Source organism: Lacerta agilis, chromosome 6 (assembly GCF_009819535.1).
Source record: "Lacerta agilis isolate rLacAgi1 chromosome 6, rLacAgi1.pri, whole genome shotgun sequence".
NCBI classification, from domain to species: domain Eukaryota; kingdom Metazoa; phylum Chordata; class Lepidosauria; order Squamata; family Lacertidae; genus Lacerta; species Lacerta agilis.
In genome coordinates, this window is record NC_046317.1 from 89,022,477 (window position 1) to 89,166,218 (window position 143,742).

The 143,742-nt window shown below is 46.6% G+C and overlaps 2 protein-coding genes across 4 annotated transcripts; one reads left to right on the forward strand and one right to left on the reverse strand.

The window, feature by feature from the left end:
- The first annotated feature begins 25,406 nt into the window (after positions 1–25,406).
- RGS19 (regulator of G protein signaling 19) lies at positions 25,407–69,806 on the forward strand. Of its 3 annotated transcripts, none has more exons than XM_033153750.1 (6): positions 25,407–25,611; positions 59,142–59,288; positions 60,829–60,968; positions 65,658–65,732; positions 68,158–68,392; positions 69,066–69,806. In XM_033153750.1, exons 2-6 carry the CDS (start codon positions 59,259–59,261, stop codon positions 69,252–69,254), a joined length of 669 nt encoding a protein of 222 aa, XP_033009641.1. In that variant the 5' UTR covers positions 25,407–25,611; positions 59,142–59,258; the 3' UTR covers positions 69,255–69,806. The 3 variants fall into 3 exon arrangements, with proteins under 3 accessions (XP_033009641.1, XP_033009640.1, XP_033009642.1); XM_033153749.1 differs by lacking the exon at positions 25,407–25,611 and adding an exon at positions 44,471–44,595; XM_033153751.1 differs by lacking the exon at positions 25,407–25,611 and adding an exon at positions 49,796–49,882.
- An 8,329-nt stretch (positions 69,807–78,135) lies between these two features.
- On the reverse strand, positions 78,136–98,846 carry TCEA2 (transcription elongation factor A2). Its single transcript, XM_033153752.1, has 10 exons — positions 98,655–98,846; positions 94,956–95,018; positions 93,966–94,071; positions 93,171–93,261; positions 84,951–85,084; positions 84,524–84,580; positions 83,252–83,406; positions 80,327–80,473; positions 79,759–79,830; positions 78,136–78,460 (listed from the first exon to the last, which is right to left on the reverse strand). Exons 1-10 carry the CDS (start codon positions 98,721–98,723, stop codon positions 78,452–78,454), a joined length of 903 nt encoding a protein of 300 aa, XP_033009643.1. The 5' UTR covers positions 98,724–98,846; the 3' UTR covers positions 78,136–78,451.
- Between the last annotated feature and the right edge of the window lie 44,896 nt (positions 98,847–143,742).

Genomic DNA, 143,742 nt, shown 5'->3' on the forward strand with positions numbered 1-143,742 from the left:
CACAGCAGGCCTTACTTCTGAGTAGACATGCCTCTAAGATTGCACCGTTATTGTGAATAGGAAAGCACTGCTAGGAACTGATTTTGTTGTGTGGCTAACCAGACTGGATTTGGTTTTGTTATATTTTGATAACTCCTTTTTTTAACAGAATTGCTGTTTAGTGCCTTGTTGTATAAATAAATAAACAACCGACTATAAAATATGATTTATGTATGATTGCCTCACTGTTGTAAGTGGCTTATTGCATTATCCTAGATATTTCGGGTTGCTTGTTTGTTGTTGTTCATCTCTTGTATTATTATTGTATCGATGTAAATTGTCTTAAGCACTTCATATGCAAAGATGCTCTACAAATAAACTGGAAACTGAGTTCAATTACCTGTGGTATCTCTGACTCTTCTTTGCTGTCCAGGTCCTTCACTTCCTTCCCTCCTTCAACCTCTCTGAGCGGAGTAGAAAGGGACGCACTGCCTTGGTTAGAAGCAGGGTTTCTATGTGTAAAGTTTTTGCACTGATACTTTGCACTGGAGCTCACCTAACCAGCATGGTTAGAGGATTCAACTAAGGCTTGTAAGACCTGGGTTCAAATCCCCACTCAGCCACAATGCTCAGTGGGGTGAACCTTGTGTCATTCAAGGAAAGACTCCTGACTGAAATCCTGGAAAACCCCTGCCAGTCAGTGTAGACGAGGCTTCCTCAACCTCGGCCCTCCAGATGTTTTGAGACTACAATTCCCATCATCCCTGACCACTGGTCCTGGTAGCTAGGGATCATGGGAGTTGTAGGCCAAAAACATCTGGAGGGCCGAGGTTGAGGAAGCCTGGCATGGACAATATTGAGCTAGATAGACCAATGGTCTGACTTTAGTTTCCTATGTTTTCAGCATAAACTGCTTCACAGGGTTGTTGTGGGGATCAAATAGGAAGGGGGGAACCATATATGCCACTTACGTTTCCAGGAGGAAAGCCAGGATATTATTGTTGTTGTTTAGTCGTTTTGTTGTTGTTGTTCAGTCGTTCAGTCGTGTCCGACTCTTCGTGACCCCATGGACCAGAGCACGCCAGGCACGCCTATCCTTCACTGCCTCCCGCAGTTTGGCCAAACTCATGAGTCGTTTAGTCATGTCCAACTCTTCGTGACCCCATGGACCCCCTGGACCCCAGAGCACGCCAGGCACTCCTGTCTTCCACCACCTTCCGCAGTTTGGTCAGACTCATGTTGGTAGCTTTGAGAACACTGTCCAACCACCTCGTCCTCTGTCATCCCCTTCTCCTTGTGCCCTCCATCCTTCCCAACATCAGGGTCTTTTCCAGGGAGTCTTCTCTTCTCATGAGGTGGCCAAAGTATTGGAGCCTCAGCTTCAGGATCTGTCCTTCCAGTGATGGATCACTTCATGGATCACAACAAACAAACAAACAAAAAATCCTTCCAGTAGCACCTTAGAGACCAACTAAGTTTGTTCTTGGTATGAGCTTTTGTGTGCATTCACACTTCACGTATCTGAAGAAGTGTGCATGCACACGAAAGCTCATACCAAGAACATACTTAGTTGGTCTCTAAGGTGCTACTGGAAGGAATTTTTTTATTTTTGTTTTGACTATGGCAGACCAACACAGCTACCTACCTGTTCATGGATCACAGTCCTTCATGGATCGCTGCCTTGAGCTATGAGCTATGCCGTGCAAGGCCACCCAACATGGACAGGTCATAGTGGAGAGTTTTGACTAAATGTGATCCACCTGGAGCAGGAACCGGCAAGCCACTCCAGTATCCCTGCCAAGAAAACTCCATAGACAAAGACAACAGGCATATTATTATTAAAATCACAAAATCACAGAATCATAGAATAGAATCATAGAATCATACAGCTGGAGGTGTTAAAGAAAATTCTGGGTTGAGAGACTACTCAACAGCCCAGCTCGCCAGGTTACAAGTCCCCCGCGGATCCATGCGGTCAGTAAAAGAAGGAAATTTCAACCAAGAATTTGGAGCAAAACAGGGTTCCAACAGCAGTAAGAACCCAGACCATGGGGCGACATTGACTTTTAAAACTTCCCACCATATCCCAGAATACAGTTCGTACAGCATCATTGATACATCATCTTTACATCACTGACATGTCACGAAAGGAGAGGGGTAGTGAAATATATTTGAAGTTAAGTAGAAGAAGAAGAGTTTGGATTTGATATCCCACTTTTCACTACCCGAAGGAGTCTCAAAGCGGCTCACATTCTCCTTTCCCTTCCTCCCCCACAACAAACACTCTGTGAGGTGAGTGGGGTTGAGAGACTTCAGAGAAGTGTGACTAGCCCAAGATCACCCAGCAGCTGCATGTGGAGGAGCGGGGAATCGAACCCGGTTCACCAGATTACGAGTCTACTGCTCTTAACCACTACACCACACTGGCTCTTTATTCAGCTCATGGTAGCAATGAATGAATATTTCCCCAAAACGCCTGCTATATATACTGTTTTTGAAGTATCTGAAGAAGTGTGCATGCACACGAAAGCTCATACCAAGAACAAACTTAGTTGGTCTCTAAGGTGCTACTGGAAGGAATTTTCTATTTTTTGTTTTGTTTTGACTATGGCAGACCAACACGGCTACCTACCTGTGACTGCTATATATACATTATTTACACAATGGGCCCCACGTTATTGGCTAATCCTGGGGTACTCCTGTAGGCCAATCAGGTTGCGGATTCACTTCCTCCAGGAGCCTGATTGGCTGCTCTTGCAGGCCAATCAGGTCACTGGTTCACTTCCACCTGGAGCTGGATTGGGTGGCTCCTGCAGACCAATCAGACTGCTGCATTCTGGATCCTATTGTTCTAGGATTCAGCTCAGTACATAACATGCCTCCCCTCTAAGTTCCAGTCCTGCCCGGGAGGTTGCATTCATAGTCCTCAAGGTGCGCCGGCCGCCAATGTATGCATTGTGGCCTGGGGTGTTCCTTGGTCAGGGGTTCTGGTTTATTCAGATAAAGATCCAGAGAATCTTGTGAAACTCCTTTATTATTGGAGACTATCCCATGTGAGTAGGTGCCCAGCCCCTAGTAAATTGAAAAATAAGCAGGAGAGCCATTTTTGCAGTGAAGGACTATCTTTTGTTGTTCAGTTGTTCAGTCGTGTCCGACTCTTCGTGACCCCATGGACCAGAGCACGCCAGGCACCCCTATCATCCACTGCCTCCCACACAAATAGATAGCACAAAAGGACTATCTAGTGGGATTTTATTTCCTTTCTAAGGCATACATAACAACCCAAGAGGGAAACGGAAATGGCAGCCAAGTAGTATCTCAAAGGTACCTGCTGCAACACTCCGAATGGATCCTTGAATAATTGTTCCCAAAAGAAAAGGTGGCAGCACAGAGAAGGATACTTGAAACTCAAGAGGAGTGGAGATCAGGAAAGTGAAAAGGATAAAGGTCAGAAGGATGTCAGGAGCAGAAAAAAAGGCTCCATGTCTTTTCTTCCTAAGAGCAGCTACATCTCCAAGGTAGTGTCAGAGTTAAGCAGAACTTGTTCGCTCCCCCCCCCCACCCGAAATCAGATTTAAGCAAAACATTACATTTGCAAGTGGTGGTCCTCCAATATAATTGGAAGGATGAAAGCTTCAGGGCGATTGCCGCAGTATACAAGCCACACATGTGATATCAGTTCCTTTAATGCTGTGGTTTTCAATGGGCGTTACAAGAACCCTGAGGTCCCTTTTACCCAGAGTTCCCCAATGAGCCTGTTGTCTTTGTCCATGGAGTTTTCTTGGCAGGGATACTGGAGTGGCTTGCCAGTTCCTGCTCCATGTGGATCACGTTTAGAACCTTTTAATGAGGGTGAAAGAGGAGAGCGCAAAATATGGTCTGAAGCTCAACATAAAAAAAAAAAAATCTAAGATCATGGCCACTGGTCCCATCACCTCCTGGCAAATAGAAGGGGAAGAAATGGAGGCAGTGAGAGATTTTACTTTCTTGGGTTCTATGATCACTGCAGATGGTGACAGCAGTTATGAAATTAAAAGACGCCTGCTTCTTGGGAGAAAAGCAATGACAGCATCTTAAAAAGCAGAGACATCACCTTGCCGACAAAGGTCCGTATAGTTAAAGCTATGGTTTTCCCAGTAGTGATGTATGGAAGTGAGAGCTGGACCAAAAGGAGGCTGATCGACGAAGAATTGATGCTTTTGAATTATGGTGCTGGAGGAGACTCTTGAGAGTCCCATGGACTGCAAGAACGTCAAACCTATTCATTCTGAAGGAAATCAGCCCTGAGTGCTCATTGGAAGGACAGATCCTGAAGCTGAGGCTCCAATACTTTGGCCATGAGAAGAGAAGACTTCCTGGAAAAGACCCTGATGTTGGGAAAGATGGAGGGCACAAGGAGAAGGGGACGACAGAGGACGAGATGGTTGGACAGTGTTCTCGAAGCTACCAACATGAGTCTGACTAAACTGCCGGAGGAGTGCCTGGCGTGCTCTGGTCCATGGGGTCACGAAGAGTCGGACACGACTAAACGACTAAACAACAATAACCCCAACGAGCAGGAACGAGAAGCAAACTTTACCCAAAGACAGCTTTCTCCAACCCCATTCGTTCATTTCATGTAAGGAATATGTGTGCCGCTCCTTGTCCAATAACCACAGGATGACAAACTCTCAATTCGAATCAATTTGAGTTTTTTTATTATTATTATTTTATATTTTTTTAAAAAGTCTTTACGTACAAGCAATAAAAAGGACAGAATGTGGTAAATAAACATGTACGTGCTTAACAGCTGCTAAATATAACCAGAACCATAGTTCCAGTTACAGGTAGGTAGCCGTGTTGGTCTGCCATAGTCAAAACAAAATAAAAAATAAAAAAATCCTTCCAGTAGCACCTTAGAGACCAACTAAGTTTGTTCTTTGCATGAGCTTTCATGTGCATGCACACTAGAAGTTTGCATGCACACGAAAGCTCATACCAAGAACAAACTTAGTTGGTCTCTGTGACGGATTGGCCCTAGGGTGGAGGAGTTATTACCTCCCGGCTCAGAAGGAGTTAATCCACCTTCATCTTGACTGACAGTTCATCCTTTGGGGGCAGGATGGAACAGGAACAGCTGTTTTGACAGTTGAGAAGAGGGAGGGTGTGTGTTGAGACAGGGAAGAAGAAGGGTGTGGGGCCAGGATAGTGGCTGTTTAGGTTAGGATTAGTTTAACATGAAACTATAGATTGAAATATGTTTCTGTATTACTGCAACTAAAATTGTGATTGCATGAATCTTTAAAACAACTATGTTCTCAAGGAAATAAAAGTTCAGTTCTTTTTGGTGCCAAGGAGGAATCGTCATTATTGGTCCAGCAGGGTATCAAATCTCACAGTGGTGTGGACTCAAGAAAGGGCAAAACTTACCTGAGGAAAGGGAAGTGATAGTTTGGGTCCTAGAGTCACACAGAAAAGCGTTAGATGGTGAAAACCTAGAGTGCCATGAAGTTGCCAGAGTGTTGAGGCAAATCGAGACAGTGGGGATCCGAGCTGAGGGAGGCCCTTTACTGTAGGCAAGGGGTTGTTCATTTAAGTAACCCAGAGTAGTGAGGATACCAGGCCACGAAAGCTGGAAAAAGACTCTCATTACTAATAAGTCCTTGAAGTCAGAGGGGTTTGTTTTGAGGCGAACCGAGTGGAGGGGGGTTGGTTTCACCCCTGTACCCTTTTGGACACGATTTTAGTAATTGAGGGGTGGGGTTCGTCGCAATCTCTAAGGTGCTACTGGAAGGAATTTTTTTATTTTTTATTTTGTCAGAACCATAGTTGCAGCTGGAGAGGACAAGGGGTAACTGGCATAAAAAGAGAAAGAAACAGAAGGCATTTGTAAACAGCTTAGTTTTTCTTACATTCGAATGGGGTATACATTTAATTAATTACAAGCTTGGTGGAACTAAAAAGGAAAAGGTTTTTTTTTGGGGGGGGAGAGATCTAAATGATATCAAAGTAGGTGCCAGATTAACTTTAATTATATGAGAATGTTGATGTGGAAGAAGTTTTTTTTAGATTGGCCTAATTGCTGCAATGTCAGGGGATGTTTTGCATTCAGGATTAGTGAATCAACCCTGCACCCTCCCTCCTTTTCCTTTGCCGAAAAGAAAAACCTGCCGCAGGCTTGTGTTAGGAGTCCTGCCAGGGAATTGTATATAACCCGCGCTGAAAAACCTCACCTGCACAGGTCCTGAAAGAGCCATTAAGGCTCATTGGGCAATATATTGGGGCGGCTGAGCAGATAAGGGCAATCTCAGCACCTCCTATAGAGATCTGTAGGACAGAGCAGACTGGATCAATGTATTTATTTGAAGGATTTTTACCCTGCTGCTCAGCCAAAAAGGGCTCCCGACACAGACATAGCACAAAAGGAATGGGGGTGGGGCTGGAGGGGGGGGAAGCAAACTCGTGCATTGGGTCTTATTTATTTATTTGAAAACATTTATAAGACACTGAACACTTAACCCTTACCATAGTGATGCACAAGTTTAACAGAATGCAATAAAGCACATCTTAAAATACCGTCAACAAATAATGCCAGTGAATAGGCTCATCTCTCTGGCAAAACAAGCAGATTATTATTTTTTTAATACATGATGAAAGACCACAGTTGTTGGTTCCTGTCTAGTTTCTATGGGGAGCATATTCCACAGGGCAGGTGTTGCTGTGCTGAAACCAAACAGCTGCAGAATGAGGCTCTGGCACATGTGGCAACAGGTACTGAGCCTCCAGAGGTGACCGCAGTCTACCTCTGATCCTGGGAGTAGCTCTAGCTATCATCCTGTTCGACAGGGTGAACAGTCTCCCTCGGGAGGCTGTGGACTCCTTCGTTGGAGGTTTTTAAGTAGAGGTCGGATGGCCATCTGTCAGAGATTATCTATCTGTGATTCCTGCATTGCAGGGGGTTGGACTAGAGGACCCTTGGGTCTCACTTTCAACTCTACAATTCTATTATTCTCTCTTCTTCTTTGATCACTCATAGCCGAGTAAGATTGTCTTCCATAAACAGGGTTTTAACAATGAGTCCGTAAGTGACTGTGGAGACCAATTCTGGATCCATACGTCCTTCCACGGTGGGGACATTGGTTTCCTGGCAGGAGTTGATCACGGTGCAGATTTGACAAGCGTGCCTTCCTCTTAGCACATTTCTCCCTTGTGTCCTGAGTTCGAGTGTCTTCAAAGCCCATGACACCTTTGGTAAAGGCTGTTCTCCAATTGGAGCGCTCACAGGCAAGTGTTTCCCAATTGTTGGTGTTTATACAGTGGTACCTCTGGTTACGGATTTGTTTTGGGCACCCCAAAAAATCCGTAACTAGAGGCGCCGCTTCTGTGCACGCATGGTGTGACAGAGCGCTTCTGTGCATGTGTGAGTGGTGAAACCCGGAAGTGTTACCGCAGCCGTAACCCAAAGAGTCCATAACCTGGAGGTTACACAACACGAGGTACCACTGTACTACATTCTTTTAAATTTGCCTTTAAACCTCTTTTGTTGACCACCAACATTATGCTTTCCATTTTTAAGTTCAGAATAGAGTAGTTGCTTTGCAAGACGACAATCAGGCATCCGCACAACATGACCAGTCCAACGAAGCTGATGTTGAAGAATCATTGCTTCGACACTGGTGATCTTTGCTGCTTCCAGTACACTGGCATTAGTTCGCCGGTCTTCCGAATGGTGTGTAAAAATTTCCGGAGACACCGTCGATGGAATCTTTTGAGGAGCTGGAGATGGCGTTGATAAGTGGTCCGTGTTTCACAAGCATGCAGTAAGGTTGGTAGTACAATAGCTTTGGAAACAAGCATTTTGGTTTCCCTGCGAATGTCGCCTGTGCGTGAATTTGTGTTATGTGTGTTCTATGATTCTATCGTGCTCTGGTCCATGGGGTCACGAAGAGTCGGACACGATTGAACGCCTGAACAACAACAACATGATTCTATCCCCAGGAAACATGACTAGGGAGCTTTGGGTGTTTATCAGACTGAGGAGATACAGAACCAAGCATGCGGCAAGGTCACAGAGGCAGAGGGGAAAGGTTCGACATATTCGTGTCATCTTTCACACGTCGGTTTTGATCCCAATATTTGGCTGCAGGAGTGAGCGTATGGCTAGCAGGAAACAAACAGTTTTGTGGGAGGGTGAGAGGCCTCTTTCTTGCTTTCAAAAGAGAGAGAGAGAGAGAGAGAGAGAGAGAGAGAGAGAGAGAAAGATAAGGGTCTGTCCACTGATGTGGGCCAAGGAAATCGAGTTCCCGATTGCTGGAGTTGGGTGGCACCTACTGGAAGCACAGAAGAACGCAGCTCAGAAGGAAACACAGAGGAACGGGGAGAAATTAATAAATAATAACAATACGGTAAGGGCGCATTCCCTTGCTTTAACTGCTGTGCTGCTTTACGGGGGTTATTTTATTGTGTATGGGTGCTTATGTTTTAATGTTAAGATGGTTTTGATTTCAATGACTACTGAGGTTGACAGCTATACCCTACCTCCCCTGTCAGGGTTGTTGCGAACCACAGAAGAAGAGAGTGCTCTTCCACTCAGGTCTTGCTTGCCCCAGGACTGAAGGTTCCCACACCAGTCGCATGGCTTGCTGGCCGGCTCTCAGAGACACAACCCTACACATAAACACACACAACACACCATCTCTTCCAGAGCAACAGAAGCTGAGGAGGCAGACAGCCAGATGGGAATTTCAGAACAACCACAGAAGCCCAAACTCTCTGCTTGCAGAAATGCTTGGGGAGGGAGTGGACGATGGAAACTGCCTTCTACCGAGTCAGATTGACTCGTCCATATAGCTCAGCACTGCCTACACTGACTGGCAGAGGCTCTTCACGGTTTCAGGCATGCGATCTCTCCCTGCCTTGCCCAGAAACGCTGAGGATTAAAGCTGGGAGCTTCTAAGTGCAAAACACCATTGATCCATGGGCATACCCAAGGAGGGGCAGGAGGGGGCACCTGCCCCCCCCTAGAAGCAAATAATAATAATAATTAAATGGTTATCGGCAGCCTAAAAGGGAAAAAAAACTCTCCTAAAAAGCTCAACTTTCTCCCCCTCCCAAAATCTAAATAACAATTGAGCTCTGCCGATCGGCAGCCGGCCACTGTGACCGGCAGCTGCGATGGCTGAGGATCCTGGGAAACTGAGTTTTTCAGCCATTTGGGGGCTTTCTGTTTGGGGGGGGAAGTTTTTCTGTTTTTTGAAGCTGTTTTTGTTTGCTGTTTACATAATATGGTCAGTAATCTAAAAACGAACTGAACCCATAAAAAACGGGGCATTCCTCATCCCCAAAAAAGGTCAACAACTTTGAGCTGAACCCCAAGAAACGGGGGTAGATCACTGCTGAAAGTAGATTACAGTCTCTTGGGAGTTGGCCACCCCTGGTATAAGACATGTAACTAGATTAAAAATAAAAAAATAAAAATTCAAGCAAATAATTGTAATAACTACTATAATAAAGCACTGCTATAATTATATATAATTTTCCTAAAATTTTGGTTTCATTCGCCTTCCCATGCTGAAATGTCACAACCTGAATGACCATGGCTTCCCCCCACCCCAGTTTTGATCCTGGGTACGCCCCTGCATCGATCTATGGCCCTCCCTGGCAAAGGGGAAACTCAGACATAGCTCAGAGCCTGACTGAGAGCCAGAGCATAAGCTAAGCTGCTGGATCTGTCTTTTAAAGTCATCCAAGTCTGTGGCCATCCCTGCCTCCAGTGGGAGTGAGTTCCATAGGTTCAACTATGCGCTGCCTTTCTTTTCTCTGTCCTGAATCCCCCAACGTTCAGCTTCCATGCATTGTCCCTCAATTTGAGTGTGATGAGAAAGGGAGAAAAAACTTACCTGCATCCCCACCCCTCCAATTCTGGGAGCTGTAGTCTGTTAAAAGGGTGCTGAGAGCTTTTAGGAGGCGCCTGTTCCCCTCGCAGAGCTACAGTTCTCAGAGAGAGAGAGGGACCAGCTATAGGAGAATTGGCTGATAAAACTATTGGGTGAGATGGCCAAGTTACCGTGTTTAATTAGAGAAAAATCATTCCCGACACTTATTAAGGACTGGAAATTTCTTGTGGAGTTTTTGCGCGAAATAGAAAATGAACTTGTCGTAGCTGAACATTGAAAAAAATACAGGTTTATAGAAGAGAGAATGATTGGATCTGAAAATCATAGCTGCAGGACAGAGAGCCAGAAGTCCTATTATCCTTATTTATTTCTCTCTAATCTTTTCTCTCTCTTTCTCTCTCCTCTCTGTTTCTCTCTCTCATTAGGTTTTCCTTTTTCAAATTCTTTTCTCCTTTCTGCCTTTGTTCCTTTTTTAGACTAAGTAGCTGTTTTATATCAGTATATTACATAAAAAAGATACTTTGTGATGGGTATGTTTGTAACAGCTGGAAAAGCAAAACAGAAAGCTGGGGAAGGGGTAGCGAAATGCTCCAGTTGAGCTCCTTGCAGCTTATACTGTAGTCGTGCCTTGGAGGGAGGCATGGGTGGCAAGTTGGAATCCCGAAAAAGAGCACCCCTGCAGGAGAGGAGGACATATTGCAAGGTCTTTCGCAAGCCCCAAAGGTAATGCCGCTCTGATAGGCCTACCCTCCTCTATGAATTTATCTGACCTCCTTGTGAGCCTATCTAATCCAGAGGCGATCACTGTATCTTATCCCATCAATCATGAAAAGAAATCCCAGGTAAGAACCCCACAGGGCTAATGCAGGACAATTTCAGTTGATTCCAGCTCATGGCATCTTTGTTTCTCTTGCAAGATCTCAGAAACTCCCTCTGCAGTAACTCTTAAACTTTTAGTTACAGGTAGGTAGCCGCGTTGGTCTGCCATAGTCAAAACAAAATATAAAATCAAAAAACCCTTCCAGTAGAACCTTAGAGACCAACTAAGTTTGTTCTTGGTATGACCTTTCATGTGCATTCACACTTCTTCAGATACTTCAGATGATAGAAGGAGAAGAAGAAGAAGAAGAAGAAGAAGAAGAAGAAGAAGAAGAAGAAGAAGAGTTTGGATTTGATATCCCGCTTTTCACTACCCGAAGGAGTCTCAAAGCGGCTAACATTCTCCTTTCCCTTCCTCCCCCACAACAAACACTCTGTGAGGTGAGTGGGGCTGAGAGACTTCAAAGAAGTGTGAGTAGCCCAAGGTCACCCAGCAGTTGCATGTGAAGGAGAGGAGACGCGAACCCGGTTCCCCAGATTACGAGTCCACCACTCTTAATCACTACACCACACTGGCTTCAGATCTATCTGAAGAAGTGTGCATGCACACGGAAGCTCATGCCAAGAACTAACTTAGTTGGTCTCTAAGGTGCTACTGGAAGGATTTTTTGATTTTATATTTTGTCTTAAACTTTTGTTATAAGAAAAAACTGCTTCTTTATCCCTTATGGGATAAGTCCTTATGCATGTTCTCTATTGGTAGGAGAAAATAACAGAAGACAACAAGAGTATATTGAGAAGCAAAACAGCTGGTAAGCATGATTTTTATTAAACTGTTGCAATAGGGTGCTCACACACACACCGCACGCAGGGAGGGAGGAGAGGAACCCAGAACATCGGTGTGCAAGCTCTTATATAGACTTTTGAAACTGCCTACCCTGTAGCTCAAGACCACCACCCAAAACATCATACGTACATCACAGAAAGAGGTGGTCCCCAGCAGAAATTTGAGCGTGTTGCTTCTCTCCTGTCTGCCAGGATACCTGATAATGCCTTATCTGATTGCCTTTTCTGGGTAGCCTGGCCATTCCTTTGAGATGGTAAATACTTAGTTCCTGAATCTCTTACACATATTGATAGTGTGCTCAACTTAACAGATACTTGCCAGACTGTATTTGCAGGGAGGTGTAAGCCCCTACAATCCAAAGACAATTGGGAAGCTTTGCCCATTTCCTTCCTCCTTGCAGAGAAAGATTTGAGGTCAATTTGGAAGAGTCAAAATGGCTTCAGGATTATTCTCCTGTACTATTTCAGACACGTGGTTTATATATATACAGTGGTACCTCGGGTTACATACGCTTCAGGTTACAGACTCCGCTAACCCAGAAATAACGCTTCAGGTTAAGAACTTTGCTTCAGGATAAGGACAGAAATCGTGCTCTGGCGGCGCAGCGGCAGCGGGAGGCCCCATTAGCTAAAGTGGTGCTTCAGGTTAAGAACAGTTTCAGGTTAAGAACGGACCTCCGGAACGAATTAAGTACGTAACCAGAGGTACCACTGTATATTTATTTATGTATGTGTTTGCCTGGTACGTTTATGAACATTTATTTTATATCTTAGACCTTACAATTCTCGTTACAGGTAGGTAGCCGTGTTGGTCTGCCATAGTCAAAACAATAAATAAATAAATAAAAAGGTGCTACTGGAAGGATTTTTTTAATTTTTAATTTTGTTTCTTCTTATAATTCTCATAACACTTTCCTGCACCGAGAACTGCTATTCTGTTGTGTTTATTCTTTGCAGAAATTCCTTGTGTTGTATTATCTTTTGGCAACTACAGGAGCGAATAAAGACTAAACATTCAAACATTCAGACATTAATTTGCCCTTTGTGGCAGTGACCAGCAATGCATGGAGAAAGGGGTGGGGACATTATAATATACTGTCTGGTTTGTTCCTTTATTTATTTATTGTATTAATTAAATTTGTGTACCACTCTTTATCCGTAGATCTTAGGGTAGGTTCACAGCATAAAAATACAAGATAAAAACAAACTATATATTAATGAAGAGGCAAGCAGTATTTCTATGAAGTGGGTTGCCTCTTCAGCACAAGGAAGATTCATCACAGATCTTCAGCAGGTTTTTTTTTGTCACTTTCCTGGTTGCCTTGGCAACCAGCTGTTTCTCCCCAGCCTCTGTTTAGCAAACCACTCCTCTAAAGCATTTAAATAATGAACTTATGGCAATAAAGTTCACTTTTGAACAATTTCTGCCCCCACCCTATGCATAGAAGTCCCACCGAGTTCAACAGGACTTACGCCCAGGTAAGTGGATATAGGATTGCAGGCTAAGAGCCCACCCAGAAGTGAGTCCTATTGAATTCAATGGGGCTAACCCCCAGGTAAGTGGAGTTAGGGGTGCATCCTAATTGGTTAAAAAAACGAATCCCTCTTTTCTATAGGATTTTTTTTTAAATGCAAATAAAAGGGAGACTTTGTGTCCCTATCTTAAACATTTAGGATCATAGGAAACTGCCTTACGCTGAGTCAGACCATTGGTCCATCTAGCTTAGTACTGTCTACACTGACTGGCAGCAACCCTCCAGGGTTTCAGATGGGAAATCTCTCCCAGTCCTACCTGGAGATGCCTGAGATTGAACCCGAGACCTTTTGCATGCAAAGCAGGTGCTCTTGCCATTGAGCTGTGGCAAAGGCATTGGCCACTGGAATAATATTCACCGGCAATGCTCGCAAAATATTCTGCTTCGTGATGCACTGCCGTTACCGGGCGGGACGTCTCACCGTCTTTGAACTAGTTTGCCGGAACAGACCAAGGATTCCTTCTCGTGGAGCATCATCTCTAACAGGGAGACAGCCAGATGCCTCTGGGAAGCTGCACTGTGCAGTTCATAACATCCTGTTCTTTGTCTCAGGCATCTGGAAACCAAACAGATTGTTCCCAGTCATCACAAATAGACAATAATCAGGCAACCTACTTTACATTAATGTGTCTAATTCCTTTTTAGCACGAACTGCCCAATTTCAGATGAAGGGTGGTATGCAAATTTAAAAATAAATAAATAAATACTAATAAAGATAAAAAAAAATAAAAAAAAATTCCTTCCAGTAGCACCTTAGAGACCAACTAAGTTTGTTCTTGGTATGAGCTTTCGTGTGCATGCACACTTCTTCACATACACTTCTTTGTGCATGCACACGAAAGCTCATACCAAGAACAAACTTAGTTGGTCTCTAAGGTGCTACTGGAAGGAATTTTTTGCTTTATTTTGTTTTGACTATGGCAGACCAACATGGCTACCTACCTGTAACTGGAACTAAAAAAGATGTCTCTTTTTGCCCAGGCTTTCCGTGACCCATAAGAATGGACCTTCTTATTACTGAATTCCTGCATTTTATAAACTCTGGGTTTTTGTAACCTTTAAATATAAAAAGACTGAGTTTATTAAGCAATAAAGGTAAAGGGACCCCTGACCAGTTGTGTCCGACTCTGGGGTTGTGGCGCTCATCTCGCTTTATTGGCTGAGGGAGCCGGCGTACAGCTTCTGGGTCATGTGGCCAGCATGACAAAGCCGCTTCTGGCGAACCAGAGCAGCGCACGGAAACACCGTTTACCTTCCCGCCGGAGCGGTGCCTATTTATCTACTTGCACTTTGACGTGCTTTCGAATTGCTAGGTGGGCAGGAGCAGGGACCGAGCAATGGGAGCTCACCCCATCGCGGGGATTCAAACCGCCGACCTTCTGATCAGCAAGCCCTAGGCTCTGTGGTTTAACCCACAGCGCCACCCGCACCCGCATCCCCCTTATTAAGCAATAAGAAACCCTTTAATCAATGGATTGACGACATGACAACAGCCACTACATATAAATGGATTGCTTGTAGCCGCAGACTTTGTTTCAATAAATATGTTGACATATGGAACGAGATTACATAGAATATAGTAGGTTATTTATAATCATATATGTATTGGGACAATAATACTACTTAAATATCTATATAATAATGTTTGGAAGTGTAACTGACTATACATAGTGTACTATGTTATATCTTTCTACTTACTATTTTTTGCTTTTTAATTTGCACTTCCCCTTTTTTCTCTATAATTGAAATTCTAATAATAAAATATTAATTGAAAAGAAACACTGCTTTATTGTTTTTCTTTTGTAGTTCTACCACCTAGAGGGTTTTTTAATAAGCAGTTTTGAAAGGATCTTAAAAATAATTACACACACACAAACACACACACACACACAGCTCCCCATCCAAAATGAAATGAATGGGCCTAAGTTATACATGTTAATAATTTCAATGGGTCTACTGGGAGTAAGGCTAGCATTGGTACAGCCCAATGGGTGGGGCAGTGATTAGACGTCATCGAGTTCAAAACTCCTTCCCCCCCCAAAAAAAAACATGATTAGCTTGTCCTTAGACTGTACAATCTAAACCGTTTGCCAGCTGTTATCTATGTGAAAGGGCTTATTCTGGGTCAAAAGCTGTAGGATTTGTGACTGGGAGGATAGAACAGTTTAACTCATTCCTACAAACGGAAAGAAAGCTTTCCAGGATCAGCTCACAGCCCCACTTAGCCCTGCAGCTCCTTGCCACCCAGAGGTGCCAACTTGAATAAAATATTCAATATTTTGAATAAATATCACATACAGTGGCACTTTGGTTCTCAGACGCCTTGGTACTCAAACAACTGCAAACTTGGAAGTAAGTGTTCCAGTTTGCGAACTTTTTTCAGAAGCCGATCGTGCTCCGTTTTGAGTGTTACACTGAGGTCTGTCTGTTTTTGCTTTTTATTTTACGTTTTTATTTTTGCAGCTCTTTTTTGTTTTGTTTTTGTGACTGTGTGGAACCCAGTCCAGCTACTGATGGATTGATTGTGTGACTGCAGTGCATTGTTTATTGCTTTCATTTTATGGATCGATGGTCATGTTAAATTGCTGTTTAATATCTATATGAAGCCGCTGGGAGAGATCATCAGGGGGTTTGGGCTGGGTGTTCATCAGTGTGCGGATGACACCGAGCTCTACCTCTCTTTTAAATCAGAACCAGTGAAGGCGGTGAAGGTCCTTGTGTGAGTGCCTGGAGGCGGTTGTAGGATGGATGGCGGCTAACAGATTGAGGTTGAATCCTGACAAGACAGAAGTACTGTTTTTGGGGGACAGGGGGCGGGCGGGTGTGGGGGACTCCCTGCTCCTGAACGGGGTAACTGTGTCCCTGAAGGACCAGGTGCGTAGCCTGGGAATCATTTTGGACTCAAAGCTGTCCCTGGAGATGCAGGTTAATTCTGTGTCCAGGGCAGCTGTCTACCAGCTCCATCTGGTACGCAGGATGAGACCGTACCTGCCCGTGAACTGTCTCGCCAGAGTGGTGGATGTTCTAGTTATCACCCTTGAAGGCTACCCTTGAAGGTGACCCGGAAACTGCAATTAATCCAGAATGCAGCAGCTAGACTGGTGACTCGGAATGGCTGCTGAGACCACATAACACCGGTCCTGAGAGATCTGCATTGGCTCCCAGTACGTTTCCGAGCACAATTCAAAGTGTTGGTGTTGACCTTTAAAGCCCTAAACGGCCTCAGTCCTGTATACCTGAAGGAGCATCTCCACCTCCACCGTTCAGCCCAGACACTGAGGTCCAGCTCTGAGGGCCTTCTGGCGGTTCCCTCACTGCGAGAAGCAAAGCTACATGGAACCAGGCAGAGGGCCTTCTCGGTAGTGACGCCTGCCCTGTGGAATGCCCTCCCACCAGGGGTCAGAGAGATAAACAACTACCTGTCATTTAGAAAATACCTGAAGGCAGCCCTGTTTAGGGAAGTTTTTAATCTGTGACTTTGTATTGTATTTTAATATTTGTTGGAGGCCACCCAGAGTGGCCGGGGAGACCCAGCCAGATGGGTGGGGTATAAATAAATTATTATTATTATTATTATTATTATTATTATTATTATTATTATTATTATGGGGTTGATTTGAAAAGTCTGGAACTTATTAAGCCATTTTGAAGTACTTTCTATGGGAAAGCATGCCTTGGTTTTGGAATGCTTTGGTTTTGGAACGGATCGCCTTCTCAATCCGGCCCATGGACAGTTCAGGAATCAGCGTGTTTTTACATGAGTAGAATGTGTCCTTTTATATTTAAAATGCATCTCTGGGTTATTTGTGGGGCATAGGAATTCATTCATCCCCCCCCCAAAAAAATATAATCCAGCCCCCCACAAGGTCTGAAGGACAGTGGACTGGCCCCCTGCTGAAAATGTTTCCTGACCCCTGGTCTAACTCAATCCATCTCACTACCAATGAAAACTAGGAAATGAACTGGAAGAGAACCTTCCCATGTGACATGTCACAAAAACCTCACACAAACACTATGGAAAAGGATGAAAGTTCACTACCCCTGGTCCCCCCCCCATCTGTCTCTCCCCCAACCCTTCTTCTTCTTTCTTCTTTGGCGATCACTCATAGCCGAGTAAGATTGTCTTCCATAAACACGGTCTTCACAATGAGTCCGTAAGTGACTGTGGAGGTCAGTTCTGGATCCACACGTCCTTCCACAGTGGAGACATTGGTTTCCGGGCAGGAGTTGATCATGGTGAGGGTTTGCCAAGCGTGCCTTCCTCTTAGCACGTTTCTCCCTTGCGTCCTGAGTTCGAGTGTCTTCAAAGCCCACAACACCTTTGGTAAAGGCTGTTCTCCAATTGGGGCGCCCGCAGACCAGTATTTCCCAATTGATGGTGTTTATACTATGTTTTTTCAGATTTGCCTTTAAAAGGTAAAGAGACCCCTGACCATTAGGTCCAGTCGTGTCTGACTCTGGGGTTGCGGCGCTCATCTTGCTTTATTGGCCGAGGGAGCCGGCGTACAGCTTCCGGGTCATGTGGCCAGCATGACAAAGCCGCTTCTGGCGAACCAGAGCAGCGCACGGAAACGCCGTTTACCTTCCCGCCAGAGCGGTGCCTATTTATCTACTTGCACTTTTGACGTGCTTTCGAACTGCTAGGTGAGCAGGAGCAGGGACCGAGCAACAGGAGCTCACCCCGTTGCGGGGATTCGAACCACCGACCTTCTGATCAGCAAGCCCTAGGCTCTGTGGTTTAAACCTCTTTTGCTGACAACCTGCATTACACTTTCCATTTTAAAGTTCGGAATAGAGTAGTTGCTTTGGAAGGCGATAATCAGGCAACACCCCAACCCTATACTGTCTATAACAATAGTGTCTCACATGCAATATAACTGATCTGTAGAAAGGACCCCAGTGAACTGAAAGCAGACTGTATGCACTCTTGTAGCCCAAGAATATCTTTAATAATTTATTTATTTATTAAACAGTAGGCAGCTTCCTACGGTTTTTCAGGGAGCAGAGCTCCATCTCCAAACTGCTTTGCATTCATTTGCATTCTACGCTGTTATGATTAAACCCAATACGTCCCTTAATATTTGTTCTGCACCACTTCCTCCTGGAATCAAAGGTTCGCCTTTTTTTGTATTGTGCTGTTTTCTCTTTTTAAGACTTCGGGTTTTCAAATCCAGTCCAAACGGTCGTGTTCTACCAACTTGCCTTCGACCCACAGACATAATTTTTATTGTGCCTTCGGGATAATTGGCCCTTGTGATAGGTATTGGGGTACACGATTGGCTTTCAATATTGTTAGAACCTGCAAAGGCTTCAGAATAAATACTACTGGTACTCCGTTTCCAATTGGGGCTGAAATCTTGTAACTTTTAATGCCATACATGTTCCATGGGGGGGGGGGTGCTTTCATACCCCCCCCCAACCAGGGCACACAAAAAAACGGGATTTGCATCTTCCAGGCCTGGGCTCCATGTGGAAGATCATGGCCCCAAAAGACAGGCTGGGGGGGGGGGCACCATGTGAGATCACGGCTCCCCAGAAAGTGTGTAGTGCAAGGCCACCATGCTCTCATGCAAAAAACAAACAAATTGGGATATCCCGATTTTACCAGGGCACTTTGGGGGGTTGCATCATTGCACAACTTTTGCTGCCCCCACCTAAAGAAAAATCAGGGTAAAAGTCAAGATGGGTCCTTAGAAAACTCCGCTCAAATACAGGAACAAAACCCAAACAATTTGCAGCCGATTCCTGTTTATCGCAGTCGCTCCTTCCAGATCAGACAGTGTGAAAAAAGATTAAAGGTCACTGCCATTGCCTACGACAATTGCTGGATAATAATAATAATAATAATAATAATAATAATAATAATAATAATTCATACAGATAAACCGCATTAACCACATCTGCTGAAAATTCTCCAGTCCGTCCCCCCCCCCCCCGGGTTATTATATATGTGCAGTAGACAAAGTGGGGGGAAACTAGAGATGGGTGATAAATTTGATTCAGTTCCTATTTAAAGATGAATTTATCCAATTCACACTTTCTTGAGTACCAAAACACGGCCACTCTATGAAATTCGCACTTACCTGAACTTTGCGGTGCAGTTCTCCAACCAAACGATTTGACCAAAATGCCCTTATGGGGGAAAAGGATGTGTAAAAAAGAATATACTAGTGAAAACAGCGTGCAAAAAAGGGGGGTTGCATGTAAGGAAATTGATTGAAAATGGTGTGCATGAGTAAAATCTTCGTACAAAAATGTGCTTATTGGGAGAAAACGACACAAAAATGCTGGTAAATGTACATGAGAGTTGGGTTTAAAGCAAAAATGTAAATTGCTGCAGATCTGTAGAGAACTGAATTTTGACATTGGGGAAAAAATAGAAACTGAGCAGAACCAAATTGACAGTTCCTTCCATCCCTAAAAGAAACCCCAAACAACTGAGAAATATTTCCCCTCCATGATAAAGCTCAGACCCAGGAAGAGCCACAGACCAATGATGGAGGACATGCTTTGTGTTCACAAAGTCTTGTGCTTAATCCCCGGTAGAGATGGAAAATATTCTATGACTGAAACCATTGACAGTCTCTGCCAATCAGTGTAGACCAGGCATGGCCAAACTCGGCCCTCCAGATGTTTTACGACTACAATTCCCATCATCCCTGACCACTGGTCCTGTTAGCTACGGATGATGGGAGTTGTAGTCCCAAAACATCTAGAGGGCAGAGTTTGGCCATGCCTGGTGTAGACCATGGTTATCTTGTTGTTGTTGTTCAGTCGTTCAGTCGTGTCCGACTCTTCGTGACCTCATGGACCAGAGCACGCCAGGCACCCCTATCCTTCACTGCCTCCTGCAGTTTTGCCAAACCCATGCCAGTCGCTTCGAGAACACTGTCCAACCATCTCATCCTCTGTCGTCCCCTTCTCCTTGTGCCCTCCATCTCCCCCAACATCAGGGTCTTTTCCAGGGAGTCTTGTCTTCTCATGAGGTGGCCAAAGTATTGGAGCCTCAACTTCAGGATCTGCCCTTCCAGTGAGCACTCAGGGCTGATTTCTTTAAGGATGGATAGGTTTGATCTTTTTGCAGTCCATGGGACTCTCAAGAGTCTCCTCCAGCACCATAATTCAAAAGCATCAATTCTTCGGCGATCAGCCTTCTTTATGGTCCAGCTCTCACTTCCATACATTACTACTGGAAAAACCATGGTTATCTACCAGACAACAAATCCCATCAGCCCTGGCCATTGCCCATTCTGGCTGGAAGGTGATGGGAGCCCAATATGAGAAGGGAACAGGTAAGCCACAACACATTAAGGCACGGGTGGGGAATGAGTGGCATTCCAGATGTTGTTCCTATCTGGAATTTGGACCATAATACCTCAAGGACCATCTCTCCCCATAGGAACCCCATAGGTGTCAGGCAAAAACATTCCTTTTCTGCCCCCCCCCCACCAGCCTCTGGCTAATTAAACTACCTATGGAGGGTTTATTGTATTTGTTTGTTACCGCATTACATATTTTTGTGTTCATAAACTGCCCTGTGGTCCTCGGATAAAGGGTAGCATAGAAAACAAACAAACAAACAAATAAATAACACAATCATCCTGGATTCAGGTAGGTAGCCGTGTTGGTCTGACGCAGTCTAAATAAATAAATAAAAATTTAAAAATTGTCCAGTAGCACCTTAGAGACGAACTAAGTTTGTTCTGGGTCTTCAGTTGTATCTGAAGAAGTGTGCATGCACACAAAAGCTTATACCCAGAACAAACTTAGTTGGTCTCTAAGGTGCTATTGCACAATTTTTTAATTTCTTTATTTATTTCAAAATCATCCCCGATCATTGGTCACTCTGGCCGGGCTGACAGAAGCTGGAAATTTAACTACATCTGGATGGCTGTGTGTTCCCTGCTCCCGTGTTAACTGTTGCTAAACACAAACAGACAGCATATTGGAGAACATCACTCAAAAGTCTCTGCCACATTCCTTCCCTCTGCTGTGCCACAAGTTCCAAACCACAGGTGTTAGATTGCAGTGTCCCTTACACCTGGGCTGATGGTTTGTTCCCCACCCCAAGACAACCAAGGTTTCCTTGGGGTGGGGTGAGCAAACTACGAGTCCAAGATTGGAGGACACAAGTTAAGGTTTGGGCCCAGACTACCTGAAAGATCTGGGTGTTAAAATCTCCAGGTGAGCACCTTCTCATCAACACCAGATGCCCAGATGGGGGGACACGAGGGAGAGCCAAAACAGGTTGCCTCTATTTTGCGGGTTTCCTTCCTAAGTGAGGATGTGATGGCCTCCTTCTTTTTATCCTTCTTCCCAGTTTACCGAGACAAACTTCGGAATTTAAGGTGCAGACGATGTTGAGCAGGCGTCGGCAAGGTTATCCGGCCATGGGCGGGATCAAGCCCACGGAGAGCGTCCGTGGGCCAGACATGCGCAGCACGATGTTGGAAATCGCGTCTGCGCATGTCCATGGCGTCGAAAATTGCTTCTGCGCATGCCCAGATGCCGAAAATCGCGCCTGTGCAGAAGCGGTTTTGGGCGTCTGGACATGTGCAGACGCGGTTTCCAGCATGTGCACGTGCCCAGACACAATTTCCGGCGCCATGTGCAGGGGGCTTGCCGAGCAGGCGGCTTGTGGGTCAGTAAAACGGCCTTCGTGGGCCACATCCAGCCCATGGGCCGGAGGTTGCCAACCTCTGATGTTGAGCATAGGGCTCCTTTCAGGGCAAACTGGATTTTCACGTTGGCACTGGAAAAGGCATACGAGAGATTTTCACATTTTCAACCCCAAAGGCAAAGAAACTGGAAGGTGGGGGGGGGGAACGAAAGCGGTTGCTGAGATCGTGCAATTTCTACACCAGTTTTTTCTCTCGATGGATTCCAACTTTTCCTTGAAAGGAGTGTTAAAAGAAATTCATGGAGGAGAAGGCTCTCAAGGGCGACTAGTTATGATGAGGTATATGTTGTCTCCAGGATCAGAGCTCTATAGTATTCCTCTGGATATCAGTCGCTTGGGAACAAAGCTATTGCACTCAAGTCCTGCTTGTGGGATTCCCATTGAGAAATCTGACTGGCCACGGTGAGACTACATAGGCCTTTGTTCCAATCCAGCAGGACACTTCCTATGTTATTATGTGAATGCATTTCCCCTCTTATTCATAATAAACTCCCACTAATGCTATCCAAGTGGAGGGCAGGCATATGAACGGACTCTAGTACTTTAAAGTTCTTAGCAATCTTTTTGCAAACAACCCTCGCTTTCCAAGCTTTTTACAGTCAGGGGTCGGCAAAGTTTTTGTGGCTTGGGCCGGTTCACGGTCCCACAGACACTGCGGTGGGCCATAGTGCACATGCACACACTAACGCTATTTCCCACGCTCCTTCTGGTGCGGAGGAGGCGTGCGCAGCTTCCCATTGGCTGGAGCTTCCTGCAGCCAATGGGAAGCCGGCCAACGTCATGGAAGGCGGTCCCTGCTCTGCTCCGCGCCAGTTTCGTGCGGCGCACGGGAACTGACCGAGCAGGCGGCGGGGGTCCATGGGCCGGTTAAATGACCCCCATATGCCACTTGTGGCCCATGGGCCTTAGGTTACCAATCCCTGCTTTTACTGCAGGATGATGAGACTTCTCTAGAGCAAGCAGCTCCAGGGATGTAAACAGTTTTAAGTCTTCGAACTCCTTACAGTCCAGGTCTCTTTTAACAAGAGTTGACTTAAAAACCAGGGTGTTGCTAACACTGCTTGCATCTTTTAATTTTGTAACTGCTCAAAGCATACGTTTTGGAAACTGCAGCTGGCTCAGAATCGGGCAGCCTTTTTGTACCTTTATTTGAGATCCTATTTTGTTTTATGCTGAAAATCTTCAAATTGGCTGTGTATTTTTTTATGGTGTTATTCGTTGCTTAGGACTACTTTTGTTATGTTGCAGCTATGTGTTTTTTTCATGTCCTAAGCTGAGGTCGGCAACGTGTGGCCCACGGGCTGGATGCGACCCACAAAGACCGTTTTACTGACCCCCGAGCCATGCGGCCTGCTCGGCGCGCCCCCCGCGCGCTGTGCTAAACCCGCGCAACGCAGCCACTTGCCGAGCGGCACCAGAAAACGCATCTGTGTTATTATTATTATTACTACACAAAAGCAATGATTATGAATCCAGAGCAGCAATGATTATGATCCTCGGGCGGTGTGTGTGTATATGTTAGCCATCACCTATGCTATGAGGGGGCCTTGAGAAATGGTGTCACAATTTTTTTAAAAAATGTCTTTATTTATTACATTTATATCACACCTTTCCATTTTTTACATTCATATCACACCTTTCCATTTTTTACATTTATATCACACCTTTCCATTTTTATTGCCGCAATAACCTTGAGAGATGGGTCTCAGGCTAAAGGTCATCCACTGAGCGTCACAACCGGGGGAGCATTCTAGGACTACAGTCCTAGTCCGGCACTGCAACCACTAAACCACACTGCCTCTCCTCCGGATGGCAGGGTCTACGGAGCCGGACCTCTGGTGCTGCTGACATTGAAGCTGGTTAATAAATAAGTCCTAGCACATATAGCCAATTGCAAATGTCCAAACCCCAAAACATACCTGGTCACCTTAATCCTGACACACCAGCCCTGTAAGGCAGGCCAGTATAATTAACCCCTTCCTGCAAGTGGTTGAGGCTGTGTGTGTTTGTGTTGAGGCTAAGCAGAATAGTGCCCTGCCTTAAGGCTCCTTAGCAGCTTGTGCCTGCAATGAGATTTGAACTGTGGTTGTAATGGACTAGGAACTGGGAGACCAGGGTTCAAATCCCCGCTCTGCCATTGTGGTGGTGGCTGAAAGGGCCACAATAAATGTGATAATGTGTGGACCCCTATTAATCCTTGTTGTTGTTGTTCAGTCGTGTCCGACTCTTCATGACCCCATGGACCAGAGCACGCCAGGCACGCCTATCCTTCACTGCCTCTCGCAGTTTGGCCAAACTCATGCCAGTCACTTCGAGAACACTATCCAACCATCTCATCCTCTGTCGTCCCCTTCTCCTTGTGCCCTCCATCTTTCCCAACATCAAGGTCTTTTCTAGGGAGTCTTCTCTTCTCATGAGGTGGCCAAAGTACTGGAGCCTCAACTTCAGGATCTGTCCTTCTAGTGAACACTCAGGGCTGATTTCTTTGAGAATGGATAGGTTTGATCTTCTTGCAGTCCATGGGACTCTCAAGAGTCTCCTCCAGCACAATCCTTGAGTGTGCTTCTAATAGAGAAGTTATGGTAGCCTGTTATTTTATGAAACTGATGATTTTGTATGTTGCCACCCCCCTTTGGGGCAGAAATAGCCCTTGGGCCAGTCAATGTCTCTCAGCCTTGCCTACCTCAAGGGGCTGTTGTGGGACAAAATGGGCAGGGGAGAATCCTGCAAGTCACATTTGCTCCTTGGAGAAAAGGGTGAACTATATAAATGCAATAAAGGCTCTCTCCAGCATTTCCTCGAAGAAGCAGTAGCAAATGTGCAGTGACTCCGGCGTCCGCTCACCACTCACAGCTACCTCTGCCGCAGGGTCTTGTGACCCACTGGGAGCGTCAGGATAGTGGGGTGGCTACCACCCGGCTTTCGCACTATCCAAACGGCGAAGGACGGGCGCTTTGCACGTGCTCAGAGGCACTCCTGGCACTCCACGCCTGCCCATTCCTTTCGGCCGCGCTCTGCCCTGAATGAATCCGAATCCCAGGCCAGATTAAACCCCCTGTTGTGTCTACACAACACTCCCAGCAAAAATAACGCTAACAATAATCAAAGCAGTTCAAAGGAAAGCGCGTGGCAAAGCCTTCGATCCGGCGAGGGAGCCGAGAGCGCGCAAAACGGAGCGCAGCCTGAACTTTCTCACGGGCGGAGCCCCTAAAAAAAAAACCCCACAAACCTCACAACCTCCACCCACCCCCCAAAATACTACTCCGCTCTGCAACTTGCGCCGTCGGCGGATGCAATGCAGATGGCGAGCAGGTTCGGTTTTCTTCCTCCCATTTGCAAGACTCTCTCTCCCTGCTGCTTGAGCGGTTCCTTTGCACGGTGCAGCAGCAGGCGTTGGTTTTGCAATGCATGCATGCGCCCGGGAAAAGGTGTGGATGTGCGCATGCATGCGTGTGCATGAGCTGGGGGGTGGGGTGGCAACCCCTACTGCCCGGTCCCGGGAAGAGGGGGGTGGAGAGAGAGAGAGAGAGAGAGAGAGGAGCGGGAAGGGGGCTGGTTGGTTCGCTCTTGACGCGAGGAAGTGCAAAACAGCAGTTGCTTTAGGAAGTCAATCGCTGGGGCTGGGGGACGCGTGCGCAGTGGAGACCCTGCCAGCCAGTATTTTTTCCCCCCCCTTCTTCTTCAAAGCTTGCTTTCCAATTCTCTCTTCGCCTCCTTCCCTCCCCCCTCCCTTTCCTCAAAGGGTGTCGATTCTGGAGCTTTAAAATAAGAAGCGAGGAAGAAGCAGCCCGGGGGGGGAGGAAGGCAGGCAGGCAGGCAGGCACGGATGTGCTCCAGCCGGCGGGGGGAGGCTGCGGGGGCCTCGGATGCAGAGAACGTGAGTAACTCCCCACTCTCTCTATATATATTTTTGCAAAAATATATATATTCTCTTATCTACGGAAAGACAGACAGCATCCACTCTCGCTGGTCCTTGGCGCGGGTGCAAAAGGGAAGCGATCGGGCCGGGGGTGGGGGTGGGGGTCAGAGGAGGGGGGTGTTTCCTTGGAGGAGGGGAGGGAAAGAGCGGAATCGGAGCAGACCTTGCGAGAGAGAGGGGGGGGAGAGGGAAAGGAAAAGCCCCTCCGCCCCTCCCCGGTCCTCTTCCTGTCTTTGCATCGCGTTGCAAAAAAAGAGAGAGAGAGAGAGAGGCGAAAAACGGCTTTCCTGAAACTGCCGCGCGGGGAAGCGAGCGAGCCTCTTCCTCTCTCTCCCTCCCGTCTCCATAAATGCATCAAGTGTGCCACTGAGGTTTGGGGGGGGGCAGGGAGAGAGAGAGAGAGAGAGAGAGAGATCCAGTTGCAGTGGACTGGGAGGAGATGGGCAGCCGGGGTGGTGGAGGTGGAGGGAACGAAATAAGCCAAACCCCAGCTGCTTCGTGCCTTGGACTTGGAGGGAGGGAGGTAAAGCGGGTGGGTTTGGAGGGGTGGTGGTGGTGGCCGCGTCCCGTTTTTGCCAGCTGAGCGAGGGTCTCTCTCCATTGCATTAAAAAATAAAAATAAAAAACCCACCCGCCCTATGGCCCTTTCCTTTTTAAAATGAAAGCCATGTGCGGTGGTTTGCATCCGATTTGAGAGAGAGAGAAAGCCCTCTCTCTGCGTGGCTTTTGCCCAGAAGGGGACTGGAGAAGGGGATCCAGAATGGGAGTTTGCATCGCTTGCAACGCTCTTGGTGGGGTGGGGGGAGCTTCCCTTTTGGAAGGAGCAGCCAGGGCAAGGAGGCTGGCGCGCGCCCTCCTGCTTCCTCCTCCTTGACCCGGGGATTTGCCGGGCGTGTCGCGTGTCGAGTGATGCCCGTCAGCCCTTGCACGAGTTGCTCGGAGCAAGTGTGTGTGTGTGTGTGTGTGTGTGTGTGTGTGTGTGTAAAATTCATGCACTTAAAAAAAAAAATCAGGGTTGCGTTGGAAAGCTCCTTCAAGAGGGCGCTCCCAGCAGCCTTCCCCCCCCCCCTCTCCCGGCTGGGCTGCAGTCCCTTCCTAGCTGCCATGCATGCATGCATGCCTGCCTGCCTGCATTGCAAGAGTATTCCCCCACCCGCCCGCTCTGCTGCATCCTCGCCCTCCGTGGAGGGGAAGGGAGGTGCACGGGCTTTCCCTCTCCAGAGTCTGCGGTGGGGGTTTCCCCCCTCCTCCTTCTCCTCTTCCTCCTTGCAAATATTCTCTCTCCCTCCCTCCCTCCAATTCCTCTTTCCCCCTCCCCACTTTTCAGCCCCACCCTGGGAAACTGGCATCCTCTGCCGGAGCAAGGGAACCCCCTGCTTTGCTCTTCATTTTGCACCGGGAGAGACGGCCAGCAGCAGAGATCTCCCCCTTTTCTAGAGCAAGGAAATAGGACATGGTGTGTGTGTTATGGGGAGGGGGGGTATTCGGGTGTGGGATTTCCCTGTCTTTTAATACCGGGGCTTCCCAGCAGAGAGAAAACCCGGCCTCGCCTAAGGAAGAGCTGCGGATTGCCTGGCACCCCCACCGCATTACCTCCGAAAGCCCAGTTTAGCGGTGGCTCTTGTCCGGCATCCATGCTCTCTCTGCATGCAGAAATCCCCCGGGGTTGAATCCTTGGCGGAGGCATCCCAAGACATGGGGGCAGGAGACCTCTGCCTTTGGTGAAGGACAGCTGCCAGTCAGAATAGAGGGGCCACTGGACAGGAGGAGCCAGAGAGATCCGCTTCAGTTACAAGGGATGTTGTTCGTTTGTTTTTTAACGGCTGCCTGCTAAAAGTGCCCTGGCTAGATACATAATTTTGGCCGTGCTCGGGTTCGATCTCATGACAACCCTGTGATGGAGGTCATCACTAGCTCCCGCTTTGCAGATTTTGGAAAAGAAAAAAAGGAGGTTCAAAGGGTGCAAAAGAGCCCAAGGCTAGGGAGGGATCTGAAGCCTGGGTGGCTTGGATTTTTATATTCATTTTATTGCTCTTTTTATCTTAAATGGTTCTCCCTTTCCTCTTTCAATCCTGTTAAGGATGAGAGGCAGTGGCTGACCCAAGGTTACCCATTGAGCTTTGTGAATGGGTCAGGATTTGAACCCAGGTCCTGGTTCGGTTATGCTGTCCTCCTGGTGGAACCCTGAGTTGCCTGCAGAATGTTCAATCTTTGTAGATACCGCCTCCTCTCTGTTTTTGAGAGCCAGTGTGGGGTAGTGGTTAGAGCAGGGGGTCAGCATCCTAAGGCCCATGGGCCGGAAGCAGCCCACAGAGGTCGTTTGACCAACCCACGAGCCGCCCCTGAACCAAGCTGCCCGCTCATGCGTGGCACTAAACCAGCATGGCGTGGTGATTCGCTTCTGTGGCACTGGAAATTGTGTCTGCGGATGCGCGGGTGCCAAAAATTGCGGGGTGTGTGTGCACGATCCAGCCCACAGAGGGATCTCTGCAGGACTGATCCGGCCCAGGCAAGATAAACCTTGCAGACCCCTGGGTTAGAGTGTCGGACTAGGACCTTGGGAAGCCAGGGATCAAATCCCCACTCATTCACAAAATTCACTGGGTGACCTTGGGAGCCGGTCACTCCTCGTTAGAAACTCAGATAGATAAGCTTAGGTGCCAAATGGGTCTTTAAACTAGGGTTACGGTTGCCGAAACAGAACTCCTTGTTTGCCATTTTGGGACCGGGCAGCTCAAAAGCCTCTGTGTTTGTTTCAGTGCGAGGTTTTTGGTTCCTGAAATTCGTTCTGATTGTGCAGATAAAATATAACGGGTGAAATTCTACAGGTTGTGTTGTTGGTGTGTGAAAACAGTCACGGTCTGAGGACGCCCGGGCGTGTTACCTCCAGATGGTGGAGATGTCAGGCACACTATTCCTAGCACCTGGGCATCTTCACTTGGTCACAGGTGGCCGATATCTGGGTGCAAAATGCGCCTGGCAAATTTTGAAATGCTGAAGTCGCTGCCTAACCTACCTCGCAGGGCTGTTGTGGGGATTAAATGGGTAGGGATAGGAGCATGTTTGCCACCATGAGCTCCTTGGCTGGAAAATGTGACATTCAAATGCAATTAACAACAAATATCTCCAGTTAAAGACAAGGAAACGTCTTTTTCTGCCAGTCAGAGAGGTCAGGCAGACCAGTGGTCTCTGCCTAAGGTGTCCTTCTGTTTTTCTGTAACTTTTTTTGTTGTTGTTGAATTCAGGAGGAATTGGTGGAAATGGGTGCAACATGCACTTCCCAGCGCCTGTGTGAATTGCGATTTGTCTCGTCTGGCACACTTTCGGGATTTCTTAAGCCCAGTAGCCTTACCTGTCGATCTGGACGGGGGTGTGGGACTGTTCAGATTGCAAAAACGACAGCGGCTCCCTCCGTTTGTTTCGCTTTCCTGGCACAGGCGACGCGCAGCTGCGGTTTTGCAAAGCGAAGAAACGTCAAAATGGGAAAAGATGCGAGAGTCAATTAAAAGATCATTTATAAAACCACAAATTAAAAAAAGGGACTCCCACACTCGCTGCTTGGAGCCTAAGCTGCTCTCAGCTAGCGCCAACGAAGGAGAAGGCGGCGGCACAATTTGCCAGCCAGGTGGGGGCGGGCAGGTGGCGTCTGCCCCCTAGGAGGGCACCGGAGCGACATGCAGGAGTCTCTCTGTGCATGCCCAGCACCCAAATGTGGAAGGGATCCCCAGAAGGCATGGCAAGACCCCTTGAGGAACAAATACCCACCCAGCCCAACCTCTCAGATTGGCTCCTGCAGGCCTCTCCTTCTCCAAAGCAGTTTCCTCATCGTGGCAGCACCCAGATATTTTGTACTGCAGCTCCAGCCCGTTGCACTCCAAAACACCTGGGAAGGGCGCGTGCCAGGTTAGCGAAGGCAGCTGCAAACCCGTTTTGCATTCGCATGAATTAAGTCTTTTAGTGTGGCAGAACTTTGGAACTTCCTGCCTCTTGATATTACGCAGGGGCGCCTTCACTGTATACTTTTCTCCGCAGCTGCTACAAACATTTTTGTGTGTACAAGTCTTTCGGGGAATTTTAGAAATTTGTTGCGAGTTTTACTCTGTTTTTAGTTTACTGTTATTTTAACGCTGCAAAAGTCTTAAATTGATTCTTCTTATCGGTGATTTTTTCGTTTTATCTGTTTTCGCAAACTGCTTTGAGGTTTTGTTTGTTTGTTGCAACCAAGCAGTCAATCAATTGTTGTGAAATAAATAAAAATAAATCGATTAGGGGAAGCTGCTTGATGCTGACCCACTTAGCCAAGTATGGTCCACACTCCACTGACTTGGCAGTGGCTCTGCAGGATTGCAGCAGGAGTCTTTCCCCAGCTAACAGAATGAATTTCAACAGGGACAAATGTCAGGTTCTGCACTTAGGCAAGAAGAACCAGCTGCACAAATATAAGGCAGGGGACACCTGGCTTGCTTGTAGTACATGTGAAAAGGATCTAGGGGTCTTGGTGGACCACTGAACATGAGTCAACAGTATGATGCATTATTTTGAGTGATGAGCTAATTTTGTTTTTGACACAGAGAGAGAAAGGATTCCCTTCTTTTCTTTTGATAGAAAAGTTGCTTCTGTGCTTCTGTAACTTTCCCAACTGCACAGATGCTTCCCTCTTGTCTCTCTGTTAACCTCGTGTTAGGTGAATATCCTGGTGACATCCACAAGCTGAGCTTTCTATTGGGAGCTGTGTTGCATATCACTGTCAGCATGCATGGCTATTTTTAAAGATTTTTTTTAAAGGCAGGTCCCTGCCCCAGAGAGCCTACAATTGAAGACCCAGCTGTGGGGAGCCTAATGGGAAGGGGGGCGGAGGAAAAAAGGGTGAATGGGAAGGATATGTATCATGTTCAGTTAACACGTACTGTACATAGGCTTCGTTTCTGTAATGCAGAGGTGGAGCATTTTTTATTCTGCCCTGCAGAAATGCTTCCATTCTGCTGCGGTTCGCTTTCTCTTTTTGTCTGCTGTGGCAAAATTGCGTAATTTGGATAAGTTATGGTATTCCACCCCGCTCATTTGCAAAAGCGGGTGGGAGGGGAGCGTGATTATTTGCAGACTGAAAGCAACCGGGACAGCAGCAAATCCTGATCGTATTGGTCAGGTGGCTTTCCGTTCCGGAATTGGAACGGGTGTGCCAATTACGGCAGATTGCACCCCTGTTTCCATTTCTGTTTGAATTCTCCCAACATGACATCCCTAAGTGAGGACTAAAGGGCTGTGCTAAAAGCTTTATGGGAAGAGTGGCTCTTGGGGTGTATGGATGGAGAGAGAAACGGAGGACGAGGCCATAGAATTAAGGATGAGGGGACATGAAGCCAGTGTAGGGGTTCAGTGAGATGTAGGGGTGCAGCCTTTCTGTGACAGAGCTACACGGCAGCGCAGCGGTTAACGCAACTGGTATTCAGAAGCATTGCTGCTTCCATCATCATCATCATCATCAGTTTAATTTGTTTACCCCCTCCATTCAAAGATCACTGGGAAGTTCACAACATAAAAATACGAAATGAAAAGTTCGAAATGAAAACCCAGGATAGCTCAGTCGGTAGAGCAAGAGACTCTTAATCTCAAGGTCATGGGTTCGATGCCCACCCTGGGCAAAAGATTCCTGCATTGCAGGGGGTTGGACTAGATGAACCTTGGGGGTCCCTTCCAGATTTGCAAGTGTATCTATAAAGCTGCCAACCTAGCAGTTCGAAAGCACGTCAAAGTGCAAGTGAATAGGTACCGCTCCGGTGGGAAGGTAAACGGCGTTTCCGTGCACTGCTCTGGTTCGCCAGAAGTGGCTTAGTCATGCTGGCCACATGACCCGGAAGCTGTACGCCGGCTCCCTCGGCCAGTAAAGTGAGATGAGCACCGCAACCCCAGAGTTGTCCACGACTGGACCTAATGGTCAGGGGTCCCTTTACCTTTACCTTTATCTATAAAGCACGAAAGACATTGGTGGTTGAATCTTGCTACTAAATTTCAGTAAAGTCTTGCCTTAAAAAGCATTTCATTCATTCATTCAAAGAACGTAAGCGTTCCGCCCGTGCCAGTGCTCACCCAAATTTCCCTATTTTTTTTTCTTAATTGGGAAAATTGAGGGAGAAAGTCGTTGGGGATGGGTGGGATCTGCTTTCCCCCTCCCTCCAGTTTCCTGGGCTCACAGACCTCTAGGTGGAAGAGGTGAATTGGCTTCTTTCTGCTAGATAATGACGACTAGCTAAAACCTTGCAGAAATACTGGGAAGCATTTTTCTGTGCATATGGTGATGGGGGAAAGCACATTCCCTGAAACGTGCCACAGTGGCTTCTGTCACAGTTGCTGCAGCCTGTAGATGATGTATGATTGGGGGTGAAGGTGGGTCTCCTAGGGATCCATGAAGCTGTCTGGAAAGCAAACAGTTCTCCTTAAGCAGCTCTGCAGAGCCTTCCAAGAGACCTTGGCAGACATTAGGTTGTTTAAAGAGGCCGCTGGCAGATTCTGATTTTGGCTGCTCTTCATTTCCCCTCCAGACTTAAGTACCGTATCCACACACCCCAAAACCAGACCAAATCTCCTTGTTTTCTGGACACCTAGGGTTCCTTGAACTCCACTGGCCAGATGGCATAGGTCTGGAGTTCCCCTTGTGCTTGAAAAATTGTTGCATTTATTTTACATTGGTACCTTGGTTCTCAAACTTAATCCCAGTCCGTTCCGAAACCAAAGCGTTCCAAAACCAAGGCACGCTTTGAAAAACGGATTGCAGTGGTACCTCTGGTTGCGAACAGGATCTGTTCCGGAGCCCCGTGCGCAACCCGTGACGTGAACAACCTGAAGTGCCGTGTCTGCGCATGTGCGCGACGCGATTTGGTGCTTCTGTGCATACGTGTGACATCATTGACGCGCATGCGCGAACTGCCGGACCCGGAAGTAACCCGTGTCTGCGCATGTGCGCAACGCGATTTGGTGCTTCTGCGCATACGCGTGACGTCATTAGACGCGTCTGCGCATGCGCGAACCGCCGGACCTGGAAGTAACCCGTTCCGTTACTTCCGAGTTCGGTGCGTTCGTATCCCCTTGTCGAACGCAACCTGAAGCAATCGTAACCAGAGGTACGGCTGTAATCCATTCCCTCATTGCAAGAAGTGAGGTTACAGGGAACCAGGCCGAGGTCCTTCTCGGTAGTGGCACCCTTCAGATGTCAAGGAAATAAAAAACTATCTGACTTTTAGAAGACATTTGAAGGAAGCCCTGTTTAGGGAAGTTTTTGATGTTTGATGTTTTATCGTGTTTTTTAATATTCTGTTGGGTGCCGCCCAGAGTGGCTGGGGAACCCCAACCAGATGGGCAGGGTATAAATAAATTAATAATAATAATAATAATAATAATAATAATAATAATAATAATTTATTATATAGTGTTCCTATTAAAATCCTATTAATTCTGGTTGTTTGTCGCCTGCTGAAAATTTATGTTTCGCCAAGCATTTTTGGAAAATTAATTTGATTGTTTTGTCATTTGTTCTGTATTTTATAATCTTGTCATTTTTCTCATTTATATATAAAAATAAAATTTAGACTGCTTGCAAAGGATATAGGGAAATATTTTTCTCTCCCGGATGGTTTTGTCTGCCTGTGAAAGTGATCCGCCGAATATTAGGAGAGAGCATCCTATCGTCTGGTCAACTTTTCGGCCTCCAGGCAGTCTCAAAAAATATAATAAAAATAAAAAAGAGGTTGTAACCGGTGACTTGAAAGGGATTTGCTGTCCCACTTTCAACTCTTTCTGCTGCTTTTCCTTACTTGTGTTCTCAAGGCGTTTTCAGGCACATAACTAGGAGGTGTCCGAAGGCATGTATTCGCAAAATGGGAACAGGCGAGACTGAAATCTTGTCTCCTCCTTGATCGCCAAAGTAGAAACTCCATGCACAGGGGTAGTGTATCGCTCAATGGCACAGAATTTGAGGGCAAGGCGGGTTGTGTGGTTTCTCACCTCCCTTTTTTCCTCTGGGGCGTTTCGCTGGCAGCTGTTGGAAGCAGAGAGCCCTGGTCAAAACAGAAATGGTCAGCAAAGCAATTTTCACGATTATGCATTCGGAAACCGTGGGGAGCCGAAGTGTGGCACTGAGTACATAAAGCACCTCATTTGTGAATCAGTACCTTAGGAAGAGACGCGGGTGGCGCTGTGGGTTAAACCACAAAGCCTAGGGCTTGATGATCAGAAGGTCGGCGGTTCGAATCCCCGCGACAGGGTGAGCTCCCGTTGCTCGGTCCCAGCTCCTGCCCACCTAGCAGTTCGAAAGCACGTCAAACTGCAAGTAGATAAATAGGTACCGCTCCGGCGGGAAGGTAAACGGCGTTTCCATACTCTGCTCTGGTTCGCCAGAAGCGGCTTTGTCATGCTGGCCACATGACCCGGAAGCTGTACGCCGGCTCCCTCGGCCAGTAAAGCGAGATGAGCGCCGCAACCCCAGAGTCGTCCGCGACTGGACCTAATGGTCAGGAGTACCTTTACCTTTACCTTAGGAAGGTGTGGGGCGATGGAGAAAGATGGGAGGGTAGGACGTGTTGAATTTTCCAACTTTCAACTTCCAAAAATGAGGTGTGCTAAAAAGTTGTGACATGACCTGGGAATTCAACAGAGATTTTGGTTAAGTTAACATAATTTAGTTTTGCTTGGTAAGTAACGCATTCACTCAAATGTAATGTGCACCTTTTTTGGCCAAATTACATCACAAAAATTAGGGTGCGCATTAGATTTGATTGTGCATTTACATTCACCAGCAAATTTATTTATTTTTTTCAAAATTGAGTTGCGCATTAGATTTGATGGCGCATTAGATTTGCGTAAATACGGTAAAATGTGTGCAAAACGGCATAGAAATCATTAAAAATGTTTGCCATGATCTTGCAGCTAAATTATATTTTGCTTTTATTTTTATTGTATTTTTATTATCAAGCATTACCTGACATTTTCAGAAGGTAAAGTTAAAATCCTTTGTTTTTCCGAAAGCAGTTTCTGTGCTTACAGAATCCTAGATTTGGAAAGGGACCGTGAGAGTCATCTAGTCCAACCCCCTGCAAGGCAGGAATCTTTCGCCCAACGCGGCACTCGAACCCACAACCAACCCTGAGGTTAAGAGTCTCATGCTCTACCAACTGATGGCTATATTAAAATTATTAGATGCCAGGCTTTCGGAGCTGGCATCAAATTCATCCAGCCTCTCCAGCCCATCGCTGGTGTAGAATTGGAAACAACTTAAAAATAAATTTTAAAAAATCTCCAAGCATGTCGATGGAGCATTATTTTTAGTTCTTTGCATAATTTATATTGCATGCTGAATTTAGACTTCTTTCTGGCACGTTGGGGCACCTTGGCAGAAACTGCACCAGCAACCTTCTTCTTACAACAGATAAATTGCCCTTTGGCTCCGACTTCCTTTCCTGTCTCTCCGCAAAGCCTTTCCACTGCACTGCTCAGGAATGCTTTTCAAAAGGGGGGGGGGGATTTAGGAAATACATTCCATTTTGTCTAAGGGATATGCTGATTAAATAGCTATTGACTCTTCTTAAGCTGTCTTTGATAGAGCTTTAACTAGTGATTAATAGGTGCTTATCTGCCCCTGCGTTGTCCGTCCCTCTATAAATATGCTATTTGTGCAACAGTACTTGGCCGATGTAAATCTTAAGGCTCGGAAGGATTATAGAGATGTACCATCCATGCAGCATCGGAGGTTAGAAACCTCTTCAAGTACAGTAAGAAACCGAAACTGGGAAAAAAAACCAGTTGTGAATAATACAAACAGAAATAAGACCAAAAACCCGGCACAGAGGTTAAAACAAGCTGAAAACAAATTTTAGCAGAGGGATAAAGACATTTTCTCCCTGTCTTATAATCGTCGGGGAGGTCCAATGAAGCTGAATGCTGGAAGATTCAGGACAGATAAAAGAATGGGGCTTAGTGATGTATGGAAGTGAGAGCTGGACCATAAAGAAGGCTGGTCGCTGAAGAATTGATGCTTTTGATTTATGGTGCTGGAGGAGACACTTGAGAGTCCCATGGACTGCAAGAAGATCAAACCTATCCATTCTGAAGGAAATCAGCCCTGAGTGCTCACTAGAAGGACAGATCCTGAAGCTGAGGCTCCAATACTTTGGCCACCTCATGAGAAGAGAAGACTGCCTGGAAAAGACCCTGATGTTGGGAAAGATGGAGGGCACAAGGAGAAGGGGACGACAGAGGACGAGATGGCTGGTCAGTGTTCTCGAAGCTACCAACATGAGTTTGGCCAAACTGCGGGAGGCAGTGGAAGACAGGAGTGCCTGGCGTGCTCTGGTCCATGGGGTCACGAAGAGTCGGACATGACTAAACGACTAAACAACAACAACATGGTGCCTCCAACAGTGGCATAGCCAATGGCAACCTCGGGGGAAGGATACAATTGCCACACTAAAATGGAGAAGCAGCCCTGCCAAAGGGCAGGTGGAGACTCGGTGAGGAATGGCGTGGCGTTTTCTGATTCCAAAGAGAATTCGGCCGCTTTCCGAGACGCAGAGCAAGACTCGTCCGAGACAGATGGACCTGCACTTCAGAGCGGCTGAAGTAGGAGGGAAAGGAATGTGAATTCAATCCCAAGGCTTAACCTTATCTCCCCAGAAATTTAGAAACCTTTTTCCATAATCCTGCAAGCAGAAAGAGAAGGCTGTCTTTCTATACATTATTCCATTTCTATCCGCTGTTCCTCCAAGGCACTCAAGGTGGCTTACTTGCTTCTCAACAACAACCCTGCCAGGTAGGCTTGGCTGAGAGTTGATGGTTATAAGAAAAAACAAAACCCTGCTTCTTTATCCCTTTTGGGGTATCCAAGAGCCTGTATAGAATCCTTATGTAGGTTCTCTATTGGTAGGAGAACATAACAGAGCCCAAACAGAGAATATATATATATTTTTGTAAATAATTTTTATTGATTTTATCTGTTTACAAACCCGAAATTTTTTTTACAATAACTTTACAAATAAGGATAAAACAAAAAATTATATCAAAACAAACAATTAAATCTTTAAACCATAGACTTCCCTTCTTTCGTTTTTATGCTTTTTGTTGTGATTTTAATTGATGTTAGCCGCCCTGAGCCCGGTTCTCTGGCTGGGAAGGGCGGGGTATAAATAAAATTATTATTATTATTATTATTATTATTATTATTATTTCATGTTATGTCTTCCTTATATCTTACATCTATATTTCGCACTTTAAATTCATTTCCACACTTTTAAATTTCCCCTCTACATCATATTCATTATTTTTCCAAACTCATTTCCTAATTGTATATCCTCTCATGTTACTTAATTTCACCTTCTAACCTTGATTTACAATACCTTCTTCATTTGTTCTTCATTTGTTTTGTACGCCATGAGTTGTTTGTCAATATTCACATCTTACATACCTTGTCCAAGTATTCAACAAACTTTCCCCACTCTTTTCTAAACGTTTCCTCCCCCCGTTGTCTGAGAATATTGAGAAGCAAAGCAGCTAGTAAGCGTGATCTTTACAGTGGTATCTTGGCTTCGGTGTCATTCCAGTGACAAGTGTGACGCCCCCTCCTCGCTGGCCCACCCCACCCCCCGCCAAAAAAAGCTGCGTAATGGGGAAAATTCCCCCTTTCAGCGGCTTCCACGTGCGTCGTGACATCACGACGATGTCACAAAGCATGCGTTGTGCCCCTCCCCCAGGGGGGTGCCTCTGCGCCACCACCGCCCCCAGCAGCGCAGAGGCTTGCTACGCCCCTGATCTCTCATATTAGCTTCACCTTTTAAGTTGAATTACTGAAAGAAACGAACCTTTCCATGATTTTCTAATTTTCACCTGTATATTTCTGCTTAAATGCAGTGCATTTCTTCCGTAAATTTTACATGGCCCACCTTTCTTGTCAATCACAGGTTTGCCCAGGCTTGTAAACAGCTTCTGGCCCAGTGGCAATGCCCTCTAAGCATTCATTGATAAAAAATATATATATATAACATTACAAAAGCGTCATTCTATCCCTGCTGCTTTGAAAGTCACAAATGACTATTTGTGGGCAGGCTGCCAGTAACACATTTTTATTTTTTTTGGTAGGCTCATCCATACCTTGCAGACTTATTTGCAAAGCTGAGTTTGCTAAACAGGAAGAACTACCGCTTACAAGGAAACACACAGATGGCATCTTTGTAAATGCAAACGAATCTCACTGCTAAAAAAAGAGGGGGAACGAACCACTCCCATTATGATTCATTAGAAAAATAATCAGCTTCGGTTAGTGAAAAGGTGTCATCTTGATTGGTGACAAAACCAGTGATGTCACCTGGTGCCAGTGTGGTTTAGTGGTTAGAGTGTCAGGCTAGGATCTGGGAGACCAGGGTTCAAATCCCAACTCAGCCATGACACTCATTGGGTGATCTTAGTCCAGTCCCTGCCTCTCAGCCTAACCTACAACAAAGGGTTGTCGTGTGGATTCCTTGAGGAGGAAGAGAAGAACCATGAATGCCATCTTGAGAAAGATGCAATCTGGAGAAATGCAATAAATGATAGAATCATAGAATCATCGAGTTGGAAGAGACCACAAGGGCCATCCAGTCCAACCCCCTGCCAAGTAGGAAACACCATCAAAGCATTCCTGACAGATGGCTGTCAAGCCTCTGCTTCAAGACCTCCAAAGAAGGAGACTCCACCACACTCCTTGGCAGCAAATTCCACTGTCAAACAGCTCTTACTGTCAGGAAGTTCTTCCTAATGTTTAGGTGGAATCTTCTTTCTTGTAGTTTGAATCCATTGCCCCGTGTCCGCTTCTCTGGAGCAGCAGAAAACAACCTTTCACCCTCCTCTATATGACATCCTTTTATATATTTGAACATGGCTATCATATCCCCCCTTAACCTTCTCTTCTCCAGGCTAAACGTACCCAGCTCCCTAAGCCGTTCCTCATAAGGCATCGTTTCCAGGCCTTGGACCATTTTGGTTGCCCTCCTCTGGACACTAAGACTCCTAGACCCTTTTCACATGTACTGCTCTCAAGCCAGGTGTCACCCATCCTGTATTTTTGTGCCTTTCATTTTTTTTTTTGCCCAAGTGTAGTACTTTACTTTTTTCCCTGTTAAAATTCATCTTGTTTGCTTTGGCCCAGTTGTCTAATCTGTTAAGGTCATTTTGAAGTGTGATCCTGTCCTCTGGGGGTATTAGCCACCCCTCCCAATTTGGTGTCATCTGCAAACTTGATCAGGATGCCCTCAAGATGCAGATTATCTCAGACTTAACGGGGTTTCACCTAACTAAGCCCTAATGGAGAAGTCCCATTGAAATTATTGGAACTTATTTTTATTAGTTGCTTTCATTACAGAAACGATGCCAAGCGACTTGCAAGTCCTGTCCATTAATTTCAGTTGGTCTACCCTAAGCAGGACTAGCTTTGGATGCAACTGAATCTCAGGGCTTTTGTTTACTGGGCGAACTGTGTGTTTTGTGAAGCATGGTGTTTGGAAGGTGCTCGCCCTTCAACCATGAGACTCAGTAGGTGATCTTGGACCAGCTACCGTCTCTTGACCTAGCCTACCTCAGAGGGTTGCTGTGAAGGTAACGCTGGGAGCAGGTGGGGTACAAGAACAACTTGCGCTGCCTCATCTTTGGAATAATGGCAGGGTGAAAATCCTACCAGTAAGGAGCACAATGGTTGCCGATATGATGTACGGAGTCAGGCCTCGTGTATTGCAAGAAGTCCTGGTGGGATCCGTATCCCTGGAGGCTAGACCTGCTGGATCAGGTCAAAGATCCCATTTAGTTCAGCATCCTGTTCTTGCAAATGACTCCTCACTAGTGAGTCTCGGCAGCTGGGAACCGGAGGCATCCTGCATCTGGTCCCCAAGGATGAAGGCAATGTTGAGCTATAATCTGGCTCAGGGATGTAGGAAGGATTTTGCCTTACGCCATCTCTGTAACCTGCACCGGTTAACCTGCACTCTGCACCCGCTGAACCCAGCACTCTGGAAAGGCAGCCCTGCTTTGAGCTGCATTTTTATTTCCATAATTGCATCTTTAAAGACAATTCCAGACTGGGGAAAGAGCACAGCTTAAAAGGCTTGTGGAAAAAAGGAATTTCCTCCGCATGCGCTAAGAAGGCAACCAAGGCGGCCCCTGTCTTAATATTCCAAGGGAGGGTAATGTGCACATCACCTGCGCAGATGTTACTGCTGCTTCCTGTAGTAAACATTTGTCGTAACAGATTTCTGCATGGATTTCTTCTTCGCTTGGCTGATCTACCCACTGCTTCGAAAGTAAACTGGACCACGAGTCTACTGGTGTGTTTCTTTTCCTGAAACTTCCTAACCTGGAGCAGTGGTTCCCAAATCTTTTTTGCGCCTATGGTTCCTTAAACTCCTTCCCAGCGCCCCTTACCCTATAAGTAGCTTTATTCAAAATAATGGGTTGCCTTGCCCACTCAGGAACATAATGGCACAATGAAATTCAAAGCAGGAACAATTAATTGCACGTTTATTTCAAATCCAATTAAAGCTGTTTAGTTTAATGAATGTGGCAAAACTGATGCTCTTGATGCTGTGATACCAGCTTTTCGAAGGGGCGAAGTGATCTGGAGCTTCTGAGAATTGGTTGTTCAGAAGTAAGCTGAATGCCCTTGGGCAATCAGATCCACCTTGGCCACAGAGGTGCTTTCAAAGAGATCTTCAAAATTCTTTTCTCCACAATTGACCCATTTCTGACACCCGCCTTTTTTCCCTGTGGGGCTGGGCTTCTCTCATGTGGCGGTGACTCTCAGATCAGGATGCATGTGAATAAGTGAGCTCTGCATCAAGGTCTCAGGAGTGCAAAGGTCAATGAGGAGGGGGTCAGTCAATCGGTCAGTTAGCCACTGGCTCTTCTGCCTCTGTAGAGCAGCTTCATGCATCAACATACTGGTAACTGGATCGCTTTTCTGTGAACGCCTGGGAGAAGAGATGAGCTTAATACTGTCTTGTTGGAAGCACATTCCATAGGGCAGGTGCTACCACACCAAAATCCCTGGCTTTGTTGGACATAAGATGAACCTCCAGAGCAGGCATAGGCAAACTGGCCCTCCAGATGTTTGGGACTATAATTCTCATCATCCCTGACCACTGGTCCTGTCAGGTAGGGATGATGGGAATTGTAGTCCCAAACATCTGGAGGGCCAGTTTGCCTATGCCTGCTCCAGAGCATACAACTCTTAAGAGCATCTCTCCGGAGGGATTGAAGTGACCAGGCAGGGGTATACATGGTTAGGAATCCCTGAAGATAACCTAGGACGTAGCTAAAGGTAAAGGACCCCTGACAGTTAAGTCCAGTCGCGAACGACTCTGGGGTTGCGGCGCTCATCTCGTTTTACTGGCCGAGGGAGCCGGCGTTTGTCCGCAGACAGTTTTTCCGGGTCACGTGGCCAGCATGACTAAACCGTTTCTGGCGAAACCAGAGCAGCGCACGGAAATGCTGTTTACCTTCCCGCCGGAGCGGTACCTATTTATCTACTTGCACTTTGATGTGCTTTCGAACTGCTAGGTTGGCAGGAGCTGGAACCGAACAACGGTAGCTGACCACGTTGCGGGGATTTGAACCACCGACCTTCCGATCGGCAAGCCCAAGGCTCAGTGGTTTACACCACAACTGCACCTGCGTCCCTAAGGACGCAGCTACACAGCTGCAAAAAAAGTTTTAAATGTGTTGTAAAGTGCAATATACAAATGTGACACTAGATGGCGACAGTGAGCTATGCAGAATTCAATGTATTTTTCAAAACTTTTTTGATGCATTTTCACAGCGTTTTTAATATGCGTGTAGATTCCACCCTAGTCCCATATTGTCCAGGGCTGTCGTAGCTCCTAGCCAGAGAAATACCATGCATGAAGCTGTCTGCAGAATCCAAGTTGGGATATACTGTGTACCCCTGCTGATGGCAGTATGCAGTGCATGGAAATGGTTTGGATTTAAACTGGATTTCAAAGGGGCTTTAGAGACAGCAAAGGAGCCACATAGAAGTTGTGATTTGGAAAGCAGAGAGAAGCCGGTTCTGAAGCAACTTACATTTTGAAAACCAACCAAAAAAAGGGTTTTTTTTTTTAAATCATGGCAGTCGTTTGATTCCATTAGGGACATAGCTTATTTGGCAATGAGAGCTGCAGTAGAAATGTATAATTAGTTAGTGGGTTTCACCTGATTTTCATATTTAATCAAAGCCAAGACTATTTATAAAGCAATTCTCTCAACCTCTTTGCTCCTTCTCCAACTCAGGGGATGCCACACATTCATAATGGCCCCAAACTGTAAGAGCTCGTATCTTTTGCTAGTGGAAAACATTCTGCACAGCGTCTGCCAGTATTTTCTGTGTTTTGCTGGAATGTTGTGGGGGCTGTGTAGCCTTGATTCTGTGCTGAAGTGAGTGGGCCCGGTGGGGCTTACTTGAAAGAACCTGTTCGCAGAATTGCCCTGAAACTGTTGGATTGAGGTTAAAATCAGCAACACATTTATAGAAAACTATTTGGTGTTACTCGCTTTTGTTGAAGTACCCTTGCTGTGTCACTTGGCTGCATTGAAATTATTCTTAATTTCATTTATGAATCCCTTCCTTTGAAGCATCTCAAGGCAGTTGTCACAATACAATACAATACAAACCACATACATTGCATATATATAAAAAATAGTTTGAACAATTAACATAGATGAAAAGAGTTCATAAAGCAGTTTCAGATACATTCAGATAGCAGCTGGGACATGTTGTTGTTGTTGTTCAGTCGTTCAGTCGTGTCCGACTCTTCGTGACCCCATGGACCAGAGCACGCCAGGCACGCCTATCCTCCACTGCCTCTCGCAGTTTGGCCAAACTCATGCCAGTCGCTTCGAGAACACTGTCCAACCGTCTCATCCTCTGTCGTCCCCTTCTCCTTGTGCCCTCCATCTTTCCCAACATCAGGGTCTTTTCTAGGGAGTCTTCTCTTCTCATGAGGTGGCCAAAGTACTGGAGCCTCAACTTCAGGATCTGTCCTTCTAGTGAGCACTCCGGGCTGATTTCTTTGAGAATGGATAGGTTTGATCTTCTTGCAGTCCATGGGACTCTCAAGAGTCTCCTCCAGCACCATAATTCAAAAGCATCAATTCTTTGGCGATCAGCCTTCTTGATGGTCCAGCTCTCACTTCCGTACATTACTACTGGGAAAACCATAGCTTTAACTATACGGACCTTTGTCGGCAAGGTGATGTCTTTGCTTTTTAAGATGCTGTCTAGGTTTGTCATTGCTTTTCTCCCAAGAAGCAGGCGTCTTCTAATTTTGTGACTGCTGTCACCATCTGGAGTTTGTCATTCCCATTCTGAAAAATGAAATCTTGTGCAAGATGGTGAGTGGTATAATGCAGGCTTGCATTTAGCTAGTAGCCTGGTACCCACTGGTAGGCATGCAGTGCAGGTGAATGAAAGCCTTCTGGGGGAAAGAGAACTAGACACCTTCATGGAGACTACTCTAACCTTCATTGGAAGAGAGTTCCAGAGCTTGGGGGCTGCCCAGGAGAAGACCCCTTTCCCCATGGAGGCTAAGCCAGACTTTTTGTTGGATAGAGCAGTGTTTTTCAACCACTGTTCCACAGCACACTAGTGTGCCGTGAGATGTTGCCTGGTGTGCTGTGGGAAAAATTGAAAAATTACTTTATATATAGTCAATATAGGCACAGAGTTAAATTTTTTAACATTTTCTAATGGTGGTGTGCCTCGTGATTTTTTTCATGAAACAAGTGTGCCTTTGCCCAAAAAAGGTTGAAAAACACTGGGATAGAGTCTGTAGTTGAACCTCCCCAGAAGGTTTCATTGGCTGGAATGGAGGACAGGTTCATAATGGGACTACAGATAATTAGGACCCAAGTTGTTTCATGATTTAGAGGTCAGACATAAGCAAGGGATGTTTTTCAGTGTTTTGCATGCAGAAGGTTTTCTGGTTCATTCCCCCCCAGCATTTCCAGATAGAACTGGAAATGTCCCCTCCTTGAAAAACTGGAGAGAGGCTACTAGCCAGTGTCAGCAATGCTGAGCCATCTGGGCCAGTGGACTGACTCTGTATAAGCAGCTCCCTGTTTTCCTGTGTTCACATCACTTAGCAAGCCGTTTGTCTCATTCTGCACCAGCTACAAGTTCCAGACATTTCGCCCCAAAGGCAGGCTCCACATAGAATGCCTCTCAGTCGGCAGATCTGGAAGTTGCATGGTCTGAATGAGAACAGCCTGGTCTCTGTCTTCCTGTGGCACTCAAAGCAGGCATGTCAGCCAACGCTGATAAAATGCCATAAGCTGCCACCTGGGATTCCAAGAGCTCAACCGCATTGCTTAGGCCAGCAGATCCAGATCTTTTGCAATACAGTATATATATTTTTAACCAGCTTTGGCGATTAGGTTAAAGCCCCTCCATAACTGCAAAAAATAAAAAAATAAAATGCTTATTTTTGCAATGTTTTTGCTGAAGAGTTTTGCGGCGCAGCAAGAGAACGTAGCACGGAACGCTCTCTCTCGTTCCAAACCCCGCCGTTCTGTGCCCCCTCCACACTCTTTCTCGTTTTCTCAACCGCTTCCTCTCTTCGTTCTCTGCGTGGCCACCAGCTTTTCCTGTCTCTAGGAAGCCTTCACAAGAGATCTTTGCTGGCTGGGGCTTTCCCAAAAAAGGGCTTTAGCGTTGCATTAGATTATGCCATTTCCTTTGCCACTCCCTTTCCTGTGAAGTAACAAGACATTCACTTCCCCTCTCCTCCTCCTTTTTTTTGTTCTATCACCCCTCAAATCTATCTGCCTTTTTCCCCCCTTCCTTTTTTGCAAATTGTGTTGTGCCGTGCCCTGCAAGTAGACATCAGTCTGCTTGGAGAGACCTCAGGATGGTTAGATGGAATCCTGCCAGCCACGGAACAGGTAGGGAACCTGTACTAACCTGGAACTTTTTTTTTTTTTTTTACCATGCTCTCAGGGTTGACTTCTTCTGACTTTGGGCATGATTGCCTTTCGCAATGGGGTGGTGTCTCTGCAACTGCCCAGCCCCAGCAGCTTTTGCAAACAGAATCCACTTGTCCACAGTGTTTGGGCTTTTTTTGTTTTTGTTTTTAACCACCTGCCCACAACTTCATGTGTCCGGTGCCGGAGGGGGGGGGAGAACCAGCTTTATTTTTTTTCCTGTTTGCAAAAGCTTCCTTGCAGGAGGCACTTCTTACGAACTATGGGCAAATAAATGTCTACCTGTCTGCCTCATTTAAGGGGTCTGTCTGTCAAAGACATATCCTAAAAACTTCAGTGCTATGCTGTAGTTCATCCCTGGATAATTTCCCTTAATACACATTTGTGTTCCGGTGTATTCAAAACTAGGGGAATTTCTGGTTACTCAGAAGCTTGGCGTTTCGGGAATATTTGTGCTCAGAGCTGGAAAAAATATTTCATATCCTATTTTACGCTGGTGTGACCCGTCCTTGTCTCAATGCTTTCTGCTCATTCTCTTCCATTTTCCTCTTCCTATCCTCCCCACCTCTTTTTCCTCCCATGCCTTTGTTCCGCTCACTTCTTTTTAGCTGCTTCTGTCACCTCTGCTTCTCTCCCCACCGCCGGCCGCCAACCTCCTCTTTCGGGGATCATAAATGCATAGATGTTTAAGTGGATTATCATATTGATGCTTCGGTTCAAGCTTATGCGCCGCATCTCGGTCAGCGCATAGAAATAAACCCTCTTTGAAGCGCCGTGCTCATGCCGCCGCCGCTCCTCGGAAGACAAAATCGTGTGGGTGCCTCTTCTGCGTGGGAAGCTGTTTGCACGAAGCGGTTCCTGTGTGCGGTGTTATTGCAAACCTCGCTCTTTTGTGGGGGGGGGTGTCTTCGGGGCTGTGGCCAAAGATGGCGCTCGAGGCATTTGGGTGTCATTTCGCCACAATGCGTTCCTCGGGTGCAAAGGCAACCACCCAGTTTGCCATCTCCTTCCTCCATGTTGGCACTGAGGTCACCCGGAGAGGTTTCACACCTCTCCCAATAGCCGTTGTGGGTGGGTGGGTGAACTGGGAGACACCCAGTTATGCCACGTTCTCCCCAGGAACTTTTTGTCTGAACCCCACATTGCCCTCTTTCCAGTAACTGGCAACTCTCCCCCCCCCACTGCCCATTTCTGTTTTCTAAGCCCATAAACATATCCCAGAACATATTAATCTGCTGCTGCTTTTATCTGTTCCATTTAAATATTCATACAGTACGACGTTTCGCATTTTAGGATTTCTGCTCCAGATTATTTTCCTTTCCCTGTTCACGTTAACTCTTATTTCAAGATGGGGTAGTGGCAGAACACATCATACTGTCAGGTTACAATTGTATTTTATTTTATTCTCTGACCAGGATTCGGCTACATAACTTCAACATCCAAGTAGTTTGTTTGTTTAATAATAATAATAATAATAATTATTATTATTATTATTCTGTATTTTGTGTTTCTGTATTGTGATTTTATGTTGTAACCGCCCTGAGACTCGCTGGTATAGGGTGGTATACAAATTAAAAAATAATGATAGTTCATGAGTTTCCTGAAGCTATTTTATTCTAATTATCCCTCTGGCTTAATAGTATATTAAAGGCAGTAAGCGAGTTTCCTTTCCGCTTGGATTAGTCATCGTTTTGTGTTGGGGTTTCCTTTTCGTTGCCTGCTTTTATTTTATTTTTATTTTTAAGAAGACCCGGGGTGGTTACAGGATCTGACAGGAATTGCCATCCTGGCGGAATGATTTCCACCCACATAAAAACTTCCCCTAAAATTCCACCATATGCGTCCGCGTTCCCCCCCCCCCCCCGCTCCCAAATGTACTCCAAGAAGGAAGTTTTTAATGGTTAATGTTTTATTGTGTGTTTTAATATTTTGTTTGCAGCCACCCAGAGCGACTGGGGCAACCTAGTCGGATGGGGGTGGCATATTAAATAACAAAATTATTATTATTATTATTATTATTATTATTGCTCCCAAATATTTTTGGGGGGGGGATCCCCACAGCAGATGGGTGTGTAAGGAGAGTGAGGGGAATTTCCACACCACGGGCAGAAGTCATTCGCAACTTTGTGCCATATACTGTAAACCAGTGAGGGCCAAACTTGGCCTTACAGCTGTTTTGGGACTACAACTCCCATCATCCCTAGCTAACAGGACCAGTGGTCAGGGATGATAGGAATTGTAGTCCCAAAACAGCTGGAGGGCCATGTTTGGCCATCACTGCTGTAAACACTTCTCCCCCCCCCCCCCGGAAAAAAAATCCTTGGAAGTATAGTTCTTTCAGGGAAACCCCCTATTCCCCTTCACAGGACTACAGTTCCCAGAGTCGTTTTATAGTCAACTCCTCTTCAGAAGGGAATGCAGAAAATGGCGGCCTTCCTGGCCACTCTCAGCACCCTGAACAGAAGACATTTCCCAGGATTCTCTGGGGGAAGCCATGATGGTTTAACGTGGCATCATTGTGCTTTGAATATACGGTGTGAATATGGCCTTTGGGCCGGATTCAAACCCCGTGGTTTTCTGTGTGAGAATTAAGCCTCTGGTTTCAAGGCGGTGAAAATATCCCAAGTAGCCTACATAGTGGGCAAAGATGCCCAGGAAATTAGATGAGAACTAGGCCCGGTCATAGCTGTCAACTTTTCCCTTTTCTTGCGAGGAATCCTATTTGGAATAAGGGAATTTCCCTTTAAAAAAGGGAAAAGTTGACAGCTATGGGCCCGGTCCTAGCATTAGGCCAGAAGAGGCGGCCTAGCTCAGCTGGCAGTTTCTTGTGGGGCCAGGAAAGAATAGAAAAAATTGACAATTGGTTAACCAACATTTATTTTTACCACAGGTTTGTGGTAGGAGAGGTGAATGCTGTTTGGAAATGCCGTCGCCAAAATGTTTTGGGCCGTCTCTGGATGTGAGGCGACTTTCCTGGGAATCTTTTTGCCCATTGTGGGGCTCAAACCCACAACCCAGAGATTAAGAATCTGTACCGCCTGAGCAATGTGGGCATTTTTGTATATATTTTTCTTTGCAAATTCATATACTGCCTAATAGTAAAATACCGAAGCAGCGAACAATGCCAAAATTCTCTTTTTACAAATAATAATAATAATCAAAAGACACAATAACCTATCACTAGGTCACACTCCAGGGAAAGCTTGTGGAAATAAATTTGTCAATTTTTATTTTTATTTTTGGGTGGCTTTTGGCCATTCCAGTGGAATATACTATAGTCGCCTGCCTCATCACCAAGCCACAATTTGGAAACCAGGCGGCAATGACTCTTGAACTGCGCTGTTGTTAAATCTGTTGCGTACGAGTCCAGGTTCCCCAGAACAAAAAGGGGGAGCCGCCCCCTTTTCAAAGCAAAGAGACGGGTCTTTATTTTGTTGTCTTGGGAAATTTCCGCATTTTCAGATTGTTCCTCTTCGCAATTAACACACTCTCTCTCCTTCCTCTTTTTAAAGGGCGTTTTGAGACAAACTGCCGGTATTTTAGCTACCCAAAATGAACTTCCTCCTTTGCTCTGCTGCTGGGCACTGCCTCTCTGCAGATTTTTGTGTGCCCTCGCTGGGCCAGGTCTGCAGAGCTTGCAATCTGCAAAGCCACATTCGGCCCACTGAAAGTGGATGGTGGCCTTCAGAAGCCTCCTTTGTTGTTGTTGTTCAGTCGTGTCCGACTCTTCGTGACCCCATGGACCAGAGCACGCCAGGCACGCCTATCCTTCACTGCCTCTCGCAGTTTGGCCAAACTCATGTTAGTAGCTTCGAGAACACTGTCCAACCATCTCATCCTCTGTCGTCCCCTTCTCCTTGTGCCCTCCATCTTTCCCAACATCAGGGTCTTTTCCAGGGAGTCTTCTCTTCTCATGAGGTGGCCAAAGTACTGGAGCCTCAACTTCAGGATCTGTCCTTCTAGTGAGCACTCAGGGCTGATTTCTTTGAGAATGGATAGGTTTGATCTTCTTGCAGTCCATGGGACTCCTAGGGAACAGAATTAGGGCCCGACCGTTTTTTGTAATCGTAATCATAGAATTGTAGAATTGGAAGGGACCTCGAGGGTCACCTTCTCCAACCCCCTACAATGCAGAAATCTCATCAAAGGCCCTTCTCCTCCCAACTATCGCTGTCTCACACTTTCTCCTCTCTAAAACCTGGAGATTCTCCGTTCTCTGAAAACCCAAAAAGAAGAGCCAAGGCGTGTTACCTTTTTCAGACTGCGGCCAATGGGTTTGAACTAAAGGAACCCGGCTGATAATGGGAATAACTTGCTAACTGCCCTCAAAGCCGGGTATTCCCCCCCCCCCCATTTGTTTGCTTACGTTGATCCTGAAGAGACAAGCCCTTACTGCTGAGCTTCAAAAGCAGCTTGTCTTTTCGGCCTTAGAAGTTGCTTAAAACCACAGCGCCTTGAATTGCAGCCCCAAATACTGGTTGCGCAATGTTGTAAGTTTCAGAGATGATGTGATTAATCACATCCAAGGGTCTCTCGTACTTTGTCTGTTTGTGGCCACTAATAAATCACTTCTGGGATTACCACTTGGTCAGCAGGACTGGGCGAAACCTTCCCCCGAGATATTCGTAGGCCGCTTCCAGTCAGAATAAACCATCTTTCCTCAACCTCTGGTGTCCTGCACTACAGATCCAAACTAACCAGGTGTTTTAGACTACAAGCATCAGATGTGCTGGCTAGGAGCTGTATTCTAAAATATCTGGAGGGCACCAGGTTGGGAAAGGCTGGAATAAACCGTATTGAGGGGCAAGATGGGCTAATTGACCTGGGATAAAGCTGCAGCTTCGTCTGTTTCCATGTTCATGCGGCGCCTCCTTCCTTTGGGATTTCCACTGAAAGCATCTGCCAGTGCATGTTTATTAGGCGTAAGATATCCCAGCAGCTGGGAAGGAAGATTAGCCACCAAAAGAGATCAGCGGGGAGAAGCCCTCGCCAACTGACAGCTCCCTCCTCCAGCAAAGAGCTGCTGTGCTTGCTGAGTGCAAGTCCGGCACAGCTTCCTCCTCCTGTGAGCACTGGGGAAGTCAAGGGGCAAGGCAGCCCTGAAGCCTTTCCAGCCTTCCTTCTATGCTGGTAGTAGGGGCAGCATGTGGCCAGGAGTCGTCTTGTGTTCAACATAAGCGGATCCAAATTGCTTGCACGCTCAAGCACTGTATCTTGCAGCCTTGCAGCCTGGCTCTTGGAGTTTAGCGTGAGTAACGATATTCTTGGTGTATGTGTATGAATGTAGATATTGGGGTTGTATCGAACGAAGCCCTCCCATTTGCTCCAGGACTTACATTTCTGCAAGGCAGCTTCCCCTCTCCTTTCCATGTTGCCCCCAGATCCTGGGGGAGCAGAGCAGGAGGGGTAGTTCTTCTGCACAAGCAGAAGTCCTTTTTTGCAAACAGGATGACCTTGTTCAATCCATTATTTGTTTCTTATTTGTATTGAATATTTAGAGTTGAGATTAAATAAATTCCTATGTGTATATAAAAAAAAAACTCAGTTGAAAGCCATGCAGTGAACCTGTCTAGCTTCTTTGCCCTCTGTTTGCATTCTGGGAAAGGTGATTTGTGCAAATGCTCGTGCGAGCCTCATCTCTGACCAACGAAGCCCAGAGTTGCATAGAGAGGTTCCTGAATGACAGGAACGAGTTGCCCAAACGGTGAGACCAGATGCTCATCAACAAATGTAGAGTTCCCAATCCTGCGTTTGCCTCTAAAGCGCCCTGTGGAGGTGAAGGAAGTGGAATCGTTTTGCGTTGCGTGTGCTTGACCCTTCCCCTGCAGCAACTTCCCCCATTTCCCTGGGAAACCTGGTCTTGGAGCTCAGCTAGAGTGAGGACCAGTTTCAGAAGACCAGGAATGACCGAGGGAATGGTTAATTTCCTGGCCTTCCTGCACACACATATTGGTTATTCCCTGCAAATGACCAGCCGCCCCCCCTTTTTTTTTCTCTTCAAAGGCAAACACAGGTTTAGTAACCCTGCTCCCATGTTTTATGATGAATCACTAGTTCTGGCCTCAAGTTAGGGATGGGTGTTTTTATGCACACTTTAGTATATGCATATTTTGTACACATTGCTTGTGTGGAGAACTGCATTGTGATATTCAAAGAAGTGAACATTTCAAAGGGATGCCTGTGTTTTGGTTCATGCATTGGACAGTGCAGAATAGGTAGATTCGCCTTCCAGTGCAAACTGAATCAGATTCTGCCCCCATCCCTACTTCAAATGCACTGTAGAAATTTTGGTTGGAGTAGGCAGGGCCAGTCTTGGTTTGCAGCAGGACACATGCAGCTTTTCCAACCAAAGCAGCATCACTTCTCCAACCGAGGCAACAACAGTGGAGGCTCCCTCCTTCCTAGTTTCTACCTTCCCACATCGCTCTGTACACTCCATCTTCCCCAATGCCTTCCACTTCCAGAATGGGTTGGGTAAAGACTTGTGGGGAAGATGGGTGGATGAAGGCTCATGATGGATAGCTCATCTTAATTTCAGGGCCGTGGGTTCAAGCCCCACATTGGGCAAAAGATTCCTGCATTGCAGGGAGGTGGACTATAGATGACCCTCATGGTCCCTTCCAACTCTACAATTCTATGAATTGCAGAAGGTTGCATATGTCTGCACTCCTTAACTCTGTAAAGCCTTCTAGGGCCTCCTAGAAAGACATCAGTCTTTCCAGACATTTATTCTTGGGAAGAGGCTGTCACTCAAGCCATGGTGCACATATTCTGAATCCAGAAGGTCCCCTGTTCCGTCTCCCCCCTCCCCACCCCACAATCTTCACTGAACAGAGTCAGCAGTGGCAGATCAGGGGAAGAGCACTGAGTGAGCCCCTAGAACACCTGCGGAGGAGGAGATCGCCAAGTGTATTTTATTTCTGCCTCGACTGCTGACCCAGGCAGCAAGGCAATGGTGGGCAGGCAGGCAGGCAGGCAGTATTAGGTCTCCCTCCCTGTCATGGTCCCAGGACGTCCATCTCCTCTCCAAGCCCGCAATAAATTCTGCCCGCCTCTGCCACTGGTTGCCCATCGATTGGAAAAAGTCAGGAGTGGAGAATGAATGACTCTTAACAGCCATTCTTGCATTTTACGCTTTAGTTCGACTGGATTGCACCACTACACTGAAGTGTTTTTGCTGCCATTTTTTTGTTCAGTGTGTACTTTTCATTTCCGTTCTCTCTTTACCCCCTTTATTTTTCTGTGTTCCATAGCACTGACTCTCTTCTCTTTCTGCAGCCCATCTCAGTTTCACAAACATCCTCCCTTTGGGGGGTTGGTGTTTGGTGTTTAAATGCTTGGCAGAAGTTGGAACTTAAATCCCTGCTGGAGGAGCACACTTTGCAATCACACAGAGACTCTTGAGCAGGCATAGGCAAACTCGGCCCTCCAGATGTTTTTTTGAGACTACAATTCCCATCATCCCTGACCACTGGTCCTGTTAGCTAGGGATGATGGGAGTTGTAGTCCCAAAACATCTGGAGGGCCGAGGTTGAGGCAACCTACTCTTGAATTTAGGAGAGTGAGAAAGCCATGTTTATTACAGGAAATGCATGTTGGTTGGGAAAGTTCTCTAAGGTGGAGTAGCCTTGAGCTATGCATGTTACCAGGAGAGACACATAAAAATGTCTCCTCTCCCATGGTGAGGATGAAAAAGGAGGAGGTAGGAAATGAGGTTAGCAACACAGCAGTATATCAGTCAGTCTTGCACCTGAGGGAAGGTCAGCACAGGTTAGGCCAGGAAGGACAGGAGGTTCCTCTCTCCCATGCAGATGCATCAGCCTCCATTGCAGTTTCAGCATTTCCTCCATGCAACAGGTTTCTGTGATGCCATTGCGCAATCCTCCCCACCCCTTTCCCCCCCCTCCCTCCAGCCTCTTCTCCCTGTCTTTCTCTCAGCTCCATTTCCTCCCCCTTGTGTCCTTGCCTCCTCCTGCGTTGGACAGCCAGCGGCACACAGAGAATCTCAGGTGGCCTCTTGCCGCTCTTGCCGGTTGCAACAGGCTGGGAAAGCTGTTGGCAAGTCGGAAGAGGCAGAGGCATCATCGTTCGGGGCTTTCTCTTCCCCTCTTTGCTTTCTCGCAGGGCAACACAAGCGCAGGAAATAAGGTTTCACGTAGAAACCACAAGCTGCATTGGCAGAGCCCATACGCAGCATGACACTGGCTACAAGCTAGGAATGGCTGTTCCAGAGCGTTGTTCCATTTTCCAGGGCTGGAAAAATCCCAGAAAAATCCTGTTGCGTCCTGGCAAGGGTTTCCTTGCAGTTGTAACTGGAATGGGCACCGTCGGAATAGAAATGGCAAGTTTTTCTCCGTAAAGGCTCCTATCGCTGTCTTGGGTGCATTGAGGTTCTTTATTCCACAGCTGTTCCAGGGAGATGATTCCAGACTTTTACAGCTCTGCTAGCTTTTATTTTTTATTTTTTCCAAATCCCACTCCGATTTCTAATTGCCATCATCTGTTTCTTTGGGTGTGGTCTGGCTAATCCCCCCCCCCATTTTCTCCCAGCTCACATCCTTGTGCTTGCTGAATTGGCCTGGTTTCCGGCTTCTCGCTGTGTGGTGTTAATATATTCTGTGAGGCAAGCACCTGGGATTCATGGGAGCGTGTGTCTGGTTTTGATATTAACGTAGCCGCAGAGGGAATCCACAGAGTTTGTCGTCAGCTTGGCAGATGTTAACAGAATTGCATAACAGGATTCCGAGCTAAGCCTTTTTATCCTAACATTTGGTGGCACGGGTCTCCCCCCCCCCCCCCAATTTATTCTGCACATTGAAGTTTTCTCATCCAGCTGAGATTCGTCCCCTGAAACGGCCCTGTTCTCAGAAGCTGATGCCATGAATAGATAAGGTTTACCATAAGGTGCCTGAGTTAGGTGATCTTGACATCCTGTTTGTTTGGGGTAAAGCGGAAGCGTGTCTTGTCTTTGCCAACAGCTGTTTTGCATTCATCGTTGTAGTTTTATCAAGCACCCTTCAGTGCATTGGCAATGTTGTTATCTCATGCGACAGCCCTGCAAGGCGGGGCCAGTATCATTGACCCATAGTGCAAATTTGGTGAAAGAGACATCTGTCTGGTGCCCTGGGCTGCAGGGCCGGGGTGCCTAGAGGAGATGTTTTGGTGGGGATACAACAATTTTTTGATGGCGTGGTGGTGGTGGAATTCATAGGTATAAACTGAGCACCTTAGCCACCAATCAAAGTTATTGATACCGCTTCGGTAACAGTTTACGGAATAAGGAGGGCATTAACACAAAAGCATGTGAGCTGTCTTTGATGCAGTACCCTGGGCTCCTTTGGGAGGAACGGCAGGATGCTATAACTTTAATAAATCAATAATAACTTTCCAAAGACAAGGGGAGCATCCTGCAGGTGGTGCAAAATGACAAGAGTGGCTTGATCTTAATAAATGTCAACAGGGGAATTTGTAATTTCTTGGCAAAGATTTGGTGGGGAGGGGGGTGGATCATAGAATTGTAGAGTTGGAAGGGACCCCGAGGGTCACCCAATCCAACCCCTGCAATGCAGGAACTTCAGCTCAGGAATCCCTGGCAGATGGCCACCCAACCTCTGCTTGAAAACCTTCAAGGAAGGAGAGTCCACCACCTTCCGAGGTCCTGGCAAGGCCTGGACAGAACCTTCAAATATGAAGGTGGCGACTGACTTCCGTGCTCTCCCCTCCGTGCTGAGGTTACTGGCAGGATGTTGAGGAAGGAGCAGAACACCAGGCAGGTCCCGTGTTTGACGCCCCCAGCCTGTGCTGCATTGTGTAAGTAAGAGAGTCTAGACTCAGCTTTGGAGTTTCTGTGTCACGGTGGCTCTGGCTGCTTTACAGATTGTTTGCATGAAAGGGAGAGGCAGTGGCAAGAAGGCTAGCATTGAACTTGGAGGAAAGCCGCCCCATGTGCAAAGGCAGTAGAGCTGAGAAATACTCCAAGGCCAGCTGTTCATACCAGGGCCATGGCCCAGCGGCAGGACATGTCCCTGTCTCTTAAAATCTCAAATAGAGAGCCTAGTGTACCCAACTCTAAGGTATTGGCTAGCAGGTGCCCCAAGTGAAATGCTGGGGGAGATTTTGGTTAGGGTATCAAAGAATTGTAGAGTTGCAAGGGACCCCGAGGGTCATCTAGTCCAACCCCCTGCAATGCAGGAACCACAGCTGAGGAATCCCTGGCAGATGGCCATCCGACCTCTGCTTAAAAACTTCTAGTGGAGGAGAGTCCACTGCCTTCTGAGGTAGGTAAGACTGAGCTAGAGGGACCAAGACAATGAAAGGTCTGGAAACCAAGCCGTGGGAGGAACGTTTGAGGGAGCTGGGCATGTTTAGGCTGAGAGGAGATAGGATAGCCATCTTCAAATATCTCAAGGCCTTTCTCATGGAGGATGGAGCAAGCTGGTTTTCTCCTACTCCAGAGGCTAGGACTCAAACCAATGGCTTCAAGTTACAAGAAAGGAGATTACAATTAAACAACAGGAAGAGCTTTCTGACAGTGGAACAATCTCCCTCGGGACGTGGTGGACTCTCTCCTTCCTGGGACGTTTTTTAAACAGAGGTTGGTGGCCATATGCCATGGATGCTTTAGCTGAGATTCATGTATTGTAGGGGGTTGGACTAGATGACCCTCAGGGTCCCTTCCAAATCTTCGATTCTATGATTTTATGACCATTTTGGGCTAGGGCGAGGAATTTGTGACCTTCCAGAGGTTGCTGGATTCGACCTCCAGTCATCCCTACCCATATGGCCATTGTGGGGATTGGGGATGGAGTCTAGCCACATCTTGAGTGCTGCACGTTCCCCATTTCAAGTGCTACATCCAGGTTGGAGAACCTCTGGCCCTCCAGGTTCTGCTGGACTCTAGCTCCCACCATCCCCAACCAGCATGGCCAATAGTCAGAGATTATGGAAGTTGTAGCCCAGGTACATCTGATTCAGGGCTTTTCTGTATGTTGCTTTACTTGCCAGGGCCTACACACTTCACAGGAAGCTTCATTGCAGGGGGTTGGGCTAGATGACCCTTGGAGGTCCTTTCCAACTCTTGTTGTTGTTGTTGTTCAGTCGTTCAGTCGTGTCCGACTCTTCGTGACCCCATGGACCAGAGCACGCCAGGCACGCCTATCCTTCACTGCCTCTCGCAGTTTGGCCAAACTCATGTTAGTAGCTTCAAGAACACTGTCCAACCATCTCATCCTCTGTCGTCCCCTTCTCCTTGTGCCCTCCATCTTTCCCAACATCAGGGTCTTTTCTAGGGATTCTTCTCTTCTCATGAGGTGGCCAAAGTACTGGAGCCTCAACATCAGGATCTGTCCTTCTAGTGAGTACTCAGGGCTGATTTCTTTGAGAATGGATAGGTTTGATCTTCTTGCAGTCCACGGGACTCTCAAGAGTCTCCTCCAGCACCATAATTCAAAAGCATCAATTCTTCGGCGACCAGCCTTCTTGATGGCGATCCAACTCTACAATTCTATGATTCCGCTAAATTGGGCACTGGTGTACAAATTGGGCACTGGTGTACAAACTCACGTTTCCAGACAAACCTATTTCTTTCCAGTTACAGGTAGGTAGCCGTGTTGGTCTGCCATAGTCAAAACAAAATAAAATAAAAAATTCCTTCCAGTAGCACCTTAGAGACCAACTAAGTTTGTTCTTGGTATGAGCTTTCGTGTGCATGCACACTTCTTCAGATACTTCAGATACAAGACAAAGAACAAACAACATCTTCACAAGGTATCTGAAGAAGTGTGCATGCACACGAAAGCTCATACCAAGAACAAACTTAGTTGGTCTCTAAGGTGCTACTGGAAGGATTTTTTTTATTTTATTTTGTTTTGACTATTTCTTTCCCACATTGCATTTTTAGACCTCTGCTCAAAAACTTTAGGCATATTTATAAAATACCTCATGCATGACACGCCTTTTAGTCTGGATCAGCAACTGTAGAGCCACCATCTGTCAGTTTTGCAGAGACAGGGAAGGAGTTAAAGGGACCAACATTGACCCCAGCCTCTCTGGTGGCCGACTGATTCTTCTTGTCTTGTGTGGTGTGCAGCTGCAGCAAGACACTTGGAGTTTTCGTTCTTTATCTTTTTTTAATCGGCCGTCGCAAGGGCGGGCTTGCCCCGCTGCTGTCACGGTTCCTAGTCCCACGCAGATTCTGCTCCGGCATGCACAATCCAGCAATTGCGCCACTCTCTGTGGCGCAAGGTCATGCGGCGAAGTTGCAGCAGAGGGCGTCGGATGTGCAAACGGTCCACAGAGCTGCTCGGGTTGCGTGGTCGGTGCTTGGGCCCACAGATTTGTGCTCTTGGGGAGGAGGCAGCTGAAATGGCTAGTGAAACATCCTGCCCCAAGTAGTTTTCTGCAGTGAAAAATGAGAGCTAAATACTCTTGCTTTCCCTCTCTCTCTTGCCCCCCCATTACCCTTTAATGAGAGAAAACAAAATAAATAAATAAATTCCCTCCAGTAGCACCTTAGAGACCAACTAAGTTTGTTCTTGGTATACTCATACCAAGAACAAACTTAGTTGGTCTCTAAGGTGCTACTGGAAGGAATTTTTTATTTTTTATTTTGTTTTGACTGTGGCAGACCAACGCGGCTACCTACCTGTAACCTATAATAAGAGGTTCTGTATGGAGGACCATCATTGCAACTACCTCATTTATAGTTACAGGTAGGTAGCCGTGTTGGTCTGCCGTAGTCAAAACAAAATAAAAAAATTCCTTCCAGTAGCACCTTAGAGACCAACTAAGTTTGTTCTTGGTATGAGCTTTCGTGTGCATGCACACTTCTTCAGATACACTGAAACAGAAGTCACCAGACCCTTATATATAGTGAGAGGGTGGGGAGGGGTATTACTCAGAAGGGTGGCGGGAATGGGGGATTGGCTGATAGGTGCGGTAAACCTGTTGACGACTGTTAACGACTGCAATTGGTCTTACAGGAAAAGGCAAGGGGTGAGATGGCAGGTCATCAGTTATTTGATGGTGAAGAATGTTTGCAGGGGAAAGAGTCCCCTTCCATTGCTGCAAGGCTGCCACACTTTTCAAGGTGCACCGGTGTTGTGCATGACGGGCCTGCGAGCATTTACCTAGCTCTATTACTGCAATGTGCTTTACATGGGTCTGCCATCAGGTTTTGAGCTTCCCCACTTATGGAGCAGAGGACAGGGATGTGGTTTTATTTCTTTTTGTGCATAGGCAGGCGTGGGAAACTTGTACACCGAGTTGGCCAACAGCCTTGGCCAACCGCAGTTGCCTTGCCAGGTTCCTGCCCCCTCCCTTCCGCTGCCACTTGGCCAAGGCTGGGCAGAGGCGAGTCGCAGGTTCGATCTCTCCAGGCAAAGCTAGCAAGGACTCTTGTCTGATACCCTGGAGAGACTCTGCCACTCGGTTTACATCATGCAGAGCTAGGTGGGCGAATGGTCTGTCTCCGTGTAAGGTAACTTGCTACGTTCCTAAGTTCCCCTGCAGAGCATTAGCCAGTGAAATGGCCCGCCTCCTTTTCTTCCAGGAAAGACATGGAGACACGGAGTGTGCCAAACTAGTCATGGTGCCCTCCTTCCAACCTAAAATGTGGGGAGGGGGACCACCACACTCACATGCCCACACTTCTGTAGGACCAAGACTTGAAGGAACTCCTGTCCGCCCCAACCAGCTTGGCCAAAAGTCTGGAGGTGCCACAGGTTACCTGCCTCTGTGACGAAATGCAGGTGCCTTCTTTGGTACATCGCACCAATCGTAGGTTTAAATTTAAAAGAGAGGTGCTGTGGACAAGTCTAGACACCTGAAAGATTAAGCCATGTGTACCCAGGAACAGAGGCTGTTTGTTGGAGGGGGGGATGATGATGTTGAGTGTGGATATAGTCCAACTGATGGGCCTTTAGGGAACGAATATTTGTGATATGACACATAAGCAGAATGTACCGTGTTATGTACCTTCTTTCCCACCAATTCAGCTAAGGAGATCTATATTCATGAGCAGACATAGTGGGCGTTTGTCATTTATGGATTGGGAAGTAGATTGGGAATTTGAAGCATATCTATGTGAGGATGTAGTTTAGCAGTGTGACTTTGAATAGGATGTTCATTCCAATGAGCAACATGCTAGCACCTTTTCTTTTACTCCTCTCCTCTCCTCTCCTCTCCTCTCCTCTCCTCTCCTCTCCTCTCCTCTCCTCTCCTCTTCTCTTCTCTTCTCTTCTCTTCTCTTCTCTTCTCTTCTTTACATGTTATGAGCAGGATCACCAGTCTCTTCGCTTCAGAGGTTCATGTGTGTGTGTGTGTGTGTGTGTGTGTGTGTGTGTGTTGTGGTTTTAAAATTAAAAAAAACCCCAGGCATTAGAGATAAGTTGAGATACTAAAAAGCGATAATACGCTACTTCCTTTTCTGGTATGCGAGGTTCAACTCCCTCGGCGAAGAAACTGCATTGTGATGACACTGATGGGGCGTTGCCTTTCTCTTCCGACAGGTGCCATCCCATAAACCGCAGGGGCCCTAGGAAGGGCAAGTGTCAACGGGACGTGTGGCCAGCCCTTGGCCAGAAAAAACAGCCACGGTGGGCCAGAACGGCAGAGCAGAACTGCCCATGCCGGCGGTTTATGAAGTGGGGAAGCAGGTGAGCTGCTGGTTTTGTCTTACAGGAAGGTCAGGCTTGGGGTTAATCTGACAACCTTGGGAAGTGCTGCCCTCCTAGAGGTTTCTTTCAGCCCTTTGTTGCATCAAAAGGGGGTGAAAACTATTCAAGAGTGAGACAACGCTTCCTGAATTGGTCACACGGTCTCGAGTGACATCAGAACACAGTCAATTCTGATTGGCTACGTAGCACCTTGACGTCATAACTTGATTTGAGTGGAAGCATTCATGCCACTGACTCGGGTTGGGGGGGAAATGTTTAGCATATTGCCACATGACGTCATTATTCAGCTAGTACTGCAGAATAGTATAACCAGGGGGAGCTTTTTCTTCTTCCATTTAAAAAAATATGACTTTTGTGAAAGAAAGAACAGGAATGGCTGCTCAGTAATTTTTATGGCATGTGTACAAGCATCTTCCCACTTCCTATGTGGAGTGGGGGGGGGTTGGGGTTGGTGGATGTGGTTTGGAAGGCATGTGTTTTCTACCACTTGCCCTCTGACTGGTGCGAGCCGCGAGTTTGTGGCTCGGTTCAGAGGAGAGATGCGGCAGAGCAAGCTGAGGGCCCTGAGTCAGAGTGCTGCCCATGACAGCAAACATTAGCTGCAGACAACATTTCATCACAGTAGCCAGGTTCGTCGTAGCTCAGACACATAGTTCCTCTTCTAATCTCCTGTGCTCCCACAAGATTAGAATTCCGGAATACTCGGCACTGAATAAAATTTTGAAAAGCCGCAGAAGGGCTATCCCTGCGTGCATTTTAAAAACTCTTGACTTCTGCTGACTGAAGGAACACAAACGTACATAAGGGATGTGATGTGACTGCAGCCACAGATTTATTTATTTATTTCCAATTTGGGCACAACCCATCATTAGTGTAGAAAGGAAAACCCTTTGCCCTCTAATAGCAGTAACATGTGCCCAGATGTGCAGGCAGTGAGCTACAAATTCACCCTCAAAAACACTGGATCAAACAGCAGTTGTGCTACCATGAATGGTAAGTTTAGAAAGCTCCAGGGGTGGAATATAAGTGCTATCATACACACCATTCTATTCAGCTCTGGTGAAGTTTTGGCAAGAATCTGTTACCACCTAGTCAAACCAATGATTCATCTAGGCTCATACTGCCTATGACAAATAGGCCCTAAGAATACATTTAAAGCAGTATTTAAACTTTAAGCCACTCTAAACAGTTGTGGCTTCCCGCAAAGCGCTTTAAACATATGGTGTGAATATGACCTAAGTGTCTGCGGCAGCAGGACAATTTCTGCTAGCATAGTGGCACTTCCCCTCCTTATTCTACCCCCATGTTTACCCTACAAGGGGGCTCCCACCACCCTTCCCAGTAGATTAGGGAGTCCGTTCCACCTTTGAACGGCTCTTACTGCCAGAAGGTTCTTCTCGATGTTGAGTCGGAATCTTGTAACTTGAATCCGTCGGTTCAAGCCCTACCCACCGGAGCAGGAGAAAACAGGCTTGCTCCATGTCACGTCTCACACTCCTCCTTCTGCTTCCTTCCCTAGTACCCAGAGCCAGAGTACGCGGGGAGACCCCTTCCAATGTCCCAGCATGAGACCTCTCCGACAGTACTGCGACGCGCCAGCAACCACCGACGCAACAACCCCTGCTGCTTCTGCTGGTGCTGCTGCTGCAGCTGCTCGTGGTACGTGGAACAAACTGGGGCGGGTTGGACGCTGCCTACCTGTGCCTGTGTCTTAGGGTCTGGGCTGGTGGAGGCAGTTAAAGGTAAAGGGACCCCTGACCATTGGGTCCAGTCGTGGATGACTCTGGAGTTGTGGCGCTCATCTCGCTTTACTGGCTGAGGGAGTCAGCATACAGCTTTCCAGGTCATGTGGCCAGCATGACTAAGCCGCTTCTGGCAAAACCAGAGCAGCGCATGGAAACGCCGTTTACCTTCCCGCTGGAGCGATACCTATTTATCTACTTGCACTTTGACGTGCTTTTGAACTGCTAGGTTGTCAGGAGCTCACCCCATCACGGGGATTTGAACCGCCAACCTTCTGATCGGCAAGCCCTAGGCTCTGTGGTTTAACCCACAGCGCCACCAGCATCCATTCCGGTTAGCAGGAGTCTAATCATAGATGGAGGGCACAAGCAGGGGCGTCGCTGGGGAGGAGCGGTAGGGGCGGTACGCCCCCAGCGACAGGGTGACAAGCGGCGGGTGGGGGTGACAAGCGGCGGCTACTCCCACGCGCCGCCGCTCCCTCCGTCACTCCGGCCGAGTGAGCACCCCGTCCGTGCAGCGCTGCTCCTCCGGGGTGACCGGAGGTATGTGGGGAGTGGTGGGAGGGGCCGCCGCTTGTCACCCCCATGCACCGCTGCTCGCTCCGTCGCCGTGGTAGCAGCAGCGCACAGTGTGTACGGTGCTGTTGCTCCCGGGGCGACGGAACGAACGGCGGCACGTGGGTTGACAAGCGGCGGCCCCTCCCACCACTCCCACGCGCCGTCGCTCCGCTCCCTGCTGGCCCAACCCCTCTCCTTTCCCCGGGACGGCTCCGCTCACGGAGCGCAGCGGGAGAGGGGCGGGCCAACTGGCCCGCGCGGAGGCGTTGTTCCGTGCGCATGCGTCATGATGTCATGCGCATGGAGCGGCGCCCCGCCCCCATGGGTGCGGCTGGGCCTGCCGCCCCTGGCAGCCCAGCGGCTAGCTACGCCCCTGGGCACAAGGAGAAGGGGACGACAGAGGATGAGATGGTTGGACAGTGTTCTCAAAGCGACTAGCATGAGTTTGGCCAAACTGCGGGAGGCAGTGGAGGATAGGGGTGCCTGGCGTGCTCTGGTCCATGGGGTCACGAAGAGTCGGGCATGACTGAACGACTGAACCACAACAATCATAGGTGGTGACCGAACCAATGATGGGCAGGGTCAGCTAATTTTGGTTTGAAACTATGGAAGAGGAAGCTGATAGGTTATTATGCCATTGCGCCTTTTTTGTTATGAGAAAAGGCGAGTAAGATCGATAGCAGTTTATGAAATAATTCATGGCACAGAGAAGGTGGGTAGAGAAGTCCCTTTCTCCCTGATAACAATAATATTTGACTTTATTCGTCACTTGTCACCCAACAGATCTTACACTGAAGAACTTATACATAAATACATTCTAAAACACAACAGGGAAAAAAATAAACATTTAACATCCCATACAGCATATTTTTAAAGCTTCTTCAAAGACAGCTTTTAAAATGAACCCATCCTATTTTGTCAAGTCATGCAGTGACTTTCTGTTCCAGCAGTGACGCCCCACTGCTTTTAACAACCCAAACACGCAGCAAAAAAGCAAAATTTTTTTTTGCAGCCTTCAGAATGCATCCTTATATTGTTTGAAATTGTATTTTTCAAACGTCTTACCTAGCAAACCTGCTTGGACACTTAGAACAATGCCAATGCAGTCTAACACAGAGTACTCTCAAAAAGCAAAATGCGAAAGGTTAACTCCTTTAGAACGCTAGAACTCGGGGAGATCCAGTGAAGCTGAACGTTGAAAGGTTCAGGAGAGAGGAAATAAAAGTTCTTCATGAAGTGCACAGTTAAACTACGGAACTCCCTGCCACAGGAAGTAGTGATGGCCACCAACCTGGATGACTTTAAAAGAGGATACGACAAATTCATAGCCATGGTGGATCTGTTCTGCCTCCATGGTCTGACGCAGTAATGTTTTTGAAAAGCAGCTGCTGGAAATCACAGGAGGGGAGAGTGCTCTTGTGTTCAAAACCTACTTATGGGTTCCTCACAGGCATCTGGCTGGCCACTGTGAGAACAGGTTGCTGCACTAGATGGGCCATTGGTCTCTTCTTATAGGCAAGTTTTGGAGGTTCCCTCTCCTTCCGCTGCCTGATGTTCAGCTGCCGCATTTCGGAGGAGCCATGTGCTTATGCTTTGTTTATAGCTGGTGGCTAATTGGAGGAGTATTTAACAAAGCAAGTGTAAACACCATCTTGAGCAGATGGTCTGGTATTTGTGCCTCACAGAGTGTGGAGGCCCTCGGAAGCTTTGGATGTTCAGTTTTGTTTGGGTTCGGATGCGTGTTTGTGTTTTGGATTTAGGATATTCTGCACGGCTGATTTCCCCCACAATCTGTTCTAGGAAATGCTGCTATTTCCTAGTCTGCGCTCAAAACCAAGACCCGCCTCCCATTTGCGTTCCGCTTGTCGTTATCGGGTTCACATGCAGCACAAGGGCCACATTCCCTTCCGCGCAGTCTTCTGGGGGCCACATGCGGGGCCAGAAGCAAAAGGGGGGAGCAGAGCAACAAATGTGAAATTTACCTTTCTGTAGTTGGCTACTTCCTACAGATATTTGCACACTTCTGTCCTCTGTTCCAGGTGAGCAAGAGGTATTGTCAGAATTCAGGGGCACATTTCAGCCAGGTGAAAACACTCAAGGAAGGGTGCAAAGCAGGGCTGGTGAAGTGTGTGGCCTGGGGAGAGGAGTGTGGCTTGGAGAAAATCCCAAGGGCCAGATAGAAAAGACTGGAGCATAGGCGTAGCCGGGGGGCTGCTGCTGTCCATAGATCAAGTAAATTAATAAAAATACCAATCAAGTCGCAAATAGCTCAGTTCTCCCCCCCCCCCACAAAGGTCCTGCGCCCCCTCATCAAAAATCCTGGCTATACCCATGGCCTGGAGGACTGTATTTGGCCCCCATGCAGTGTGATGCAGCAGCAACTCAGGCCTACAGTCGCTTGCCTCGGGCACAGAGGAGGCTGCCAACATTGATCTTTTATGTTTGAATCAAGGATGCAAACTTTAATAGACGAAATGTCTATTGAGTGTGATTTTTTATATATAAAAAGAGACTGACTAGAAAGATGCTCAGATTAATCAGGCAGCAGATGTTCTTGGTGTGTGCTAAGGGGAATGTAAGTTGAGCTGCTAATGTGCATTAACACCCGGCCATTATGCACATTCACTGGGCCTCATGGAGAAGGTGCACAGTATCTGTCCATGAAGAGGACATTATGTGCATTTCCTGGTCATTATGCACAATCCCCAACAAGCCTTGGAGAATGTGCATAATATCGGCTGCGTCTTGTACATTGTCTGGGCAATATGCACATTCTCCAGTCACTATGCATAAACTCCAAAGAACATACTTTCCCCCCTCTATTTCTTGTTCAGAAGTATGCAACCTGTGCTCCCTAGGCTGCTTCTAGCCCACTGCCTAATCTCACATGCCCCACAGCATACCCTCCCCCTGATCATCCAAGCAGCAGGGGTTGGTCCAGATAATTTTTCATTAACTTCATATCCCATGCTTCTTCCAAAAGAATCCATTTTTTTCTGCAGTGCGTCCCCACTCTCAGCTGTTCCCTGGTCAGCACAGAGAGGATTGTACTGAGACTTTAACACTGGAGTTGAGCTTGAGGTGATGCAGAAGAGATCAGGGCTCGTTTTGTAGGTAGAAGAGGGAATTTTGGCATTTGAAAGTTTTCCTACTCCTGCTTTTGAAAATTCTGCCTTGTACATAGCTGCCAAGGCACATGAACATCGTAGAGGAACAGCTGAGAGTAGGACTGAACAGCAGGGAAAGGGCTCTTTTGGAATAAGCTTGGGATATAAATGTAATGAAAAATCAGAATCTGGACTGTTGGTCTACCCAGCTCAGTATTGTCCACACTGACTGGTAGCTGCACTCCAAGATTTCGGACACTTGTCTCATCCAGCGACTTCTAACAGAGTTACGGTTCTTGCTTGTCTTCCTTTGGCTCTGGGCATCACCTCCAAGCCAACATAGCAGTAAAAAGTTTCACTTCCTGGAGCAGCGTTTCAACTTTGCTAGTGCTAGTGAAGCTGTTGCCTGCTTTAACTTTGAGAGAACACTGACCTCTACTTGTCAGCTTTGGTAAAGACGGCAGCACATTTCCTTCCCTAAGTTTCCTATAAGCTCTCGAGTCTCATTCTGCCTCTGATGTGGAGTTTATTCATTCTTTTCTCTCTCTTTCTCTCTCTCTCTCTCTCTCTCTCTCTCTCTGCTTCATTTTCAAAGCACAGCAGCACTGGATGCAAGGTGCTTAACCCTTCCTTCCCTTGTGATTTTTCAGCTCAAAACGGACCTCCCCTGGGTGCTTTTACACTTGTCGGGGGAAAAGATAGGGGTGTTCTTGAGCAGGAAAGCTGCAGGAGTGGAAAGGGGTTAAGCAGCTTTTCCCAGTTGGGTTTGGGTTTTTGGGAGGAGGCAACGCATAGAATCAACTCTGATTAACGTGTAGTTTGAACTTTACTCATGGTAGAGTGGTGGGGGGCAAGAGCATATGCTTAAAGCTTCTCCATAACTTCATTCTTGATGCTGTATACACCCTGCCCTATTTGCAGCCTTTTCATTTTGATACTAGGAATGAAGATCGTGAGCGGGCGTGGAGGGCATCGCGAGACACCAAACTGGAGCCCATTCCAAACTGTGAAGCCTGGTGAGTTCACTCTTTGCCGTGGTTGCAGCTCTTGTCTACTCAGAATTTTCACCATCGACCTGTCCATAGCGAGCCATGCTGAGGACTTGCCAGGACAACGGGCAGGGCCTTTTTGGTGGTGGCACCCTCACCGGAACAATTTACTCTCCAGATAGGCAAGTTCAACAGGTCTGTCTTTCGGATTGCTTGTTTTTTCTGGAAATACGAAAAAACTATTGTTCACTGGCAAACGTTTGGGGAGTTGATTTTAGTTTTCTGAGATTCCACCGAGGTCCTGTTGTTCTTTTCTGTTTTTTACAGATGCATTTTAGTGGCTGTTTTTAGTGACTGTGTTTTATCTGTTGTTAGGTTTCCTCCGGGCTCCTTTGGAGCCATGGGGAGGGGAGGTAAATCTCTACACAAAAGGTGCATGACCCAGCTGAAGTGATGACGTGCCTTCCAAGTTTGGTCACTTTTTAGTGGAGGAATTAAGTACACTGACATCATAGAACCGTAGAGTTGGAAGGGACCACGAGGGTCATCTAGTCCAACCCCCTGCAATGCAGGAATCTTCCTGCCCAACGTGGGGCTCGAACTCACAACCCTGAGATTAAGAGTCTCATGCTCTTAACAACTGAGCTATCATGCATAGGCTAATAGTGGGTTTTAAAAGTGCTTGACTTGGCCCTCTGGAAGCAAAGGAACATAGGAAGGTGCCTCACTCAGACCACTGATTTATCCATCTAGCTCAATACTGTCTACACTCATTGGAAGCAGGGATTGGATTTGGAGATCCCTGTGTTCAAAGCTGATTCTGTGCCGCTGAGCTACAACCTTTCCCCAAATAAATTGGTATTAGCTTAGAATACAGCCTTCTCCAATGTGGTGCTGGTTCCCCAGTGGCGACAGCTGGGACTGGTGTGAGCTGTACTTGCAAACATCTGGAGGGCACTATGTTAGGGAAGACAAACTTCTTTTTTATTAGAGACTTTATTGAAACTTTTTAGGACAATTGCCAAGCATCAAGCTAAAGCACAAGTGCATGTATAGATGTTAAGTCAGGCTTCCTTAACCTCGGCCCTCCAGATGTTTTTGGCCTACAACTCCCATGATACCTAGCTAGCAGGACCAGTGGTCAGGGATGATGGGAATTGTAGTCTCAAAACATCTGGAGGGCAGAGGTTGAGGAAGCCTGTGTTAAGTCTGGCATGCAGACTCAAATTTTTGGTAATAATAATCAGAGTGCTGCATTCTATGTTTGTGTTTTTTTTAAGCATGTTTCTAGTCCTTAATAAGCTCAAATGATGAAATCTCAGAAACCAAAAAGCAACCTTCGGAGTCAGCGGGTGGGATAGGGCCGGAGTTCAGCTGGTCAGAGAGGGTGAGGTTTCTAGATCCTTTGTTCTTTCCATTTTAATTTTCAAGACTTTGCCTTGCAGTTAAAATAGCAATCCAGTAAGAAGTATGAAATACATAAAAAGAGAGAGGAAAGAAGCACAGGAGACACGGGCGGTGTGTGTGTGTGTGTGTGTGTGTGTGTGTGTGTGTGTGTGTGTGTAATATCTCTGCCCCTTTTGCACATTAAAAGGTCATAAATGGATCTTCAAAAAGTCAATGGCCGTGTGTGAGCTTGCTGTAACTCAAGGCCTAGTGCAGTCCTGCAAGCTCGTGGTAACCCCTGGTCCATTTTGCCAAGCGTTTCCCAAACTTGGGTCTCCAGCTGTTTTGGGACTACAACTCCCATCGTCCCTAGCTAGCAGGGCCAGTGGTCAGGAATGATGGGAGTTGTAGTCCAAAAACAGCTGGAGACCCAGGTTTGGGAAACCCTGATATGGCTCAGTGCTGTCTGTACTGACTGGCAGTGGCTATCTGGGATTTGGGGCAGGGCTCTTACCAGCGGTACCTGGGGATGCCAAGGATTGAATCTAAGGCCTCCTGCGTGCAAAGCAGAAACTTCATCTCTATAGCCCACCTTTTTTCTGAGGAGCTCAAGGTGACATACATAGTTTTCTCCCCAACCCATTATATCCCCACAACAACCCTGTGAGGTAGGCTAGGCTGGGAGTGATTGACTGGCCTGAGAACACCCAGCGAGCTTCATCGCCGAGTGGGGATTTGAACCCTGGCCTCCCAGGCCCTAGTCCAACGCTTTAACCACTGCACCACACTGCCTGTCAGCAGTCTCAGTACCTAGCTCCATATTGTAGGCCAGGGTTCCAGGCAGGGGACATTTCCTGCCTACCTGGAGATGATAGGGATTCATCCTGGGACCTGCAGAATCTCTCCCCCTGAGCTGTGGGGTTTCCCAGGCGGCAAGCACACTGGGGGGAGACTCTTGGGAGCAGGCCGAGGGGACTGAAATAACTCCTTTTCTCCCCCATCTTGTTCCCTGTGGCTCCTCCTACACTCCCTTTGCCTCTGCCTGGCGGGAGGGCTGCCCCTTCAGCGCCAAGCCGACGACTGAGGAAGTCAAGGGCTGGTCCCAGTCTTTTGACAAGTTGATGAAGAACCCAGCCGGCAGGAACGTGTTCCGGGAATTCTTACGGACTGAGTACAGCGAGGAGAACATGCTCTTCTGGCTGGCTTGCGAAGAACTCAAAAGCGAGTGCAACAAGCATGCCATCGACGAGAAGGCTCGGATGATCTACGAAGATTACATCTCCATCCTTTCGCCCAAGGAGGTACCTGTCCGTTTGCAGCTACAATTGTAAAGTTGGAAGGGTTCCCGTCCCAAGGGTCAGCTATTCCCACCCCCTACGGTGCAGGAATCTCAGCTAGATCATACATGACAGATACCTACCCAGCCTCTGCTTAAAAACTGTTGTTTGATAATGTACTTTATTATCCCAGCTCCTTCCCTCCCTCCCCCTGGCTGATGTTTCCATTTCCCCTGTACTTCCCAGTAGGGCTGGATGATGTATCGATACATCACCCAAAATCGGTTTGAAGTCCACATTGTGATAACGGTTTCATAATATTTGACATGGCGATATTTCACGAATCATATGTGTGTGCTATGTAAAAAACCGTGATATGGGGAGAAATGGCCATCCCTTCTATCGTGATTCCTGCTGCCCCTGTTGCTCTGCGCTACAACATAACAGTTGTAACAATTTGTTAAAGATAAGTAAAAATGTGTCGCTTTTAGACCCCTAAGTAGGAGCAGTTCCCAGGACATTACCCCGTTCGCTTCTGCGTAGTTAACATCCTTATTGCAGACATTGTGAAAAATCAGTATATCGCAATGTTTAGCTGGTGAAAACCAGACATCACCCAGCCCTTCTCCCCAGCAGATTTGCTTCCTGTCTTTCCCCTAAAAGGTGTTGTTGCTTCTCTCGCCCACCTGTCCCTCAGGTCAGCCTGGACTCCCGCGTCCGCGAAGGCATCAACCGCAAGATGCAGGAGCCGTCCTCGCACACCTTCGACGATGCACAGCTACAGATCTACACACTCATGCATAGAGACTCCTACCCCCGTTTTCTGAACTCGGCCGTATACAAAGCACTGCTCCAGAGCGTCTCTCGGTCATCCTCGGAGTCCTGAGTCCCTTCCACCGCTGCCATCACTGGGGAGGGTGGGGAGAGAAGCAAAATACGAAGTGACGGTTCTCCTTTCATACGGCAGGTGTTAACTTTGGGTTTTTTTAAATATATATATATATATGGACCTCCCACTTGGTCTTACAGAACCAAGGGACTTGAAATGGCATTCCGGGCCAAATCCCGTAAAACCGCCTTGGTTCTGAACAACAAGCTGCTGGTCCAACTTACTAGGAAGTTTGCTCCATGCAAACCTGCCCTGTCTTCTTCTGCCAGAAAGGTGGCACCTGCCGCCACGTGAACCTCAAAACTCAGGCCTCTGCTTTTACTACTGAATCCGTGTTGGCAAGCTAGCACATGCTGACCACGCAGAAGAACTAAAGTACGGAAGGAATCGGCCAACTGGTGCGGGGAGGGGGCGAGAGAATCCTGGGCAACATGGCGAAAGAAAGAAAACAGGCCAAAATCCACATCTTCTGAATATTGTTCTTCCTGTCTTTTTTCTGTTTTGTTCGGATTTCCCTGTTTAAAAAAAAAAAAAAGAGCTGTTTCCGTGGCAGATCTCAAATGGTTCTGGTGGAAACTTCAGTCGGACCAATATGGGTTTAGCATAAGAATATTATGAATTGCACATGTGTAGGTGGTGGTTTTTGGCCAGAGTCCCGTGCATCTCACAGGCTTTCTCTTTTCCCCCACGTTGCATTTATTCCAGCTGGGGCCAGACCTCGAGAAGGCTTCTGTCATCTCAGTGATGTGGGAAAATTGAGCAGGGCTTGGCCTTGGAGCTCTTGGAGGGGGGATAGGTAGGGTTGTTGAGGAGTTCCGCTGAAAGCAGACCTCCCTGGTGCAAATCATGGTTTTGCTCTTCTCAGAAGCAACCCGGAAGTAAACTCCAAATTTCCTGAGATCCCAGAAGTGTACAGGAGGCTTCCAAGTGATAGATCTCCATGTTAGCAGCACAGGGGGTAATAGTATGATTACATGTTCGTCCTACAAAGATTCAGGAGGCCTTCGGTGGTGGAGATGCTTGTTGGAGCCCATCAGATTCTGGGAGGTGTGAGGCTCTGGAACTGAGAACTGGTTTTCGAAAGGTAAAGGAAGTGTTTGGCAGGTGGAAAACGGGGGTTCCACCTTACTCCATTGGGAGCAGACTTGGATGGAGAAGGAAACTTTCCCCCCGGACCACAGCAGAGTTCCACAGCACTCCATGGTGTAGCAGACATGCCAAGATGAGGCCTTGAGCCTCTGAAGGCTGTTGCCTTCATGTCCTGCCTGTGAGCTTCCTAGAAGCATCTGGTTAAGCACCGGGGGAAGCAGAAAGCTAGAATAGATGGAACATTGGTTTGTTCCAGCTGGTCTCTCCTCACTGCACATGCTGGAGCAGAATGGAGTAGCTCAGTCGTGCCTGTTGGAGGAAGACAACACCTCCTCTCTCCAGCAACTCAACAGCAGAAGTAGGCTGAGTGAGTGAGATAGGACTATGGGATATGGGATGGTGTGGCCTGTCTCAGAGGCTGGGTTGCTTAGCGACAACCTCTAAGGAAGCCTAAAGGTCAGGGGTGTCGCACACGCCTCTCAGATAGGGCTGTGGTTCCTTTTAATCAGAATTGCAGAGTTGGAAGGGACGCGAAGGGTCATCTAGTCTAACCCCCTGCAATGCAGGGATCTCAACTAAAGCAACCAGCACAGGTGGCCATTCAACCACTCCCAGAAGGAGTCCATTCCACTGTTGAACAGCCGTTACCATCAGAAAGTTCTTCCTGTTTAGTCAGAATCTCCTTTCTTGTAAATTGAAGCCGTTGGTTCGGGTGCCATCCTCTGGAGCAGGAGAAAACTAGCTTGCTCCATCTTCCATGCAGCAGCTCATTAGATTTTTGAAGATGGCCATCATATCTCCTCTCTCAGTCTCCTCTTGAGGAGACAGGGGTCCCACCAGATTTGGTTTCTCCCATCATACTGTTGCAGTGTCAGGAGAAGCTGCATCCAAAAAAAAGGGACAGAAGCTCCTTGGCAGAAAGAAACTCATTGCATGGAGTGTGATGGCTGCCCTTCTTGTTCTGTTCATGCAGTGTTTCTCCAAGCAAAACCCTCACCTGAACTATGCCAGGTCCCAGTGCGTATCTGCCTGGGGAGATGCCACTTTATTGACTCTTCCTCACACTAGATGTGCACCTGGTTTTGTGTCTTCTTCCATCAAAGATGGGACATCCTCCTTTTGTTCTTCTTCCTCCTCCCCTTCCATGATCTCAAAAGCTTATATTGTTTGATGCTGGGTGCCAAAATTGTAGCTAGTGTCACAAACTGCAGCCTGTTTGTCACGGTCTCTTCCGAAAGATGGGTGTGGGTGTCTGTTGAAACCATCCTTTCATCAAGCCACAATATGCAATTATGTTGATGCCTCTGCATCTGTGTTGCCACCACAACAACACTTGGAGAGCTACTTGGGTGGCCGGTAAGACCCGAGCTCCTTCTCAACCGTCTTTTATTTGCAGTTCTCTCGTTTCTGCCTGGTAACACCTGCACTTCGCGAAACTGGCCTTGGAGAGTCTTAAAAGGAGCAATTGGGTTTATTTTCTCCCTCTTTCCACACAACGATCAGAGGGCACATGTTCACATCATGGCAGGCTTCACACACATACACACAACAAACAAACCCTTTTTTGACCTGTGGAACTCTCTTCCACCAGAAGTAATAAAGGCCAATTGTGTCAATTGAAGATTATTATTTTTTTACAGGTGCGAGAAATGTGAGAACAGCAGCAAGTGACCTCCAGTAAGTACAACAGTGTGAATAGGCTGAGTGTCCTTAATTCTGGAAAGAAACAGGTGGGTAGCCGTGTTGGTCTGCCATAGTCAAAACAAAATCAAAAATTCTTTCCAGTAGCACCTTAGAGACCAACTGAGTTTGTTCTTGGTATGAACTTTCGTGTGCATGCACTTCTGAAGAAGTGTGCATGCACACGAAAGCTCATACCAAGAACAAACTCAGTTGGTCTCTAAGGTGCTACTGGAAAGAATTTTTGATTTTGTTCTGGAAAGAAAGGAAAGGAAACGGCCCTTTGTGAGAGTACTGTAGCTCTGTTAGGATACATCTTTCCTGATTCAGACTGGACAGATCAGTGCTGACTCCTGCATTGACATAGACGTAGTGACAACAAAATCTTTCTCTTGAGTTCCAGTTCTTACATACTGGTGTGTTTGTGGAATACAAATGCCACACGCATTTGGGGTTATGTTCCATGTGCTGGGGTGGCTGTACGTTATGCTGCTTTGAATGTGGAGGTGCTGATTATCTGAGTGCTCCACCAAGGAACGAAGACACAACCACACACACTTTGCTGCTTAATGCTGTATTGTGGTTGTCTAAAAGCAGCAGAAATGCATCTGGGTTCTGGCACTTTTCTGACCAAAGCTTTTCCTGTAAATGTGGGTCAGGTACAAGGTCTGTGGATATAAGGGATCTGGTTTGTGTATGAGAGAGAGAAATGTTTGGGGGAATGGTCAAGAGACCACCCTGCTAATTGTTCTTTCTGGAAAGATGTTGGGATGGGCAGATCTGAGTAGGGGAAAAGCTGGAGGAGAAAGGGTTAAGTGGCCTTTTCCCACCCAACCTTCCAATTGGGCCATTTTCAAATTAAAAAGAAGCATAGCTCTCTAATGTTTTGCTAGACTATCCAGTGCTTGGGATGGAGAGCAGGTTTTGCCACAGGAAGTCTCCCTATGTGGTTTCTCCAGTATTAATGATGGGTGTTATTCACTGGGGCACTGGAAGGACAGATCCTGAAGCTGAGGCTCCAATACTTTGGCCACCTCATGAGAAGAGAAGACTCCCTGGAAAAGAGCCTCATGTTGGGAAAGATTGAGAGCACAAGGAGAAGGGGACGACGGACGACAAGATGGTTGGACAGTGTTCTCGAAGCTACCAACATGAGTGACCAAACTGCGGGAGGCAGTGGAAGACAGGCGTGCCTGGTGTGCTCTGGTCCCTGGGGTCACAAAGAGACACGACTAAACAACAAAATTCACTGGGGTGAATGGGTAAAGAGTCCTGCCCGGGGCATGGGCGAAATATTGTCCCCAACCTTTTAGAATCAAATGTGCTTCCTACGCAGCTCCGTAGGACTGGTGCAAAAGGAAGATGAAAACTTGAGCTGCATCAGAACAATTGGGGCAAATGGCTGCATTGCATGATATATATTTTCAAGTTAGCTGAGTGGGATGAGCATTTTCTCAGTGTGAGAGATACGGGCTAAATTCGAAGAGCTTTGGAAGCCTCTGCCTGAGCTGAAACGTCTGCAAGAATTTTGCGGGAAGCTGCAAGGATTTTTATTTTTTTAACCTTAAGCAAAGCTTCCACATGCCCATCTCTGCCACTCTGGGGAAAGACCCATACAAATTATTCCAACTGATCTGGGCAAAGTTAGGTAATCTATGGAGCTGCATGTAACTGAGCCCTGACAGTTCTGACTGGGCACTTAACAGCAACGTCTCCCTCCTGGGATATTGATTTGGGTTTAAGAGACATTTATAGATTGCCCTTCTTCCCAAAGGATCCCCAGGTGGTGAACATACAAGATGAAACAGTCTACAGTGGTAACTTGGTTTTCTCAAACTTAATCCGTTCTGGAAGCCCGTTCCAAAACCAAGGCGCGCTTTCCCATAGAGAGTAATTCAAAATGGATGAATCCATTCCAGACTTTTAAAAACAACCCCTGAAACAGCAATTTAACGTGAATTTTACTATCTTACGAGACCATTGGTCCATAAAATGAAAGCAATAATCAATGTGCAGTACTGTAAAATAAATTAAAAGACAGTATTGTAGATGATAAAAATTATCATCCACACAGTCACAAGAACAAATTAACAGAAAAAAGCCTCAAAATAGCAAAAACGAAAGTGCCAAACCTAATCCATCCTGGAAGTCTGTTTGACTTCCAAAATGTTCGAAAACCAAGGGACCGCTTCCGATTGGTGCAGGCGCCCTGGAAACAATAACCGAAAGCCGCATCGGATGGCTTCTCAAAAACGTTTGAAAACCGGAACACTTACTTCCAGGTTTTTGGCGTTTGGGGAACCAAGGCATTTGAAAACCAAGGTACCACTGTACATAAAACATCACATTAAGCAGGTAAAGTGGTTCAAGCACCCAAATATCCATGCCCATTCACAGACCGTCAAATGCACATGTGAAAATCTTCCCAAGTTGCCAGCGAGTCCGGGGGGGGGGGGCAGCCTATTTTGTGGAGTTTCACCAATGGGAGGTTCTGCTGCAGAAAGCCCTATTGTATGACACAGACCTGGTTGCAGTATCAGATGCAGCCTCCAATGGAAGCAAAGCAACAAGGCCTAGCTTGACAAGTAAGAATACCTCCCAGTGAGTTCTTTGGTCCTGACTCTCGAGTTGTTAAAAGACAACACCTTGTAGCAAATGTCAGTGAGATCTGGCAGATCGCTACAACTGAGAAAGCCTTTTTCTCTTAGAGGAAACTGGGATTCCAACTTAATACCCTCCAACATTTCTCCAATGTGGCACAAAGGGTGGGAGAATTTGATGGTAGAGAAAGCAGATTGATGATTCTGTCCAGAGCACTAGAACTCTTGAGTCTGCCAGTGGATTTTACTGGGAGTGGATTCAGGACAGACCAAAGTACTGCCCACAAAGCAGTGTGGGATTTATGTACATTTGGAAGGGATCACCAGGGTTCATCTAGTCCACCCCCCTGCAATGCTGGAATCTTTAATCCAATGTGGGGCTCGAACCCACAACCCTGAGATTAAAAGTTTCGTGCTCTACCAACTAAGCTATCCTAGCAGTAGATCACTGCCGCTGTCTTAGATCTGTTTGGTTTTTAAAAAGAAAATGCATGGAGGGCAGTTCTGTTCAAAGCTACTTAGCCATGCTGGTGGAGTGGAATCTCGTTTTCAGGCAGCATCAATCCCAACACCAGTTTGTGGGTCATGTTGGTTTGTGAATTTCCCAGAGGCACCTTGGCTGGCAACTCTTGGAAACTGGTTGCTTGGCTGTGCATGGAGCCTTGGTTTCTAGTCCTCATGTTCTTTTGTGGAACTTTCATTTGCTGTAATGTATCTGCAATGGGACCCAGGTGCGCTGTGGGTTAAACCACAGAGCCTAGGGCTTGCCTATCAGAAGGTCGGCAGTTCAAATCCCTGCCATGGGGTGAGCTCCCGTTGCTTGGTCCCAGCTCCTGCCCACCTAGCAGTTTGAAAGCACGTCAAAGTGCAAGTAGATAAATAGGTACCGCTCCGGCAGGAAGGTAAACGGCATTTCCGTGCGCTGCTCTGGTTCGCCAGAAGCGGCTTTGTCATGCTGGCCACATGACCCAGAAGCTGTCTGCGGACAAACGCCGGCTCCCTTGGCCTATAGAGAGAGATGAGCACCGCAACCCCAGAGTTGGACACGACTGGACCTAATGGTCAGGGGTCCCTTTACCTTTCTGCAACGGGATTTTCTGTAGAGTGCACCCATGATTCAATGCATAGAGAATCCTGTTTGGGGTGGGGTGGGGAGTATGACTGTATGACCTTCAGATTCACCTAGCTCTTTTTATGCTTCAGCTTGTTATGAAGATGAGAGCAGGAAAGATTCGAGCAAAATAATCCGTTTATATCTGCATTAGAAAATTGCAGCACCATTTGGCTAAAATTGGGTTTTTAGTTTACCTTTAGGCAAAATAAACGATCAGGAAATGCTGCTTTACGGTGGATCTTATATTGCACTCACTTTGGATTTTTTTTGGGGGGGGGGGGTTCAAAGAAAATCCTTACTCTATGGATGCCATGGAAACAGCAGCGCGTACCAAGCTGAATGCACAACAGTTGTTTCTCCGTATCAAGCAACTCCAGCAGGAATAGAAATATGTTGGGGGAGGAAAGGAAAAAATGTTTATTTTTGCAAAACATAAAAGGTGGAGCTTGGAAGCGGATTGCCAGGCTTGCTGCAATATTTGCCATATTTAGTCTGTTCTCCAACTGGCAAAGGTACAAAACAGCTATGGAATCCCAACACACACCAGAGGCTTGACGTGGCAGGCTGCCTTTTCAGATCATGTCAAATCCTTTCTGCATATCTGACCCATCCCTCTACCAAAAAAACCTTCCATTTTTTTATTTTTTAAATAAGTCTCCCCCACCCGAACCGATTACGGCAGTGAGTTCCTGGTGTCTTTAAGTGATGGTATTTTAGAAGGAAAGGACAACAATGAAGATTTTTATTTATTTATTTATTTAAACGCCCTTTGTGGTTCCACTGCTTGGAAAGGGAGAATGAATGTTCACATCCATGGATATCCCAAGATCCTCCTGTGCCGGCAGGCTAGAGAGATGCTACGAAACCAATTCAAGGAAGCAAAAGTGCCTGGCTGTTGTAACTGGCTTTCCCTTTCGCCTGCTGGGTGGCTATTTTATTTCTTTAAAAACAAAACAAAGGCAACTAATGGGGTTTCCGCTCTCACCTAAATCTATGCAAATTATGCATAGTCATTTGGCCCTGTGGCACTGATTTCTAAAGAGGGACTTTGATCTTTTAGAATTGTTACCCGGGTGCAGTGCATGAAGAGCTCGTGGCCTCATCTTTCTGTTAACGAATTTTTATTACTTTGTTCCTTCGCAACTGTACATGGAACATACAGAAAAAGCGGGTGGGGAGAAGCAGGCACAGATGCGGCAAAGGGCAGGAGATGGAAGCCAATCTGCCTTTGCCAAAAGCTGTGTGATCTCCCTGCACATCTCTGCATTTTCTTGCCCTACCCTTAGCTACATTGGCTGCTGGGGAGTGATGGTGCAAAGTCCTGTTTCCTGGGATTGAAGTGGGCGCTGGCTTTTCTGCCATCTAAAAGCCCAAGCCAGCCATGGTCTTCCCCCTCCTTCCGCCCGCTTGAAATGTCTTGAGCGCAACACCTTCCCCTCGCCAGGGACCCACTGGGCCTTTCCCTCAGTGGCTGTTGCATGGCCAACCTCACGTACGCCAGCAGATTCTTCTTTTCTTAGCCCTTCCGCGTTTGCATCTGCTGGCCAGGTCATTCGCTCCGTTCTGTAGCAAGCTTGCTCTCCTTTCTGTTGTGCACCCAGCAGGCTGGCACCCACCCACCCACCCCCGCAGACACCCCCACAAGAGCCCAACTGGGAGATGGGCCCCACCGCTTCCCAGATCTTCCTGTGTGGGTGGCCGGCAGGAGGGTCTCTGCTGCTCAGAGGCCCGCAATGTTGCTACCCGCTAAGGAAGGCGAGGGAATCTGGAGGCACAAGTTCTCAGCACCCGTGACAAATGTCAATTCCCAGATTTCTTTGCGAGGAGGAGCCGTGACAGGTAAACTATTATAAGTGTGGAGTGGAGATAAACCCTAAAAGGTTCGGTGCACGGCATCAAACGGACAACCAGGAAGTTGCAGGGCGAAGCACGAGAACGAAGCCTGAATTTACCCCCCTCCAGTGCCAAGCGCTTCCTAATGGAGGTAGTCCTCATGGGGTTCTTATTCGGTGTGCTTTACTGCTCTGAATCCATCCCCCTCACACACCTTTCCTTTGCAACACCTTTTCTGAGGCGTCTTATCGTACAGCCTGGTTCTGGGAGAAGATCTGCTTTGAAACGGGTTTGTCACCCCCACCCCAAAAGGAACTCCTCATGGGTTGTGGTCTGGCAAGCGTGCGGAGGTGTCTCGACTAAGAATTGCCCATAGAATTTTATTCCATGGACATAAGCTTTGGTTGCAGTGGCTAATGTGGCTTCCTACGTCTCCCCTTCTCCTGCCTCTGTGCTATCAGAGCGAGGCAGACGTTCGTTTCAGCTTTTGAGAGAGGGCACAAGAAAGGAAAGTCAGAAGAAGCTACCGTATGCTCAAGACGAGACACCTGGCCAAATTTCTTTTTTAAAAAACCAAAAACCAAAAAAAAAATGTTTAATACTGTTCCAGACCCTCACAAAATACTGATTCAGGATGAGAAACTCCAAAGGTGGTCATGTCCACACGAATTCTCCATCCGGCCCCCTCCCAGCCTCCAACTCCAACACCTCTGGAAAGAGCAGCAGCCGGGACCTCCTCTCCACTGGATGATGTACAGAGCACAAAGCAAACTCGGCGACAAAAACAGTACAAAAGTTGCTGGCGGTGTTGGGGGAATGTATGGCAGAGATCTGGCCCAGCGTTGGCGGCTGCTGTTGATGCTCTGGTCCGGGATGTCTCAGCAGAACTGCAAGGAGTTGGTAGGATTGGAAAGAGTCAGCCGAGATCCCTGTGATTTTACCCCAAAACACAGAAGCAGCAAAAAGGGCTCTCTTTGCAGAATGACCGGATTTGATTTTCTTGCTGCTGTGCACATATTGGCAAGGAAGGGAAGACAAAGAGAGCTGACAGGGCAGGGGGAATGGCCTGAGAGTTGTGATTTTCTAAATTTAAAAAAAAAAAAGTCACACCCTGCCTACTGGAATCCCATTGCAGCCATTACATGTCATGGACTACAAACCTTTTAGGCTGCATGCTGAGGTCAAACTGAACACAGTACAGTGGTACCTCGGGTTACAGATGCTTCAGGTTGCAGACGCTTCAGGTTACAGACTCTGCTAACCCAGAAATAGTACCTCGGGTTAAGAACTTTGCTTCAGGATGAGAACAGAAATCGCATGGCGGCGGCCCCATTAGCTAAAGTGGTACGTCAGGTTAAGAACATGTGGGTAGCCGGGTTGGTCTGCCATAGTCGAAACAAAATAGAAAATTCTTTCCAGTAGCACCTTAGAGACCAACTGAGTTTGTTCTTGGTATGAGCTTTTGTGTGCATGCACACTTCTTCATATCTGAAGAAGTTTGCATGCACACGAAAGCTCATACCAAGAACAAACTCAGTTGGTCTCTAAGGTGCTACTGGAAAGAATTTTCTATTTTGTTTAGGTTAAGAACAGTTTCAGGTTAAGAACGGACCTCCAGAATGAATTAAGTTCTTAACCCGAGGTACCACTGTACTTCTTTCTGCCAATGTGATGCCTTCCATATGTTGGACTACAACTCCCATCATCCCTGAGCACTGGCCATGCTGACTGGGGCTGATGGGAGTTAACAGTCCATCAATGTCTGCAGGGCAATGCATTGGCTAGTCCTGCTGTAGACAGAGAGAGAGAGGGGCAGAGAGTCCTCAAAGATAACAAAGAGACCAAGCCACAGGAGCTCCATTAAAAGTGGTCTCAATATGAACATTACTGAAAATACAAGTTGGGGTCACTGCGTAGCAGCAAACACGGGCCAATGTGTAAACAACAATCCAATTCAGACGATAAGAGTGCGTGTGAACTATAAAACAATTATCCAAACAGCACGGGACAAGATCTATATGATCTATGCATATTCTCCAAGTGTCTCATCCTGCGTTGTTTGGGGAATTGTTTTATTCTTCACACGTGCCACTTCATCCGGAGAAGAGGTTGGTGGAAGACGCCATGATGGAACTGCAGGTTTTGCCCTTAGGTCAAATAAATAAAGGGAGTCAGGCATGCTTACCTTCCAGCGGTTCCCACACTCATTGCACACAACAAAAGTGGTCATTGGCTCATCTGAACTGCGGGTTTGCACCTGTGTTGAAGGAAGGAAACAGTTGAGGGTGAGTGAGGCCTGTACTGCTGGTCTCCAAGGGTTGCCCTGTAGCAATCTTTCCACATCACCTCCCATCATCTGCACTTGCTTGTTTGCCCGCCACTCGAAAACTGGTGCTCAAGCCAGCAGCAGCTCCACAGAAACTTGTTGTGAGGATTTTGGGGGGTGAGAAAGCTTCCCCGATATTGGCCTTAGCAAAGCTACCAATTACAACCCGTCCTGATGTTGCCAGAGTTGGAAGAAAACCCAAACAATCCTCTTTCACTTCCATCAGTAGAAGCGGACAGCTGTATTGTCCTTTCCCTCAACTGGCCTGGTGCAAATCTGGACTCAATCCTGACCGAACTGATCTTTCCATGGAGAAGCTGAAGACCCTCACGTCTCAGTGGATTTTGTGAAATGAGAGGGTGTTCAGGATCTTGAGAAGCAAACCAGCAAGTCTTTCAGGGTGCCCTGTGCACACCTGGAGTCTCACCTGGGTGTAGGTGCAGTTCTTTTTCTTGCACTTCCCGCAGGTGAAGAGGTCGGTCTGGGTCCCTCCCGTCTTCGCCATCTGATGCTCCCGGATGGCCTCCTTCGTCATGGCTTTCCGGATTTCTTTCAGCTCGTTGCTGGCCATTTCCTTTCAGGGAAATAAGATAAGGGCGCCCACTCAGTTTGGCTTTCTCAATTGGCACACTAGCAAGCTGCATTTCCGCTAAACGTGTTCAAAGACACTCTATAATGAACGTTTGTCCCGCATGGCCATCAGAAACCGTGGAGCAAATGAGCTCCCCCCTGAAAGAGCTATGATCTTAACCTTTTTGGTTCCACGGGCCAGTCTGAGTACAGCAGGAAGGGGGGGAGGACTGAGAGAGGGAAAGTGGCAGTTTTAAACAACAGCAGAACCTTGAATAAAACAGAGTTCGGAAGACACTGGCAGTGGGAAGAGGCAGATTAAAACAAGGTTTGAGTATGGCATAATAGGGATCGGGAAAGGCTCTGCTGTGTTCGGTTCTGCGTTGTTACTATCACTGCTATTTCTCTTTGTTAAAATTGTTTAAAATGCACACGCACAACCTATCAGTGTCTCTCCTTCCCTGCTTTGCTCAAGCTTCTGCTGCTGTTTAAAACCACTTTTCCTCTCAGTGGGGCAATGCTCACACACAGGGACCCCTCTTCCTTGCTACCAATTGTTGTTGTTGTTCAGTCGTTCAGTCGTGTCCGACTCTTCGTGACCCCATGGACCAGAGTACGCCAGGCACGCCTATCCTTCACTGCCTCTCGCAGTTTGGCCAAACTCATGTTAGTAGCTTCAAGAACACTGTCCAACCATCTCATCCTCTGTCGTCCCCTTCTCCTTGTGCCCTCCATCTTTCCCAACATCAGGGTCTTTTCTAGGGATTCTTCTCTTCTCATGAGGTGGCCAAAGTACTGGAGCCTCAACTTCAGGGTCTGTCCTTCTAGTGAGTACTCAGGGCTGATTTCTTTGAGAATGGATAGGTTTGATCTTCTTGCAGTCCACGGGACTCTCAAGAGTCTCCTCCAGCACCATAATTCAAAAGCATCAATTCTACGGCGATCAGCCTTCTTTATGGTCCAGCTCTCACTTCCGTACATTGCTACTGGGAAAACCATAGCTTTAACTATACGGACTTTTGTCGGCAAGGTGATGTCTTTGCTTTTTAAGATGCTGTCTAGGTTTGTCATTGCTTTTCTCCCAAGAAGCAGGCGTCTTCTGATTTCGTGACTGCTGTCACCATCTGCAGTGATCATGGAACCCAAGAAAGTGAAATCTCTCACTGCCTCCATTTCTTCCCCTTCTATTTGCCAGGAGGTGATGGGACCAGTGGCCATGATCTTAGTTTTTTTGATGTTGAGCTTCAGACCATATTTTGCGCTCTCTTCTTTCACCCTCATTAAAAGGTTCTTCAATTCTTCCTCACTTTCTGCCATCAAGGTAGTATCATCAGCATATCTGAGGTTGTTGATATTTTTTCCAGCAATCTTAATTCCGGTTGGGGATTCATCCAGTCCAGCCTTTCGCATGATGTATTCTGCATATAAGTTAAATAAGCAGGGAGACAATATACAGCCTTGTCGTACTCCTTTCCCAATTTTGAACCAATCAGTTGTTCCATATCCAGTTCTAACTGTAGCTTCTTGTCCCACATAGAGATTTCTCAGGAGGCAAATGAGGTGATCCGGCACTCCCATTTCTTTAAGAACTTGCCATAGTTTGCTGTGGTCGACACAGTCAAATGCTTTTGCATAATCAATGAAGCAGAAGTAGATGTTTTTCTGGAACTCTCTGGCTTTCTCCATAATCCAGCGCATGTTTGCAATTTGGTCTCTGGTTCCTCTGCCCCTTCGAAATCCAGCTTGCACTTCTGGGAGTTCTCGGTCCACATACTGCTTAAGCCTACCTTGTAGAATTTTAAGCATAACCTTGCTAGCGTGTGAAATGAGTGCAATTGTGCGGTAGTTGGAGCATTCTTTGGCACTGCCCTTCTTTGGGATTGGGATGTAGACTGATCTTCTCCAATCCTCTGGCCACTGCTGAGTTTTCCAAACTTGCTGGCATATTGAGTGCAGCACCTTAACAGCATCCTCTTTTAAAATTTTAAATAGTTCAGCTGGAATATCATCACTTCCACTGGCCTTGTTGTTAGCAAGGCTTTCTAAGGCCCATTTGACTTCACTCTCCAGGATGTCTGGCTCATCAAGGATGTCTTGCTACCAAGGCCTTCCCTTAAACCCCCTCCTCACACTTACGGCAGACCTGAGTTTCCTCCTTCCTGCCCCATCCTCTGTCCCCTGCCTGCCCTTAGAAACTTTAGAAATGGACAAAGAAAACAGAATGACGCTGGACCCAGGCACTTATAGTATAGAGTCAACCCAAGGAGAATAAAATACAGAGCGAGAAATTCAATGTGCTGCTACAAACGTCCCATCAGTACAAGCATCTCTGCTTGCCTCATGGAGCCATCTCCTCTCGTCCCTCTTGCATGCGGCTCTGGGGTTCTCCTACCCACCCCAGAGCCCAGGGGGCAGGGATGCAGAGGGAGGGAGGCGGAAAGTCCGGCTGAGCTAGCAGAAGTCCTTGAAAGGGCTTCCACTAGTGGGACCAGTAAGTAGAATCCAGGCCTGAGCCTCTACTCTTCAGACCCACACCTTAAAATACATACTTTATCCTTTTAAGGTTTTCTCCAGAGGATGCATGTCAGAGCTGGCCCCAAAGCATTTGACCCCTCTGCAAAGGCCTTTCCCCTCTGTTTATAGACAGTAATTTTGGATACTACACTGGATACTCCTCCTTATCAACGGCAGCTGTTTAGAATTTTGGTAACAGAACTACATATTTGTAAGATCAGGCTATTTAGTAGACTGGAGCAAGTCTCCCATGGTTTTTCAGGCTCACCTCTGAGGTCATCACTGCAATTTGCTCTGCAGTGATCACTCCACACAAGACATTCTTTCGGAGGTCAGGATTCTTGGAGTCCTTGAGGTTGGAGATGCGGCTCCTGACCCGGTTCTTGTACTTCAAGTCTGTGTTCTTGACATCTTGGTATATAAGTTCAAAAGCCATTAAGGAGCACCACCATCAGGTTGCCTTTGCCCCAGCCCCAGCTCCAAACATGTTAGCCTGAGGTTTGGGCATCATGGAGAGCTCTGCATCAGCAGAGGAGTCCTAGGACCCTGAGGATGGAAGAGATCACCTTGGAAGCCCCTCTGCCAGGCACCTTCAAAGATTAAGAGGAGGAAGACTGCCAAGTGACCATGAAGCCTTCATTCCCTGCTCCTGAGGTTTCCTAGCCCACATTCTCCTCTCTGGGAGCTCTCTCAGCACCTTTACTACAACACCTTTACTACAACACCCTTCACAGGACAATAGAGAACTCATAGCCCAGGGGCTGGGAACAGGATCCAGCCTGCAGCTCAGACCCTTATTTCCCCTAACCCCCACGGGCCAAATTTGACTACCCACCCATTTTATCAGCTGATATTACAACGATGGCAGGTAACGCAGCACTCTGGAGGCCCAACAATCAGCCGGTTGTTACTTGAAAGAGTTGTGCACACCTCTTTGCAAGCCTCTTACTAAGAGCCCTGCACTGCCTCGTGAAGTCCCAACAATCAGCTGGCAGAAGACTGTGCTCCGGAAGGAAGGTATGGTGATGCTTCTGCGGCGCCACCAACCAGCTGATCATCAAGACTTCGGAAGCACGGAACTTGGGATCGGCTGGTCTGGGATCTGAACTTGGGATCTGGAGCACTTCCAGAGCCCCAGCCCAGGCAGCTTTTGATCTGCCCACATGACACCAGGTGATTGGCAGGGGGTGCGGCTTGGTGGGCCAAATGATTATTATTAATACATTGTAGATGACCGGCCTCTCAAGTTAAGCTCTCCTGCTTAACTTATTCTTATCTCTGGCACCCAGAGTGTCTGGCTTGTGGTGCTTCACTGCCCTTCTGCTGTCTTGCCATTTTCTCAAATGCGAGAGATTCTTGGTAACCTCAAAAACGACATTTCCCAGGATTCTTTGGGAGGAGGCCCTACTAAACTGCTTTTAAGTGTATCATGGCATAGAGAGAGTTTAAAGTGTGAGGATTGGGAGTTTGCCTTTGAAATAACGGCTGCCCAGAAATCCCCTATGCCTCCTTTCCGATGCTGCAAACCAAGCAAGGATATATTCTTCAATCTGGCCTGCAAGCTGCTCGCAGTCGGCACCGATGGTCACATAGTCATCTGTGAAGAAACAAGAAAATCAAAAGGCAGCCTAGCGGGTTAAGGCCCAAGACTACATTCCCTAAGCAAGCAGTTGCCTTCGCACTTCGGCACCAGGTTCCCGCTGCGCTGAACCAGAGACTCACATTTACGGCAGTGTGCCCGTCGGGGCCATTTGTCTACATACAAAGTTATGGGGTTGGACTAGATGACCCCCGAGGGTCCCTTCCAATTCTATGCTTCTGTGAAAGCTCAGAATTTACTAGTGCTCGCTACGAACACCAGCAAACACGGGCTGTTTTGAAAAGCGCACAGATTCAGGGATGCAAGGAAGACAACGCTGATGGAAAGGAGAAGAGGTGAGGGAAGGATTCGCTCCTTTGCTCCTTACTGTCCGTCTGCAGAGCGGAAGTCAGCATTTCTCTGCATTTGTTGCGCACCGTGTCGCAAGTGACAGGCACTGGTGGGAAGGTGGTGATCTTGGGTGTGGTGGGGGTCTTCGGCAGGTCCTGCCTTTTGGCAGAGCTGGAAGAGAAACGGAGCTGGTCAAAATTTCTCTGCTCACTTTACAGAAGTCGAATTGTGCAAGTCTAGGAGGAAGGGCTTGCAACTGGTAAAGGACCCCTGGACAGTTAAGACCAGTCAAAGGCGACTATGGGGTTGCAGCGCTCATCTCGCTTACAGGTCGTGGGACCTGGCGTTTGTCCAGAGACAGCTTTTTCCGGTTCATGTGGCCAGCATGACTAAACCGCTTCTGGCACAACAGAACACCGTGACTGAAACCAGAGCGCATGGAAACGCCGTTTACCTTCCTGTCGCAGCGGTACCTCTTGATCTACTTGCACTGGAGTGCTAGGTTGGCAGGAGCTGGGACAGAGCAACAGGGATTCGAACCCCCGATCGTCTGATCGGCAAGCCCAAGAGGCCCAGTGGTTTAGACCACAGCGCCACCCGCGTCCCAGTTGGGGGGGAGGCCTCTGAGTGAGAATTCAGACCAGCCTTTGACGTCTTTGAACCATCCAACTGATTGGTATTGCATCTCCCTGACTGGGGCTGATGGGAGTTACGGCACTGGTTTGGCAAAGGCTGATTTTGAGTTCCATAAACCAGTTCACACAAGCTTCGAGCAATCCTAAACCTTGAGAAACCAGTGCAAATAGATGTAGAGTTTCTTAGCTGTTAAGCTTTTGTCCGCATCCACTGCTCAAACAACTGCTGAGCTCCTTTACAGTTGTGATGTCCATTCCAGCCTCTTAATTTGTGCTGCACTAACTGTACTTCCAGACACAGCACAAGCGCAGACTCATATATAGCACGATATGACAAGGCAGCCAACACCCGCATTTCTGGAACTGGAACCAGTTCAGAACATGCACAGCCTCTCCCGATTCAGAAAAATATTGCTGATAGCGTCTCACCCCAAATCTCCTAATAATCACTTTCAATGATTTTATCTAGATCAGGGTTGAGGAATCTTTTCCCCTAGAGCTTACACACAATTGAGCATTTTCATTCATGAACAGGTGTTCTGGAAACAGTGTGAAGCATATTTCTTAAAATATTTTTATTATTTATATGCTGCCTGTCTGATTGGGTTGCCCCAGCCACTCTAGGCAGCTCCCAACAATAAATCTCTCTCTCACACACACACAGTTTTTTTTAAAAAAAGATCATGGGTGGCCGGGGGGGGGGGGCAACCACAGGGCTAGGGATGGGATTGCTGAGTTTCTGCACTCTCTTCAAAGTATTCCCAGGAATTCTTGGGGGATGGAAAGGTTCATGGCATGCTGCTAAAACGACAAGGGGCTCAGAGGTCCTCTCCAGCCAACTGTATGGCTTGCAGAAACAGGACAGCTTTCCAGCTGCACAACAGAACATCACCTTACGCAAGCAGTTACCCGTGCCCTTAAATTTGATCTGGAGAATTCAGAGACCCCCATGGAGCAATTTCGGGGGTACATGGTGTGTGGGGAACTGTAGGAGGGAAAGAGGAAAGTGAGTTCCTGCTGCACGAGCAGAAGTCTGCTTGTGCAACACTGGATTCTGCCCTATGGGTATATCTGCACTACAGATTTTTGACTTAATGGGCATTACTTTTTCCCAGGGAGTCCTGGTAAGTGGAGCAATGAGCAGGTCTGTGGATGGGATTGCCGAGTCCTCTGCACGCTCATCAAACCAATTCCCAGTATGATATCAAAGCAGCCTACTTGGCAGGTATGCTCTGCAATTCCTTCACCCACTTCTGCTATAGCTATTTTTGCTTTGTTTCATTCCCACAGAAAGCAGGGACGTGAACAAAGGTCTGTATGCATTTATCCCTCTTGCAAACCATGTCAAGAGCTCCCAATCTGGGGACCCCTTCATCACACTTTCACGACACCTGGGATGAGATTTAGAACACACCTGATATGCTTATTTCCTTGTGGCATCAACACTAGCACCCATCCTAGTATCATGAGAGTTGGAAGGGACCCTGAGGGTCATCCAATCCAACCCACTGCAATGCAGGAAAATGCAAGTTATCCCTTACAGGGATCAAAACGGCAACTTTGACGTTACCAGCACCATGTTCTAACCAACTGAGCTACCCAGTTGCATTAATCTTCCCATTCATCGGGTGTCGCAGTTCCACCTTTGGCAGTGAAACAAGCGCAACAGGTTCTGTCTCTGAAATCTCCAGATAGGTTTCAGTCTCCCGTCTGAAACTGCAGAGAGCTTTTGTCAGTTAGTGTCAACACGGGACAGGAAAGCTTTGGCTTGCAGGCCAGATATAGCCTTCAGAGGGTTCCCATTGGCCCGCAGAGTTTATCCTCATTCCCCCCACTTTGAACGCCCCCCCCAGCACCATTTCCTGCTCGTTGCAGAGGGATTTCTCTCCCTCCCTCCCCGCCATCCAACACAGAAATGCAGCAAATTGCAGGCGCAAAGACCTAATCCTGATCAGGATCATAGCCTGTGGGGAGGTTTTGACACTTTAGCCCCCTGAAATTTGCACTGTGATGAGAGACAGAGAAACTCCAGAGCTCATCCTTGCAGGGCTTGCTACCACCACCGATCAGCAGTGGCAGAAGCCTTGCTTGTTGCTTAGCAGCCACATCTTTACCTGTGCCATACCTGGCATCACACGTCAGGTGTGGGCCAGGTGGGCATGGTTTGGGCAGTAACAGCTTCGCAAATTTAACCCTGCCAGGCCTAATTTGGACTGTGGGCAAGGCTTCCCACTGCTGCTGTAGAGGGTAATGCCTCTAGTAACTGCTGCCCATAGGCTACACCACTGAAATATGGTGCATCGGCACTGGGCAAACCAAGCTCTTTGACACCGCTTTCTTCCCAGTGAATGGGTAATTTAGAAGAACAGCCAACATACTGTGACTGCCATCTCTAGAAACCAGGCCTTTTCAGTCACAGCATCAACCCTCTGCAATAATCTCTCAATAGATATTTTAGAAAATCCATGTTGGATCTCACACAAACCTAAAAAAATAAAAAAAATGTTACAGAGACCTGTTTGGATACTTGAGGGAGTTATCCTTCTCTGTTTGTTGACTAGCAGTTTTAAAAGATGGCACTTTTACAGTATATCCGTGGTATTCTGACCTATATTTGCAGTGTTTCCAATTTTATTCACGGTATTTTGATCTTCTGGTTGCTGTAAATTGCTTAGGAATGTTTGTCGAAAACGTTAAGAAATATGTAACTTTCTAAATAAAATGCACAGGGGACACCACTATGATCTTCCCATATACAAAAAAAGCCTCCTCTCTCCTCTATGTCCCACTGTAATCTCTCTGTAATCCATGGCCCCATGCTGAGATAACAAAGTTATACAGAGATTCTTTCAATGGCTGAACCACAATCCATGTGCTTTGAAAGCAATTGCCGGGCAGCTGTAAGGAAAGGCTGCAACAGATCTCCCAATGGGAATGTCAGGTCCCAAATTACGGCCACCCAAAGGCAGTAATTTTCACTTTCCCTGGAGCCGTTCCAATAACTTGGCTGGAACCTGTAAATGCTTATTACAACATCTTGCCCCCTTCTGCTAACTCAAGTCAGCACTGCTGTTTGAATGTCCATAAAGTGATATGCTCAAGGAAGCTACACATGAATGGCTGCCACTGGATTTGGGTGTCAGGCAAGTGTAGGAATGGCATTCCAGCTCCGAGCATGACAACGTTCGTTGCTTCTCATGGACAGCCGGACTACTCATAAAGCCAGCGTTCCAACCTGCTCAGAAGAACCGTCCATAATGATCTGGGCAGGATGCAGAATCGATCTGCCCACATCACAAACAGTTTAAAATGTGGGTAGCCGTGTTGGTCTGCCATAGTCGAAACAAAATAGGAAATTCTTTCCAGTAGCACCTTAGAGACCAACTGAGTTTGTTCTTGGTATGAGCTTTCGTGTGCATGCACACTTCTTCAGATACCAGTGTGGTATCTGAAGAAGTGTGCATGCACACGAAAGCTCATACCAAGAACAAACTCAGTTGGTCTCTAAGGTGCTACTGGAAAGAATTTCCTATTTAGTTTAAAATGTCTCACTACATTTTTCTTTATGCAGAAACGCAGTGGATGGGCGTGGCTCTTCAATGAGTTTATTTGCTAGTCGCAGTCAGGGCTTGATCAGACCAGCGAATGACCCTAGGTTTCTCCATCCACCTCTTTTGTTTTGGCCTTCCTCTAACGTTGCTCAATTGACAGGTGGGTAGCCGTGTTGGTCTGCCGTAGTCAAAACAAAATAAAAAATTCTTTCCAGTAGCACCTTAGAGACCAACTAAGTTTGTTCTTGGTATGAGCTTTCGTGTGCATGCACACTTCTTCAGATACTGAAGAATACAGATCTGAAGAATACAGATAGTGAAGAATACAGATACAGTATCTGAAGAAGTGTGCATGCACACGAAAGCTCATACCAAGAACAAACTTAGTTGCTCAATTGAGCTGCTCTATAGGTGAGCTCCCATTGCTCCCTGCCCCTGCCAACCTAGCAGTTTGAAAGCACATCAAAGTGCAAGTAGATAAATAGGTACAGTGGTGCCCCGCTAGATGAAAAGAATTCATTCTACGAGTTTTTTCATCTAGCGGGTTTTTCGTCTAGCGAAGCGGCAATGCAAACCGCGGTTTTCGCTAGACAGAAAAAAAAAATCGTCTTGCAAGGCAGCCCCATAGACAAATTCGTCTTGCGGGGCTGCCTTCCGCTAGACGAATGCCTTCGTCTAGCGAGTTTTTCGTCTAGCGAGGCATTAGTCTAGCGGGGCACCACTGTACTGCTCGGGCGGGCAGGTAAACAGTGTTTCCGTGCGCTGCCTGGAAGCTGTCTGCAGACAAACGCCGGCTCCCTCAGCAGTAAAGCGAGATGAGTGCCGCAACCAGAGTCGTCCGCGACTCGACTTAACAGTCAGGGGTCCCTTTACCTTTTATGGGTCTCTAATTTGCACTTCCTCTCCACCGGGGCCGGGCGTTTCAGCTTTTCAACATTGTGATTATCATCAGCCAAGCATCACAATATAGTGACACAACGCGATGTTGAAAAGCAAAGGGAGGAACAATCTGCATTGGCCCCAGAGCCTGTGAGGCACCAGGGTGAAACCACCTCAACTCCCTCGGCAGGAGTGGCGGCAGTTTCACCTCCAGGCGCTGGCAGCGGAGCAACGGTGGTTTCACCAGCGCCATTGCACTCTGGCCCTCAAACCAGTCCAATACATCGCCCAGGCCTACTCTCCATTTATGGTACCCTGATCCTCATTTGATTGGAAGGTGGCAGCTCCAGAGAGTAGCAGATGGAGCTTTCAGCCCCGTGGTTCAATCACAGCCAACAGAAACAAGGTCTTTTCCCCCTTGATTTTACAGCGTGCAAGTTTTAAACAAACATTTCCTAACACTTCAAGGCACGTGGGAATCAGCGTTCGCTGGCGTTCAGAGGAGCTGTTGTTTCTAATTAAAGTACTTGGGACAGAGGTAAACTCAAAACACACAGCTGCATTTTGTCTCAAGAAAGCCCGGTGACACTATTCCCCTGAAGAAAGAAAGTAAAAGCTAAAGCCCGAATGATAGGTGCAAGTACTGAGAGTGCTGCTATCCTGTAGACAAACATAGGAACGTAGCTCAATGAGGCTAGTTCAGTGAAGTGGCTTCCGCTATGGTTCGGACCATTTCAACCTCACCAACACAAATCGGAAAAGGAAGGGTTACTTACACTGAGATAAAACAAAATAAAAAATATGTAAAAATTCCTTCCAGTAGCACCTTAGAGACCAACTAAGTTTGTTCTTGGTATGAGCTTTCATGTGCATGCACACTTCTTCAGATACACTGAAATAGAAGTCACCAGACCCTTATATATAGTGAGAGAGTGGGGAGGGGTGTGTGTGTGTATATATATACATGTATATGTATGTGTATGTATGTGTATATATATATGTGTGTGTGTGTGTGTGTGTGTGTATATATATATATATATATATATACATATATATACATATATATATATATATATATGGGTATGGTGACTTCTATTTCAGTGTATCTGAAGAAGTGTGCATGCACACGAAAGCTCATACCAAGAACAAACTTAGTTGGTCTCTAAGGTGCTACTGGAAGGAATTTTTTATATTTTTTATTTTGTTTTGACTATGGCAGACCAACACGGCTACCTACCTATAACTTACACTGAGATAGTTGGGCATGCTCAAACCTCACGAGAGTCATGTCCTCCTACAACTGATATCTACCAGTAGGAACCTAGCCTAGACATCCTCTGCGTATTTCCCAACCCGACAAACTAGGAAATGGAGCAAAATAATGGAAAATCTCAACTTTTTTCCTTCCTGGTTAAAGAAAATTAAGGTTCTACCCCGTCACTGTGCAGCACAGTCTTTAAGCTATAAAATCAGTGTCAGATAAAGGGGGTGCTCGTGTATTTTCACTGTATAGAAGTTGTGCAAGTGACAATAAAGTATAAAATATAAAATCCAGAGAGGTTTACAGGAGACACCCAATGAGGAAGCTACTGCCAGTAGCTCTGAAGGCTGCACATTTCGTGCCCAGGAAGAAACACATCACCCCTTACTGCAAAAGATTCACTTGAGAATGGGCCCCATATGGAGGGCTGGTCATTTCCAGCCCCTGGCTATTAGGGCTGTGTTCTGGATTTGAACGAGGCCAGAGTCAAATCAGGCATAGGTGTCAGTCCTTAGGCGCTGGAAAAGTCATGTAAAGAAAGCCACAATTTCCACAGGTCAGGTTGGATTGGCCCAGAGTGATCTGTGGTTGGCAGGAGAGAAGACCTCAGGCAGGAGAAACAGGCAGGTTGGGCACAAAGCCACCTGAAAGAGGCCAGGACCTACACTGGTTAAGCTGGGCCCAGCACCACAACTCTCCTTCCTACCTGACATGACCCCATCCCCACCTATGCAAGGTCAATGCCTCTGTTCAACAGTTGTTGGATGCAGGCATAGATCCTGTGTGGTTCAGGTGCTGCATAGCAAGAGCCTTTCCTGTAGGAAAGCAGTTTATGAAGCAGCAGCAATCACACAGAATCGGATCCTCCCGCTTAACAGCTGTTAAGGGTAGGATCTGATCCTCCCAGATCCAGTCCTGTACGGTGCCGTGCGCCACCAATCTTTTAAAAGGTTCCTTGTGGGATTAAAAACCCATAGTCCTACCCCCATCCCCAAATTGCTTGGGGATGATTCTAGGGTGGGAGGTGGGGCTCCTGGGGTGGGGCAAATCACCCTGATCCAGGAGCCAGAGGGCAGATTGCTATTAACGGCCTGGAGAAGAATGGTATCAACATAACCTGGAGCTGAGAAGTTGGGGGATTGTTGCATGACACACACTTTCTATTTAAATAGAATTTTGTCCCGTTGCTCTGCTGCAGCTGAGGGGAAAAAAAGACAACTTCTCTTTTGGTGTCAAAACTAAGTGGAAAGTCAAAACAGGAAAGAGTCTTGTGGCACCTTAAAGACTTAACAAATATTCATGCATATTTTTATTTTATAATATATATATTATACACACAAACATCTGCTGAAGTGAATTGTAGTCCATGAAAACTCTCGCTGTAATAAAATTTGTTTACAGTGCCCAAAAGCACTCTGTTGCTTAAGCTGCAACAGCCTAACACAGCCACCCCTCTGGGTAAGTTCACTTGGGGGAGGGAGGAGAGTACAGGTTAATACATGGGGGAGGGTGGCAGAACCCAAACACAAAATAAATCAACAAAAACGGAAGTGATGTTTTTATTAATAAAGGATGAGCATGAGAGAATAAAGGAGGAATGAAGGTGAATCAAATCATAATGGTAATCAAAATAAACTCACAAAAGCCACTGTGTTTTGTAGACATTTATTTTTTTCCATTTACAACTATAGCATTAAAAAAAACACAACATGATACCACACTGATAGTTCTATCTGCAACCACTATTTTCTATTCCTCACCATCATGAATTAAGGGCAGCCTTAATTTGACTATACCAAGATCAAAAGGTTTCCCATTCCAACAGGCAAAGTAAAGAGATCAAAATTAATACCCAAAATGGAACATTAGGGGCGGGAAGGGGAATACGAGGTGCAAAAGTGCCACCTCTCGCTAATGGGAAGCATTATTACCTTTGGTCTCTTGAGTCGCCACTCTCCTTTGAGGAGGAAGTTGGCAAGGAGGAATTCTTTTTCTTCTCGTCACTCTTATCCTCTGAGGCATCTGAATGTGGGGGGGAAAGGAGCAATGGCAAAGGAAGCAAGAAGTAGAAAAAGTTAAATCAAGAGGAACTGCAATCTTCTCTGCATGGCACAGCATATGCCCAAGGCTGCCTGGCGCTTGATCACCCTTAAGGGATCTTCTCTAGTGGCCTGGCCCTATATAGTTCTAAAGCAACTGTTCCCAGGACAGTGTGACTACTTGATGTGGCCACAAATCGGATCGCCCTTCCCCTTCTGCTCCAGGACCAGTCATCTGTCACGTGACCCTGCTAAACAAAGCAGCTGCTAAGACCTCAGACCTCTGCTCCCATGTTTCCTCACGAGATGGCACACTCAGAAAACAGCTTTAAATTTTAAGAGCAGGGCAAATGCTGTGACTCAGCTTACACACTGAACTAGTGCAATTATGTTCTATCAGCTTTCCCACTGCTTTTGCTGAGGGCACAAAGGTAGTTTTGTCACTAAAGCAGGCAGAGGGAGCCCCAATCCCCAGCTACATGCTCCTTTCAGCAACCTATGAGCCTTTGAGAATCAACCATGAGTACAAGCAAAAAAGGAGAGGAGTGAGCTGTTGCTTTTTCCCCCCTTGGCAGCTGATTGACCACTAATGGCCACAGATAACTGGGGTAGACAAATTCTTGCTCCAGTCTAGGAGGGCTTATCTTACATTCTTGTGAATCTATTCAAACATGCTTATTCCCTCACCAAGGAGTTTCTTCCAGGCCTTGATAAGCGATTTGGCAAGTGCAATCACATCTTCGTCTGTGCTTTGCTTCCGGAGTGCATTCACAGACATCCCAATGCGAGTGGACTGCAGATCATGAAGGAAGAAATCACCAGTTCATCATATGACCAGCTAGACAAGAAATCTCCACAACAAGGAAACTAGTGCCCAAAAAAGTCGAAGCAGCAATAATGAAAGGCTAAGGCCAAATCTCAGGCAGGTTGCACTAGCTTTACTCCACGAAACAATAGTTGTAATGCTGTGTGCTTTATAACCATTATATCACTCATCAAGAATTCTCCCCTCCCCTCCTTACCGCATAGGACCTTGATTTTGTTCTCCACGACTCTGGGACATCAAGGACTTCTTGCAACTAGAGACAGGACACTGTACGGCATAGTCCAAACACTGAAGCCCAGAGAGTCATGCAATTGAACTGATAAGCAGCAGGGTTGAGACAAAAGAAAATAAGCACTCCTTCATGCAATTGCTAGTTCAGTTAAGGAATTCATGGCCACAGGATGAAAACTAGGATGTAACTTTTTTTCTATACGGCTCAGGAAAAAAAGAGAAGTCTAGTATTGGCTTCTATAAGGACAGTTTCCATGATCAGAGGTGGGATTCTGAGAGAAAGGGGGGTATCATATCAGAGCCTCCCGCTCCTCCTCATTAAATCCAATGTCTAGGTAGGGAGCAGCTGAGCACCTTGCCAACTACATTTTCTTTTTTCTTTTTGTTCAATCTACCAAAATTGGGAGAAGATCTGTGGGGGGGACCATATTAGGCCCCTGGGTCACACACCTGGAGATGGGAGTGCTTGAACTTGGGATCTTTTGCATGCTCTGCCACTGAGCTATGGTATTCCAATATATGACCGTGCAGCCTACATGAAACAGACTAGCAGGTGTCAAGGGAGAATTCACGCTGGCAGCAAGGTAAAAGACAAATGGCAATCCATCAGCATGAATTACCTGCAGCAAATCCAGAGTTATTGGCATACTTTTCAGCTCCTTCAGCAAATCCATTGCCCCTTCCTGGAAGGAAAAGGAATTCAACAAATTAACAGAAACTGACAAGCGAATTAAGTCTAAATTGCTTCTATGTGACCATCAGAAAACAGGCACAGCAAATTAAGAACGGAATTCCTCAAACAGGTCAGTTGCGTCTAAAATCCTTTCTCAAAAAGGAAGATGCCCAGCCGAACCAGCAATTTTTGCTGCAGATGATTGCAGCTCCAAACTGTGTAACATTTCACAAATCAAGATAGATTCCAACTTTTTCCACTGTGAGGGGATTTTCACTCTGGCATGGATCAGTATGTGGCTGAAAATGCAGCCATTGCAGCATAGGAGAAAAGCATGTTTGAGATATTCATTACATGTATATAATTTAGAAAATATTTCTGCACCAGCAAAACAAGCTGGAGTTTCCAAACCCAAAGACTTTTGCATCTGTCTGGATGAGGAGAGAATCACCAATGCCAGCCAAATGGAAGGCTGGATCCACAAAAAGGGCAGGGTCGGGGTTCACAAATACCAAACAAAGCAGACTTCATGAGCTGGTGGGGCTACAGGGAATTTTAAAAAAAAGCCCTCAAATGATTTATAGAAATTTAGAAAATGAAGTTAAATAAAACCAGCGATTTTAAATTATCTTTCATAAAGCAGTGGCACCTGGTACCCTTGAATCTGTTCCTCTGCCTCTCAATTGATGAAGGAATCTGCACAGGCTGATTTTTTTTTTTGCAGTGATAACCATACACACATCAGCCTGGAATCTATCAAGATTGGTCAGCAGCTCATCTGCCCGTTCCATTAGACAGGGGCTGACTTGCTCAGTTCAAAGAGTAAATATTCTGGACTCCTAGAAAAAGCAAGCTCTCTAGTGACCAACTGCAGAGGCAGAGAAAGAGGCCTAACCCAACAGACTCACTGGCTTTTGATCTCTTACTCTCCATAAAGAGTCTGTTTCATCTCTGAAAGGGATACAATTGCCAGAACAATCTGACAAGGAAAGAGGCCATGGAGAACTCGATCTGAGCAAAGCTGCAAGGCCCAGGAACTACAGCAATATCCAGAATAAACAATCTGCTCTTTAACAAAGCTCAGTCCCTTTGCAGGTTTCTGAAAATCCATTCGGGCCAGGCCTCCCAGAAAAAACACAGGGAGGGCCAATTTCTGCTTTCACTGAAGGGTATTTAATCGCTTCTTTGAATGGCAGTATGGCCAAAGTAACAGCAATATCCAAGAATGGGCTTTATCCATTCACCATGGGCCATTTTGACCCCACAGAAGGCAATCCAAAAGACAAAGCCTTTTTTTGGCAACAGAAATTAGGCCAGTGAAAGATATATTGGAGCTCATGTGCTATTTTAGGCTAAGCATCTTTGCGAAATACAACATGTATTGCAAGAAAATGAAAACTTATTGTGACTGTTTGTATTTAATAGTTGAAAACATTTATTTTGTACACTGCCCTTGAATCAAGCCTGATGAAGAGTGGTATATGAAAATCATTTAAATAAACCAAGCCAAACAAAAACAACTCAGTCTGATTGCTAGCAAGGCAGCAGGAGGACTCTCTGCTGCTCTCAAGGAGGTGGGAAAGACTGGGAACAATTAGTGCTGGAACAGTACGCATTCCTTGTATAAAGCAGTTGTCTGGGAGGGGGGGAAATCCGCATTCTGCTCTCTGCATGGGAAGGAAGGAAATTCTAAAAAGTGGGGAACCCAGAGGAATATGACAAGAGAAAATGGGGTGTCCTGTTCACTTTTAGTTCTGGGTCCTGGCTTCAGTACTTTCCTGCCCAGCCCGCCACTTGTTACCTTGAGGGTCTAGGGCCCTCGACAGAAAAAAGGCTCCACAACCTTAGTCTGGCTGTTTTAAGAAAAAGCTAGTGCACATTTGAAGCACCTACACTCACCGCCAAATCTATACTGTTACGTTTCTTTTCTCATTCATAAATGACTGCCAATTGTATAAATCAACCAACTTTGGAATGAGCAGTGCTGTCCAATCAATCCCATAGGCCTGGAGTCTAGACACCCAGATGCAGCCCCTTACATCTAGAAACAGCTCTTTGCCAAACCTGCTAAAAAGTATGCCTTATTACTTGAAGAATGGGTTCAAGTGGAAAGCAACTGCTGAGAAGAGAGAAATGTTGGTGTCCAGAGATGGGCATGTATGGATTAAGGTAACTTACCTCAGGCAGCTCGATCTGCCATTACTCATCTATGAAGACGTACAGGTCGTATTTCAGAAAGCGCATCATATGCACAAATCTTTTTCAGTCTGTACCTGAAAGTCAGTCTCTGCTTCAAGGCATGCATTAAAGGGCTGAAAGAGATCTGTGTATCCTTTCTCTCTTTACAAGCAGGATTGTGCACTATAAGGTGAAGAAGTGGGATTGCAGAGGTGGTGAGAGCAGACGCAGCAGCCCTCACCCTCTATGTACTCCTTTAAATCAACAGGAGGAGCCTGTGGCCCCTTGACATGTCCTGTGACTACAGTTCGCATCTGCCCAAGCAGCACGGTCAGTGGCCAGGGATGATGGGAGATGTAGTTCAGGAGACCAGAGGATAGCACTGTCTCCTTTTTTAAGAGTAGTGCATAGGGGCCTCAGGCACTCTCCCAACATCAGGAACCTTGGAAAGAGAAAGGGGGTGGGATTTTCTAGGTGGAGCTTACAGCTGAGCAGAGCTGTACCACTTCAGCTGGGGGTGGCGCTCACCTCAGTGAAAGCTCACCTATAAAAATTCCATGTGCTTAAAACCAACACATAAGCAAATCCTAGCACTGCCTATACAAATTAATTTATGTTTGTACCAGTAGAGTGTTCCATCTCAGGAGCCCTCCCCCCCGCACACGCCCGAAGTGGTACAGCCCACACTCCCTGACCTCTCTCTCTTAGCGTGACCTACCTCGCAGGGTTATCGCAAGGAGGAAAAATTGCACAACAGCCAAGGATGGGCAGGATACAAATGGAAAAGGCCAGCATAAAATGAAACGAAATGAGCATATGCAAATGAGCACTGCCATTATTGAGGAAGAGGGGGAGGGCAACCCTTTCCAAGGGAGGGGGCGTGGCTAAAAGCAGCATGCAGAGCAGGAGGCGGGCGCGAGGACCGCGTGGGCGGAGCCAACTGTCGAAGAGCGCGGGAAGCGGTGGGCGGAGCCTTCAGTTCCTGAAGAGGGGCAAATGGCGATGCAGGCTTCGGCCGGCGGGGAGGAGCTAAAGGCTGGGAAGAAAGCGAGGGAGCGTCGGGGAGGCGACACGGGCGGGGTTACGTCTCCGAGGGGTGGGCGGGGCTAACTCCCTCAGGGCCGCGAGGGGAACGTTGTGGGCGGGGTTAAAAAGCTGAGGGGTGTGGAAAGCCGCGGGGGGAGGGAAATGCAGAGCGCGGAGGGACTGGTGGGCGGGGCCAATCCTTCACGAGACGCGAGTGGACGGTCGTCAAGGAGACCAAAGCGGGAGGGGCAGGGCGCCCGCTCGTTGGTCTACGGCTAAAAAAAAAAAACGGCGGGGGGAGAGAAACGTTACGAAGGCGGGGCTTTTTTGAAAAAGGCAACGGGAGCGCGCGCGCGACCCACCGAGGGGCGGGGCCACGATGCTGTGTGTATTTGGGGGGAATCTTTCAGTCAGCGCCAAGCACCAGAAGAGGCTCACTCACCGCGCTTTTCTTGGCGACCATCTTGTCCAGTCGCTTAGCGATGCGCACGACCTCCTCCTCCCCGCCCATGGCCGCCGGCTGCTCGGCTCGCCTAGGGCGCGTCGCGATGCGGCTGAGGGAGCCGTGCCGCAGTCCGGCGGGCCGCGGTGAGGAGCCGACGAGCTCGCACGCCGCCGCCGCCTGATTCCGCCGTGCGCGCCGGCCCGAGGCACGACGGGATACGTAGTCCCGTCGCGCCCCTCGGGCCGCTTCAAGAGCGTGGCTCGGCGCGGGCCAGCTGCACTACTGCTCCCAGAAGATAGCGCGCGCGGCACTGTTTTGGTCCGTGAAGCATTGTGGGAGGTGTAGTTGGGCGCTGCCCGGTCGCCCGTAGTCGGCGGCTGGGAGGAGGACTACAAGCCCCATCAGGCTCCTCGGCGCAGCGGCAGTTCCGAGCGGGTTGCGCGAGACTGAGGGGAATAGGAGATGGAAATATTTCGGGCGAAGACGACGCTGCTGTGTTTAATTTATGTTGTGTGGCTTTCTACGATATGTTATAGCACAACCAATAAAATTATTATTATTTTAAAGGAGAAAGGGGGGGGGAGAAGAAGCACAGGGGGAGGGGTATGGGAACGAAGCGCCCGTGAGGAGATAAAAACGTGAAACTCAGCCCACAAAGAAAACACGAAAAGGCATGAAAGAAAAGCTGCATGGGAAAAGGTGGTCGAGGGCCGCTCAACCTGACGGAGTTTTTTATTTCTTTTCGTAAAATGTAAATACCGCTTGTATATTGTTAAAAAACATAAAATGATTAGTAAAAACCCATTAAGACATTCAGAAAATTAAAATCGGCAGTAAGCCAAAAAGGCATTTATCCTCCATTCTCAAAGCATTTTGAGCACTCGGGGGAATTCAGCGCATTGTGAAGACGCAACAACAGTGAGGAGTTTCAGGGGTGCCTGTTGCCAGCCAGAGCCGGGTCCTTCCGGCGAAGCTGTGTTGGAAGAGGAGCCCTTTTGAGAGGCACCAGAGGAGCCTGGCTACAGGATCAGGCCACCATCATGTCCTCTCAGTGGCCAACCAAATGCCTGTGAGGCGCCCACAGCGCTATTCCAACGCTCATGGTGTTCAGGTGGAATACTAGGGCCGGCCCACCCATGAGGCGAAGTGAGGCAACTGCCTCAGGCGGCAAAATCACCAGGACAATGGATCGCCGTGTCAACCTTTCTTCCCCTCTTGTTCCTGATGTAGGTCTTCCCTCACCCCTTCTTCCCAGGCGGGGGAAGGGATGCCATTTTGGGGTCCGCCTCAAGTGCCCAAATGCATTGGGCCAGCCCTGAGGTAAAATGTACCCATTGTGGCTGGTAGCCATCAATCACCCCATCCATGAATTTGTCTAATCCTCTTTTAAAGCCATCCAAGCTGGTGGCTATCCCCACCCATCCTGAATCTTCCAACGTTCGGCTCCCCCTCCAAGGGGGGGGGGGAATACCTTCGTCCATGAAGTTCCCTACATCACGCTTTTCTTGAATAACCTAATGGGACGTTTATTCCCCTACCAAATATTTCAGAAACTGACATGGGCAGTTTTGGGGGACATTTTGCTACCACCAGCCAAATCCCAATATGTCTTGGAATAACAAAATGTCCTAAAACCGTGTGCATTGTATCAGAAGATGAGCACTTCTCTGCTTCCTTGGGGCATTTTTGTTTGTTTGCAAAACCAGATGACTCGTGGGAGAAGGAGGATAATAATCATTTATGGGATATTTTTGCCTCCTACAGTTTTTATTTACAGTATGAAAACCACATGGTAAGAGGCTAAAATTTGGGAACATTGTCCTCCACTGTGATGGTTTCATTTTGTTAGAGGGAAGTAGACAATATTACCCTTTTGATATCCTGTTGTCGTGACCTGGTGGGGGGGCGGAGTGGCAGGCTAAAGAGTCAGCAAACTAAAGAGAGGGTCATGGCTGATTTCTGTTTAAATCCAGAGCTGCCTCTATGGGGGAAGCAAGACCCTCTTTGAGTGTTAATGCTATGAGCCTCTCCATCGTACGTTCGGGTTGTATGTGAATAAACCATATATCATAAAGACACCCCAATCTCCTGTTTAAGCATGCCTGGAACCCCTGGAATATCACACCGCTCAGAGATTGGGGTGGCGTGCACAATATGTTCCCTTACCTTTTGGACAGCCCTGTACCCTTAAACAAGTCTCTTGTCCTTTTTCACAGTGCATACTTTGTATTTGGAAATGGTGGCAGGAAAAATCAGCCCTATTTATGTATCTCCCCAGTGATTCCCATTATATATCACCCTGCCATCTACAATAGGGATAAGGAAGAAACGTTTAGGCCATGGAAGAAGATGGTCCTATACTGAATTTCTTTCGTGCAACTAGATCTGTCACTAACGACCAACTTTAACTTGAGCAGAAATCAGAACAAATTGGTTACAGCACAACCAGATGCTTAACTTAATAAACCAGGAATTTGTTGAAAGTACTTCATACCATAACCAGTTTTGAAATCCTGGTTTACAACACAGGAAAAGGTGCCAAGGGATTAGTGTCTACAATATATGCGGCATTGCCAGATGCCCCCCCCCCGCCTACTCTTAAAATAACCTGGGAGGCAGATATCAGGATAGAGAGATTTGTTAAGAGCTGGAATACTGTTTGGGACACAGTCTCAGTATATGTTAAAGAAAATTTCTTGAAAGCCACCCACAGTTATCGCACATGTTCCAGAGTGTTAGTCCTGTTAGCTGCAGGGGTTGTAGGTCTACGTCAGGAAGCAGGAGTCTGTGGTCCTTCAGATGTTGCTGTACTACAAATCCCATCATCCCTGACTATAGACCATGCTGGCTGGGACTGATGGAAGTTGAAGTCTCTGAACGGTCACAGGTTCCCCATAGACTTATGGGAGACATAGATCCACCTTTTATGGGAACATGAATTTGTTGCTTGGTTTTGGGAAATCATTAATTGTGAAATTTTAAACATATTACATGAAAATGTGTCACTGGTGCCACAGTTGATGTTCTTGAACATATTTGATGAGGGCAATGCAAGTATTCAAATGAAATAACTGACCTTTATCTATGGTTTTAACTGCCTGTCTCACCGAAGCTCATCACTGGAAAACAGGATTCACTCTCCATGGAAGATAGCCGTGCCTGAGAAAATAACTGAAGGTCAGGATAAACTGGACTCATTTTATACAGTTTGGTACCCTTTGAAACTATACTGTACATCTCAAGAAGCTTTTACAAAAGAGCCTTTTACATGCTGCAGTCAAATCTGACAGAGCTTTTGTTATTTGTCCCACCTGATGGAAGTCTTTTGGTGGACTCCCTATGATTTTGTCCTTATTCACTAATGATTTTGTTAATATACAGAAGTGTGGCACTTGTTCACTTGCTGGCATAATGTGCTTTGGACCCAGTGGAAGTGGGGAAAGCAGAAAAATGATGAGCAGTACCTACCCTTGCCTGGGCCTCACTTATATATTATGTTTACTTGAGTTCTATATGTTTCCTATTTTGTTTACTACATCAAATCATTGTTATTGAAACAAACAGGGATGCTTGTTTGTGTTAGCAGCCAGGAATTAGTGCATATATATTATTAGGCATTTGCAGACATCTCGAGTTCTTCCATTTCTCAATCCCATAAGCAATCTCCTGCCAATAAGGGGAGGGATGGAAGAACGTGCCAATTTTGGTTCCAGTTTCTCATTTTTCCAATCTTAAATTCAGTTCACCCCATTTCGGCATCAGTTTCTAATTTTAAAAAACCACATGAAAATCAGTATGCATTTTCATAGCCATTTTCCTTAATGTACAATGCATTTTTGTACATTCCTTTTCCCAATATACTTTCTTCTTCTTCATAGCTTTCCCTAATTTATGCACTGTTGTGCAAATTTATTGGTTGGTGAACTCCATCACAAAATTCAGAGAGGTGTGAATTTTGAAGGTTTTCTGCATTTTGGATTTATTGGTACATATTGAGCTGGACAGAGTGAATTGGGTGCGTTTATATTAAAATGCAAACTGAAATGAATTTCTCCTCCATTCCTAAATTTATACCACACACTCATCAGTTTACACCCCCACCAGTCAAGCAAAGCTAAAGGAGTTCTACAATGTGCTAATTGATTTGAGCACTTTGGTAACAGTAGCATCTCTAAGACAGTTCAACACCAAGTTTGCACTCCTAGACCTGTTTTCTAAGGAATAAGTCCCACTGAACTCAGCAGAACTGGCTTCTCAAGAAACATACTTAGGCTTGCCATGTTAAATCCTTAGATGTATAATCAAAGAAATAAAGCTGTCAATTTTCCTGATTCTCTCCAAGAGCAACATTACTCAAGAAGTCTCTGCAGGTGGCAATGTTGAGCTTTGTGATGAGTATTTGGGTACAGTCAACTGGTGTGGTCACTTTTGATCTTGCAGGAGAAGCTTTTCTCATACTACACTTTTCAATTTCAGTCTTGTAATATATTGGCCTTGCAGAACAAACAGTTGTGACAGCTGGGGATTAGCTATGCTCCTGTTTGCCCCTGTCCTTAATCAGGAAAAGAAAAAAAATCTGGTTATATGCCTCTTCTAAGCAGTGCCTTTTTGCTATATAGATAAACAAATAAAAATCACGAGATGCTGGTACTTATGTAAAAGTGGCATCCAGGTGTTGTGGGTGCCAGCACAAAATGGCTGCCATGGGCAGCCCAAAAAGCAGAGTGCTGTTGCTCCATACTGGTGAACACTATCTCTCTCACACACACAAAGTCCTGCTTCTGGTACAGAAAAGGCGATGTTTAGTTTTCATAGGAAATTGATTACTTGCCATGCCCTTGCTTGCTTCCCCTATGGGCCTCCCCAGGCAGAAAATGAAGGCAGAAACTGAAGCATAAGGGTATTGGGAATTGGAATCCTTTAGCATGTTTCCCCTTCTGAGTGTATCTGCGATGAAAGTGAGTGTGGTCCTCGTGGATGGAATAATGGGGTGCAGAAACAGAGCAAATGAGGCCTGTATGCAAGGCAGCAATCGTTGAAGAGAGCAGAACAGGAAGCAGGCAAGAACACTACAGTCCCTGGGATCAGGTACTGAGTCGCTGAATAAGGCACATCCCCGGCAACTGGCAAAACAGGTCACCAGCAGAACATTCAGCCAGTGTGGGCTGTTCAGAGGCAGGAAGTTTATGTAGGGCTCCTGGCCAATCTGGAAGCTGGGCTTGGAAGCCAATCAGGGTTTCAAAAAATGCACAAAAGGCAAAAAGACAAAAGGGATGAGACTCTGCTTCTTGTCCAACTGGCTAAGGATTCTGGGCTCTTTCTGCAGGACTGGTGACCAGATCAGGACAGCTTCTCTGAGCAAATCTGTCCCCTCCCACCCCCATCCCCCGACACTTCTTCTAGACAGAGAACAGAAAATGATGGCTGTGTGGCCACATCAATATATGTTCACCCTGCATCAGCCACAATCGTGGTGTGGGGTGATGAGAGTTTTAAAAACTTTCCTCCCCAATTTTGACCACGTAATATGTGGATTTCAAGATACATCGGTTTTTTAAAGAACAGAATTAAAGGTCAACCTTGAAACCTTAGCTGCATACATTCTCATTAGAGGATGTGTGTGTGCACACACAGGCATGAGATTCTTCCAGGGATCCCAGAACAATGAGCTTCAGTGTAGTACAGATTAGGCAATGGTCCAGACCAGAATCTGGAAACAGTACAGTACTTGGCAATGTTCCACCCCATGGCAAAATCCAGGCTCTATAGAAAGCCACACTTTAGCGCACAGGGAGCCAAAGGCCTCTAAGCAAGAGAGCAGATTGAGAATAGGTGTGAGCTGATTGGGTTCAAGACACTTCACGGCCACCCCTAGAAGCCCTTGTCTACACAAAGGATGTTCTGCTGCCGCAGGGGCTGTAAAATGTGCTTTGTATAATCTGAGCTCCAACATGGCTTGTAACCACAGACACTGCCTGGGATGTTTCCCACATTCCAGGGTGCTCATTCACTCCGAGGACTTACGATCCACACTCCATCTTTTAGAAATGTGGACTTTAATCTGAGTAGATAATTGCAGCCCCCTCACTCAAGCTCACTGCTTTTAGGGTTTGGGGTTTTCCCCCCATGTGCCATGTCTAGTGTGGGGTTAAGAGTATATGGTAAGGGGTCCCTCATTTAAGAAGAAGAAGAGTTTGGATTTGATATCCCGCTTAAAGCGGCTCACATTCTCCTTTCCCTTCCTCCCCCACAACAAACACTCTGTGAGGTGAGTGGGGCTGAGAGACTTCAAAGAAGTGTGACTAGCCCAAGGTCACCCAGCAGCTGCATGTGGAGGAGTGGAGACACGAACCCGGTTCCCCAGATTACGAGTCTACCGCTCTTAACCACTACACCACACTGGCTCTTGTTCACTAAGACTAGACTACACTCCTGTATATATGTACCAGGGATAACTAGTGGTATGCCAAAAGCTGTCCTCTAGTTTCCCAAAAGTCTTCTTCCCCTGTGGAATAGGCTTCTGATTTTCTGATGTGCAGTGTCTCTCTTCAATCACAAGGCTACTCCTGCCCAGAGTTAGAAAATGTAGGGAAATAATAAAATTGAACTGCTCAATTGAAACCAAATAATTTTATTTATTTATTTATTTATTTCCCCTTTTATACATAACTATCAAAGCAGTTCACATAAAAAGCTGACAGGCTCCACATTTCCATGCTGGCCTGTAAATTAATTGTGAATTTCTCCGAATATATCCATCTTTGCATGCAATTTTGCCTAAGTTTCTGTTATATAATGCTTTTTGATGCACACTTTACCCTAGTATATGCATTTCAGTACATGCTATTTGGCTGGAGAACTGCATTGCAAAATTCTGAGAAATGCAGATTTCGAAGGATGGTTGTGTTTTGATATACGTATTGTTTCAAAAAAAAAAATGAACAGTTGGGTAGGTCTGCCTATAAATGCCAACTCAACCAAACATCTCCCCCATCCCTAGCCTGATCCAGTCAAGATTCTAGTTGAAGGCAGGATATAAATCCAAAAATAAACAAAGGCTGCTCAATAGCTAACTGGCAACCACTACAGCTCTTTTAGCACTGTTGTTATATGTGTGTTATATGAAGCCCTGCAAAGTCAGCCAGACCAACACATTCTGCACTCCCTGCAGCTTCCAAGCTAGTAGTAAGGGCAGCTCCTGATAAACAATGTTGCAGTAAAACATCATAACCAGACACTGGAGAGACCTGTCACGAGTAAGCATGGACCAATGATACCAAGTAGTATGGGAAACAACCCTACTAGAAAAACTAACCAGTAAGCTGAAACTGTCACGGGGACAAATTGAAGAAGACGCCCTTTCATCACACACACAGCCCAACAAGACAATGACAGAAATCTACCGGCAGCGTACAAATCAATATGGCTAACCTGATCAAAAACACTCACCCACACCACTCACACAGGAAACCAATGATCACCACAGCCAACCACAAATGAACAAGCACACCCTACGCCAACCCCGACCTCTCACCACCAAACGAGCACAGGCGAACAACAGAGAACCTGCGCAAACTGCTGACACCAAACCCTACATATATTAAGTGAAATAGAAACATCATCACCCCAACCCACCCGTCTCCCCATCCCGCCCACCTCTTTCCCCCTTTTCTTCTTAATGCCTCAACGAACGAAACTGACTTGTAAAAGTGTTACATACGAGAGAGACATTGCACACACCTTTGTAAATCAAGAAAATCTTTAATAAAAAAAATACTTTAAAAAAATATGTTGCAGTAATCCAATCTGGAGGAGAAAGCCACCAATAGCTCTGCCTCCATGGTTGGGAGGTAGTAATGCTTCTTAATACCAGTTGCTGGAAACCACTGGAGGGGAGAGTGTTCTTGTGCTTGGATCCTGCTTCTGTGTTTCCCACAGGTATCCAGTTGACCACTGCGAGAACAGGATTCTGGACTAGATGGGCAACTGGCCTGATCAAGCAGGCTCCTCTTATGTTCTTACATTCCAAAGAAGCTTGCATCAAACTGCAGCCATAAATATTGCTTCACTTTTGCTAAGTTGTGCCCATAAGATTTAAAGCAGTTGTTTAAGACATAGACCACTGTAACCAATCCTGGTCTTTTCTTGGATATTTTGAGATTTACCGGTATGTATGCTGCTGTGGCTTGCTGATGGTTACTTGCTATGAACTGTTTTAATGGCTTTATTTTTGTGTGTTGAGCATTCTTGGGAAATGTTTGTGCTTTTAATTTAGAGTGTTGCCTGGGGCATCTTGCATAAAAATGCAAAAAAACAAAAACAAAAAAACCCATATAAGCAAAACATAAAAATGTTAATGCACAGTGTGATTTATCTGCTCTTGGGGATGATAAAAAGACATTGGGATGTTGAGTGCAACACTTATGCATGTGTCTTGATGCCATCAACTTTGAGGATCAAGAGTCAAGGCAACTAGAAACCAGGAGCTGCCTGCAGTTACTCAATGAGGGATAGGAACTTGGTGCATCTTCCAAGGTGTAGCTCCCCCCACACCCAACAAATCTTTAAGGAGCACATAGTTAAGCTTATTAAATTCGCTCCTACAGGCAGTAGCTATGACCTCCAACTTAGATGACTTCAAATGGGGGTTAGAAAGATTAATGGAAGATAAGGCTATTAGAAGGTTGGCGGTTCGAATCCCTGTGACGGGGCGAGCTCCCGTTGCTCTGTTCCAGCTCCTGCCCACCTAGCAGTTCGAAAGCACGTCAAAAGTGCAAGTAGATAAATAGGTACCGCTCCGGCGGGAAGGTAAACGGCGTTTCCGTGCGCTGCTCTGGTTCGCCAGAAGCAGCTTAGTCATGCTGGCCACATGACCCGGAAGCTGTACGCTGGCTCCCTCGGCCAGTAACGCGAGATGAGCGCCGCAACCCCAGAGTCAGACATGACTGGACCTAATGGTCAGGGGTCCCTTTACCTTTACCTTTAACCATGATGGCTGTGTTCTCCCTCCTCTGTCAAAGAAACCATAGTTCTGAATACCAGCTGCTGGGAATCACAAATGGGAAGAGTGCTGTTGCACACATAACCTGGTTGTGGGCTTCCCAGAGGCATCTAGTAGATTCCTGTGAGAACAGGATGTTGGACTAAATGGGATTTGGGGCTTTTATTAGGTTCTTATGACATAGTTCTGATACTTTGAACAAACTTTTGGTCTAAGCTGTGCCTCAAAATTAATATTACATTGTATATATAAGGTATTGCAAGTGTTCAAAGGTTTTTTCATAATGATCTCAGCAATCTTTACAACAGCCCTATGCAGTATGACCATATTCTTTCCTGCATATTGCAGATGGATGGCTAAGAGACAATGGCTGGACTTCATAGCTGGGGGAGGGGGAGGTATGAGCTAGAGATCTCCCAGCTCCCAGCTCATAGTCTTACCCCACTCCATGCTGCCAGGTCCCCCCCAAACGGTCCTTCCTTCCGACCTTCAGCACAGAATGACTTCCCAGGCTAGGGAGAGTCAGCTTCACCCAGGACTGTCTGGAAGGTCCAGCAACATTTGGATGCCCTCAACCATGAATCAGCTGCCGTGGCGTCGTCCGGCTCTGCCCCCTGAATACAGAAGGTCCCTGCCAGCAAATCTGGGTGGAGGCGGAGGGAGAGGAAACCCCACCTCCACAAGAGCTGACCTGTTGCAGGAGGAGCAGCTATTTCCAGGAAGATGAGAGAGAGAGGTTCCCGCTCATTTGGCAGGAAGGACCTTTTGGCTTCTATCAAACCTGGCGGCCTATGTGTGCATGGGAAAGAGCTACAGCTAGAACATGTTACTTTATTCATTCGTTTATATCCCACCTCTTCCTCCAAGGAGCTTAAGGTGGTGTGCATGGTTTCCCGCTCCCCATTTTATCCTCACACCAACTCTGCGCGGTAGGTTAGGCTCAGAGGAAGTAACTGGCCTAAGCTCACCCAGTGGTAATTTGAATCCTAGTTTCCCAGGTCACAGTCAAACACCACTACACCACATTAGCTCTTTAGGAGTGATGTGTAGCCCAGACCACGTTAGGGTCCCTCCCCAGTGTCAGTATTTTCTGGGAGATATTCAAGGATAATGGTTACTGGCCATGATAGTAACTCTGCCTCCAGTTGCTGGAAACCACAGGAGCAAAGATTGGTCTTGTGGTCTGGTCCAGCTTGCATTTCCCAAAGGCAACTGTTCGGCCACTGTGATGACAGGATGCTGGATTGGATGGACCATCGACCTGATCCAGCAGGAATTTCTTATGTTCTTATGTTTCTGGAAGTTAAGGTTTTGCACAATTGAGTTAAAGTCTAATGCAACAAATTAACTTTTTTTTTTTAAAGACCTTTTGCTGTTTGAAAAGTAACAGGGAAATGCACAAGGAATTATTAACAGGAAGATGTGTAAACACCCCACCAAAAAATCAGAATGTTTCATTGTCATATAACTGCCCCATAATCAAATCAGAGCAGGACTTCCGACGAGGTCGCCATCGCGGGCGGTCGCTGGGTTGCCTCGGCTGCGAGGCCACCCAGTCCAGCCCGGGGGTTGGAGCCCTGCCACCGCTACGCGGGGCTCCGGTGAGGCCGGGAAGAGCGTCCCGTGCCTCGGGCTCCCCGGCGGGCCCGCTAAGCTACGTGCCCTTCCCTCGCTCCCCCTGTAAAGGGGGAGTGGGGGTGAAGGGAATGCGGAGCTGGGCCATTAGGGGAAATGCCCCAACCGGGCGGAAAAGCGGCGAGAACTGGCCGTGGTGAGCGAGACGTTCTACCTGAAAGAGATGAAAGGAAAAGAAGCTGGAGGTCGTAAGTACTTAATTGGATTAACTGCTGAGTTTAAAGACTTAACGACTTAACGACCCTGGAGGCTTTAGATAAAGGCAGACTGCCTGTCTCTCTTCGGAGCTGAGAAGAATAACAGATTGTGATGCTGTTGCTATTGGATGGATATATTGTTAAGACTTTTTGAGGAGTGAGACTTTATAGATCTCCCTTGGGGGAGGAAGAGGATGGAAAATATTCCTTTTGAAAGTTTTAGTCTTTGCGTCCCGGTTTCAGAGAAAATGGCCGCGAAAACTTTGAACCGAAGTGGAAAAGTACTGCTACATGATGAACAACACTGAAATAGAAACTGAAATTTGATACCTATGCCCATCCTCACCATGCTGGGCTTTGTTTTTGAAACTGTTTTGGACTCTGAACTAACTGATGAAGAAAGGATTATTATACTGAAACTGGAACTGATTAATCGGAAATTGAAGGTTTTGAGTGGGGACTTGAAGGAAAATCTATTTCCCACAGAGGAGACCTTCCAGATACTCGATACTATGGAAGAATGTCTGGGCAAAGAGCTGAAGGAGTTGTTTGAAAAATTGAGTGAGTTGGCATGGCGATCCCCAGAAAAAGGAGCGTTTCTCGGTGGTGGCAGCTCGAGAACGGCTAGGAATGTTATATCCAGCCCCCGAGGTGTGAGCTCGGGAGCGATGGTCAAGAAACTAAGATATTTACAAATAGAAGAATGCAGCATTGAATGGGAGAAGCCGAGAGATGAACAGTGTATCCTGATGCTCGATGCAAGGATGGTTGGGGACGGTGTCTGGCTGGTCTGGTCCTGTGGACGTATAAGAAAAGAGGACAATCTGAGGAGCGGTTCCGGTGAAAGACGGAGAAGGACATTGGACAGAGGGGGGATAGGGTGAACTATATTAAGTATAAAATATAAATGCTTTGTTATGGTAATCTGAAATCGGAGGGTTAAGACAGTAAGCTTTATTTTAATTTTTAATAAGAAAAGGGATATTTTGAAATTTCTTGATATTAGCAGCAGTTTAAGGGAAGAAGAATAGTTTAGATTTTATATAAGAGTAATTTGTTAAGATCCAAAGAATTGTTATTAAGATTGTGGTTTAAGGTTCGAATTTTATTAAGTGAATAAAATTTTTAGAGAAAGGATGTTATTAAAGTAGAATATGGATATAAAACCGAAGGAGAGAGGGTGGGGGAAGTCAATTGTTAAGATTTGGAACTAGAAGATTTTCTTAAGTGAGTAAACAAGAAGAATTGTATTTGTGTTTGTATTTGATTTATATATGTGGGTGTGGGTGTGGGTTTATGTTTTGTTATGAAAATGCCAATAAATTCTTATTAAAAAATAATAATAATAAAAAAACATAATCAAATCAGAGCAAATGCTCAGTGAAGACTGGGCATAGTCTAACTACTGTGTAAGCTTTGTGCAAGTAAATTAGGATGAATGATGAATAAACATCATCTGGAAGAGCCTTTAGATCACGGGAAGATGTCTAGTTCAGTTTTGTCTAAACAGGCCTTCCTCAGCTTGGTATCCCTCAGATGTTTTGAATTACAGTTGTGTTTACAGTCCTGTTTGACGCGGGTGGCGCTGTGGTCTAAACCACAGAGCCTAGGGCTTGCCGATCAGAAGGTCGGCGGTTTGAATCCCCGCAGTGGGGTGAGCTCCCATTGCTCTGTCCCTGCTCCTTCCAACCTAGCAGTTTGAAAGCACGTCAAGTGCAAGTAGATAAATAGGTACCACTTCAGTGGGAAGGTAAACGGTGTTTCCATGTGCTGTTCTGGTTCATCAGAAGCGGCTTAGTCATGCTGGCCACATTACCCGGAAGCTGTATGCCGACTCCCTCGGCCAGTAAAGCAAGGTGAGCGCCGCAACCCTAGAATCGTCCGCAACTGGACCTAATGGTTAGGGGTCCCTTTACCTTTACAGTCCTGTTCACTGTGCACACACTGCATTTCAGTGCTCAGTTTTTAATCTGTGTTCACATAGCATTGTCCGAAATGGGTATGTATCCTGTACTTTGCTATAAAATACTACTCTTCGATGCATTGTTTCTCAAAGCAACTTCACACAAATTGGATTCCTTAAGCCCTTCTTAATTCAGCTTTAGCTAAGGTGTGAACACTTTTGTATAGGGTAAAGATGCCCAGTGGCAAAGCATGGAGGGCGCACAGGGGTGGTTGCCCTGGGCGCAAAATTGTTAGCAGAGCAAAATTTCAACACCAGGTGCTGCCTCAATGCAAATGCATTGCTTTCATTGCTGGGCTCTTTTGAAAATGGCTTCTCCATGAGAACCAGGAGGTGACCTCTCCAGACAACGGAACAACTCTTCTCCTTACCTCTGCAGCTGCGATCTCCTGGGTGACGTGAATGCCATTAGGATGTTGAATGGGCAGGCATACTCCATTCGTTTCCCTCCCTCCCATCCTTGGCTGCTGGCAATCCATGTTATGCCACTGAAGATGTTCCAGCACTAGGGGGCAAACCTCACTACACTCTAAGGGGGTGATGTAAAAAAACAACAACCCCTCTACATCTCCCATTAGCCCCAGTCAGCACAGCTCTCGGGTACTTCCACACTTTGCCAGAACTACCAAACCTAGGAGGGCCCATAGCTTAGTGGTAAAGCACATGCATTACATGCAGATGGACCCAGGTTCGATTTCCAGATAAGACTGTGAAACCCTGGAGAGCTGCTGCTGGTTAATGTAGACCAGAGTGCTAGTGGCAAGTGTGTGTGTGGGGGGGGGGGGAACGGTATATAAAAGGAGAATTCCCTGGCTGCCAAGATTCAGGTTTGGGGCAAGTACTCTTTGGTTAGAGAACCCCAGGGGCTGTCTGCAGTTGCTCAATAAGGGAAAATCAGTTTGCAACACCATTAACTCAGAAATTCACAAGAGTTTGGTGTTGCATTTTTTTTCTGTGGTTTTCCCAATCACACCATTGCCAGTCACATGATGAAATTTGGGGTGGTATCTTGGTATACTTTTCTTTCCTACAATCTAAAACAACATGGTGATATATTGATCAAAAAGCCCCAGTTCCATAATGCAACGGCTACTGCAGTGTAAAAGGAATATCAGAAATAGGAACAGAAGCATAATACCCCACCCATCTGGCTGGGTTTCCCCACTAGCATTATATGCAGTAAAACTAACACATTAAACCTGAATGCATTTTCCAGACTGAAGTGCTGTTCTCCACATTTCCAGATTGGTTTGCAATTTTTGAAAAATATCATGAAAATTCACCAGCATTTTAGTGCTAATTTCTCCTAATAGGCTTATTTTTCCTGTGGAATTTTACCTAATATTCACAGTTTTGCAAAGCAATTGTGGTTTTTTTGTATGTTAATATCACTAATATATGCACTCATATGCACACTTAATACCCCACTAATATGCATGTTTGTAGGCATTACTTGGTAGGAGTACTGCACTGCAAATTTCAGAGAAGTGTGAATTTTCAAGGGTTGCTGTGTTTTGGAAGGTATGAATTAGGTAAATTTGCCTTGAAGTGTAAACAGAATCAAATTTATCCGCCACCCTCTACTCTCTCGGTGAAGTGGGTGGATTGCAAACTTGTGGCCCACAGCAGAGGGCTGTACATGCACAAAACATATGCCCACATTTATGCATCAGCCCGGCTATTATTTTGTGCAGAGCTGATGTCTTCCTTTTGCCTAGCTGCACCCATAGAAAGTGCGGGTCGTGCCATTGCTATTTGTGTTCCTCATCGGTTGTGCCCCTCCCTTCCCCTCCCTGCAGCCTTTCTCTTCTCTCTCCGTTTGGCGTCCTTGACCCAGAGAAGCCCGGCGTTCATATACTTCCCTTTGGGCCTCTGCCGAAACCCTCCTTGCATCGGCGCCACTGCAAAGCTGGCTGTGGGAAGGTGGGGGCTCCTGAACTCTCACAAAGGGCTTTCCCATTTAATGCTTCCTATACCACACCACACACACACACTTCCCAGAGACATCAGCAAAGCAGGAACAGAGAAGTGGGAAGCGGGCAGTCAGTGTGGTCACAGATTCATCTAAGCCCTTGGCTTTCAGGTTTTCAAGTCTGGGAACATGGGAGACTTTATTTTTTACCTGTGTGCATATATCTACTATACATTTTTGAAGATGGCTTATCTGTCTCTCCATCCTTTTGTCTGTATTTGGACACTTCTTAAGATATCTTCACCAAACCCAACACACGGGTTCCTGTGGTGGAGCAAGCAATCTTCAACAATTTTTAGATGCCAAGCATCACCTGACTAGCAAAAGCCTTTTGCTAGTGGGACTTCTGCAATGGCAATGGGTCTTTCCTCCCCTCTTCTACCCCTGGCCACCCCACCCCCCACCAAATTGGCTCTGATACATCTTTGGGAACTAATGCTATTCTAGGCTGCATCCACAGAAATGTAGTGTCCAGATCAAGGGAAGTAATAGTATCACTCTATTCTGCCTTGGTCAGACCACACCTGGAATATTGTGTCCAGTTCTGGACACCACAATTTAGGAAGGATGTTGACAAGCTGGAATGTGTTCTGAGGTGGGCAGCTAAGATGATCAGTGATCTAGAACTCAAGCCTTATGAGGAATGGTTGAAGGAGCTGGGTCTGTTTAGCCTGGAAAAAGGAGATATGATAGCCATCTTCAGATATCTCAAGTCCTGTCACATGGAAGAGGGAACAAGTTTTTTTTCTTAGGCTCTGGAGGGTAGGACTCAAGCCAATGGCTTCAAGTTACAAGAAAGGAGATTCTGACTACAAATCAGGAAAAACTTTCTGACAGTAAGAGCTGTTTGACAGTGGAATGGTCTCCCTCGGGAGGTTGTGGACTCTCCTTCCTTGGAGGTTTTCAAGCAGAGTTTGGAAGGCCACCTGTCATGGATGCTTTAGCTGAGATTCCTACATTGCAGGGGGTTGGACAAGAGGACCCTTCCAGCTCTTCAATTCTATGATTCTATTATTACACCCCTTGCATATATTTATGTAAAGGCATTTTGGAGTTCAATATACTTGAAACCTTTTTTTTTCTTGATCAATGTAAATTTTAAGTCTAAGAAAATGTTCCTTATAGATTCTATAGTGAGTTTCCATTGTTTAGGTTGTATAACACATTCTGATTCCCTATTCCACTCCTCTCTAAGCTCCTGAACTTCTACTTTAAACCTCTTGATGCCCATAGGTATGAGTTGCATGAACACTTAATTCCCAGAATCCATTGTCAGAGTCATGTTAGGGAAGTTGTGATGGGCATACAGGAGTTTGAGGTGAAAATTTTGACAAAGCATCGCTTAGACGAAAAAGAAATCAGCCCAGAAAGAAACCTTCACTAGAATCCACGGTTTTAGATGTGGGAGAATTCAGCTCTAAGTGGATGCAGATACTGAAATTCCCTTTGTGTGTGTGTTCTCTGTGTTTAGAAATGGAATTCCTTGAAGTGAATGCAATTTGCATTCATTCACAGTAAGTTGTTTTAAGTCTGCAAAATATATGTATTTAATTATATATATATATTTGATGCATCCCTTTGTTTGACATTTCCTAATGTTGTTATCATGAAGTGCAAAGAGGTTTAGAACCCTCTGGGGAAATGGCTAATTGATGGGCCATTAGCTGCTTCATATACTATGAAAGCTAACACATAGGGAAGTGAAAAAATAAGGTATTTGCTTTTGGCTAACAGGTGCCTCTTTTTCTTTTCTTATTTCTGAAGTGCTGCTTGTTGCCAGAGGCAGCATATATGCACTAAAGCTGCAATCCCAGCTTTGTCTACTCAGAAGTAAATCACATTGAATTCAGTGAGGCTTACTCACAGACAAGTGGGTTTAAAATTTCAGCCTTAATCTACTTCCTATTCTGAATTATATATAAAAAGGGAAAGAATTGCTATTTATTGTTCTTTTCACATGGAAATAAATAATATCTCTTGTTACCTATGGATTTTATCTGTGCTCCTCCATTAAAGTCCCAACCTCTGTGTGAAAGTGGGAAGAACCATTTGGATTTGACTGCCCATTTTTACCTCTCTACATATATGTGTTTTACAGGTAACAATGAATTTAAAATTCCTCCTCCCCCCACCCCAGCTTTATTGACATAACTAAATTGCGCTCCCTGATGCTCAAGTGAGGGAAATGAGATAAAATGACAATTTCATACTGAATTGTGAAATCAAGCTAGTGTTGTTGTTGTTGTTCAGTCGTTCAGTTGTGTCTGACTCTTTGTGACCCCATGGACCAGAGCATGCCAGGCACCCCTATCCTCCACTGCCTCCCACAGTTTGGCCAAACTCATGCCAGTTGCTTTGAGAACACTGTCCAACCATCTCATCCTCTGTCATCCCCTTCTCCTTGTGCCCTCCATCTTTCCCAACATCAGGGTCTTTTCCAGGGAGTCCTCTCTTCTCATGAGGTGGCCAAATTACTGGAGCCTCAACTTCAGGATCTGTCCTTCCAGTGAGCACTCAGGGCTGATTTCTTTAAGGATGGATAAGTTTGATCTTTCTGCAGTCCATGAGACTCTCAAGAGTCTCCTCCAGCACCATAATTCAAAAGCATCAATTCTTCGGCGATCAGTCTTCTTTATGGTCCAGCTCTCACTTCCATACATTACTACTGGGAAAACCATAGCTTTAACTATACGGACCTTTGTCGGCAAGGTGATGTCTCTGCTTTTTAAGATGCTGTCTAGGTTTGTCATTGCTTTCCTACCAAGAAGCAGGCATCTTTTAATCTCGTGACTGCTGTCACCATCTGCAGTGATCATGGAGCCCAAGAAAGTAAAATCTCTCACTGCCTCCATTTCTTCCCCTTCTATTTGCCAGGAGGTGATGGGGCCAGTGGCCATGATCTTAGTTTTTTTTGATGTTGAGCTGGAGTGGCTGTAATCCTAATGTCGTTTACCTGGGAGTAAGTCCCAATGAAGTCATAAATGAGTAGGCGTGGTTAGATTTGCAACGTGGATCTTTATTTAGGACTGACTCACCCACGAGGCAAGGTGAGGCGACTGCCTCAGACGGCAAGAGATTCCAATGTACATCTATCTTTCCCCCTTGTTCCTGATGTAGCTCTTCCCTGGCGGGGAGCGGGGCACAATTTTGGGGTCCGCCTCGGGTGCCAAAACATATTGGATCAGCCAAGCACCTGAACACCTGAGGGAGAGACTATGAGTGGGAGGGAAATTAGGCTAGTGAGGCGCCCTTCTGCTCCCTGAGGCCGGTCAGGTTAAGCACTGGCGGGGGGCTAACCTTTTTCATCCCAAGGGGGATGATAGCATTCACACATTAGAAGCAAAAAATCTGAAACTGAACCAGCACTGAAGACCCAGTTGTGACCACTGTTATTATAACTGTCAGAAGTTTCCCCTCTGACAGCCCAGACATCTCCATCTCTGCTCCTAGCCAAGGAGAGATCTCAAGAAGCCTGATGCACGCTTGTAGCTTGAACAATGACGGCCTCTTTCCCTGACCCGCACAATTCCCAGAAATGCACAGCCTCCTGCTAACATCTCCCTTGGGAGGCGCATGCCAGCCAGCTGGCCTTGCCGGCACCATTGCAAAAGAAAACTCCCTTCCACCTAATGGCAAAGGAAGCCTGCAGTGGTCCTGAACAAGGGAGGCCTTTGGGGTTTCTCACAGCAGCTGCAAAACGGGGAGTCTGGAGGGATGGCGGCGGGGAGGGCGTTTGGTAAGAATGATGGGAAGAGCGACTGTTGGCATTCTAGCTGGGAAGTTGATAAGTATATGATCTGCTGCATGATTTTGCCCACACCCACTGTGCTCTCCCAACTTGCGACTCCTCTAACCATTGGTACTCAGAAGCATTACCACCTCCAACAGTGGAGGCAGAACATAGCCATCATGGTTATTAGCCACTGATAGACCCAACCTTCATGAATCTCTCTTATTTTTCATCCACGTTAGCAGCCATTACTACCTCCAGGGGGAGCGAACAATTGATCAACGGGAAAACTTATAAACACCATGCAAAGAAATCAGGACAAATGCTCTCTTTTCCTAGCCATTCAGAAAGCATCCATGAGCCATTTCACCTGCAGTCGGGCCTGGGAATCAAACTTGAACCACTTTAAGTTTAAGAAGCCCTTCTGGGCTCTGTTAAACCTCTCCTGTCCAACAATATAATCCCCCAACTATCTGAAGTGCAGTTCTACCATGGCCATACAATATGATTATTCTGAATCAGCCCCTCTCTGCTATAGAGAATGTATCTATATTTTTGTTCATCTTGACATTTATTAGAGTTTGGAGTCAATTTTTATTGTCTGTGGTAGATTTCATCCTTTGAAGTCTGCGTGTGTTTAGGAAAGCTTGAGTGTCTGTCCCCAAATGCTGGTTTGGAATCAAATTACATTTTCAAAGCACCAGAAATTTTGGAGATTGAATGGATTCCTAACATAGGAATTCCAATTCAGCTGCAATTATTTACCCTTTCAAGAAACCCTTCTTTTCCCTCTTTAACACCTGCATGCACAAAGCCAATTTGAATGAGAACTAGCACCTTGGCAAGTCCAGCTACTTGCCAAAGCTGGCTGGCAACAGAGGTTTATTTTTAGCGCACAAATGACAGCAACTATAAACTCTTTTTAATGTAGACAAAAGCCTGATGCTTTAGTACTATTGGCTCTGAACCATTCCCAAAGTACGACTTTTTCCTTTGGGAACAACCCCCCCTCCCCCCCCAAAAAAGAAAAAAAAAAGCCACGCTCCAGAAATCTGCCATCCCCTGTTTTTGATTTTGACAGCATCTTCCTGGCTTGGAATCGCCTGCGGTGTGCCTCGCAGACCGCCCACAGCTCACGGGCTCCTTCTCCCATCATTGTTGACTCCACAATGAAGACTGTTTGTATTGTTCCTTCCCAGAAGCCTTGCCAATTGCACATGTGTCTCCAGCTGATAGCAAGAAGCTTTGGCAAGGCTCACGCTCCATCAGATAAGCTCTCAGGACTTTATTCCTTCACCTCTAGCATATCCCAGGTCCAGAGGGCAGGGAGTCGGACTTTACATTTATTTATTTTTCTCTTCTCTTTAAAAAAAACCAACAACCAGCACTGAAGATATTCAACCACATATGATGGGCACATTTCTCCTCTTCCATTGTGAATCCCATAGACTTTGTATCAGGTCATGAAAATCCAGGAACACCGCCTCACACCCAAGTTCACCTACTGCAGTACACCAAACATTTCAGTTGGTTAAAGTGCGGTGCTAATAATGCCAAGGTTGCAGGTTCGAGCCCCGCATGGGACGGCTGCATATACCTGCATTGCAGGGGGTTGGACTAGATGATCTTCAGGGTCCATTCCAACTCTAAAATTCTATGATTCTGTGATCCCCAACCTGGTGCCCTCTAGATGTTGTTGGACTGCAGCTCCCATCATCTGCGTTCTCCCCCTAAAAAGGTTCCAATTCTGCAGTTGGGGAGAGCTCATTGATCCAGCTCTGTTTCTGTTTGCCCAAGCAGCACCTGTGCATCTTTCACCTGCTAAGGTTGGTGTATTTCCTCAATGGAGATAACCTGGCCCAGGTTATCAGTGTTCTAGTCATTTTGAGATTAGGCAGCTGCAATGCATTGTTTGTGCTGCTGCCTTTGCAGACTGCTCATAAATGGCTGCTTGTCCCACATGTAGCTGCAAGATGACCAACTGGGATTAACAGATGGAGAGGGCGGATTGCCAGGGCTCCATACCCAGCCTAGCATCCCATCCTCATCGCCCATGAAGTGTAGGTGGGTGTCCACGAGGCAAGACACAGTGGTAACAGCAAGAACCTTTATTGAACTACATAACTGGGAAACAGGGGCAAAGCAACTGCTTATATACATTCCTGAAAGCCGGGGCCACTCCCACTCCCAATGTGATTGGCTATCTAAACTTCCAAGCTGCGAATAACAGCTCAGAGTTCAAGGGCCAATGGCAGAGGCCCAAATCCTGAAATGTCCTGTGATTGGACATCATGTATCGAATCAGAACACAGGAGCTCAGAATCCTTAGTCCAGACTCAAGCTCAGGCAAACACAGACCACTGAATACATAACAGGGATATCTTGCCAGGACTCAAAAAACCGCACTGGTTGCTGGTCTGTTTCCAAGCAGAATACAATGTACCTTAAAGACTTAAAACAGTTTAGAGACTGGGTACCCAAAGGGCAATGTCTCCTCTATGTCTCCTGCCACCTGAGATCAGGTGAGTGGTGACCAATAAGATGGCCTTCTCAGTGGTGGCCCCACAACTCTAGCATTCCTGCCCTGGGGGGCTGGCCTGGAACTGACCTTGGCATCTTTCTGGTGCCAGGCAAATATCCCAGGATGACACAGCTATTGTGTAACCAAAGCTGGTTTTAATCCAACAATTTTGTGAGTTTCGCTGTTTCAACAATCTTTTTTTTTTAATTGTTCTTCTAATTTAACTTATCATTTGGCGCTTCCAGATGTTTACTGAGCTTTCATCTTCATTTGTTTATTATTATTATTATTATTATTATTATTATTATTATTATTTATTAAATTTGTTGGCAAGGAGACCAGAAGCCGTTGGCTATTCAGCAAGCGTTCACTCTGATTCGTTTTGCAGGGAGGTTAGATGATGTTGCCTCAAAGTCTTATTCTACACTTTCCATGGCATTTCTCCCTCACTTTCCTTATTGCAAATAGTCTGTTCATTTGTGGAAGTTGGTTTTGTCAAGCAAGACCACCCAATGAACCTGAATTTGCCAGTCTGTGATTGAATCGCACCTGAAAATAGCAACAGTCTGAAAGCGCCTGTTGGCTTTATTTTCTAATTGCTCTGTTTTTATCTGTTTGGTTCCCTGGGGATTTTGCAAACTTAAGAGTGGGATATAAAAGCCATAGATAGACACATAGATACCAGATAGACAGATGATGGATAGATAGGGAGAGGGAGAGAGATAGCTAGATAGATATTTGCCTAACCTACAGTGGTGTAGTCACAGGTAGGTAGCCGTATTGGTCTGCCATAGTCAAGATTAAAATAAAATAAAATAAAATAAAATACTACAGTGGTGTAGTAAAGATTGCTGAGATAGCGTTCATGAACACTCAAAGAGCATAGCATATGTGCTGTTTGTGATGGATTGGGCAGCATCACACCAACATCATGGAGCCCAATTTTGCATATGGCCCTGCCTACTACTTGCATGCGGCCCCTGAAAAGTTGCCCAGAAAGGAATGTAACCCCCAGGCTGGAAAAGATTCCCCACCTCTGCAATAGGACAGGGGGGGCATTGAGAACTCTTCTTGGGCCTGCATAACTCATCCTGCATTTTTTAATGCTCCGCCATCCTCATCAGCCAGCAAGTCCACAGACTTCCAGTTTCTCTCAGCCTCAGTCTTCATTCTGCTCCAGTCTGTATTATGGGCATAAGACTACTGGCCTGTCATACAAGGCTGTTTTTGAATTATTGAAAGAAGGGATGTGAGAAGGACTTTGAGTCCTTAAGAAAAATGCGACATGCATGCGATCGCAAGCATATTGCATACAAGCTATTGTCAGTCCATCAGTCTCCTTTATTGGCATGCAGAGAATACAAAAATACATGGGTCAAAGCATAAAATTGGCACTTGTTCATAAAAGGAGATACTTTAAGATAAAACTATACAGATACAATAAAGTTAAAAGGCACCTCTCAGGTGTTTTAATGACGTAGCTTCATGGCAGCACTTGGAAATTTTGCTGCGTTCTCCATACTAATATGGTATTAGTTGTGAGGGTGAGCCCATTCACACATGCCCACCTGTAACTTTGTGAAGAGATGCCCTGCATGTCTGAATGGGCCTGGAGAGACCTGACACCAAAGACAGGACTTTTGCTTTGCCTCCAACACAATTCTTTCCTTCAACCGACTCTGTCCACATTTAGGGCACAAGCCCTAAAGCCCTGAGCAAACCGAGTTCATGTACAAACTGTCCCCAAACACGCAAATGCCCTGTGGGAATTCTGGGCTTTTGAAATAAAGGGATCTGCGTTATCTCATCTGCGTATGTGTCGCTGTGCCCACACCCAGACCACAGCGCCTGTGGAAAGGAAAAGTGTTTTCTCTGCAAGAACCTTTCTCTGAAGGCTTCTGCCAAGGTCCAAAAATAAAAGGAAAGAGAGGGCTTTGGTTTCAAAGCAATCTCACCCGGAAAAAAGAGAGCCTTGTTTCTCTTTAAGCCGGAAAGACACACTCTATCAAAATGGCCCTGACACACATCCTGCTCCTTGGACGAGTGTTATTTATAAAGAGGCGACAAGACCTGGTGTGATGGCCTCCCCGTTGCTCTGTCCATCTTCCAGCCACATTCTCAGACCAGAAACTCCTCAACAGTGTTCCCCAACCTGGTGCCCTCATAAGAAGAGCCTCCTGGGTAACACATCAAGAGTGTGGCATTAGCCCTCTTCCCAAGGATGCTGGATTAATCGGACAGGACTGAAAAATGAGTCAAAATAGACTTTCCAGTGGGGCTCCATCTTCTGATTTATATTGCGCCCTGTTGCTTAATTTTAACTATATAAATTGCAATCATTTATTATTTTGTGATATATATTTGTTCAATACAGTACTGTTTTCATGTTTCAGGTCTTTATGTTGCTTATGCGCCTTGGAGACTGCCATGCAACATGTGTTTTTATTGGGTTGCAGCTCCACTGAGCAGGACCTGTTGGATTGATTTTGTTTGCTGTTGTATTCACACACACACACACACACACACACAATATGCCTTACCTTTTGGGCCCAGAATGGGATCCCTCCAAGGCAACTGTCATTCCAAAAAAAATGGCTAATCATAAAATAATAGCAGACTGAATTTTGAAAAGCCACAATGTAACATCTGCAGAAAGAGGGGGGAAGGGGGTCAATCTGAATGCAGTGCACAAATACACAGTGAAATTACAAGGTTTTCAGTTGTTGCCAAAGGCCACAGGGAGCTGAGGTGTGGAAAAATTCAATTTTGTTGGCGTTTTAACAAGAAACTCCCAGATCTTAGAATCATAAAGATGACCACTAGCATCATCTAGTCCAACTCCCTGCAGTGCAGGAATTTCTTGCCCAGCATGGTACTTGGACCCACAACCCTGAGTCTTGAATCACTGGGCGAACCAAACTACAGCTGTCCTTCAAAGTTCACACTGCTGTTCTTCAATTATCATACCTGTATTAGAGGAAATCATGCATTAGAATGCACCTGTTTGTGAAAATAACATGCAGTAATGCATTATGTTAGGGCAGGCGTAGGCAAACTCGGCCCACCAAATGTTTTGGGACTACAACTCCCATCATCCCTGACCACTGGTCCTGTTAGCTAGGGATGATGGGAGTTGTAGTCCCAAAACATCTGGAGGGCCGAGTTTGCCTACGCCTGCGTTAGGGGGAATTGCTTGCAGAAATGTGAGTTTTCTGTCAAAACTGAACACATGGTAGGGGAAATTCGCACTAAAATGCTAGTGAATTTTCATGAGTTTTTATTTATTTATTTAAAGAATCATATGCCCATGACTGTGGAATTGTGGAGAACGAAAAATGAGAAACCTACATTGGCAGATCCTTCCATCCATAATGGAGGGAGGGGCCAACCAAATCCCAAAACAGACATACCCTGTTTCTCCTAAAATAAGACATGGCCATAAAATAAGCCATAGCAGGATTTCTATGCATTTGCAAAATATAAGCCGTTCCCCGAAAATAAGCCATACCCCGAAAATAAGCCATAGTGATGCGGCACCTCCCATTAAAACAGCCTGGAGAGGCGTGGCTATGCAGCGTACTGATGCGATGCGGTTAAAATAAGACATCCCCTGAAAATAAGCCATACTGTGTTTTGTTGAGGGAAAAAAAATATAAGATGGTGTCTTATTTTAGGAGAAACACGGTAGAGTTCCAAAGCCTAGAGAAGACCCTCTTCCATGTTCTCGCCAATTCTGCCTCAGGTGAGGCTGCAGAACATGGAGCAGCAACTTCCCTGAAGCGTCAACTCAAACCAGTAGGTGCATCTGAGAGGAAGCAGACCTTGAGATAACTGCGACACACTGCTTTTTTCCCTTTAAGCCGTTATGGGGTGCTCTAGGAGTCCTGAGACCGGGTGAAAATCAGAATAAACTCTGTATACATAACATTGCATTTGCTCACATTTATCCCTTGTTAAATTTGCCCCTCACCCCAGCAGTCATCAGGGCCAGGAATCAGGGATGATGGGAGCTGGAGTCCAGCAACAGCTGGAGGACCAGAGGTTTCCTAGCCCTGTGTTAGCAAATGAATGTCTTGGGACAAGGGTCTGGGGAGAACCACAGTGTCACTCTAAACTCCATGAATAAGGGATGTGGTTGATTTTTAAAAATGCAATATTAATAAATATACTTAGTCTACATACTGTTACTACTACTATAACGACTAATAATAATAATAATAATAATAATAATAATAATAATACAGTAATACTTTTGATCCAATCTTAGTCATCCTTGGAGTAGACCTATTGAAATGAATGGGACTTCCTGTTCAGTCGAGTGTCTTTTATCTTGGACCCCAGTAGTCTGAAGCAATGGGTCAGTACATTTGGCTGCTAACCAGAAGGTTGGTGGTTCGAGCCCACCCAGGACAGATGTGGGCAGGATTCCTGCATTGCAGGGGGTTGGACTAGATGATCCTCAAGGTCCCTTCCAGCTCTACAATCCTATGTTTCTATGACTCTCAGTATGACAAAATGTGGATGAGGATTCAGTACGGTGAGGCAGATTTCCTTCGATGGAAACACTGCATCCATGCAGCTGGTGGGATATAGATTGAAGGGTATCAGAATAAAATATGCTTTCATTAAAGCCCTCATTGTGGCAAATCCCTTGAATTGCAGGGGGTTGGACTGGATGTCCCTTGAAGTCCCTTCCAACTCTACAGTTCTATGATTCCATAACCTCTGATCTATCCTTTATCATGAGCATCAACTCCCTACGACGTTACAGAGAGCATTATTCATCTGCAGAGGGGTTCGACTAATCTTAAACCTACAGAACATTTTGCTTTTTTGTTTGGTGGGAAGATTCCCCCCACCCTGCTCCCATATGAAGGAGGTTTTTGCATTTCAATGGATTTTCCTCCCTAAAGCGAACATCGAAAGAACTGACAAAATATAAACCCGTCCTCCCAGTTTAATATTTCTAATTAATGACTCTGCTGTTCCTGAAAGAGGGAAGCAATATGATCCGGATATACGAAACGTCAGCAAGATCCTTGGTTCCATCACATCCTTATGAGTCAGACAAAACTTGGGAGAAGACAGGGTTGCGGGGAGGCAAAATTAAAGAATTAAGCCCCCTCCACCCAAAAAATGAGTTTGATGAAAGGGATGTAAGAGCCAGCCATCGTAGAATAAAGGTTTTCAGACTGCAGCCATCTGCAGTGAACCAGTGAGGTAATGGTCTGTTATAAGTTATAACACATCAAGGACCTCAAGCACTGGGGAGGAACAGAAAACCTTTCCCAGATGGAGGCATCGCAGATTATTTAGATCACACACATCTGAACAGAGGGGAGAGCTCTCCCATTCTTTCCCCCTGCAATCCTGGCTCCATTCAAACAGTGCTCCAGGCAGATGGACGACCTCCCTTTTGGCATTATTATTATTTTTTTGGTCAGGCTGTTGTATTTCCAAGAAAACCAATGACATGGGCACTTCTTCTTTTCTTAATACGTGCATGCATTTTGCGCATTTCATCCAAGTTGCACGACTCTTTGTTCCATACCGAGTGGTTTGCTTGCTTTTAGCAAAATTTAGAAGGGTTTCTACCTTGGTGGGTTTTGCAAAGAGTGGTTGCAGGAAGAGTGACGATGACTTTGAGAACAGCAGAAGCAGCTGGGAAGGGAGAAGAGGAGTTCGGGGTTGTTTTTTTTTTAATATAAGTTGTGTCTCCTTGTTTCTCAGTTTGATGCTTTTGCATGGTTTTGCATGGTTTGTGGCATTTTATGCATTGTGCCTTGCTGTTATTTTTATTGATTGTAGTTTATTAATATTTTATTGTAATTGATGTGTTAACTGTTTAATTATTATTTGCTGATATTTAATCTTACTGTTTCCTATTGTATTGTAATGGGTTATTGAATATTGCTTTATTTGATATGAGTTATTTACTTTAAAATTATTGCGACTTTCTTGTATTGGATCAGATTGCTATTACGTGTATGATCTTTGCTGTCTATTTTGTCGTTTCTTCAGCTTGTATACGACCTTGTGCATAGTAAGATAGAAAGGTGGTACACAAATTAAAAGTGAAATGAAATGATGAAGGTTTACACAAAGGGTGTTGGCAGGAACAGTGGCATAGCGTGGGGGGCTGTGGTTTTTTTGAGAGGGCTCCATCAGACGCCCCAACAACAGACTCCCTCTCTGAGGTCAGAGCCACGGGGAGGGAACCCACGCCTTCGGGGCCTAGCTCTGGTGCCCGAGGGAACTTCGGAGGCAGGTTACTCATGCAACGGACCAACGCTGCCAGCTAGCCACAGCTCCCCTCTCCTCTGCTGGGCTCCCGCCCACGAGGGTCTGAGTGTGCCCTTGAAGCAGTGGCCAAAAAAATACATCTTGTACATTATTTTCACTGGTACACACATTCCTATGCTGTATGCGATTTAAGCATCGCTGCACACATTCCCTTGGCTGGAGAACTGTGCTGCAAACTGCAGAGAAGTGTGAATGTCAAAGGAAGGCTGTGTTTCAGACCACAGATTGTTTCAGAAAGTGCAGATTGCGTAGATTCGCCTTTCAATGTGAACCGAATCAAATTGCTTCCACGCCCCTTGGTCCCACCAATAAGAATAGGACAAAGAACGGGTGTGGGGAGGGGAAGAGAGGGTTGTGGGGGAGCCCTGTTGCGGGATTACAAGAGTAGAATCATAGAACTGTAGAGCTGAAAGAGGAACGCGGGTGGCGCTGTGGTCTAAACCACTGAGCCTCTTGGGCTTTCCGATCGAAAGGTTGGCAGTTCGAATCTGCACGACGGGGTGAGCTCCTGTTGCATTGTCTCAGCTTCTGCAGTTCGAAATCACACCAGCGCAAGGAGATAAATAGGTGCTGCGGCGGCAGGAAGGTAAATGGTGTTTCCATGTGCTCTAGCATTCGTCATGGTGTTCTGTTACGCCAGAAGCGGTTTAGTCATGCTGGCCACATGACCCAGAAAGCTGTCTGTGGACAAATGGTGGCTCCCTCGGCCTGAAAAGCGAGACAAGTGCTGCACCCCATAGTCACCTTTGACTGGACTTAACGTCCAACCTTTAGAGTTGGAATGCACCCAAGGGTCATCCAATCCAGCCCCCTGCAATGCAGGAATCTCAACACGTGGTCCCACATCCAATTTGAAGGCATTCCAGACCCTGCTGTACAAGCAGAAGTGCTTGTGTGGACTTCCACTGACGGAACTCAATCCTTGAATCCTTCCCATCTTCTGGAAGCGACCAAATCCCTGACTTCCTGACAGTAAGAACTTCCTGACAGTGAGAACTGTTGGACAGTGGAGTTTGCTGCCAAGGAGTGTGGTGGAGTCTCCTTCTTTGGAGGTCTTTAAGCGGAGGCTTGACAGCCATCTGTCAGGAACGCTTTGATGGTGTTTCCTGCTTGGCAGGGGGTTGGACTGAATGGCCCTTGTGGCCTCATCCAACTCTATGATTCTATGATTCAAATTCCTAATAAGATGGTGAAAATGAACCCCATTTCTACCAATATAGTCCAGGGGTGCGCCTGAATCCATCTCTGTCACTAAAGGCCCAGTGACCTCAGTGGCTAGCTGTGCATTTTGCCAGCTTTGGCCAGCAGTAAAAACCACTTTTGTGCACACGTGGGTAACTTTCAGGCTGCAGTAGTGCATTGCTCTCTGTATCACTCTGTGCATTGCATTCTGGCCCTTGACATTGGTGCAAAATGCATACCTTCCAACACAACATGGCCCAAATCTAAGACTCCATCTTCTGGGTCTGAAAACCTGCCTGAGTTGTGTGACCTGCATGAGACTGTGGACCCGGAAAAAGCATGTTGCCCAAAAACATACATTTTGGGACACCATGCAAGATCACAGACTGAGATCTCGGCAGGAAATTGCACAAGAGCAAGGTGTCCCAAATGGCCACCATATTCTTGTATGAGAAAACAAGATGTGCCAGTTTTTCAGGGGCAGTTGACGGGTATGAAAATGCAGCCGCTTGATTGCTTCCTGGAGCAGACTCAGGGGCGTCGCTAGGGGGGTGCGGTGGGGGCGGTACGCCCCCGGGCGACAGGGGCAAGAAGCGGCGGGTGGGGGCGACAAGCGGCGTGTGGGGGCGACAAGCGGCGCCCCTCCCGCCACTCCCCAGGCAACGGCGGTCACCCCGGGAGCAGCAGCGCTGCACAGACGGGGTGCTCCCTCGGCCGTGCGCTGTTGCTCCCGGGGCGACCGGAGCGAGCGGCGGCGCATGGGGGTGACAAGCGGCAGCCCCTCCCGCCATTCCCAAGCGCTGCCGCTCCCTCCGTCACCCCAGGAGCAACAGCGCACGGCCGAGGGAGCACCCCGTCCGTGCAGCGCTGCTGCTCCCGGGGTGACCGGCAGCGTGGGGAGTGGTAGGAGGGGCCGGCGCTTGTCAGCCCCACGCGCTGCCGCTGGCTCCGTCCCCCCGGGAGCAGCAGCGCACGGTGTGTGCGGTGCTGCTGCTCCTGGGACAACGGAGCGAACGGCGGCACGTGGGGGGGACAAGAGGCAGCCCCTCCCACCATTCCCACGTGCTGCCGCTCCCTCCGTCACCCTGGGAGCGGCAGCGCACGGCCCGACAAGGGATTGGAGTAAATTTATTGAAATAATAATAATAATAATAATATCTTTATTACGGTCCAGAGACCCAACAATTCATTATAAAACAGTACACAGTTTCGACAGCCCGCCTTCAGGTTATATAAACATTATGTACAGACTTAGGAATAGAGATCATTGGTTCTTGCCACCACCGATGGAAACTTCGCCACTGCTAATGTTCTATCATTTATCTGGTCTTCCAGTAGGAACCTGACATAGTAAGCCTCTGATTTTCCCGGGAAAAGTCTTAACAGGGGTAATATCAGTTCAGCCCTGGCTTGCTCGAATTTCACACAGTGCAGCAAAATATGCTTTACAGAGTCAATGTCTTGGGCACACGAGCACAGTCTATCCTGGTAAGGAACTCCTCTCAATCTGCCATCCAACACTGCAGAAGGGAAGACGTTAAGTCTGGCCTTTGTAAATAGCCTTCGGTAATTAGGGACTGTCAGATTTTTAATAGAAGCTGTCATCCTAAAGGCATGCCCATACTGCATTCCCACTGCCAGCGGACTACAGACTGTGTGAGCGACACTGCAGATCACTGTAGAAGTTTGAAGACACTAGCAAGACTGAAATAAACCCTACGACACGGACTCAATAAATAAGATGAAACTGTGAGATGTAGATTGGAAAAGAAAACCTGTTGGCGGGAGGGAGGGAAGTCATAGCTCGGCAGGGCCATGGGAAAGGAATTGTGTAAAAGAAAGTCGAAATTTACTGTTTTTTGTTTAAAGTGAAAATTTAATAAAAATGTTTATTTTTATTTTTTTAAGCCATCCAAGTTGCTGGCCATCACTGCCTCATGTGGGAGTGAGTTCCACAGTTTAACAATGAATGAGTGTCCACAAGTTCTATTGCTATGATAGAGAAAATTATTGCTCTACCCACTTTTATAAGGTTCTATTGTGTCTCCTCCTCCTCACTTATTCTCAAGGGAGCATCAGTGGTTCTTTGCCAGGTTTTGAGAAACTTTCTGAGTTCCAATATTCTAGAAGGCCAAGGACACGGAGTTGAAGATTGCCTGCATGCTTTCAACGAGGGATGCAAAGAGGCACATTGGGGGCTGCCCACGTTTTGAGCACGCAGAAGCAGCCAGAGCCTTTGTGGATCGATTCCTGCAGAGTAAAGCTCTCCCAGACCCCCTGGCAACATCTCTGCCTCAGGTTTGCATCTCAAAGGACTCGGTTTCCGCTGGAGGAAGCTTGAAGAGTCATAAAGCGGTGAGGTCAGTGTTAAAATGTCCTGACATTGTGTACGTTTCCTGAATGACCCTCCGACAATGCCGGCCGTGAGAGACCCCTCTTCTGCTGCTGCCAGGAAGAGAGCAGAGCGCTTCATGGGACAGACTCGGCAGAGGACAAAGGTTATGCTGATGCCACCAGAAATTGTCCACAGAGAGCTTTGCATCTGGCCAAGAGGTCTAGTGCATCTGGCCCTTTAGCAGAAGTAAGGAAAGCATCCATTGGAAACCAGGGGGAATTAAAACATGGCACTGAAAGGATAACCATGTCAGCAGCAGTGGGGCAGCCCTGCGCAGAACATCCTAATCTAGGGTGCCACTACTGGGAAGTCCCTGCGTCCAGTGGCATGAGAAGTTATTTCCAGGGGCGTAGGAAGGGAGGGGCAGAGGGGGCGGTACTCCCAGTGTTCCACTCTGGGAGGGGTGACAAGATGGCTCCTGCCTCCCCCCAGGTGTAGAGTGGCTGAGGGCACGCAATCGCATGGTGTCCATACAGGCTGCCACTCTCTCACGCCATCCGTATGGGCGTTTGTACGGGATGCTGCTCTCGCGGCAGCCTATACGGTCGTCGTGCAAGTGGCAGGTACAGACTGCGCATGTGCGGTGACCGTACGGGATGCTGCACATGCGCAGTTCGTACAGGCTGCGCCGCCCCGGGTGCCGGAGAGGGTTCCTCCAGCACTGCAAATAAGCCAGGGATAAAAGGTTTGGGGGGGTGCAAACAGGCATCTCCTCTCTGCTGTGCTTCCAGCCAGCCACCCTTCCCTCTCCTCCTGAGCTCCAGCAGACATTCACTTAGCAAGGAAATGCTCTTGAACATAGAGCTATAATCAAGACAATAAATTGCGTACTGAAGCCAGCTGCTTTCCTCAGCACGGCCGGTTGAGCAGTCCTGTTCATGCCTTTGGCACGCAGGCCGCATTGCGTTGAGGTAATTCCTTAATGCTGAAACCAACAACAACAACCAAAAAAGAAAACATGCTTCTGGGCATCTGGAAATGGTTGCTGGGAGTGTAACACTCTCCTCTGGAAATGATGTGTTGTCACTGCCGTAAATCCTCTCGAGCCTTGCAATAAACAGCAAGAAAACAGGCTGGTTGAAAAGCAGGCTGATGCACACATCCAAGGCTGCCTGATACCTCCCACAGTCACGTAGAAGTGACTCCGTCCAAACCACACACACATACACGCACCAAACACCCTGGGTCTATTTTTCAAAGAGGTGGTAAATCTGTGTCTGGATTGTACCATTCCAGAGTGCACATGAGGGGGCGGGGGGAGAGGAACAACATGGCCGACAGGTCCTCCATGCAAAAAGATCCCTTCACATGGAAAGGTAGCTTGGGAGAAGGGCTTGAGCCTAGCCCTTGCTTGAGATGCCAGGCATTTCCAGACTGTCGCTATTTCTGAGTTGGATTCAACTGCAAAACTGGCAAATCCAGGATGTGCAACTAAAGTTTATTTTGAGGCCTTGTGCAACAAATCAACTCCCACCCCTCCCAGACTTTTTGCAATAAGGGAAGGGATGGTGAAAGGCACTAGAAAGCATGAGATAACGTTTGCTTGATGCAACGTCACCTAATTTTCGCACGAACAAATCAGGATGAACGTTCAATAGAAAACCGGTGCTGTCTAATATCCCCACAAACTTTTTGCAGACAAATCAGGATGTACACTCAAGAAACATTTTGTCTGGGAATCGGGATGCAAGATGGCATCGTTTTCCATTCTGCCCTGTCATATGCAGTATTGTTTCCTTCCACTTCAGCTTGTTTTCTTCACTTTATTTCACAGGATCTATATACATCATAATCATCGATAACCCCTGAACAGTTTCCTTCCTCCCTCACTTTCATTTGTGTACCTCCAAGCTTCTTCCCATGTCCCATCTTCCCTTAGTTTATGTTGATTGTTGAAAAAGGGATGCAAGACTTTCTGTCACCATCTCCCAATCACTTTCCATGTGAGACACTGCAATAGCAGCATGCCAGGTACAAGGAGGCCCGGGAAATGAAATCTTCCTAGTTCTACTGACATTTGTCGGTAGCACTGGGGAAATTGTATTTTCCCAGGGCTCCTTGAGCCTGCCGTGCAACTGTAGGGGAGTTGGGAAATAGAGCTTACTTTCTGATAAACTCATTTGAACATCCCAGAGCTCAGCCCAGCGAGAAGTTCTCCTGAGCATGCGCTATCAAAGGAAATGCGCGGATGCCACAAAGTCCCACTTAAACTACAAGCAATCCTTCATACGAAACCATCTGGTCCTGTTTATCATTTTATTTTCAACGACACATAAAGCTTTCCTCTAAAACATGACCTCAAATAGCTCACAATCGTTATTTTTGAAACTCATTTATAAAACAACCACCCAGAAAAAAAATGGAAGCAACGTTGCTTACGGGGGGCTCCGTTGCCCTTGTGCTTAAAATATCTTGAACCTTGAGGCCAGAGCAGCCATCTGGCTGGGATGAAGGCTGCCTGGCAGCGGCTGTGTTGTACTTTTATTTCCTTTCTTGCTTGCTTCTTTTCCTTCCTTTCATTTTGTCCAAGAGCCACAGCCCATGGCTTGTGCGCCGTTTTCATAAGCTACACAGAAGGCCGCACAACACACAACCTCAGCAAATGCAAACATGAATGCGGTGTCTGGGGCATTTTCAGGGACAGTCGGCCAGTTGATGAGCGAAGGAAGGGATACATTTATGTTTTTACCCACCCAGAAATCCCCCTCCACGACACTTCTCTGCAAGCCGTTCCTCACCCCAGGCTTACTTCAGGCATTAGAGCCCAGATCAGCCACACAGAGAGTGTATGGTGTCGTGGTTAAAGTGCTGAACTAGGACCTTTGGTAGGGTTGCCAAACGTCCAGATTATCCTGGACGTACCTGGAATACTGCAGTCGGAAACAGCGTCCAGGCAGAAATCAGGGGAAATGTCCGGGAAAATCCGGGTGTATGGCAGCCCATGTCGGCAATGCCATTTTTGCCGTTTTCCACTGTTTCAAATATGGCAACCCTAGCAGTTCGAAAGCACGACAAGTGCAAATAGATAAATAGGTACCGCTCCAGCGGGAAGGTAAACGGCGTTTCCGTGTGCTGCTCTGGTTCGCCAGAAGCAGCTTAGTCATGCTGGCCACATGATCCAGAAGCTGTCTGTGGACAAATGCCGGCTCCCTTGGCCTATAGAGCAAGATGAGTGCGCAACCCCAGAGTTGTCCGCGACTGGATCTAGGTCAGGGGTACCTTTACCTTTACCTTAGGACACCAGGGTTCAAATCCCCCATTTGGTCATGAAGGTCACTAATAGGGTGTGGATAAAACAGAGAGGGGGGGGGGCTATGCCTGTCACCTTGAGCTCCTTGCAGGAAAGGTGAGACATCCTAGAATCATTGAGTTGTAGAGTTGGAAGGACTGCCTCGGGTCATGTAGTCCAACCCCCTGCAACGTAGGAATCTCAGCTACAGCATCCTCAACAAATGGCCAGCCAACCTCTGCTGGAAGAAGAGTCCATCACCTCCCGATGGAGACTGTTCCACTGTCAAACAGCTCTTAGTGTCAGAAAGTTTTTCTGTATGCTTTCGTCAGAATCTCTTTTCTTGCATCTATTAATCAGTGTGATTAATAAAAATAATATTATTTAGACTCTTTTTTTTTTTAAGGGCCATTCTATATAGTTCATTGCAAGCAGTTCTATTATGCTTCTCTTTCCAACTTCTTTCTAATCCAAAGTGGCCACAACTGAGCAGAATAACTAACCAGGATTTAAAAAAATCATTTATTAGATGTTATTATTTTGCCGTTTCTCGTGCCCTGACTCAGCCACCTTGAGAAACAATCCGGAGCTCAGGAGAGATGGGGGAGAAGGGGCCAAGTTGTGTGTGTGTGTGTGTGTGTGAGAGAGAGAGAGAGAGAGAGAGAGAGAACCGCACCATAAAGCATTTTGTGTTTCAAAGAGCGCTAAGCCGTCGAGTCTACCTCCTGGGCAGCCACATTTCCTTTCTCCAAGGCGTGGCCCTGGCTCTCAGAGACACAAGAGTCTATAAAGAGAAACGCGGTGTGCGCTCATGGAGCGTTTGTGTGGAGGGGGGGGGGGAGAAAGAAAGGCAAAGTGGGATCGGCGACTCCAATAAAAACCTGTGTATATTATGCAGATTGAGAGAGGGAGAGCAAGCAGGCCCCTGGGCGGCCATCCAGCTTGCCAGACGCCAGCTCTGCTGAGGAGGGTGATGGGAGAGGTCACCCAGATGGCTTTTACAGCGATCTTATCTCTGCCCAGGGATATCCAACATTTCCTCCCTCTGTGCAACGCTGCAAATACAAAGGGTGAGAAGCTCGAGGTCAGAGGCAGCCGGCCCGCTTCCCTGCCCCCAACGCTTCCATGTGTCCCGTCCTCCTCCACCGCCGCCAGCTTTCGCCGCCCGTCTGCCTTTTCTCGCTCTCGCCCACCTGCCCGTCAGGCCTGTCTTTGTTCACTGGCTTCCCTTTGTCCAAAGCGGACTCCCAGTGTGTGTGTGTGTGGACAGGATCGAGCGCGGCTTGTGTGTCTAGACATTGGGGGTTGGAGTGGAGCGCAGCAGAGCTCTTTTCAGTCCCCAGTGAAAGTTAAGAGGTCGGCCCGCTGAGCTAATTGTTAAGACACGGGCTGTGTGTTTATGTCACGCCCCGAGCTCACTGTCCGAGAAACTTGGACCGCTTTCTCTCTCTCTCGGGGCGGAAGGCCGCATCGGACAAGGGCGGAGGCCGGTTCGGGTGCCATTCACGTAGCCAGCCCCATTGGGCTAAACAATCAGTGACCTTTTGACCTGCGGCTATTTTGGCTCATTTGGGTGGGCCTGAGATAGTCACTTAGGGTGGTCAAAGGCCTGAAAACGCTCAGGTTTGCATAAATGCGAGTTTATGTGGTGCAAGCACATCACAATTTCATTGAGATCCAGCGCTCAGTGCTTTCAGGCGGAGGGAGCCTGCGTTTGTCCGCAGACAGCTTTTCCGGGTCATGTGGCAGCACACAAATAATAAAATTATTATTATTATTATTAACCGAGGGTATGCACCAGGAAAGGGGAAACGACTTCCGAAATGCTGTTGCACCAGGACCTGATGGAAGACAAAGATTCATAGAATTGTAAAGTTGGAAGGGATCTCAAGAGTCCTCCAGTCCAACTCCCTGCAATGCAGGAAATTTAGCTAAAGCATCCATGGCAGATGGCCATCCAACTTCAGCTCAAAAACCTCCAAGGAAGGAGAGTCCACAACCTCCCGAGGGAGACTCTTCCACTGGTGAACAGCTCTTACTGTCAGAAAGTTCTTCCTGACGTCTATTTGGAATCTCCCTTCTTGTAAAACCATTGGTTTGAGTCCTACCCTGCAGAGCAGGAGAAAACAAGCTTGTTCCTCCTTCCATGTGACAGCCCTTCAGATATTTGAAGATGGCTATCATCTCTTCCCCCTGCCCCACTTCCTGTTGCGTACCCTCCAACACTTGGGTCATATAGAACTGATGCGTTTTCACACCATATAAGCTTGAGTTCCCAAACACAAGCATTTTCTGACCTTCGACAGTTGACCCTGTTTATATTACATATAAACCTGGTGCAAAAAAAATAAAATGCATTAAGGTCTCCACCTTGCCTGCATTCAACTTGCACGTTCCAAGCAGCAGCCTTCAAGCAGGCATGGTTGACAGTGTGCACATTAAATGCCCATAAGATGCAGTCCCACTGTATGCATGAGAAGCTATCATTAACAGCCTTCAGTTTCTGGAACAGACCCCACCAAAATGGCCAGATTCAAGATCTGACCCTCAAAATTGGTTCACTTTAACCAGAACCTAGGAAACCACCCCCAACCCCCAGTGAACCAGAAGCAGCCTCAGCAATTATAGATCTGCACAGTTATAGTTAAAGGTCCGTATAGTTAAAGCTATGGTTTTCCCAGTAGTAATGTACGGAAGTGAGAGCTGGACCATAAAGAAGGCTGATCGCCGAAGAATTGATGCTTTTGAATTATGGTGCTGGAGGAGACTCTTGAGAGTCCCATGGACTGCAAGAAGATCAAACCTATCCATTCTCAAAGAAATCAGACCTGAGTGCTCACTAGAAGGACAGATCCTGAAGTTGAGGCTCCAGTACTTTGGCCACCTCATGAGAAGAGAAGACTCCCTGGAAAAGACCCTGATGTTGGGAAAAATGGAGGGCACAAGGAGAAGGGGACAACAGAGGATGAGATGGTTGGACAGTGTTCTTGAAGCTACTAACATGAGTTTGGCCAAACTGCGAGAGGCAGTGAAGGATAGGCGTGCCTGGCGTGCTCTGGTCCATGGGGTCACGAAGAGTCGGACACGACTGAACGACTGAACAACAACAACATATTCCATATAAACCTGGCGCAAATAATAATAATAATAATAATAATAATAATAATAATAATAATAATAATGCGTTAAGGTCTCCACCTTGCCTGCATTCAACTTGCACGTTCCAAGCAGCAGCCTTCAAGCAGGCATGGTTGACAGTGTGCACATTAAATGCCCATAAGATGCAGTCCCACTGTATGCATGAGAAGCTATCATTAACAGCCTTCAGTTTCTGGAACAGACCCCACCAAAATGGCCAGATTCAAGATCTGACCCTCGAAATTGGTTCACTTTAACCAGAACCTGGGAAACCACCCTCAACCCCCAGTGAACCAGAATCCACCAGCAGCATCAGCAATTATAGATCTGCGCAGTTATAGAAGTCTACATATTGGAGATTTGGGCACCCAATGGAAATAAAGGGAAGTAAACTGGGGGTCAATGCGGTACAATGTACTGGTTGGCACAAAGATGGGAAACTTGCAACCCTCAAAACTTTGTCAGACTCCAGCTCCCATCGCCCCCAGCCAGCATAGGCAATGGTGAGGGGTGATGGGGGTTGTGGTCTAGCAATGTCTGGAAAATCACAGACGAGGCCCAAACATAAAATCCTAACTCAGCCACAAAGCTGACATAGTGGCTTTGTGTCGGTCATTATGTCTTAGCTAATATGGTGCCCTCTCAAGGTTACTGGACTCCAACTCCCATCATCCCTCAGCATTGGCCATGTTGGCTGGGGATGATGGGAGTTGTAGTCCGACAGCATCTGGAGAACACCGCATAGACTACTCCTATCTTAGTCCAAACTACCCCACAGGGTTGTTGTGCTAGGATAAAATTGGGGATGGAGGGAGAATATTGTGTGCTGCTTTGAATTCTTTGGTGGAAATGCAGGATGTATATGCAATTAACAAAAACTAAAGTAGGGCAGAGATATCTTTGGATCTGAATGTATGCATCACATTCCCAGGGACTGGCAACTGTCCCATCTTCATGTGGTTTGCAACATTCCTCTCGGTGACTCAGATTATTATTATTTTCCCTTTGGAGGGATCTGCCAGATATCTGTGACATTCAGTGGACAGAGCGTGATTCAGTCTGCTTTTTACACTCACTCGTGTTCTGGAGCTGTCTAAATCATCTCCTTGCTGAAATAGGAGAGGCCCCATCAGTATTGGCATTCAGCCGGCTCTCAAAAAATGCTATTTAGACAAGCATTCCCCTGTTCTCTAGACTTGAACCTCCTGTTTTAATTGCTGTTTTAATTGTTGCGCTGCATTAATGGGCTTGTTTTATTGTACATTGTGGGTATTTATTTTAACATTTCAATAAAATGGTTTTATTGGGTATTTTAATTGTATGCATTTCTGGGAATTGCTTGTTTTTAATCTGTGATATGTATTTTAATATTTGTTGGAAGCCGCCCAGAGTGGCTGGGTACAAACGATAAATTATTATTATTATTAAAAACAAAATAAAATAAAAAATTCCTTCCAGTAGCACCTTAGAGGTCAACTAAGTTTGTTCTTGTTATGAGCTTTCGTGTGCATGCACACTTACCAAGAACAAAATTAGTTGGTCTCTAAGGTGCTACTGGAAGGAATTTTTTTTAATTTTTAAATTTTTTTTTACTATGGCTGACCAACACAGCTACCTACCTGTTGTTGTTGTTGTTGTTGTTGTTGTTGTTGTTGTTGTTGTTGATGTTGTTGTTGTTGTTGTTGTTGTTGTTATTTTCTTAATTATTCTTAATATACTACTTACTTTGGCAAATAAGCAATATATTAAGAATAATAAGAACAATAACAACAATTTTGCCTTATGTTCAGTATTATGATATAATTCTATTGTCGTGTTCTGTGTAAGGTTTATTTTTATGTAAACTGCTTAGAAATGCTAATGATTAAGTGGTACTTTGGCCACCTCATGAGAAGAGAAGACTCCCTAGAAAAGACCCTGATGTTGGGAAAGATGGAGGGCACAAGGAGAAGGGGACGACAGAGGATGAGATGGTTGGACAGTGTTCTCGAAGTGACTGTCATGAGTTTGGCCAAACTGCGAGAGGCAGTGAAAGATAAGCGTGCCTGGCGTGCTCTGGTCCATGGGGTCATGAAGAGTCGGACACGACTGAATGACTGAACAAAAATTCTTTAAATCTAATAAATAAATAGCAGTCTCTTACCGTGGTTCTCTGTGGCAGCTCCAGAGTCTGTGGTCTGCTGTTCCTATCCCAGACATCGGCCTCATAGTGTCTCTCTGCAGTCACCTAATCATTTACCTTCCATGCTCCCATCAAGGCACTGTCTTTTCAGAAGTCTTGCAACACAGTGAAACATAGAAGCTGACCATCTCCATGAGAAAACTTCAGCATGGTAGAGCTTTTCGTTATTAAATATGGTGTGGTCTTGAGTTTCCTTCATTCCTTCTCCCCATCTTGGAAAGTAACATGATTTACTGATTCCCTGCCCTTCACCAGCAGGTCCCAGGGAGGTTTACAACAACTTAAAATTCAGAATTAAAAACCATTAGAACAGTTGGCAGTCACAAGAATAGGGTGGGCTTTGAAAATACACATCTCAGGGGCCAAAGGACAGAAAAATAAATGCCTCATCAGCATTTCCTGAAAACTGTAGGCCTACCAGGATGAAGCCAGATGCTCCTCTGTGGAGAGGAAGTTCCACAAAGCTAGCTTTCTAGAGAGCTGAGTCCGGTAGAGCGTGAGACTCAATCTCAGGGCTACGGGTTCAAGCCTCACCTTGGGCAAAAGATTCCTGCATTACAGGGAGTTGGACTAAATGACCCTTGTGGTCCCTTCCAACTCTACAGTTCTACAGTTCAGAACTTAGGTTCTTCCAGAGAAAATATCCTCTCTGGGGCAACCACTACATGAACTTGGTGAAACCACCAAGAGAGTCCCCAGAAAGATCTGTAGGGAAGGAGTCAGTCTTTCAGTTATTTGGGATCTAAGTCATTGGCTAGACCAGGAGTAGTCAACCTTTTTATACCTACCTCCCACTAATGCATCTTTCTTGGTGGGAAAATTTCCTTACCACCCACCAGTGCTCGATGGAAGGAGGATTCAGCTTGTGCCCACCTAGAATCCTGAAACACCCACTAGTGGGCGGCAGGGACCAGGTTGACAACCCCTGGGGTAGACCTACCCAAGTGGGCATAGTTCTCTTCCATCATCCTTTGGGGGCAGAATTTCCCTGCCTATCCACATCGGCTACCATTTTTTATTGCTCTCCAGATCTCACAAGGAAAAGCACAGCTACAACTTTTACTGGAGCAGCACAACTGCATAAGCTCATGATGGTGAATGCGTGGCACTCCCACCCCCAGAGGTGAACCCTCGGGGGGTCTTTTCCTGTCCCATTTTCTAAATTTGCAAAAAGACATCCTGCTTTTATCGGCATAGACCTTCAGCTGCGATTAAACAAGTGGAATGAGACAGATATAAACATTCCCATGAAATGGCCTTTGCATATGCCGCCGTGCCTCATCTGCAAGGTTTCCCTCTCAAATCTACATCTTTCTATATTTATACCACCTTGTCCCTTGGTCAGCAAAAAACACTTCCATGGCGTGGAAAGGAAGTAAGGAGCCGATAGGAGATTAGAGTTCTCTGCTCTTCAGGGATGAATCGCCACCTAGAGGCACGAAAATTGACTACCAGTTCTTGGAGACCTCACTCAACGCAGATGGCTGACTTCTAGTGTTTTTTCCCTACATACAGAGAATGAATGAATCAGCAAATTAATATTTATTGTGCCTATAATTTATTAAGCCCTGCATTCTATACAGTCATGTGGCTTACAATCAAAAATACACTGTGCAAAAGGAAACGGGGAGGAGGAGGGGAGAGGAAAGCAAGTAAAACAACGTTGGTGTAGGTAAAGACACACACAAACCCAAGAACACATCTAAATGCAATCATTTTGATTATTGTAGTGCTGTGCCAATTTCTGCTGCAAAAGATGCCCATCTGAAATGATATCTTTTGCTCTCTTGCTCTCCCTTCTTGAATCAAAATTGAGCTGCACAGAGGCTTGTTCTCTTTAAAGTAGGACAGCTTGGATCCACCTAGTTCAGAACTGCCTACAATGACTGGCAGCTGCTGTCTGGACATTTCCAGCCCTACCTGGAGATGCTGAGGATTGAACCTGGGACCTTCTGCATGCGAAACAGATTCTCTGCCACTCAATCACAAGAGGCCCCCTTTTCCAACACTGACACTTGAAGTCATAGAACCAGGCAGAGGTCCTTCTCAGTGGTGGCACCCGCCCTGTGGAACGCCCACCCATCAGCTGTCAAGGAAATAAACAACTACCTGACTTTTAGAAGACATCTGAAGGCAATCCTGTTTGGGGAAGTTTTTAATGTTTGATGTTTTGTTCTATTTTTAATCTGTTGGGAGCCGTCCAGAGTGGCTGGGGAAACCCAGCCAGATGGACGGGGTATAAATATATTATTATTATTATTATTATTATTATTATTATTATTATTATTATTATTGAATGATAGAATTGTAAGGTTTGGAAGGGACCCAAGGGTCATCTAGTCCAACCTCCCGCAATGCAGTAATTACAGCTAAAGAATCCCTGACACAGGGGCATAGCAAAGGGGGGGCGTAGGGGGCGGTTCGCCCCATGTTCCATAATGCATGGGGTGACGAATTAGCAAGGAACAATTACTGCCCTACTAGGGTGGTTCCTAAAAAACTTTTTTTTCAAAAAAAATGCCTGCTCCAAAGGTTTGATCTTACTAGACAAGGGATTATATAGCTATATATGAAATTTCATGCATACCGGTTAATATCTTGACCCTCCTCCACTAAAATAGCTGTTTACTTGGCTGTTTTCCTATGTCGTGAAGGCTGAAATTTCATTTCAGTGGAGCACTTACTGTTCCCAACCCTAACCCTGTGGAAAGCCATCTAATTAGACTTTAATTTGATTTTGAGGTGTTTTTAGGAGGTAATTTAATTATTGTTTGATTTTATACCAATGTTATGTATCTGATGTTAGCCACCCTGAGCCCGACTTTGACCGGGGAGGGCGGGATATAAATAAAAGTTTTTTTATTATTCTTACTTGTTATTATTCCTTTGTCAGAAAATATGAAATAACATAAAACCATTTTTACGGGGGGGATCAATGGGGGGGGACAAGAATTTTCCACACTGGGTAACACCTGACCTCCCTATGCCTCTGGGGGGGGTTTGACAAACCCCCCCCCCCGGGTAGCAATTTACCTTGCTATGTCCCTGCCCTGACAGATGGACATCCAACCTCTGCTTTGGAAGGTCCTTTTAAGCAGCAATACTAAGGACTGAACCACCAACCTTGTGTATGCAAACGTGCTCTACATCTCCCTACGGACCAGATAGGATCTGAAGCAGGAGAGGGAGAGCGCATTGTGTGTGCTCTAATCAACATTTAGAACTCCCAAGACAGCAAAGAAATGCAGCTCAAAGCGCCCGCTGTTTTCGTCTGGAGGAAGAGTAAACCAAAGAGAGAGAGGGAAGGACTATTGTTTTGTTTAGGGTTAAACGCAGATCGGATTTTCCAAAATCAGTTCCAGACATAACACACACTCGCGCTCCCCAAACCATAGCGTGCAATCTCCCCACCGCCAGTCTCTTGCACAACCCAGTGCCCCCATTCCAGCCAATGCAAAGTTTCAGATTTCAAGCTGGGATCTGGGGTGTGTTTGCAGACATTGGTGGTGGGGGGGTGGAAGCTATTTTTTGGAAGGAACTGGAGAAGAGAACCTTTGCTTGCGAAAGGCATCCTTTGGCTGCCTCTCCGAAGGGAAACTCCAAGGCAATGCAGATTTAACCCATTCCCTTGCAGTCTGGAACAAGAGAAGAAGAGTTTGGGATTTGATATCCCACTTTATCACTCCCCTTAAGGAGTCTCAAAGCGGCTCACATTCTCCTTTCCCTTCCTCCCCCCCACAACAAACACTCTGTGAGGTGAGTGGGGCTGAGAGACTTCAGAGAAGTGTGACTAGCAGCTGCATGTGGAGGAGCGGAGACACGAACCCGGTTCCCCAGATTACGAGTCTACCGCTCTTAATCACTACACCACACTGACTCTCTGGAGGTGAACCGCAGCAATGACTGCAATAATAACACCCCGCTCTTCAAAAATCCCAGATGCGTTTCCTTCCACACCATTCCCTTGCTATCGGCGAGGGTGACTTCTGAGTAAACACGCTCAAAAACATCCCTTGCTGAACTGCCATACATTGTTATAATGGCAAATAATTGCCACACCTGATTAGTTTTTATGCTACCAGCTCTTTTGGGTAGACCTGTTTATCTGATCAGGCCATTTCCACAGGGCAAAAGAGATCTGAAGAACCCAAGCTGGGACAGGCTAGATCAGATCAGCCCAGCCTTCGGCATCCTGTTTTGAAGAGTGTGCAGCCAGATGCTTCTGGGAACCCGCAACTAGAGCATGAAAGCGGCAAAAAAAAACCTCCCCGTCGTTTGCTCCCCTGCAGCTGCAATTCAGAGTTATGTTGCTTCTGGAGTTGGGGCTCCATTTAGCTAGAATTCATTTAGCTCCATGACTTTGGCTCCCTTTAAAAGCCATCTAAATTCTGTAAGGGACGTGGGTGGCGCTGTGGTCTAAACCACAGAGCCTAGGGCTTGCCAATCAGAAGGTTGGCGGTTCGAATCCCCGCGACAGGGTGAGCTCCCGTTGTTCAGTCCCTGCTCCTGCCAACCTAGCAGTTCGAAAGCACATCAAAGTGCAAGTAGATAAATAGGTACCGCTCCAGCAGGAAGGTAAATGGCATTTCTGTGTGCTGCTCTGGTTCGCCAGAAGCGGCTTAGTCATGCTGGCCACATGACCCAGAAGCTATCTGCAGACAAACGCCGGCTCCCTTAGCCTATAGAGCGAGATAAGCGCCACAACCCCAGAGTCATCTGCGACTGGACCTAACAGTCGGGGGTACCTTTTTAAATTCTGTAAAACCATCACAATCTATGCCAGAAGATATCTCTACACACTCTTATCACCGGGAGCACCCGCCCACCCGCCCAAAGCTAATTTTTTCTGCCTTTCACAAGAGCAATTGTGTTTGGAAAGTTTAAGCAGCACATTACTTGATTTTTAATCTAATCAGGGGATCTTGTTTCACTTTTAATCCTAGGCATGTAGGGAGGGAGATTGTGAGGAGGGACACACTGAATCTTTGATGCATAAGGAGTAGAATCACAGAACCATAAAACTATAGAGTTGGAAAGGATCAGAAGGGTTATCTAGTCCAATCCCCTGCAATGCAGGGTTTTTTTCCCCCAGTGTAGAACTTGAACCCACAACTGTGAGATTATCAAGCTCTACCAACTAAACTACTACAAGCTTTTTTAAAAAATAATAATAATAAAGCTTTGTAGTTTGAATTCTGTGCACTTCCTGGCTTCCAATGGAAACACAACACATAGTCAGAGACATGAGTGCCAGCTTGGCCCCACGACTGTTGGTGCCCCTGGCTGTGGATGCCATGCAATGTGCATGGCCCTAGCACCATAATCTGTGGGTGCCCGGCTCCTTCTTGGGGAATTTTGTGGGTGCTCAGGACCCCAGGGAGCTGGCACCCTTGGTCAGAGAAAATGTGGTAAAGGAGGCAGCAAGAGCTATTGCACTACACAAATGGCATCTCTCCTGTCATTTGGCAGTGAGGGAAAGGCATTCCGCACATGCCCAGATGCACATTGTTATGATCAAGGCTGCAACCTTTAATTGATTACTTGGTTAAGCAGTTTCCAAATTTATTTCTGAATCAACTGAAAATTCATCCCCCCAAAACAGGAAGAGTGGTTTTGTTTTGTTTCGTTTAAAAAAGG

What these genes read in the sequence shown, in the direction of transcription:
- RGS19 (XM_033153750.1), top strand. Translation starts at nt 59,259, where the DNA reads ATGCCGGCGGTTTATGAAGTGGGGAAGCAG. An exon ending in ATTCCAAACTGTGAAGCCTG is followed by an intron (nt 65,733 to 68,157) that starts GTGAGTTCACTC and finishes CTGCCCCTTCAG; the next exon opens with CGCCAAGCCGACGACTGAGG. An exon ending in CCATCCTTTCGCCCAAGGAG is followed by an intron (nt 68,393 to 69,065) that starts GTACCTGTCCGT and finishes CCTGTCCCTCAG; the next exon opens with GTCAGCCTGGACTCCCGCGT.
- TCEA2 (XM_033153752.1), bottom strand. Translation starts at nt 98,723, where the DNA reads ATGGGCGGGGAGGAGGAGGTCGTGCGCATCGCTAAGCGACTGGACAAG. An exon ending in TGCAGGCCAGATTGAAGAAT is followed by an intron (nt 83,407 to 84,523) that starts ATATCCTTGCTT and finishes TGGCTTTTGAAC; the next exon opens with TTATATACCAAGATGTCAAG. An exon ending in AGAACTGCACCTACACCCAG is followed by an intron (nt 79,831 to 80,326) that starts GTGAGACTCCAG and finishes CCTTCAACACAG; the next exon opens with GTGCAAACCCGCAGTTCAGA.